Below are 144,179 nucleotides of genomic sequence, written 5' to 3' on the forward strand. Positions count from 1 at the left end.
GTCAAAGGGAATCAATAATTTTTTTTTACAGTAATCAAAAGAATTTATTTCTGTGTAATATATTTTTCGATAAAAGGGTTTTAATTCAACCTTTTCTCTCCGCCTAGTTCCGCCCCTGGTCTTTATCAAAGGCTTCTTTTTTGAGAAAGTTGGACTATACTCATATTATTGCAAAATTCTTAAACGCAATATCAGTTTGACTGCTTACATAAAGTTGCATATTCTAAAATTTATGGGTCCTGGTTGGGGTCTTCATTGAATGGCACTAACATGGAAATAGTAGTAGAGATAAGAAACAATTGATGTTTGTGTGCACGAACTCAAATTTTATTTTTTTGATAGAATAATATCCATTTGCCAATATCAACACTGTAATTGATACATATTAATTTTGTTAAAGTACATTATCTGATATCTCTAGACTCGTCCAGCCATTTAATTTCAACTGGTAACACTAAAGCTGTTCTATGGACAAATTTGCTTTAAATTGGGAACCTCTCATGGAAATCTATGTTGCGCGGACTCTCCAAAATGATGTCGCATCCGTATCGGATCCTCCAAAAATACACTATTTTTGGAGGATCTGATACGCACCCGGCAACATTTTCGGAGAGTCTGAGCAGCATAGATGGAAATGATACACTATTTTTGGAGGATCCGACACGTCCCCGGCAACATGAGTCCGAGCAGCATAGATGGAGATGATGGACAAACAAATTAAATAGAGCGATACAATTTTTCACAAAAATATTTGTAAAGAGGGAGCGGCAAACTATCACATTCAGGTTGAGATCAAAGTGATTGAGATAGGGTTTGTTCGTATATTGCGATACAAAAGCAGTTATCATATTTCAAACATTGAATAATCCGCCACAAATTTTGGCCAAATTTAGTTTAATTTAATTCTCCAGAAACAATACAATTATAGCAAAATTAAATAAAAAGTGTAAGTTGGGCATGATTCTAAAACTTTCTTTTGGAAAAATTGGTAGCACGTATGTTACTTTCCTATTTTTCTCGAATAGTTCTAATCACCTTCCTGTGCTTTCAACTATGCTTCCAAAAATCTCGTATACATTTTATAATTTTAGTACATCTGTATAGCTGGAAGGAAAGTAACATGACATGCTATTATTTCTCCTTTCTGGTCATGCTATTATACCCTTCTTCTTTTTCACCTTTCTTTTGCACTTTTTTTTCCCACCTAATCAAATTCCTCCTTTTTTTAACCCAGCATACTATACCTAAAACTAGTGTCCTTGCTAAGGGCAAGTAGGTTTCAGACATAGTATTAAGTAAAATGTTTGTTCAAAAGTATATGAAGGTTGTTATAATTAAAATATCGGAAAAGGTCCAAATATTTCCTTGACTATACGAAATTAAACATATTTGCCATTCGTTAATACTTTAGCCCATATATACCCTTACCGCCACATAATCGGTCCATATATGTCCTTACCACAACATAATCGGCCCATATATGCCCTTACCATCACATAGTTGGTCCATATATGCCCTTTTCGAAAGGAATTTTTATATTCCTATACATTATATGAAACTATATTACTCTCCCTACTCAAGTTTTACTATAATTACATTTTATATACCCAATATTACCATTTATGTACATTTTAAAGGAATTAATGATAATAATTAGTGTCCTAAAATTACTCTAACATATCTTCCACTCCCCCACGTTTCTCTCTCCACATCCCACCCCTTTCCCCCACGTATCTTGCACAAGAGAGCAGCAATTCCACCATTGACAACCATTAAAAAGCTTTGAAGCTTTGAATTCGAATTTGGATTTTCAAAAAAATTGTTCGTTTGAATTGGATGTTGTTGCAAAGAATTGAGAATTCTCTCTACGTCTCTCTCTATCTCTCAATCCCTTCAGTAATGTAAAGCAAAGGAAAAGAGAGCAGCAATTTCACCATTACCAGCCATTAAAAAGCTTTGAAGCTTTGAATTCGAATTTTAAAAAATCATTATTTGTTGGGATTGGGTGTTGTCGCAAATAATTGGGGATATGATTTGGAGTTTATATCTCAATTTTGAGGGGTTTTGGTGAAGATTAGACTTGATTTTGGCTGAATTTCAGATTGCTCGTCGAAGAAGAAGAAGAAGAAGAAGAAGAAGAAGAAGAAGAAGAAGAAGAAGAAGAAGAAGAAGAAGAAGAAGAAGAAGAAGAAGAAAAAGAAGAAGAAGAAGAAGACATGACATACATTATACTGCAAAAATTGTAGTAAAATTGTAGAAAAATTATATTATGTTATTTATATATTTTTCTTTTATTTATTTAACTATTGTATGAAAGTTGAATGAACAACATTGTATAAAAATTATATTTAAGTTGTATGATATTGTGGATATATATAACTGAGTAGAAATAATGTATGAAAATTGTAGATAAATTGTATAATATATAATTAGTTGTATGAAATTTATTTTTACTATGTATAATGTAATGACCCGACCGGTCGTTTTAAGCTCTAGCGCGCCATTCAACAGTTTGAGGCCATGAGCAGCTTCATTTCAGGTATTATGACTTGCAGCGTGGTCGGAATCGAATTTCGAGGAGTTCGGAGTTGATTTGGAAAGAGAATTCTCATTTCGGAAGTTTTAAGTTGAAAGAATTAGCTAAGATTGGATTTTTGAGTAAACTATAATAACCCGTTATTCTTTTAATAAAGAGAGAGTTATTAAGTACCTACATCTAAAAGATTGAGTATTTATTTACATGCCTTGTGGGTTGAATTTATACCTATACAATTAGTTAGCCATTTAAAAGACTTTAAAAAAGAAATTACATTGGTTAAAAGTGGGCCAGGCCCTACCATTTATTACTGGCCACATGAGATGTCTAGGGTAAAGAGTAAGAGAAATAAGTATATGTTCTTAGTTTATTTAAGAGAAGAAAAGCACACAGATGAGTGCCCTTCGGAAATTTGCGACGACGGCAATGCAGGAAAATATGGAGTATTGCTAATAGATTTATATTAGTCTTGCAATCATTATTTGAAGGGTTAAAGAATTACAAAGTGTATTATTTTGTTTGTCGAGAAATTCAACAAGAAGCACCCTCGGCTATGTTGGAATTTCAGAAACCGTGAAGAAGGTGAATTCATGGAGTCAAACATTTGAATTCTTGGACAGTTGACCCTTAAGGGTCTTATTTGAGAATTTATAAATCTATATATAATTCTAAATCCCTACATGGATATTCCTCATCCTTTGTATTGGAATGCTACAACAACCCCTATGATATATCTTGGATATTTGTGGCCACATGAATAAAACATTGGGACGGACATGGAGATCGAGATCACCTGAGGCACAAATCGGAAATTTATCAGTTTTGTTTCCTTTAAGATTATAAGGTTTTGAATACTCATAGAACTGGAAGAAGTGAATTGGAGCTAACTTTTGAGATTGAGGCAGTTGGAGGTTGTCCAGTTGGTTTTTTGACGTTACAAGACTGGAAAACTTATTGTTTCGAGGTAAACAAAACTTTAAGCTTTGATACTTGCTTTTTCAAAATCCGTTTTAAAAATATGTTTTGTCTGCCTGATCCATGTATTGGGATGAGCGTGCGCTTGGCAGAATCGGTGGTCTTTGACCAGCCGCAAATATATATTATTTTGTACAACAACAACAACGACCCAGTATAATCCCACAAGTGGGGTCTGGGGAGGGTAATATGTACGCAGACCTTACCCCTACCCGAAGGGTAGAGAGACTGTTTCCAGGAGACCCTCGGCTCAAAAAAAGCAACAGGAGCCGATATATTAGTACCATAAAAATGCATAATACAATAACAGCAATATAAGAGATATGAAATACAGAATACGAAATACGAAATAAATGGCTTGTATAGTAAAACTAGCACGTAAAACCCTGCATCAATAGACGACCAATGATATTCTTAGTCTAACTCCTAACTAGCTAGTCTCACTCTATTGTGCTGTAGAAATATTCACAACTTTCCCCTAACCTACAACCTCAATGCTCGACCTCCATAATTCTCTGTCAAGGGCCATGTCCTCAGTAATCCTAAGTCGCGCCATGTCCTGTCTGATCACCTCTCCCCAATACTTCTTAGGTCGCCCTCTACCTCTCCGCGTGCCCACTACAGCCAGTCGCTCACACTTCCTCACCGGTGCATCAGTGCTCCTTCTCTGAATGTGCCCGAACCATCTGAGTCTTACTTCCCGCATCTTGTCCTCCATGGGGGCCACGCCCACCTTCTCTCGAATATATTCATTCCTAATATTATCCATTCTTGTATGCCCGCACATCCACCTCAACATCCTCATCCCTGCTACTTTCATCTTCTGGATGTGTGAGTTCTTTATAACAATATATATTATTTTATAAAAAGCTTAAATTGTTTAATAAGTGATTTGTGGTGTAGTGTGATGTGGCGTAGCCTCATGCTATGGCGTTGGGGCGTTAGAATTTATTTCTTCGCTGCCGTAATATATATTGGGGCATTGTGTATGCCGCCGTCATAGATTTGGGGCATTGTGTATGCTACCGTGGACTCGTTGGGGTGTTTGGTTAATTTTCTGCACTGCCGTTAATGACAAGTCCTTAGTATAGATTGTGTTGTGATATATATAGTGTTGTTGTTGAATAATTATTTGTACCTTATAGAGTAATTATATGGTAAAAGAATTTATGTGCGTATTATTTCTGTGCTCTTTGTGTGTTTGTATTTTCTAACACTTGTTCCAGAGGTATTCAGAGTGGCGGGTCGAGGATCTTACTAGGTTATATTTACGTATAACTCACTCCTTACCTGCATGTCCATGCAGATACTGTTGCTGAGAATGAAGATAGTGGCTAAGGAGTTCGCTAAAGTTGATTCAGTTATTGAGGTGAGCCGCCACATTGTTTGTGGAGGCTGCGAAAAGAGTCTTAATTATTTATTCATACGATGTCTTTTGTAATTCTCTGAGATGCTCCTTGGTCTAGTGTGAGACTTGGGCTAGAATTTCATTGTAATGTTTTAAGATATTAATTGTTCGTAATGGTTATCAGATTATTTGGATACTTATTTATTTAATCAAATGCTGCAAATTAATGGCTAAGGCATGAAGGTATGGTTCGCCTAGCGGGTGGTGTTATCTGGGTGCCAGTCACGTCTAGGGGGTAGTTTGGGACGTGACATAAACGACCTCAGAATCGGGATTCGAAGGTTCCGGCAGGTTCGTATGATGATTTCGGACTTGGCCGTATGTCCGGATCGGGTTTTGGAAGACCCGGGAACGTTTTGGCGCCTATTGTGGAAGTTAGCAATTTGGAGGAATTTCATAAGTTTGGGTTGAAGTGCATTTTAGGGTTGTCAATGTCCGTTTGGAATTTCAAGTCTAGGAATAGCTCCGTATGGTGATTCTGGAGTTGGGAGCGCGATCGAAAGTGAATTCAGAGGTTCGTAGGTCATTTTGAAGTCATTTGGCTAAAGATAGAAATTTGGAGGTTTTTGAGAAGTTTGACCGAGAGTTTGACTTTTTGATATCGGGGTCGGATTCCAATTCTGTAAGTTGGAGCATGTCCGTAATATTGAATATGACTTATGTGCAAAATTTGAGGTCAATCGAACGTGATTTGACGGGTTTCGGCATCGAATGTAGAAGTTTGAAATTTCAAAGTTCATAAAGTTTGGATTGGAGTACGATTCATGATTTCGACGTTGTTTGATGTGATTTGAGGCCTCGAGCAAGTTTGTATCATGTTTTGGGACATGTTTGTATAATTGGTTGAAGTCCCGAGGGTCTCGAGTGGATTACGGAAGGATAACGGATCAATTTCGGAAATTTGAAGCTGCTGAAAATCTGCTGTTTTTTTTGTTGCAGCTGCTATTTTGGACAGCAATGGTGCAATCGAAAAGGTTATTTTGGAAGCTTATATCTCGAAATCTATAAGGAATTTCAACATTTGCAAAACATAAAATTTGTTGCCCTTGAATTCTAGTTTCCAGAAAGTTAAATCATTCATGACTTGGACATTTTATCAGAAGGTTATGATCGATTGAAGATTGCTGGTGGAGCAGTTTCGACAGAATTTTCTGATGCATGGAGCCGACTTTAGAAGCTCATATCTCGGAATATATAAAGAGTTATATGATGTAAAACCAATCAAATGAAAGATCTTCGAGTCTAGTTTCTAAATATTCAAACCGTTTGTCATTTGGATATTTCCATAAGCAGTTATGGGTGTTTTAACAGATGGTGTAAAACTAGGGAAAATGGTAATAAGATGTACAACCTGCACAGCGCAAGGTACAACTCGATGAATCCTGGGCAGATTGTTTAAAACACCATTTCTTTTATTTCTTTCATTTGACTTGGATGATTTTGGAGAGCTAAAGGAGGGATTTTCACCAAGCAACACTAGGTAAGTGATTTCTTCCTATTTTTGAGTTAAATATGTGGTCTTACATGGATTTAGACATGGAAAATTAGTAAAAAAATTGGGATTTTTGGGGAAGACTTAGAATTTGGAATTTGGGACTTTTACCTTGAATTTAAGCATGAAAATTTGAGTTAGTAAAGCTATGGGTAGAATTTATCTTCGAGAAATTTCGGAATCCGGGCACGTGGGCCCGAGGGCATTTTGGTCAACTTTTCAAGCGGAGTTGGGAACTTATATAATTTGAATTGTTACAAGTATTAGAGTAAATATTTATTGTTTTGCCCATTGTTTGAATAGTTTTGGGGCGTTGTGCATCAATTGGAGTCGTTGGAAGGGCTTGGAAGCCGGTTATGGAAATTTCAGAGCGATGTGAGTCTCCTTTCTAATCTTGTAAGAGGGAATTGTCCCCATAGGTGAAATAATTGGTTATGTGCTCCTATTTGTGGGGGATACATACGCACGAGGTGATGAGAGTCCGTGCATAGCTATTAATATGTGTAAGTCCGGGTAGTCTAGGACCCAAAAACATGCTACACTTGGAATATCTGAAATCTTGTTGGCAGTTGAATTGCTTAAATCCTATCGAATTGGTAAATAAATTTCTAAAAGGATTAAACTTCATTTTCTTATATCGTTACAAAAAGAATTGGATTTTATTTGGATAAATGTTCCCCGATAAATTCTTAATTGGTTGTTTGAGCATGTATTTCTATGTGTACCTGCATCGCATGTATGATTCGTGTGCAGGGTGATTGTTTATTTAAATTTGACTGCGTCGCATGTATGATTCGCGAGCGGGGTAATAAATGCATCTATGGTTCACGCCGTTCGACCCTCGGCAGTGCACATTTTACATTTATGTTGGATCAGGCCGTACGACCTCGACATGATTTGTGCATGCTTGTATTGTTTGCCTTGAGAGTTATTGATATTGATAGTTGCTCTCCCCGACTTGAGATAATTGTTAATTAATAGATTATGAATCCGGAGGCTTTTAATAAAAAGGAACTTTTACCTGTTTCGTGACTTATTTGAATTTACTGTTGTTCTTAATAAATCCGTGATTCATCGCATTAATAATATTACTATTGGAGTACTAGCAAGTGTCGAAATCGATCTCTCGTCACTACTTTTTCGATATTAGACGGGATACTCATTGGGTACACGTTATTTTCGTACTCATACTACACTTACTGTGCATTTTTGTTCCACAGGTTCATATGTGGCTAGTGGCTTAGTGGCATATCGCATGGTTGATATGGAGACTTAGGTGAGATGCAATTATCGAGACGACCCGTAGCCAGCAGAGTCTCCTTCAACGTATTGCATTGTATTTTTATTTCTATCCACTTGTATTCCGGACAGTTACTGTATTTTACGTCATTCCCTAGTAAATGCTCATGCACTTGGGTTCTGGGATGATTATGGGGTATCTTGTCTTAACTGCTTAACATTCATATTAGATTTGAAACGATTATCTTTTACTGGTAATATTGAAGGAAAATCATAGTTTTCAAAATTATTAAAACGAGAATTTAATTAAGTATTTTGGTTGGCTTGCGTGACATCGGTGCCCGGCGCCATCACGACCCTTAGTGGATTTTGGGTCGTGAGAACATGGTATCAGAGAACGAGGTTGCGTTAGGTCTCACGAGTCATGAGCGAGTCTAGTAGAGTCTTGCAGATCGGTATAGAGACATATGTACTTATCTTCGAGAGGCTACAGGGCTGTTAGGAGCACTTCCCTTCTTGATTCCTCATTGTGCGATTTGATTCCTTGGGGCTTATACCTTTGTTTCCTTCCTACTCAATCTTACGCGATGCGAACCGCTTGTTAAAAATCGAGAATTGAAGAATTGTAATAGTACTACCAATGTGGAGCGGGATGTTTCTCTCGGTTGATTTGGCTATTGTCGTTGCCTTGCGGAAGACTATCTTGTCATTTCAGCTCAGTAATAGTATTCCCGAGAGCTTTGAGTCTATGCGCAGATTTCTACGATTGCTTGTGATCGGTTTGTCGCACAGTATGGGCGTGTTGTTAAAGTTTTTGCCTATATGTTAGGGCAGTGAAAGATTTGGAAAGGAGTTCTCTCAATGCATGATTCTGAGGTTCGGTATTTCATTTGCGGTGGGAAAAAGCAATTGGCCTATGAATGTCTTGATTTGGATCGATGGAGTAACGAGACTTGGTGTTTTCAAGTGTGGTAGATCTTTCATCTGGGATGTGGTATCATCATCCTTGATTGAATATGTTAAGTTCGCCGGTGTTATGGTCTTCTGCAATTCACATTTGGGGTAAGATATTGTGAAATAATATTGGAAAAGCGACTGTTAAATATTGCGAGGTGTAGTGGTTCAGGGTTTAATATGTATTTCTAATGTTGACGGCTCGAGAACGATGATCTTCAGAAAAGTTTAAAGTTAGTAGCGATTGGTGGGTTCAAGTGTTACGAAGATAGATTTTATTTAAGGCAATAATCGAGCAATAAAGGATGAGAAAGGACGTGTGGGAAGTGTCATGCGATGGTTAAACTTCTAGAAGACCAGGTGCAAGAAGTGGAGGTCGAGTAGTTACTTAAAGAAGTGAGTCTGTCCAAAGTGGGAGAGTGGCAGAGCAGTATGTGGATTCAGTGGCTGGGTTTACGGACTTGATTTAAAATATCGGCTATTATACGACGGGAGATTTGATATGACGGAAAAGAGTTGCTTGATATGAAGGAGGTTACAACATAACTTTGAATTGGAGGATATTGTCACACATTTAGTTAATGTCCTCGGGAGTAAATGGACTTGTACAGCTAGTAAATGAGCACGGCTCAGGTGGGTCATATCCTGTGAGTAGATCAGCGGTCGCGTGGTTGCCGAAGCCTCTGCGAAGAATCATACTGGCTATCTGGTGAAGGGGTCGGACATGTGAACATGGTTAACGATTCAAAGTATTCATAAATGGTGTTATAGAAAGATTTCAAGAACTCGGTGGGATGGTTGTGCTAGATCTATGTCAATATGAGATAAAGAATACTGATGAATTCCAGAGATTGTGTATCAGTGGCTTCAAGCTAAGTGGGAGAGTCCCACCGCCTATGATTGGGTTGCATGATTAACTACTTGTGAAATTTCTGGTTATTAGCATATTGATGGGTTATTTCAGCTACGGGAAAGGAACATAAGCGGTAATTTGAGCAAAGGAATTGTTAAGTGTGTGCTATGGTTAGCCTTATTGGATCATGTTCAGACTTGGGGAAGGATTCAGGAATTATGCCTTGTATAGATGCGGGTTTCAAGGGAAGTGATTCTGTCGGGTGCTTTGCCGAGATGGTATTCATGTGCTAGAAGATTCATGGTATTGATTATATTCGGGGCCAAGTCAGAGCGGGTGGCTCTTAACAATGGTCCTAGTGGATTCAAAGCGTAAAGCGTGGTGCCTAATGATTTTGAGCCTATAGGTATGGTTAAGAATCAAGCTTGTGTAGCAGCTTATGAGAAGAGGCCCAAAATGTTCTATGATGTTTTACTTGCAGCGTAGCATTTGGGAGGTACGAAATGGTTCGTGGGATTTGAGACATCATGGTCTCGTGATTCAAGGTCACTCGGGATGAGTGTGGATGGAGTGTGTTATGTGTTGAATGGAGTTATTGTTATTTCTAAGGCAATCAAGGATAAATTGGGAGAAGATAGATTGGCTAGCCATAGTTGAATTGGCATATTGGTGGTAGTGATCAATTCTTTCAGTGTTGTCACACCCCTTTTTTTTAATAAACTTCACTGAACCCTCTTAAAATAATAAAAAGATTTAGGATTTAGTAAGACTTGAAAAGGATTTTCAATTAGAACGTGACAAATTGTGTTCAAAAGGAAATAATTCAGAGTCGCCACCTGACATTTGATTTCGGTATGCCAGGTCACCATTTTTAAAAAAAAAATAATTTTTCCTTTAAAACACTTTGAACTCTAAAGTTAAGTCTACACCAGAGATTCGGGTGAGGTTCATTTGACTCGGAGAGAAGGTGTTAGGCACTCCTCAAGTCCCGTAAAAATCACGGTTGCGTACTCGATCTAGTTGGCTTTTAAGATATTCAATTAAGGTTATAACACACAAAAAAAAACAATCAAAAGAAGCTCGAGGTTGTCCCCACCTAAACGAAAGAAAATTAAAAGAAGAAAAATTAAAGTTCTAAATTATCCTATGCTACTTCTTCTACGATGTTCGCCACGACCTACAATTATATTCACTTCGGGGCATTTTCCAGAAATAAAATATATACAAATCCTTCGGAGCATTCCTCGGATAAATTTAACTACGGGAACGATCTCTCGCCTCGAAACTAACAAAAATCCTCAAGCTTGCCTACCCAAGTGTGGTCGGCCTAGCATGCTCTTAGCGATTAAACAATAAGGTAAAGCCAGAACGAAATTTTCATGTTCGAGTTTATTTAGCTCCGTTAAACCCAAACCCACTGCTCACAGAAAGATCCGTGCAAATTGAAATCCATATATTTAGTGAAACCACATAGGATAGTTAAACAAGTAGTACTAAGTGATTCAAAGTAAGAAAAATATAATACAGAACTAAAGTGAACAAAAGGTGGACTAAAACATAACAAGAGCCTTTATGTCTCTCTAAACCCTTTCCCCTCTTTATGTTCTCACCTTGCACGCTCAATTCTCCTTTTAAATTCCCCAATAACAAATGATTAAATCATCCTAAATGAGTTACTACATCTACTTAACTCAAAATGAAGATGACAAAGCATGGTGACATGAGAATGATAATTCCAGTACATTAACAAAAATATGATCTCTAGGCAAATATGTGATCAAAGCCCGAACAACTCGTCAAGTAAAACAGTAATGAATCTTAAACGACCAAACCAAGATTAAAACTCATGTAAAATTTGGCTTAGTACCCTATAGCTCTAGAATGAAAACAAGATCCAAAAGAAACCCATCAGTATAATCGGGATACAAACGGAAATGGAATTTCAAATTTAGCCACTCCAACCTCACTTCAATCCAACACATAAAAATAATTTGAGACTGCCGATTGGTTTAATCCACAATAATATGTCACCTAAATCTTCAATCAAAATCAGCTAAGAAAGGAGAAGAATTACTTGAACATTAAAGTCACGATGCAGACAAATAAAAATACCATACAACTCAAATATTGGATTCAAACAACGCATTGAAACACCTCAAACACCATACAAAATAGACGAAAAATCCAAACCAGTGAAGCTCGACAGTTTTTGATAGCTCTTATTATATTTTAATCACACCAAAAATAAAAATAAAAGGGAAGAAAGAGGTAGAGATGAACCTGATGAGGGATCAACTTGTTAATAATAGTGGAATAAGCGACAAAATACAACTTTAACGGCAAACTTCAAATAAAGAAATCACAACAGTAAGCGAACGGAACTGCGAGCCAGCTTCGAATTGACGACTAGAATTGAAACCTCGAACCTCAACTGGATCCCACTTCGAATTCAAATCAACTCCACGAAAGAAGATAAAACAATCAGAAACTAAAACATTTTTTCGGACTGGAGAAGCATGAAAGTCGAAAAAGAAAAATTGTTTATGCTTTTATATGAACGAGCAAAATCCAAAGGGAAAGATGGAAATCAAAACCAAAACCCTTGTTCTTTTTTATTTTTTATTTTTTCAGATCTCTCTCTATGAATGAACTCAAAATGAAAACCAGAAGAAGAAAAGTCAAAAACCAACCCTAGCCCTCTCTCCCGATCTCTGTCTCTCTTCTTTTCATTCTGTCCAAAAATCCAAATATATATCACCCTCTCTCGAAGCTTCTCCTTCTTCAACAAGAAATCCCCCCAGAAACCCGAATTTGCCCTTCAATAAATTCCGAAAATCCCCTCTCACAAACAAAAATCAGAAAAATGGAGACCTTGGACAAAAATCTTCATCCAACGGTTCCCATTTCTCCAAGATTTATTCAAGAGTCTCGGATTTGCCTCAAATCAAATGAAAAAGAAAGGAAAATGCGTGAATCTCATGCATATGATGAGGCTTGTACGGAGTGTGTGACGTGGAAGAAGGAGAGGAGAGGAGAGGGGGACCATGGGGGGACCAACGAGCGAACTCGGCCGATTCCGGCGAGTCTAGGTCGGCAGAGTGGTCTTGGAGAGGAGATGGGTGCGGTTGCCTTAGTCTTTAGGGTTAGGGATTGTAAAAAATATGATCCTAATAGGGTTTTATGTGTTAGGGGAAATTAATATGATCCTTTGGATTAACAAGGGATGAAGGGCTAGGATTTGACAATGGTGTGATGGGTTCATGGGTCAAGAGGGAATGGGCTGCCCGATTTGGGCCATGTTCTTGCCTGAAATTGGACCAAAAATTTGGGTTTTCTTCAATTCCTAAGGTCCATTGACTAACAAACCCAATTTCTTGAATTATATATAAAAATAAAACTAATTCCCATTAATTAAATAAAATATATCATACTGTGAAACCATTTTTTTAAATATCATTTTTATACATATTATTATACTCAAAATAAAAGTGAAAAATCATGGTAAAAACAAAAGATATGGCTATAATATATTAATAACCTAAACTAAATAGAAATAAGGTAAAACATGAAACTATATATATATTGTATTTACTATTATTATTATTATTATTTTAGTTTTTTTTTGTGCCTTAAAAATGGTAGTGAAGTAAAATCTTACAGAAATAAACCCAAATAAATATCCTAAAAAATGAGTAAATATTCCTTTAAAAATACTACTTTTAAAAGTTGCGCGGGTCAAAAAATTACGAGCTTACAGCTGCCCCTCTTTGCTTGGAAACATGAAGAGTTTTCGGAGCAAAGAACAATAAGCAACGTAATTAATTTATGACCCGACGCTTATTCAAAAGAAAATAAAGATGGCTATAAAGATTGTGACCTAACCCTGGTATTTGAGCTGCCTACATATCCTTGGCTATAAAGGAATCAGGCCACGTGTAGTTCAGAAGTGAGAAGAGCGATGGAGTATACCGAGGTGGAGAGCCGAGTGTAGTGTCGCTGAGGTTCCAGTCCGCGGTTCCTGCCATTACATCAAAAATAGAAGGAAAAATTACAGCAAAATTAAAAGAAAAATACAAGATCCTATCTACTTCTTGTCGGGAATATTCCTTGAATCTCTATTTGATCTTCAATATGCAACTGAAAAATGGACCATGTTCTTCAGGCGGGCTCCTGATACTTCTTGAATTTGTGAGTTGAAGTAACTTTGAAATTAATTCTCTCGTTCTCCAGGTGGGCGCATGATTACCAAAACTTGAATTGTATTCCCTCGTTATCCGGGTGGGCGCCTGATTGCTAAAACATGAAATGTATTCCCTCGTTATCCAGGTGGGCGCCTGATTGCTAAAACTTGAAATGTATTCCCTCGTTATCCAGGTGGGCGCCTGATTACCAAAACTCGAAACTGTATTCCCTCGTTATCCAGGTAGGCACCTGATATTGCAACAAAACAGACAAAACAAAAGAAATTTTTCTGCCCCAGTTTGGGATCTGGGCATATTTGTGAGTGTTAATCGGATCATGTTACCTATAGAGATCTAAGAATTCAGAAGCTAAATCCCATTATCCAGGAGAGTCCTGAAAATTTTAAATTAAATCCCATCATAAGAGTAATAACTTTAAAGTTAAATTATATTTTCTAAAGGGAGAACTTACGCTGTAAATCTCATTATCCAGGAGGGTCCTGAAAATTTAAAAACTAAATCCCATTATCCAGGAGGATCCTGAGAATTTAAAAACTAAATCCCATTATCCAGGAGGGTCCTGAAAATTTAAAAACTAAATCCCATTGTCCAGGAGGGTCCTGAGAATTTTAAAAAAACCAAATCTCATTGTCTAGGAGGGTCATGAAAATTTAAAACTATCTCATTATCCAGGAGGGTCTTGAAAACTTAAAAACTAAATTTCATTATCCAGGAGGGTCCTGAGAATTTAAAAACTAAATCTCATTATCCAGGAGGGCCCTGAAAATTTAAAAACTAAATTCCATTATCCAGGAGGGTCCTGAGGATTTTAAAAAAAACTAAATCCCATTGTCTAGGAGGGTCCTGAAAACTTAAAAACTAAATCTCATTATCCAGGAGGATCCTGAGAATTTAAAAACTAAATCCCATTACCCAGGAGGGTCCTGAAAATTTAAAAACTAAATCCCATTATCCAGGAGGGTCCTGAGAATTTTAAAAAAAAAAAACTAAATCCCATTGTCTAGGAGGGTCCTGAAAATTTAAAAACTAAATCTCATTATCCAAGAGGGTCCTGAAAACTTAAAAACTAAATCCCATTATCTAGGAGGGTCCTGAAAATTTTAAAATTAAATCTCATTATCCAGGAGGGTCCTGAAAAATTTAAATTAAATCCCATTATCCAGGAGGGTCCTGAGAATTTAAAAACTAAATCCCATTGTCTAGGAGGGTCCTGAAAATTTAAAAACTAAATCTCATTATCCAGGAGGGTCTTGAAAACTTAAAAACTAAATCCCATTATCCAGGAGGGTCCTGAGAATTTAAAAACTAAATCTCATTATCCAGGAGGGTCCTGAAAATTTAAAAACTAAATCCCATTATCCAGGAGGGTCCTGAGAATTTAAAAAAAAAACTAAATCCCATTATCCAGGAGGGTCCTGAAAATTTAAAAACTAAATCCCATTATCTAGGAGGGTCTTGAAAATTTTAAATTAAATCCCATTATCCAGGAGGGTCCTGAGAATTTAAAAACTAAATTCCATTGTCCAGGAGGGTCCTAAAAAGCCGAGAATCAACTTACCTGAGCCATGCTCTCGTCTTGGAAGATTCTGAACAGAATTTCTTGCCCCCTGAACCATGCTTTTCCATGGGAGGTCCCTGTGGATTTAAAAATTTTCTTGCCCCTGTTTCAGACAAATAAAACCTTGTTAGTTTGAAAACGTGGTGGTTAGTTTGTGGCATCCTTTGCTGAACGTCTGCTTCTGCCACTGCCATGCTTCATTCTGATTAGCTGCTTCGGGCTAGCAAGAAGTTGTTTGACCTTTTGATTGGAACTGGACCACAAAACCTCTGCATGACCTGAATCTCTCGCACTCACTTGCTGCATTGTGTTTTCATTTTGAAAGTTGTTGAATCCTTGTATTTTCTCAAAATTCAAGATTCACTTGATTGTCTAAACCTCAGTTATCACCATACTGCTTATTCTAAATCAAGTCAATTGTGATGTGCCTGGCCGGACTCCGCTTTGTGCAATTTAGAAGTTGGTAGTAGGCTTTGAAATCCTTTCCTGCTTGTTCAACAAGGGCTGACTCAAAAGAGGCCCCTAAAGATAGACTCAAAGAGCAAAGTGAAATGATTTTTGACCAAAGGAACAAAGGAAAATTTTGAGCGCAGATGACTATATGAAGAAAAATGAGAAAAGAAGACTTATCTGAGGGAAACAGCCAGCTCCAATGATCATGACATGCATTTCGGATTGATCAGCCTAATCCATCCAACCAATCATATTTTCAGTTCATGTCCTGTCTTCATACTTCAAAACTAGGATTTCACTGATCCAATTTCTCTATAAGTCATGAGCCTTATTCGATTTGTAGCATCCCGAAGGGTTTTCAACTACAAGCCTCTCTCATTTTTTCATCTCTCAACTCACCATCGCCTTACGATGCCCGCGAGGGTTTTCACCAATAAGACTTTCTCATTTTAAATTTTCTCTCAACTCACCATCGCCTTACGGTGCCCGTGAGGGTTTTCACCAATAAGACTCTCTCATTTTAAATTTTCTCTCTTGCACCCGTGAACAAAGTGTTACCCATGATGTAAATCATACCTCTATCCCGCTTGACCTGGCATCCTCAAAGATTGATCGGAATGTCTTTCTTTGGACCGTAATGTAGGCTTTTGGACAGGGTTAGAAAGAAAGGGTGGCATGAAGGCTCAAACTAACTTAAGATGAAAAGGGGTCAAAATTACAACTTTTGGAATCAGATCTTTTCAAAACCAAAACTTCTGCCCCAGTTTCTTTGGGTCCGGAGAGTTTTAATTTTTATTTTGATGGGACCGAACCGTGAGGCTGGACGTATCCTTAAAAGGAATCAGGTCGAACGTAGTTCAAAAGCAAGTTGTTTGTTTTTGTTGCTTTTCTTTTTCTTTCTTTTCTTTTTCTTTTTTTTCTTTTCTCTTCTTTCTTTCTTTTCCTTTTTTTTCTTTTCTCTCTTTTTTTCTTTTTTTCTTTCTTTTTCTTTTTTTTTTCTCTCCTTTTCTCTTTTTCTTTCTTTTCCATTCTTCTTATTTTTTCATTCATTCATTCAATTTTTTCGTTCTCTAATCATGTTACTGATTCCAAGAGAGGTGTATGAAAGAAAATAAATAAAGCTCAAAAGGGGTAACAAAGGATGAAAGTGTTTGGGTAGCGGAACAAAATGCCCTCGTCATTTCAACTTTGAACATGCCAAGTACAAAATACAACTGAAAGTAAGCAAAGAAATCATACATAATACCTCTTAATTGCATCAGAATTGATAGCCATATCTACACATTTGCCTTCTATGTCTGTCAAATACAAAGCATCATTGGGCAACACTCTTGTCACAACGAATGGCCCCTGCCAGTTTGGGGCGAACTTGCCTTTGGCTTCCACCTAATGAGGAAGGATGCGTTTCAATACCATCTGGACCACTTCAAATTTTCGAGGACGCACCTTTTTGTTGTATGCTTTTTCCATTCTCTTCTGATACAATTGACCATGACATACTGCAGCCAATCTTTTCTCATCAATCAAACTCAACTGCTATATCCGGGTTTTGACCCACTCATCATCACCAATTTCAGATTCTGCAACGATCCGAAGGGATGGAATCTCAACTTCTGCAGGTATAACAGCCTCAGTTCCATATACTAGCAGATAAGGAGTTGCACCTACTAAAGTGCGAACAGTAGTGCGATAACCCAGTAAGGCAAAAGGCAACTTTTCATGCCACTGCCTAGAACCTTGAACCATCTTACGAAGTATCTTCTTTATGTTCTTGTTATCAGCCTCAACAGCTCCATTTGCCTTGGGGCGATACGGGGTGGAGTTCCGATGCATGATCTTGAACTGTTGGTATACCTCTTTTATCAAATGACTGTTGATATTAGCAGCATTGTCTGTGATGATCACCTTAGGAATCCCGAACCGATAAATGATATTTGAATGAACAAAATCCATTACTGCCTTCTTGGTCACGGACTTGAAAGTTACAGCTTTGACCCACTTGGTAAAGTAATCAATGGCCACCAGAATAAACCTATGCCCGTTTGACGCTGCCAGCTCAACTGGTCCAATAACATCCATACCCCAAGCAACAAAGGGCCAAGGTGCAAACATTGTGTGTAACACAGATGGGGGAGAATGAATCAAATCACCATGTACCTGGCATTGATGACATTTGCGAACAAAACTGATACAATCACATTCCATGGTGAGCCAATAATAACCTGCTCGAAGTATCTTCTTTGCCAAAACATACCCGTTCATATGCGGCCCGCAAACTCTAGAATGCACTTCAGCCATGATAGTTGAAGCTTATTTAGATCTATGCACCTCAGCAGTCCTAAATCCGGAGTCCTCTTGTACAAGATTCCTCCACTCAAGAAAAATCCACTAGCCAGGCATTGAATGGTTCTCTTTTGGTCACCTGTAGCATGTATTAGATATACCCCCGACCTGATGTATTCATTGATATCATGGAACCAAGGTTCGCCATCGATTTCTTCTTCCACCACATTACAATAAGCATGCTGATCAAGAACTTGGATATGCACGAGGTCAACATAAGCCTTGTCTGGATGATGTAACATTGACGCAAGAGTAGCCAAGGCATCAACAATCTCATTATGAATCCTGGGAATATGTCTAAATTTGACCAACCTGAATCGTTGGCAAAGATCATGCAGGCACTGTCGGTACGTTATGAGCTTCAAATCTCGAGTCTCCCATTCTCCTTGAATCTAGTGAACCAACAAAACTGAATCTCCCAGAACAAGTATTTCCTGGACTCCCATGTCTATAGCTAACCTCAAACCGAAAATGCATGCTTCGTACTCAGCCATGTTTTTGGTGTAATGAAATTGAAGCTGGGTTGTTACATGGTAGTGTTGCCCTGTTTCAGAGATAAGTACAACCCCTATTCCGACCCCTTTCATGTTAGCAGCTCCATCAAAGAAGAGTTTCCAACCTGGCTTTTCATCATGGTCAATCTCGTCAACACACATGACCTCTTTATCAGGAAAATAAGTCTTCAGTGGCTCATATTCATCATCCACCGGATTCTCGGCCAAGTGGTCGGCCAAGGCTTGGGCTTTCATCGTGGTCCGAGTCACATAGATGATGTCAAACTCTGTAAGTAAAATCTGCCACTTCGCCAGTCTTCCCATGGGCATAGGCTTCTGAAAGATATACTTTAGAGGATCCATGCGGGAAATAAGGTAAGTAGTGTAGGACGACAGATAATGCTTCAACTTTTGTGCAACCCAAGTCAGGGCGCAACATGTCCTCTCAAGCAGAGTGTACTTAACCTTATAGGGAGTGAACTTCTTACTGAGATAATAGATTGCTTGCTCCTTATTTCCCGTGATGTCATGTTGACCCAATACACAACCAAAAGAATTATCCAAGACTGTCAAATAGAGAATTAAAGGTCTTCCAGGCTCTGGTGGGACCAGCACAGGTGGATTCGACAGGTACCCCTTAATCATATCAAATGCTTCTTGACATTCGTCAGTCCACTTGACCGCAACATTCCTCTTTAGCAGCTTAAAGATGGGCTCAAAAATTGTCGTGAGCTGAGCAATGAACCTGCTAATGTAATTTAACCTTCCCAGCAAACTCATCACTCTGTTTTGTTCTTTGGCGGTTGTCACACCTCCTTTTTCACTTACCTACACTCGTAAGGGCGTAAATGAGTTTTTCCATTTAAAGGACAATCGGAACGAGATTTAGTTTTTAATTATTCAGAGTCGCCACTTGGGAGATTAATGGTGTCCCAAGTCACCGGTTGAATCTCGAACCGAGGAAAAATATGACTCTGTTAACAGTCCGCGAACCAGGAATCCGGGTAAGGAATTCTGTTAACCCTGTAGAAGGTGTTAGGCATTCCCGGGTTCCGTGGTTTTAGCACGGTCACTTAACTGTAGTATTTGATTTTATTTGATTTTAATACATGCTAACTTATGTGCCTTTTATTCGTAAACCGCTTTTATTGTTATTTATTTTTAAAGAATTGCGACGTTGTGAAAATGCATTTCGATCCACGTCGCAATCAATGCGTCCGTGGTTGTCAATACGCTTAGACTTCGTCGAGATTTGGATTTGGGTAGCATCAATGCGCACCCGAGTTTAAGAAAGTAATTTAATTAAATCGTGCCTAAAGATGCTAACGTAGTATTATTTTGGAGAAAAGCCATGAAGGTCGCGAAACGGCCATCCCAAATTCTAATTATTTCGATAATTATTTATTGAGGGCCCCACATTTATTTATTTTGTGCGGTGAGGCTCGTATCAATTTGTAAACCACTTTTTTATCATTATTTATTTTATAAGAATTACGATGTCATGAAAACGCATTTCGAACCTTGTCACATTCAATGCGCCCGTGACTGTCAACACATTTCGACTTCATCGAGATTTGGATTTGGGTCGCATCAATGCGCACCCGAGTTCAAGAAGGTACTTAAATTAAAACCGAGCTTAAAGATTCTAACGTAATATCATTTTGGGGAAGACCATGGAGTTCGCTAAACGGCCGTTTCAAATTCTAATCATTTTAACAACCACATTGAGGGCCCATAATTAGTGATTTTATTTGGGCAAGGCTAGTAGTAATCCCGAAGTAACCGTGATTTCCTACTTATTATGTGTCTCTAAAAGACTAATTAATCTAGAATTGAATTACATTGAAATAAACTAAGAACCAAATTCAAAGAAAGTTTGGGCCTGCCTCGCGGCTTCGATGCGGTCCAAACGGCCCAACGAATATGGGTACGATCCCACTGCAACAATTGATATAACATCAACGACTCACTATAATGGCGATGCATACCCTCATTTTAACTAAAACCGTGAACTCCAAAATTCCTAAACGATTTATCCTACCAATTACCTATCAAGACCTGCTGCTTTTAGTGAACTAAATCAATTGTGAATGAGTTTTGTTTCATGATTTTACCTGGTTTCGATACCAATCTACCAACAATAAATTAGGTTTGCCTATCAATCAATTTCAGAACCTTTAATCAAAAGCAGACATTCAGTTATACTAGCATGATCAATGACAAAAATATTAGTAACTAGGCTAGATGTCACCAGACCTGCTCCTGAATTCACATGTCATTTATATAGATCCAATTGCTACTGATGACTATTGAGTTCACACGAACCTTCAAATTAGACCAAACCTATGCTCATTGCTATTTCAAATGCCCATTTCAACAGTTCAACGTTGCGCAACATTCAACATGTAATCAACCTTACTGGGCAATCTTAATTACATACAACTACCAGTTTATATAACAGGAAAACTACACTATTAATATTAGTTAAAACAAAGACTGCCTTCAATTGAATAATAAACCCTTTGAACATTTCATTTCAACTTCAACGAGCATACATCAGTGAGGTTCAAAGAAAGGTACCTGGAAATTGGAATGTAAATAGAGAAAAGGAAAGGAGTCAGCTACTTTGAACAGCAACAGCAACAAACTCAACAATATACACCACAGAACATGCCAAGAACTGTTTTTGAAAACCAAAAACACAAGCAAACTCCACAGATCAATTCCACACACTTGAAACACACTCCTAACCCTCACAGCTGAATCTAAATACCCCTGCAATCCTGCTGGACCCCAAACCCAACTGAAATCCAAAACTAGTAATGAAACTGTAAAATTATTTTGGATTTCTTCATTTTTGTTGTTTTGTTTTCTGAATAAACTTGGGATTAAAATGCCAGCTGAAATTGAAAACCGGTAGAAGAGTTTTTGGTGGGGGTTTTTGAGCTTAGAGCTGAAGGCAGAAGAAGAAAAACCCCTCTTCCAAGGCATTTCATGCCCTTTTATAGGCAACCAAAAGAGAATAGATCAGATTCTTGTTTTCTAATTAGTCCTTTCCCTATTTTCAGTTTAGTCCCTCTATTCTTGACTTGCTAAACAAGTAAGCACCCCTATTGTGCTGAAATGTGCACTAAAATCCCATTCTATAAGGCCATAGGGTATTCTTTGTGAGCACGTGATTTTTGCTTCACACGACAATCGCTCCAAAAAGAAATAAAAAATATATAATTGGCCCCGCTGTACAATTTCGGATTTCTGTGCGGCACCTTGTGGATTTATTTGTGATTTTGGCCCATTCTTATTTATTTACTTTATTAAAATAAAATTCAAAAAATATATATGTGTCCTGCGTAATTCAAACCGTAATTCGGTCATTAAATAGAAAATCGTGAATAGGCATTTTTCGTCCATGATTTTGTTTGGTTTGACTTTACCGGTTTTGAAATACTTTAGTATGTGCGCAAATAATTATATTTGAGTGTGTATTTAATTTTAATTTGATTTTTTTTAGTTTTGTTTTAAAATAAATAAGAAAAGAAATAAAAATAAAAAATAAAAAAAAAAAAAAAAGAGAGAAAGAAAAGGCCCTTCCGGACTTGGGCCAATTTGTTAAAATTGGCCCAACGAACTCAGCCCAAGCGGACAGCCCAAGCCACCAGTCCAAACAGCCCACCCCCAGGCCATGAAACGACGTAGTTTAACACCAAAGCTACGTCGTTTCGATGCCAACCCATCACAACCGTTTAAACCAAGCCGATCCAACGGTCCAAGATCAATCCCCATAACCCACCAATAAACCCGACCCGTCTCACCCGGACCGACCCTAACCCTTCACCCTTGGAACGACGTCGTTCCCTGTTAGCCGAAGGATCCTGGCCCTTCATCTCGTCTCATCCAACGGCCAGGATCCATTTGCCCACTAACTATATAAGTACATAACACTACCCTACCCCCCCTATCCAATACCCCGGCTGCTTCGTCTCCCCAAACGAACAGCCCTAAAACCCTAGCCGCCTCTGCATACTTCCGCCATGAAAGCCGGCGGCATGGATGCCGGTGACCTTCCCTTGAACACCATAGGACCCCCAGGCCATCCTGAACCCAAATCTACCAACCCCATGTTTCGAATCACCCCCCAGGTCCTCGAATCTTCATTCGAAGATTCGAGTCAAAACTCGATCTGACCCAACCAACCCCAGTTTTGTACCAGATACTCCCCAGACCCCCCTCGTGACCGAACCATACTTGGTTTGGTCCGAATCTAACCAGGGAAACATGAATCCCGGATCTGAGTTTTGGAACTTTGTAGTTCCTCGTCACTAGTTCATACCCGTTCGAGCCAAAGAAATTAAGGTCCAAGGGACCTTAATCGAAGTGTTTCTCATCTGAGAAACACTTCGATTAAAGTCCGTTCAGCCTTAAGAAAGTCTGTCCAAGTCCGGTTCAAGGTTTCCGATTTTTCAAGATTTGAGGTGAGTCTGCCTTCTTCCCTTATTTGTTTGGTCCATGTGAGGGATTAGATGTCTGTTCATGTTTTGTGTCAATTTGTGTTTTGAATTTTTATCAACTTTTGTTCGTCCACTCTGTTTGAACATCTGTGTTTGTCTGAATCCTTCTCCTCCTATTCTGATACGGCATGCGTATTGGTTGTATTCCAATTTGTACTAACTAACTGATTCCTCGGATGCACCATTCTATTTTAATCAGTATAAGTCGAGTCATGTGTCCCATACTTCTGAATGTTTGATTTTCGGCTACGATTGTGTACGATAATGCTAATATAGTCGAGTCGACATGTGTCGTCAATTAATTTCAACTGTCTGAGCATAGTAAATCGATTTGCTTCTGTTGAACATTTGTTGAAATCAATTCAGAATCAGTTTTGTTTACTTATAGCTGTTGATTTAGATCAGTAATGTAAAAGGGATGTTTGGTTAAAATGCTGAATTGGATGGCATGTGCACTCCTGCACAACATTTGCATTGGTGCACCTCATGTGCATTGGTGCTCCTCATGTGCTTTGTGCACAACCTGTGGCCTGCATAAAGGTCCTTGTTTGATTTTAAAATGTTTTGACAGCATATGCTATCCTACTGCCCATACTTGGCTTTAGTTTAAAGAAGTGTTTAAACCTTTTAAAAGTAAAATCTGCCAGGGAATGTTGATGGGGTTTAATATTTAATTAGCTAAAGTTTGGAATTGAAAATAGAAGGCACATGGGAAGGGTACTGGATTTCTGAAAACAGGCTGTTTAAAAAAGAGTAGGATAGGGACTTATAAAAGGGGAGATAAAAACATTGGGAAAGGAGGATCTGAGATTAGGACACAGGGATTAGAGAAGAAACACACACACACTGTGAAGATAGAAAGAAAAGAGAGAGTTGACAGAAATAGAAAGGGAGCAAGAAAGAGGAAAAACAGATTAGGAAATCAGAAATTTGGTCTTGTTTGTCTGAACTTCATCTATTGTCAATACATTAAGCAGTGTTGCTTCTTCTAAAATCCCATCGAGATTATTGTTAGTGTTTTGTGGCATTTGGTATATTCCGGAATTGGATTGTCTGAAGCATTGTTGCTATCACACTGTGTGCTATTTCGTTTGGCTGTCATTTTCCTTCAACTCTAGTTCCACCTCGCATCAGAATCCTTTTCTTTTATGCTGTTCTGTTTGTTGTTGCTATTCTGCTCACTGTTGTTGCTGCCCTGTCCTGCTGCTACTACTAGTCCTGCTTCTTTCTGCTGCTGATTTCCACATCTTCTTCTTCTTCTCCTTTGCATTTTCAGCATTTCCAGGTACACATTTCAAGTCCCATATTGATGTAATTAAAATGGTTGGAAAGCATGAAATGAAAAGAGGTTGAAGAAGTTCAAGTATTTGTCGTAGTATTCATAATACATTAACAGGCCTGTGAAAGTTGATTTAGCTTATGATTCAACAGTTCGAAAGTATGTATTGATATTTGACTGAGTTTACCCTGTTGTATTTTAATTCTGTAGTTGTTTGTCAGTAGGGGCATGTATATTTCGACTCTGTACAATACTGTTCTTGTTTCATTTAGTTTTTGTTTAGTTAAGACTAGTCCACATAAGTTTAGTTAAGTTAAACTCGAGAAGTGCTCGGATTAAGTGTTGTATTTCGTTTAGCTCGTACATGATTCCTTGCCAAACTAAAGTACTTTACTTTGCTAGTTATCCTTTAATCTAGTCCAAATAAGTTCAGTTTAGTTCAACTCAAGAAATGTTCGGATTAGGTATTGCATTTCATCAATCTCGTATGTAGTCTTTTGTTCGACTGAAACGTCCTCGCAAGGCATGGCGTTTTTACTTTATAAGTAGTTAATCAGAAACTGACAAAATCCGGATTAGGCAAAAGCCTATAATTGAATTAGCATGTACTTTTTCTTCTAGTTTTAAAGACAAATGCATTAGAAATGTAGCCATTTTAGGATATCCTTTTCTAAAATAGAGATGAGCCTCGCCAAATAAAGATGCAAAATTGCGGGGCCCTCAATAAATAACCATGATAATTATTCAGAATTCAAGATAGGCCATTTAATAAATTTCGTGGCCTTATACAAAGATAATAACGCGTTAGACTCTGTTGGCGCGGTTTAATTAAATCGCATTCTTAAATTCGGGTGCACATTGATGTGACCCAAATCCGAATCTCAACAAAGTCAAAATGTGTTAACAACTACGGGCGCATTGATTGTGACGTGGTTCGAGACGCATTTTCACGATGTTGCAATTCTATAAAATAAATGATAATAATAAAAGCGGTTTAAACTTAATAAAAGCACGTAAGTCATAACATGTATTTAAATCAGATATTTAGCCATTATAACAATTTAAGCGACCGTGCTAGAACCACGGGATTCGAGGGTGCCTAACACCTTCCCTCGGGTCAACAGAATTCCTTACTTAGAATTTCTGGTTCGCAGACTTCATTTGGAAAAGTCGAAAATTTCCTCGATTTGGGATTCAAGATAAACCGGTGACTTGGGACACCAAAAACCAAACCTTTCCCAAGTGGCGACTCTGAATTAAATAAATAATCCCATTTCGAATATTGTCACTTAAATTGGAAAAACTCCACCCGCGCATCTAACCCTTCGGGGCAGGGCGCGCAAAAAGGAGGTGTGACAGCTCTGGCGACTCTGCTGGGGAAGACGGACCCAGAACCACTGGTTCAGGGTTCAAGAATTCGAGCTTAGAATAATTGTTATATTTGGCTTTATTATCTGATCTTTATTACATGTTTTTGCATAATGTGCTAAATGCTGTCTTTTACCGCTTTGATATTATCTGAACTGTATATAAACTGTGCCGAAACCCTTCTCTTCTTACCTCCGGGGAGAAGCTCGCTGGTCGAGACTCCCTATTCTGTTAATGTCAATACCTAAAATAAGAAAGAGGACGGACAAGTTACAAAGCCGGACGATCTCGCGGGTCCCCGGTACGTAGCCCCCTCCTCGACTCGAGTTGTCCGCTCGGGTACACAGTCTAGAACAAATACCAAGGTTTAAACCTAGTATAACGAAACTTCATGCCGGATCCCTAATAGGAACGCTTATTTGCATCACATTGCATTTGACTTAGGGGACTCAACACAGGGGTTGGGTCCGTCTAGGACAGGCAACCTGAAATGGAAAGACCATCATGCTGCATTCCTATCTGTGTTATGCATTTATTTGCTTCGATTCCGCATGTCGACCGGTTCATAAAAAAAAAAGGGAAAGTAACAGCGTAGGGGAGATAATTACTTAATTTTGGAAAAATAAAACCAATGTCCAAGTAGTGTCAAAACCTTGCCGAAATTTTCTTAAAAAAAAAAGAAAAAAAAACTGTCTTGTTTATTGAGAGTCATTAAAAAAAAATTTATAAAAATCTTCTTTTATCACTTTCAAAATCAAAAAAAAGGGGTATTTATTTTTAAAGTAAAAAAAAAAGTAAAAAAAAAAAAAAAAAAATTTCATAATTCAAAAAAAATGTGTTGTTTCTTTCGTAGTGCCCCTTTTATGAATTCAGACTAAAGGTCCAAATTTTTCCTAAAAAGAAATACAATATAATCTTTATCTCTTTTCAAAAATGTAAAAAATACGCATTCTTGATTTCTAGGTTTATTCGATTTTTTCCCTATTTTACGATATCCCCGAACTACGCCGGTTTGATTCTCACCGGATGTGAGATACGTAGGCAACCCTCGTCGGGTTCAACCCCCATTTTGCTAAAATAGCCAAAATCAAAAAAATATATGTTTCAAATTTTTAAAGAGTCATAAATAAGTCAGGTGATGCTGTTTTGACATGAATAGCCGAATGTTCCCGAAAGGGACGCCGGAAGGCTGACTTTGCATAAATAGCCACTTTTGGGTTTTGCTTAGCATTTTTAGACCCACACAGCCTTAAAATCTTCGTCCCCGAAGTGCTTAAAGGCCGTGTTCAAAGCTTGGTCCCCTCTGTAAAATATTTTGAGTCAGTCATTTTTGTTAAAATCACCTTAATAAATGTGCAGGATGAGCACGATGCAAAATGAACATTTTTCAATAATGACCAAAATCCCTATCAAGTTACGGCTATGGTGGAATGATCTAGGTGTTGAAGGGCAAAATGAGGTTAAGAAAAATCTGAAAGGTCTTGTGGGTCTGTTGGAAATCCAGCCTCGGGGAGATATCATAAGAGCTTTGGTTACCTATTGGGACCCGGCGCACAATGTTTTCCATTTCTCTGATTTTGAGCTCACCCCAACTTTGGAAGAAATGGCCGGATACATCGGGAATACTGAACTTCCGTTGAGGGAAAAATACTTGGTCGCCCCAAGAGTCGTCACGGTACATCGGTTCCTGGATTCATTGAAAATACCTAGAACAGTCCACAACCCGGATCTAGCAGCCGGATTCTGTACTCCATGCTTCATATATGATAGATACGGTCACGAGGGGGGATTCAATAATCCAATCAACAAACTGTGCAGCAAAGGAGTTCGTCAGAAGTGGGACGAGCACAGACGGGTGGCGTTCATGATAACGTTTCTGGGACTTCTGGTATTTCCCAGGAAAGATGGAAACATTGATTTGAAGATATCGGGGGTCGTCAGCACTTTACTCACGCAAAGTGACAGTACTCTCGCGCCTATGGTGGTATCCGACATCTTTCGAGCTCTCACAACTTGTAAAGCTGGGGGAAATTTCTTCGAAGGTTGTAACTTGCTCCTGCAGATATGGATGACCGAGCACCTTTGCCATCATTCCGAGATTTTGAGCCGTGGTTCCCCGGGTAAGACCCGCATAGAAGAATCTTACGCAAGAGCCAAAGAGATCAGTTTGCCCGAAGGAGTCCTGGCTTGGACCTCGTTCTTTCAAGCTCTTACTGCCAGCCAAATACAATGGAAGTTGGGATGGTTGCCCGTTGATGAGGTCTTATATATGTCAGCGACTAAAACTCATTTCTTGCTGATGGGGCTTAAGAGCATTCAACCTTACGCACCCGGCCGAGTTTTAAGACAGTTCGGAAAATGCCAGACAGTACCTCATGAGGAAGATCTAAGCACTCAAGCAATCGAGATAAGTCCTAACGGACAGTTCCCAGAAGCAAAGATTCGCCAAATCTGGAATGAGGGTCAATATTTGAAATCAGATACTTGCGTGCGGGATCAAGCCAAAGGAGAAACGGCGCCAGGTTACCTTGCATGGTACAGAAGGGAACTCGAGCACGAAAGGCCAGCTAAGAGACCCCACATCCGGAATTTTACCGAATCATCACAAAAGCAGTGGGATTGGTTAGCAAAAGAAAGAGGCTATTGCACCGAAATCAGCGGGTTAAAGCAACAAGTGGAAAATTGAAATATGAACACAACGTGCAAGTTGCTACCGATCTGGGAGAACGGAACAGGTTGATTCAAGAAAATGAAATGCTCAGAGCCCAGATCAAACAGATAAGGTTGGATGCAGATGGACAACCAAGGCGTCGATCGGACGAGCAGTTGATAAAAGGGCTAAAAGGTGAAATCAGGGAATGGCGAGATGGTTTGGAGAAATCTGAAAACATCATAGCAGAGCTCAAAGCACAGTGGGGTACAAGAACAGACAAGCATCGCAGGTACTTGAATCGATTGGAAAGCGACCATGAGAAGACTGTTGCTAAGATAAAGAGAGAGATGGCTGCACTTGAGATCAAAACAGCTAATCAGGCCAAGGATTTCCAAATTGAGAGCAGATACTGGTATGACTCAATAGCCCAGATGAAGTTGGAAGTACGACGACTGAAGCATCAGCATGTACAAGATGCTCAAGTTTTCAAGATATGCAGCGATCAGACAAAACGCCTGCTCGTAGAGAAGAAGCAAACCAGAGATAGGATCAAGGCCATTGCCCATGCCATCACCAGACGATGCCTACGATGTGAGAACATGTCCAGCGCTACCGTCCTCTCGGCAGTAATGGGTTATGTCAAGCAGACTATGCACGAGCTAGAGCAACTTGAGTGGGATCTCACGCCTAGGACCGCGGCGAGGCCGAACGACGCCCCGCGGAAACCAATTTTTAAAACCATAATGCATTCATAGGTCAAATCTGTATCTATAGCATCTTCTGCCTGTTTTTTTTTCATCAGGGTGATTTTTAGTCTATTTTTGAGTCTAGGTTTATTTCCAAAGTTTGCTTTTTCTTTTGCAAATGTAGTTTGTAATAGACTGCTTCAATAATAAAGAGTTTGCTTCTTTCACGCTCATTCGTGTTTTCGAACTACGTAATGATCTGATTCACGTGAGTATCGTGATACGTAGGCAATCCTCATCGGATCCGATCGCATTTTATTTTGCTACAAAAAAAATATATAAAAGAAAAATAAATGAAAATAAATAAAAAAAAAATATATATAAAAGAAAAATAAATGAAAATAATAAAAAAAAAAAAGAAAAAAGGGGGGAATAAGAGGAAAATACCGGAATGACGCATGCTCTCGTAGCAGACATATAGTAATCCACTTAACTGTATAGGTGCATCATGCCCAACGTGAGATTAACTATCTGTTATTTGCTACAAATTAACCGTGCGCTTGTCATTGAGCATGTTTCCAGGGTTTTTGAAAAGACGGTTGGTTTGGTGAAAGTCTGGCCTCGCACTCATACTTCACGAGGTCAAAGAGAGGTGTTCAACTACCTATTGTTAGGACCAGAAACAGTACTCACACCTACTTCACCAGGTCAAAAGGAAGTGTGGAAATGTCTTCGGAAATTCCATTGCAAACAGTCCCCGTCTCTGAGGAGAGCTCAATCTCAGCCGTCCTCACGCCTGAATCCGCAACTGCAGAAGAAAATAGAATCCTACGGCTCCGCATGTTGGAAATGCTGGATGATTGGAACAACGGGAAAGAGCCGCCAAGTGTCGTCCCCGGATTCCCTGAATTATTCTCCAGGTCAGGTGGGACTTCTAATGTCCCCATAAATTACCCTGCTACCCCATTCGGGTATCCAGCCAACTCCGTTTTCTCCGCCGGATCACCTTCTGAGCCTCATCCCCGAATGTCGGCCACCGATGCAAGCATGAATATCTTTACTGCATCGCCTTGCCCAGCTACGGCACAGCCTGCCACATACAAGCCAAGCTTTGACTCATCCTCTTTTACATTCCAAGCACCATCGTTCTCAATGGAACCAACCAGGTTCGCTACCAACAATAATCCTCTACCGCCTCAGTGCGAACTCGCACCGGGACAGGAACAGAACCCCAGGATTGCAGAACAAAATGAGATTGCTAAGAGAATGAGAAGCCTTGAACAAAGTTTGAAGAATATGCAAGGTTTGAGCGGGCAAAAGAGCGTCTCTTACACCGACCTGTGCATGTTCCCTCACGTGCACCTGCCGACGGGTTTCAAGACCCCCAAGTTCGAGAAATACGATGGGCACGGTGACCCCATTGCACATCTTAAAAAATACTGCAACCAATTGCGGGGAGCCGGCGGAAAGGAAGAACTGCTCATGGCATATTTTGGGGAAAGCTTAGTAGGGATAGCTTCGGAATGGTATATGGATCAGGAAATGTCCCGATGGCATATATGGGATGATCTCGCCAGAGATTTTGTAAAGCAATTCCAGTATAACATCGACATTGCGCCAGACCGAAACTCTCTGTCGAATTTGAAGAAGAAGCCGTCGGAAAGTTTTAGAGAGTATGCTATTAAGTGGCGTGAACAGGCGTCGAGAGTGAAGCCTCCCATGGATGAAGTGGAAATGGTCACTACCTTTCTCCAGGCTCAAGAGTCTGACTATTTCCAAAACATGATGTCGGCCATGGGTAAGCCATTCGCGGAAGCAATCAAGATAGGAGAAATGGTAGAGAATGGGCTGAAAACGGGTCGGATTCTGAGTCAAGCAGCCCTAAGGGCAACCTCTCAGGCCATCCAAAGTGGGTCTGGAGGAACGACAAGGGGGAAGAAGAAGGAAGAAACGGCTATGGCAGCCTCTGAAGCAAGGGAGTATCGTCATCACAGGCCCCATTTTCCGGAAAGGGCCTCACAACACTACTACCCCCACTCAAATGCGGCATATGCTCATCAACCTTATATGGTCATGAATGCCCAACCTTATAACCATTCACCACAACAAGCCAGCCGAGGCCCAGCTCCACCTCCCAGAAATCAGCCTCCTTACCGCAACCACTATAACCCACAACCCCCTCAAAATAACTACCGCTCCCAAGAGCCACCTCGACGGCGGACTTTCACGCCCATCGGTGAGCCATACTCGACTTTGTTCCCAAAGTTGGTTCAGTTGGGTTTCCTACAACCCATCCCTCAAACAAGGCAAAACCCGACATCTCCTTCTTACAAAGCCGGAGTCAGATGCGCCTATCATTCAGGGGCCGAGGGGCATGATACAAACGACTGCTGGTCATTGAAAAGAGTGGTCGAAAATTTGATAGAGCAGGGGAAGATAGTGCTAAGGGACGAAGAGATCCCAAATGTAACTAACAATCCATTGCCCGCTCACAATAATGGGCCGCTGATCGGCATGATTTGTGAAGACAAAGAGTTCGACCCTGCCTTGAAAGCCATAATTGCCATTGTCGACACAGCGAGGAGGCCTGAAACAGACCAGAAATCAGAAAGGGGGGAGGAGGCCAAGGCTGCAGAAAGCAAGCCTGAAAAGAAGGTGGAGAAGAAAGTGGTACCGGCAAAGGGTGGAGTTCTTTACATACCGCGAGGTCAAGCCAAGAAGACGCAGAACTTCGGGATCAAAAAGACAAAACCTATGTATGTGCCAAAAGGGGCCTATGTGGTCCGGGGGACGATTCAACCACCTCGGCTGAATGAGCCAGTGGTTATCGGACGCGTGCCACAAAAGCCAATGACCAACCCGTCCACAGTACCGTGGAATTATCAAAAGACTTTGGTAACATACAAAGGTAAGGAGGTCATGGAAGAACTTCCAGAAAATACTTTCGTTGGAGGGTACTCAAATACCCAAGAACTGAACAACGCCACACAAAGGCGCTTCCCTCCAAAGGAGCCTGTGAGTGTTGAAGAAGCGGAAGTGTTCTTCAAGCAGATGAAGATGCCGGATTATGAAGTGATAGACCAGCTGCGCAAGCACCCTGAGCAGGTGTCCATGCTGTCACTATTAATGAGGTCAACCGAGCATCAAAAGATCCTGCTGAAAACCCTGAATGAAGCATACGTACCGGTCGAAACCTCGGTGGAGCAACTAGAGCGGATGACCGAAAGATTCTTCGCCGTCAACCAAATCTCCTTCAGCAAGAACGATCTACCCCCGGAAGGAGCAGCACACAACAAGGCATTGCATTTAACAGTCAAATGTGAGGACTACTATGTCAAGCGGGTGATGCTGGATGGGGGATCAGGTGTTGACATCTGCCCGCTCTCCACGCTGCAAAGAATGGAAATTGAGACCGGAAGAATCCGACCCAACAACGTCTGCGTGAGAGCTTTCGATGGTATCAAGAGAGACACCATGGGAGAAATAGACCTGTTGCTGGTCATAGGACCAGTCGAATCTCGAGTCACTTTCCAAGTGATCGACATGGACACATCTTACAATTTCCTCCTTGGCAGGCCTTGGATCCATGCGGCAGGAGCCGTGCCTTCTACTCTTCACCAGATGGTGAAGTTCGAGTATGAAGACCAAGAGATCGTGGTCCATGGAGAAGATGAACATGCCATTTATCGGGACCCATCTATCCCGTATCTTGAACCAAGAGAAGGGAGTGAGCATACGGTCTATCAAGCTTTCGAGGTGGTATTGGCAGAGCAGCACGAAGAGGGAGTACCTTGCCCCCAGCCTTTCTTGTCTAACGCTTCGGTTATGGTGGCCAAAGAGATGATCCGACACGGATTTAGGCCAGGGAAGGGGCTTGGACGAACCCTTCAGGGAATGACGGAACCCATTACTTTACCAGTCATCAAGAAACCTTTTGGACTAGGTTTCAAACCTACTCCAGCAGACGAAAAATGGGCAAAGAAAAGGAGAAATGAGGGCTGGAAGTTGCCTCAACCACTGCCGGATTTACATGCGACTTTTGTCAGGCCAGGGTACACTGAAGAAGAAGAAGATGAGGTCTTCACAGTTGAGGAAATCGAGGAAATATGTGGGGCAATGAGGGAAATGCTCTACGAGGTCCACATGGTTCAACCAGGCGAAGGCACGAGCACTGCTGAGATGATATACATGGGGCCAAACGCCAAGCTCCAAAACTGGGAGATCACGCCATTCCCAACTAGACGGAAGTCCGGGTAGACTTGTCCTGCCACCTTTCCTGTATCACAAGTTATCCCCGGGACATAACTTGAACGTTTTCTTCTTTTCATTTGTTATTCCGAATTCCTAGTTGTAAACGTTGTTGTCTTCCAATTTTCCAAAGAAAATGAAAAAAAAATCTTCATTGCTTTCCTTTCTTTCTTTCGTTCTGATTTTATTACTTTTCCTCTTATCTTCCTTTTCAGTCCTAATAATGCGGCTTTAAATATGACATGCTTGCGGACTTCACGCCCGGATCACAATGAGCTATTTAACTGCGAATTAATGGATCCAGAACCAGAATATGATGCGGAAGAGGCTTTTAGGGAGATAAACCGAGAGTTGGAATATTTCGAGAATAAACCTAAGCCAAATCTGAATGACACTGAACCGGTAAATTTAGGAACCCCGGAAGAAATCCGGGAGACCAAGATAAGCATTCACACGGACAAGAAAACGCGAGAGGCGATAATTCAACTTCTTCTTGAATTTAAAGACGTGTTTGCTTGGTCATATGATGACATGCCGGGACTAGGTGTCGATCTAGTGGTTCACAAATTGCCGATTCATCCTGATTGTCCTCCGGTTCAACAAAAGCAACGAAAGTTCAAAACCGAGGTCAGTGACAAAATTAAAGAGGAGATCACCAAGCAACTGAAAACAGGAGTGATCCGGGTAGTCCAATACACAACATGGTTGGCGAATGTGGTTCCAGTACCGAAAAAGGACGGGAAAACTCGGGTATGTGTAGATTACCGAGATTTGAACAGAGCAAGTCCTAAAGATAATTTCCCGCTGCCCAACATCCACATCCTCGTTGACAATTGCGCCAAGCACGAGATACAGTCTTTCGTAGATTGTTACGCTGGGTATCATCAGGTATTGATGGATGAAGAGGATGCCGAGAAAACTGCCTTCACCACGCCTTGGGGCACCTACTGTTATCGGGTCATGCCATTTGGTTTAAAGAATGCTGGGGCTACTTACATGAGGGCCATGACCGCCATTTTCCATGACATGATGCATCAGGAAATAGAGGTGTACGTGGACGATGTTATAGTCAAGTCCAGGACGCAGGATAACCACATCCAAGACTTGAGGAAATTCTTCGAGAGGCTAAGGAAGTATGACTTGAAGCTAAATCCAGCCAAATGCGCTTTCGGAGTTCCGTCAGGTAAACTTTTGGGTTTCATCGTAAGCAGGAGAGGTATCGAGCTAGATCCGACTAAGATAAAATCTATCAAAGATCTACCTCCCCCAAGAACGAAGAAAGACGTGATGAGTCTTTTGGGCAGGCTGAACTACATCAGTCGGTTTATTGCCCAGCTGACAAGCACGTGTGAGCCCATATTCAAGTTGTTAAGAAAGGATGCGGCGATTAAGTGGACAACGGAGTGTCAAGAAGCCTTTGATAAAGTCAAAGAGTACCTTTCGAATCCCCCAGTCTTGGTCCCTCCCGAACCAGGAAGGCCACTTTTCTTGTATCTGACAGTCTTGGAGAACTCCTTTGGCTGCGTCCTGGGGCAACACGATGTGACCGGGAAAAGGGAACAGGCGATCTACTACCTGAGCAAGAAATTCACCAGCTACGAGGCCAAATACACTCTGTTGGAGAAGACATGCTGCGCTCTCACATGGGTTGCTCAAAAGCTGAGGCATTATCTCCAAGCACACACTACATTCCTCATAAGCAGGTTGGATCCCTTGAAATATATATTTCAGAAACCAATGCCTACTGGGAGACTGGCTAAATGGCAAATCTTGCTTACGGAGTTCGACATAGTTTATATCACTCGCACGGCAATGAAAGCCCAGGCGTTAGCAGATCATTTGGCCGAAAACCCGGTCGATGAGGAATACCAGCCATTGGATACCTATTTTCCAGATGAAGAGGTAAACACCGTAGAAGCGATCTCGGAGGAAGCTCATGTTTGGAAGATGTTCTTTGACGGAGCCGTGAATGCCAAGGGTATAGGGATCGGGGCAATTTTGATCTCACCTGCCGGTCAGCATTATCCCGCCACAGCTAGACTTCGTTTCTTCTGCACAAATAATACAGCTGAATATGAAGCCTGCATTATGGGCATACATATGGCAATCGATCAGGATGTCAAAGACTTACTGATTATGGGAGACTCTGACCTGATCATCCGGCAAGTTCAAGGCGAATGGGAAACTCGGGATGTCAAACTTATCCCATACCGACAACATGTGGAGGACCTCAGCAAGCGCTTTAACTCAATAGAATTCAGGTATATTCCGAGGTTTCACAATGAACTGGCAGATGCACTTGCTACTCTGGCTTCTATGCTACCCTACCCGGGCAACGCCCACGTCGATCCTTTGGAAATCCAAATCAAGGAAAGACACGGTTACTGCAGTGTAATCGAGGCGGGATCAAATACGCAGCCTTGGTACCATGACATCAAGAAATTCTTGAAGACACAAGAATACCCCGAGCATGCAACTGGAGATCAAAAGAGGACCATTAGGCGACATGCAAGTGGTTTCTTTTTGAGCAGTGAATTGTTATATAAGAGGACTCCGGACCTCAATCTCTTAAGATGTGTCGATATCGAGGAAGCAAGAAAGATCATGCACGAAGTACACGCAGGTGTATGTGGACCTCACATGAACGGGTATGTCTTAGCGAAGAAGATCCTTAGAGCAGGTTATTACTGGATGACCATGGAAAAGGATTGCTTTAGCTTTGTCCGGAAGTGTCATCAGTGTCAGGTGCACGGTAATTTGATTCATGCACCTCCCACAGAACTGCATCCCATGTCCGCACCTTGGCCATTTGTCGCTTGGGGCATGGACGTCATTGGACCAATTGAACCAAAGGCTTCGAATGGACACAGGTTTATACTGGTTGCCATCGATTACTTCACAAAGTGGGTAGAGGCTGTCACTCTCAAGTCGGTCACCAAGAAAGCTGTAGTGGATTTTGTACACTCAAATCTTATCTGTCGCTTCGGCATTCCTGCGACTATCATTACAGATAATGCAGCAAACTTGAACAGTCACTTGATGGGAGATGTGTGCGAGCAATTCAAGATAACACACAGGAATTCCACTCCTTATCGGCCAAAAGCCAATGGTGCTGTAGAAGCTGCAAATAAAAACATCAAGAAGATTTTGAGGAAAACAATACAAAGTTCCCGACAGTGGCATGAGCAGTTACCTTTTGCGTTATTGGGGTATCGCACTACGGTGCGCACATCGGTGGGAGCGACTCCTTATCTTTTGGTTTATGGAACCGAGGCCGTAATACCGGCAGAGGTAGAGATTCCTTCACTTCGAATCATTGTCGAAGCAGAAATCGAGGACAGCGAGTGGGTTAAGACTCGGTTAGAGCAATTGACGTTGATTGATGAAAAGCGGATGGCTGCAGTTTGTCACGGACAGTTATACCAACGAAGGATGGCCCGTGCTTACAACAAGAAAGTCCGACCTCGGAATTTCGAAGTAGGACAATTGGTACTGAGGCGTATTCTGCCGCATCATGAAGAAGCAAAAGGAAAGTTTGCCCCAAATTGGAAAGGCCCATACATCGTAAGGAAAATATTGCCAAGAGGAGCATTGTATTTAGGTGATATCGAAGGAAATGACCCTGACACAGCGGTGAATGCAGATGCAGTCAAGAGGTACTACGTCTAGATCATACTCCAAGTGGTCCTGACACGTTGAAAAGGGCGAAGGTGTTTATTCCCCACTACTCCCCAAACACTGCCCAATTCTCGCTACCACCTTTTGAGCCATTATATAAAAAAAAAAAAAAAAAAAAAAAAAAAAAAAAAAACAAAACATTGATTGAGGCCTGAACTACGTTTGACTTGATTCCGAAAGGATACGTAGGCAGCCTCTCCCTGAGGTTCAGTCACACCAACAACAAAATCCCATTCACCCTGAAATGGAAAACCGGGGCATGTCAGACACTTGAGAAGTTTAGTATCAGCTACCTCTCTTCACCAGGTACAAGCCTTCAAATCAATTACCAAAGATGGTGGGAAACCAATAAGCATCACAAAAGGAAACCAGCACACCCTGAGTTGAGAGAAATAAAATGAGAGAGTCTCGGCGGTGAAAACCTTCGGGCACCACGAGGCGACGGGAGAAGAGAAACCAAAATGAGAGAGCTTGTTTAGTAAAAACTCGCAAAGAGTGCTATCAAGCGACGACAGGAAGAGAAATGAGAGAGGTCAGCCAGCGAAAACCCGCAAAGGGCGCTGTTGGCCGAAAAGAATGACGCCACCCCAAGAAGGTCGCGGCAAAGTTCCACCAGTTTTGGAACCACAGATCTGTTCTGGTCTAGGAAAACGCAAGTTCATGGAAGGTCAGACGTCCAGTCCAAAAGGCATGTCATGTCATTTAAAGCCAGCATTATCTTCCTCAGATAAGTCTTTCTCTCCCCGAAAAGGGTATTTCTTTTCTGATTTGTTTTCCCCTTTTGTTTCTTTTCGAATCCCTTTCGCATTTTAACCCCGAGTTCAGGACACACCGGAAAGGGTAGGTGGCATGGTTTGTTTACACGGAATCCCGTCTCATGAAGGAAAGCACCTCATCTCGTTGATATGATTACCCAAGCATGATGAATCATGACGTTTGATGGTGTTCCGGAGAAAAGGAAAAGAGAGAAATCTTGAAATCTTCCCCAGCAAGTCCACCTTCGGACAAATCCCCACAGAGTCTCCCCCTGTACAAATCCCAACAGAGTCTTGTACAATCTCCCACAGAATCTCCCCAAATTATAAAATTATAAGAAAAAAAGAAAGAAAAAAATGGAATCTCCCCAGCACATCCCAGCGGGTCCTTTGGTAGACATCCCCAACAAGCTTACCCCAACAAATTCTAGAAATCCCACTTTGAAATAAATCCCCCAGCATGCCCATTGTACAAAATCCACACAAAGAATCCACTTTGTAAATATTCCCCACAAAGCTTCCCTTTTGTACAAATCCCCACAAAATACCTCCAATAAAACCCCCGTTGAGAACCTCCAAGCAAAACGGGACACAAAAAAAAAGAGCCTTACGAGGCAAATCATCACAGAATCTGGAAATACAAGCCTGAGCGGTCCAAAGGGTTTCGGCATATGAATCAAATCAATGGCGGGACTTCACAACAGAAATGAAGACGCAACAAAGCAACTGGGAACGATCGAGGTCACCGAACCGACCGTCATTTCCGAACTAACAATTGTTCTTTATCTGAAAAGTTGAAACAGGTATAATCCAAGACAACCGTGCAAGAAGCAGGTGTCGCCCAAAGAGGAAGGTACAAGAAACATTTTGGCAATAAGGAATTCACTCGAAAGGTAAGCTTCCACGAAACTCCCTTTTATCTAAAACAAGAAAACTCAAAAATAGATCGTGTAGTATTCTCGAGCTTTATCCCCAGCCAGTCAGCATTAGGGTTTTAAACCCTAAACTGAACTTTTCCCTTTCAGCCAGCATTAGAGTTTTAAACTCTAAACTGAGCTTTTCCATGCAATCAGCATTAGGGTTTTAAACCCTAAACTGAATTTTCCTTTAGTCAGCATTAGGGTTTTAAACTCTAAACTGAACTTTTCCTTCTAGCCAGCATTAGAGTTTTAAACTCTAAACTGAGCTCTTCCATGCAATCAGCATTAGGGTTTTAAACCCTAAACTGAATTTTCCTTTAGTCAGCATTAGGGTTTTAAACCCTAAACTGAACTTTTTCCTTTTAGCCAGCATTAGAGTTTTAAACTCTAAACTGAGCTTTTCCATGCAATCAGCATTAGGGTTTTAAACCCTAAACTGAATTTTCCTTTAGTCAGCATTAGGGTTTTAAACCCTAAACTGAATTTTCCTTTAGTCAGCATTAGGGTTTTAAACCCTAAACTGAATTTTCCTTTAGTCAGCATTAGGGTTTTAAACCCTAAACTGAACTTTTTCCTTTTAGCCAGCATTAGAGTTTTAAACTCTAAACTGAGCTTTTCCATGCAATCAGCATTAGGGTTTTAAACCCTAAACTGAATTTTCCTTTAGTCAGCATTAGGGTTTTAAACCCTAAACTGAACTTTTTCCTTTTAGCCAGCATTAGAGTTTTAAACTCTAAACTGAGCTTTTCCATGCAATCAGCATTAGGGTTTTAAACCCTAAACTGAATTTTCCTTTAGTCAGCATTAGGGTTTTAAACTCTAAACTGAATTCTCTTTAGTCAGCATTAGGGTTTTAAACCCTAAACTGAACTTTTCCTTTTAGCCAGCATTAGAGTTTTAAACTCTAAACTGAGCTTTTCCATGCAATCAGCATTAGGGTTTTAAACCCTAAACTGAATTTTCCTTTAGTCAGCATTAGGGTTTTAAACCCTAAACTGAACTTTTCCTTTTAGCCAGCATTAGAGTTTTAAACTCTAAACTGAGCTTTTCCATGCAATCAGCATTAGGGTTTTAAACCCTAAACTGAATTTTCCTTTAGTCAGCATTAGGGTTTTAAACTCTAAACTGAATTCTCTTTAGTCAGCATTAGGGTTTTAAACCCTAAACTGAACTTTTTCCTTTTAGCCAGCATTAGAGTTTTAAACTCTAAACTGAGCTTTTTCCAATGCAATCAGCATTAGGGTTTTAAACCCTAAACTGAATTTTCCTTTTAGTCAGCATTAGGGTTTTAAACCCTAAACTGAACTTTTTCCTTTTTAGCCAGCATTAGAGTTTTAAACTCTAAACTGAGCTTTTCCATGCAATCAGCATTAGGGTTTTAAACCCTAAACTGAATTTTCCTTTAGTCAGCATTAGAGTTTTAAACCCTAAACTGAACTTTTTCCTTTTAGCCAGCATTAGAGTTTTAAACTCTAAACTGAGCTTTTCCATGCAATCAGCATTAGGGTTTTAAACCCTAAACTGAGTTTTCCTTTAGTCAGCATTAGGGTTTTAAACCCTAAACTGAACTTTTTCCTTTTAGCCAGCATTAGAGTTTTAAACTCTAAACTGAGCTTTTCCATGCAATCAGCATTAGGGTTTTAAACCCTAAACTGAATTCTCTTTTAGTCAGCATCAGGGTTTTAAACCCTAAACTGAACTTTTTTCCTTTTAGGCAGCATTAGGGTTTTAAACCCTAAACTGAATTCTTCCTTTGTTTGGCGTAAGGGTTTTAAAACCCTACACTGAACCTTTCCCCAGCTAGTCGATATTAGGGCTCCAACCCTGAACTGAGCACGCATATCCTCTTTCATCAATTTTATGAACTTCCTGGTGAATAAGTAACGAAATTTTCCTAGTGGAACTGGGGCAGAAAATTTCGTTTGTTTGTTTCTTTTCTCCCACAGGTCTGACCTCGAGCCACATGGATCGAAATGACCCACGAGATAAATCCCAGTTCGGAATCAAAGAAGAAAAAGACAAAAAGAGATATCCCGAGATATCAGAGTAAAGGGAAAGCAGATCGACTCCAACATTCGACTAAGGTCCTGACCTCTGCCGGTCACATTTTATTCGGTATCCTGGGGATTAAAAAACAAGTCGCCGCAACTCGCAAGCATCAAGATTCAGATCAGAGTCTACAAGCAGAATCAGCTAAGACCCAAGATCAAGTCGTAAAAGAATCATAGATAGGAATCTTGTAACTAGCAGTTGACATACATAAAAGTAGTTAGTTCAGTTTCCAATTTTCGCTTGGTTGTAATAAGGCGGTCAGTGACGTAGCAGTGACAACAGCAGCAGCAGTAGCGGCAAGCATTGCAGTCCCATGGTAGCCCCAGCTACCAAAACTTCTCGAACTACATTGACCTGATTCCTGTTTAGCCCAGGATATGTAGGAAATCTTTGAAGCAAGATTCGGTCAGATCTTTCAAAAAATGCTTCATACGGAGTGGTCTATAGGCAAAAATCGCTCATACACGCTCACTTGATCTTTGCACGAAAACCCTTCGTGTTTCCGAACAAAGAGGGGCAGCTGTGAGCACGTGATTTTTGCTTCACACGACAATCGCTCCAAAAAGAAATAAAAAATATATAATTGGCCCCGCTGTACAATTTCGGATTTCTGTGCGGCACCTTGTGGATTTATTTGTGATTTTGGCCCATTCTTATTTATTTACTTTATTAAAATAAAATTCAAAAAATATATATGTGTCCTGCGTAATTCAAACCGTAATTCGGTCATTAAATAGAAAATCGTGAATAGGCATTTTTCGTCCATGATTTTGTTTGGTTTGACTTTACCGGTTTTGAAATACTTTAGTATGTGCGCAAATAATTATATTTGAGTGTGTATTTAATTTTAATTTGATTTTTTTTAGTTTTGTTTTAAAATAAATAAGAAAAGAAATAAAAATAAAAAATAAAAAAAATAAAAAAAAAAAGAGAGAAAGAAAAGGCCCTTCCGGACTTGGGCCAATTTGTTAAAATTGGCCCAACGAACTCAGCCCAAGCGGACAGCCCAAGCCACCAGTCCAAACAGCCCACCCCCAGGCCATGAAACGACGTAGTTTAACACCAAAGCTACGTCGTTTCGATGCCAACCCATCACAACCGTTTAAACCAAGCCGATCCAACGGTCCAAGATCAATCCCCATAACCCACCAATAAACCCGACCCGTCTCACCCGGACCGACCCTAACCCTTCACCCTTGGAACGACGTCGTTCCCTGTTAGCCGAAGGATCCTGGCCCTTCATCTCGTCTCATCCAACGGCCAGGATCCATTTGCCCACTAACTATATAAGTACATAACACTACCCTACCCCCCCTATCCAATACCCCGGCTGCTTCGTCTCCCCAAACGAACAGCCCTAAAACCCTAGCCGCCTCTGCATACTTCCGCCATGAAAGCCGGCGGCATGGATGCCGGTGACCTTCCCTTGAACACCATAGGACCCCCAGGCCATCCTGAACCCAAATCTACCAACCCCATGTTTCGAATCACCCCCCAGGTCCTCGAATCTTCATTCGAAGATTCGAGTCAAAACTCGATCTGACCCAACCAACCCCAGTTTTGTACCAGATACTCCCCAGACCCCCCTCGTGACCGAACCATACTTGGTTTGGTCCGAATCTAACCAGGGAAACATGAATCCCGGATCTGAGTTTTGGAACTTTGTAGTTCCTCGTCACTAGTTCATACCCGTTCGAGCCAAAGAAATTAAGGTCCAAGGGACCTTAATCGAAGTGTTTCTCATCTGAGAAACACTTCGATTAAAGTCCGTTCAGCCTTAAGAAAGTCTGTCCAAGTCCGGTTCAAGGTTTCCGATTTTTCAAGATTTGAGGTGAGTCTGCCTTCTTCCCTTATTTGTTTGGTCCATGTGAGGGATTAGATGTCTGTTCATGTTTTGTGTCAATTTGTGTTTTGAATTTTTATCAACTTTTGTTCGTCCACTCTGTTTGAACATCTGTGTTTGTCTGAATCCTTCTCCTCCTATTCTGATACGGCATGCGTATTGGTTGTATTCCAATTTGTACTAACTAACTGATTCCTCGGATGCACCATTCTATTTTAATCAGTATAAGTCGAGTCATGTGTCCCATACTTCTGAATGTTTGATTTTCGGCTACGATTGTGTACGATAATGCTAATATAGTCGAGTCGACATGTGTCGTCAATTAATTTCAACTGTCTGAGCATAGTAAATCGATTTGCTTCTGTTGAACATTTGTTGAAATCAATTCAGAATCAGTTTTGTTTACTTATAGCTGTTGATTTAGATCAGTAATGTAAAAGGGATGTTTGGTTAAAATGCTGAATTGGATGGCATGTGCACTCCTGCACAACATTTGCATTGGTGCACCTCATGTGCATTGGTGCTCCTCATGTGCTTTGTGCACAACCTGTGGCCTGCATAAAGGTCCTTGTTTGATTTTAAAATGTTTTGACAGCATATGCTATCCTACTGCCCATACTTGGCTTTAGTTTAAAGAAGTGTTTAAACCTTTTAAAAGTAAAATCTGCCAGGGAATGTTGATGGGGTTTAATATTTAATTAGCTAAAGTTTGGAATTGAAAATAGAAGGCACATGGGAAGGGTACTGGATTTCTGAAAACAGGCTGTTTAAAAAAGAGTAGGATAGGGACTTATAAAAGGGGGAGATATACAGAATGGGAAAAGAGGATCTGAGATTAGGACACAGGGATTAGAGAAGAAACACACACACACTGTGAAGATAGAAAGAAAAGAGAGAGTTGACAGAAATAGAAAGGGAGCAAGAAAGAGGAAAAACAGATTAGGAAATCAGAAATTTGGTCTTGTTTGTCTGAACTTCATCTATTGTCAATACATTAAGCAGTGTTGCTTCTTCTAAAATCCCATCGAGATTATTGTTAGTGTTTTGTGGCATTTGGTATATTCCGGAATTGGATTGTCTGAAGCATTGTTGCTATCACACTGTGTGCTATTTCGTTTGGCTGTCATTTTCCTTCAACTCTAGTTCCACCTCGCATCAGAATCCTTTTCTTTTATGCTGTTCTGTTTGTTGTTGCTATTCTGCTCACTGTTGTTGCTGCCCTGTCCTGCTGCTACTACTAGTCCTGCTTCTTTCTGCTGCTGATTTCCACATCTTCTTCTTCTTCTCCTTTGCATTTTCAGCATTTCCAGGTACACATTTCAAGTCCCATATTGATGTAATTAAAATGGTTGGAAAGCATGAAATGAAAAGAGGTTGAAGAAGTTCAAGTATTTGTCGTAGTATTCATAATACATTAACAGGCCTGTGAAAGTTGATTTAGCTTATGATTCAACAGTTCGAAAGTATGTATTGATATTTGACTGAGTTTACCCTGTTGTATTTTAATTCTGTAGTTGTTTGTCAGTAGGGGCATGTATATTTCGACTCTGTACAATACTGTTCTTGTTTCATTTAGTTTTTGTTTAGTTAAGACTAGTCCACATAAGTTTAGTTAAGTTAAACTCGAGAAGTGCTCGGATTAAGTGTTGTATTTCGTTTAGCTCGTACATGATTCCTTGCCAAACTAAAGTACTTTACTTTGCTAGTTATCCTTTAATCTAGTCCAAATAAGTTCAGTTTAGTTCAACTCAAGAAATGTTCGGATTAGGTATTGCATTTCATCAATCTCGTATGTAGTCTTTTGTTCGACTGAAACGTCCTCGCAAGGCATGGCGTTTTTACTTTATAAGTAGTTAATCAGAAACTGACAAAATCCGGATTAGGCAAAAGCCTATAATTGAATTAGCATGTACTTTTTCTTCTAGTTTTAAAGACAAATGCATTAGAAATGTAGCCATTTTAGGATATCCTTTTCTAAAATAGAGATGAGCCTCGCCAAATAAAGATGCAAAATTGCGGGGCCCTCAATAAATAACCATGATAATTATTCAGAATTCAAGATAGGCCATTTAATAAATTTCGTGGCCTTATACAAAGATAATAACGCGTTAGACTCTGTTGGCGCGGTTTAATTAAATCGCATTCTTAAATTCGGGTGCACATTGATGTGACCCAAATCCGAATCTCAACAAAGTCAAAATGTGTTAACAACTACGGGCGCATTGATTGTGACGTGGTTCGAGACGCATTTTCACGATGTTGCAATTCTATAAAATAAATGATAATAATAAAAGCGGTTTAAACTTAATAAAAGCACGTAAGTCATAACATGTATTTAAATCAGATATTTAGCCATTATAACAATTTAAGCGACCGTGCTAGAACCACGGGATTCGAGGGTGCCTAACACCTTCCCTCGGGTCAACAGAATTCCTTACTTAGAATTTCTGGTTCGCAGACTTCATTTGGAAAAGTCGAAAATTTCCTCGATTTGGGATTCAAGATAAACCGGTGACTTGGGACACCAAAAACCAAACCTTTCCCAAGTGGCGACTCTGAATTAAATAAATAATCCCATTTCGAATATTGTCACTTAAATTGGAAAAACTCCACCCGCGCATCTAACCCTTCGGGGCAGGGCGCGCAAAAAGGAGGTGTGACATTCTTCTACCCATACAATACCTATACTGCCCTTTCATATGCTTTAATATTACTATTCCTATCAGAACTACCCTTTTCCATACCCAAACTACCCCTGAAGGCTTCTCTAATTTACTGATCCTAACCTCATCCTTAACAGCTATTACCAATCCCCTAATTTAATCCAAAACTAACTGAAATTGATTAATTAGCACTCAGAAATCAACTAATTAAACTAACCAACCCCATTGTTCAATTATACCAACTCAGTCAAGCTAAGGGAACCCAGAAACCAGGATCGATCAAAGCAAAGCTTAAGCCAACATGATCAACTTTAAATGAATTTAAACTAATTCTTAACCCATAAACTCACAATCATTCAAACAAATATCAAACTCAGAACCAACAGTAATTGACAGAACTTAAACTAATACAAATAAATCATAAAATTAATAGAAAAATTAATGAAACAAAAACTGTAACTAAAACTTCAAACATGCGAGTGAAAAGAAACAAGAAAAACTCACAAAAGCACGAGGAATTCCGGCCAGTCATTAACGTCTGAATCCTTTCAGATTTTTGACGCGTAACATCCCTAACCATGTGTTCTTACAAGAGAACACATGGTTAAGGATACTACGGTTCGAAATCACAAAGATTTGGTTTAGGGTTTCGGCCAGAAATTCTTAGATCTAAGATTCGAGCCGTTTCACAGTGATTTGAAGGAAAACAAACATGGATTAGTGTTGAGGTAGGGCCGGGGATTGTGTGGTATGATTTTGGGCTGGTTTGGATGAACCTTCGATTTGACCGGAAACTTCAATCGAAGATTCGACGAGCTCCGGCCTTATTCGAGGGGAACCAGTGGGTGCAATGGAAAGAGGAGAGTGAGGAGGACAAGTGGTGTAATTTTGGGCTTGAACGGTGCAGGTTGCGTTCACCGCCAGCGAGGGATTTAAGGGCAGCGCGGATTAGGGTTTGAGAGGAGAGGTGGGGTGAGGAAGACGAGGGTCTGGGGTGGGCTTTCAGACTATTTTAAATCAGGAACCTCGTTAGTTCCGGACCGTTGGATTGATGAGATCCAGCGGTCCTGATTCAGAGACCATGAAACGACATCGTTTCGTTTAGAAGAGGGGGCGAACCGGGTTGTTGGTACTTGGGCTGGGTTTCTGTGAGATTGGGCGGGGGAAGATGATATAGGTTTGGGCTGGGGTTGGGATTGATTCTAGCCCAAATTTGGGTCTTCTATTAAGACCCAATTTCTATTCTTATTTTTTTTTGTTTTCTTTTCTTACTTTTACAATTTTTATAATTTTTCTAATTTTTATGGAGATGTAAAACTAACATGAAATCCTAGTTATTTCAAAACAAAGACTAATTAATTCCTAAAATTGTTCAAAAGCTATTTCATGACAAATTCACAATAAAAATCATTAAGATGCGAAAGTGAACTAATTTTATGATTTTCATGTTTTGTTTTTAAAACAATTAACCCTTAATTGATACTAAAACCTAAACGCAAAAATGCATATTTTTGTACTTTATAGAATTAACATGCGCAAATAGAATGCAACAATTATCAGAAAATGACACCAAAATGCACAAAAATTGTAAAAAATAAAGGAAAATTATTTTGTTTGGGATTTTGGGAATAATCATATTTAAGGCAAAAATCACGTGCTCACAGCTGCCCCTCTTTGCTCGGAAACACGAAAAGTTTTCGGGCAAAGATAAGTGAGCAAATACGAGCAATTTTTGCCCGTTTGAAAATTCCGTGTGAAACATTTTTGAAAAGTTTGACCGCGTCTTGCTTCAGAGGTTGCCTACATATCCTGGGCTAAACAGGAATCAGGTCAGTGTAGTTCGGGAATGTCTGGTAGCTGGGACTACCAGGAACTGTGATTGTACTGCGCTTGCTGTTGTTACTGTTGTTGTTACTGCTTGCTGACCTCCCTTATTACACTACGTCAAAGATAAAAGAAACTAAACTAACTATGCTCTATGAACTACAAAAATCCTATCTAAATTTTCAAACTTTCTCTTGTACTTCCTTGTTGTCTTGTGTTTCCTTGTTGCCTCATTGTCTTATTCTTTCTCGATAAAATTCCATGTTGCTATTCCTTTAGGCGGACTCCCAACTTTTGAAACTTGAACTGTATGTATTCCTCTGTTATCCAGGCGGGCTCCTGACTTCACAACACAAATACAACAACGAAAACTTTCTGCCCCAGTTTGAAAACTGAGCACATGTTACTAGCTGAGATTTTAAAAACTAAAACTTGAATTATAATACCTCTATTCTCCAGGCGGATTCCTGACCTCCGAAACTTGAATTGCATGCCTCTATTCTTCAGGCGGGCTCCTGACTTCAAAATAGACAAAGAGATTGATTGAAAACTATAATTGAATTATATCACCTCTGTTCTCCAGGCGGGCTCCTGATTTCGACTACTTAAAATATTTAACACCTCCATTTTCCAGGGGGGTCCTGACTGTTGAACTTAAAATTGAAGCTACTCCTCTATTATCCAGGCGGGCTCCTGATTGCTAAAATTAAATTGTATGTCGCTATTCTCCAGGCGGACTCCTGATTGCTAAATTAAATTGTATGTCTCTATTCTCCAGGCGGACTCCTGATTGCTAAAATTAAATTGTATGTCTCTGTTCTTCAGGCGGGCTCCTGATTGCTAAAATTAAATTGTATGTCTTTGTTCTCCAGGCGGACTCCTGATTGCTAAAATTAAATTGTATGTCTCTGTTCTCCAGGCGGACTCCTGATTTCTAAAATTAAATTGTATGCCTATGTTCTTCAGGCGGGTTCCTGACTTCAAAAAGACAAAGAAATCAATTGAGAACTAAAAATTTGAATTGTATCACCTCTGTTCTTCAAGCGGGCTCCTGATTGCTGAAACTTGAATTGTATGTCTCTATTCTCCAGGCGGACTCCTGACTTCCGAAACTTGAAATTGAATGTATCACCTCTGTTATTCAGGCGGGCTCCTGACTACTGAACTTGAACTGAATGTATTCCTCTGTTATCCAGGCGGGCTCCTGACTTCATAAAAATAAACGAACCAAAAACTTTCTGCCCCAGTTTGGAAGCTGGGTACATGTTGTCACACCTCCTTTTTACATACCCGCGAGGGTACAAGGGAGTTTTTTCCAATTAAAGGACAATCGAAACGGGATTCGTTTATTTATTTCAGAGTCGCCACTTGGGAGATTTAGGGTGTCCCAAGTCACCAATTTTAATCCCGAATCGAGGAAAAGAATGACTCCATATTACAGTCTGCGCACCAGAAATCCGGATAAGGAATTCTGTTAACCCGGGAGAAGGTGTTAGGCATTCCCGAGTTCCGTGGTTCTAGCACGGTCGCTCAACTGTTATATTCGGCTTGATTATCTGATTTTATACAAATATGAACTTATGTGCAAAATTTTATCTTTTTACCGCTTTCTTACTTATTGTTATTATTTTACGAGAATTGCAACGTCGTGGAAACATATCTCGAACCACGTTACATCAATGCACCCGTAGTTGTTTGGCATATCTCGACTCGGTTGAGATTTGGATTTGGGTCACATAAATGTGCACCCGAGTTAAGGAAAATAAATTATTAAAGGCGCGCCTAAAGCAACTAGCGTCTTGTTATTTTGGGGAAGGCCGTAAAATTCGCTAAACGGCCTGTCCTCGAATTCTAAGTATTTTAATATATACATTTAGAGGGCCCCGCAGCTTGTGCATTTTTTGTTTGTCGAGGCTCGTCTCATTCATTATTAAAAAGAATTTGCAATGTCATGGAAATACATCTCAGACCACGTCACAATCAATGTACCCGTGATTAGAGACACATTTCGATTTCGTTGAGATTTGGATTTGGGTCACATAAATGTGCACCCGAGTTTAAGGAGATAACATTATTAAATACGCGCCTAAAGCGACTAGCGCAGGGTTATTTTGAGAAAAGGCCGTGAAGTTCGCTAAGCGGCCGATCCCGAGTTCTAAGTAATTAACACATACATTTGTGAGGGCCCCGCAATCTATATATTTTACTAGGCGAGGCTCATCTCATTTATTTTAAATGGACAAATCCTAAAGCGACTACATCTTTTCTATTAAAATTAGTCTCTAAAATAAATAAAGAAAATCCTAATTAATTACGAGCTTTTTTTTATTTAAGAAAGCATGGCATACTAATTGCTATATTAATACAAATATTGATGAACAAGAATTTTACTAAAAAAAATTCGAAATTATAAATAAAATAAAAATTTGACAACTAATATTCAAAAGAATCAAATATAGTTAGATTGAAGCTCGCATTGTTATATATAAAAAAAACTATTGGAATTAATTATTCACAACCATTTGAAACTGGATTTAACCATAATTACTAAAGCTTAATAGAAAGTTTATTAGACTTAAACGTTCTTCTAATTTTGTTTGAACTCAAATCATGCCTTAATACCTAATTCACGAAATTTAGTTCAAATTCATGCCTTAGCTAAATTTAAGTACTTGTTCACAATTAACCTACTGTTGATAATCTTAGAACCTTCATAGCTAGTGAATTAACCCGTTTTGCCAAGCCGATTCATTAAAGACTAACTTATGTTATTTTCTCTTATTCCAATTATTATTCAATAATACATAAAATAGCCTAAATACAATCAATAAAAGGAACAGAGAAAAAGCGAAATTAAAACTTCAAAATTCGATTCTTCATATGTATTCATGCTTCCACATTTTTAGCTTGCAATAACTAGTATTACATTCGTGTACCTGGTATTGGAAAACAAGAGAAGATGAAGCTGAGAAGCAGCAACAGTAGTAACAATGTAGCACAACAACGACAGTCCAGCAACACAGGAATAGACCAGTAACAGTAGGAATAGTAGAAAACCCAGGAGACTATAAACGACTCCAAGTATAGAGAAGAAGTAAAAGGCAGGAAGGTTCTGACTATTTCAGATCTTAAGCGAGGCAATGAAACAGTAACTATTCTTTTTCAACTTCAAAACTCTCCAAAATGAATTCTGCCCCTGTATATTCAGTGTATCCAGAATGTATATCGGGTGTATACTTCTCACTCCGCCCCCTCTTTTTTTCTTCTCTATATCTAGTTTTTCCTCTTTTTTTCTACCCCTTCTTCCTAAATTTTCTCTTCTATTTATAGCAAAATTTTCGAAATTTTCAGATTTGTTTTTTATTATTTTATTATTTTTTTAATTAAAAGAAATCCCACTTACAAATTGCTTTTATTTTTTTAGAAAAAGAAATCCCACCTTTATTTACTTTTATTTTTAAAATTCCAACTTTAATTACTTTATCTTATTTAAAATCCCACTTTTTATTTTTTTAAAAGAGAATCTCACTTTATTTAACTTTTCTTTAAAAAACAAACCACTATCTTTTCTTTTTCTTTTAAAAATGCTACTTTCAATTACTTTAAATTTTTTTAAATTTTCAGATACCTTTATATTTATTTTTTAATTCCAACCTTATTTTACTTTTAAATTTTTTAAAACTTTTTACTTTTTTTAAATTTGATAATTCACTTTTTATTTTTTATTTTTTTGGTTTTGTTTTGTGTTGGACAAAAATGAAGAAGGGGTGTTGGGTTAATGGAGCGGACCGGATCGACCCGGTTTGAAACGGACCGGGTCATGGGGAAAGTTGGGCAATTATTTGGGCCTGTGGTTTGAAATTGAAGAAGTGGCCCAATCCGATTTTTCTTTGTATTTTTGTTCTCTTTTCTTATTTTATTTTTCTAAAACTAAATTATAAAAGTACTTAAATTATTATTAAGAACTAAATTAAGTTATAAAAGCGCAAATTAACTTCCAATAACAATTAACGCACAATTAAGTAATAATTAAGCATAAAATTGTTCATTTGGACATTAAATGCTAAAAATGCAAAAGATGCCTATTTTTGTATTTTTTATTAATTTAACAAATAAACATGCATAGACAAACATACAAATAGTTACACAAAATATCACAAAAATTGCACACCAAGAAAAATTATTTTATTTTTGAATTTTTTGGGAGTAATTCTCATATAGGGCAAAAATCACGTGCTTACAGCTGCCCCTCTTTGCCCGAAGACACGAATGGTTTTCGTGCAAAGATAAAGCGAGCGATTTTTGCCCATCCGAGTACTCCGTGTGAAGCATTTTTATTTTTTATTTTTTTTTATTTTGAAAAAGATTTGACCGAACCTTTGCTTCAAAGGTTTCCTTCATATCCTGGGCTAAACAGGAATCAGGTCAATGTAGTTCGGGAAGTTTTGGTAGTTGGGACTACCGTGGGACTGCAATATTACTGTTGTTGCATGCTATTACCACTGCTTACCGATCTCTTTGTTACACCGTGCTTAAAAGAAAACAAGAAGCTAGGCTAGACTACAACCTGTTCTTGTTGCCTTCCTTTCTTGTCGGCTTGTGTTTCCTCCGGTGCTTTTCTTCCGTGAATTTGGGGATGACACTGGCCCTTTGCTTTTCTGAATACCAGTTTTCATCATTTTGTTCGGTCCGCTGGGGACATGACTTCCTTCATTAAGCTTTTTGGCGGTTCCTCTGGGGATACGGCTCTCTTCATCAGATCTGTTATGCTGGGCATAATTTAATGTTCACAGGCCGCTTCTTTCAAGACGCGTCTTTTCTTCCTTTTGACTCATGCGCTTGAACTTGTGTTGGGACCTCTTGTTGCAACTTTCTGCTTTCCGGTGCTGGGGATTTTTATTGTTTCCTGCTGGGGATCCTGTTGTAACCTTCTACCTTCCTGTGGGTTACTGATTTCAAGATTTGTAATATAAGACTCAAAAGTATTCCTCTTGTTATACAGGTGGGTGCCTGAATGCAAAAATATTAAATGTATGCCCGCATTATATTGGTGGGCGACCTAGAACAGAAATGAAAAGACAAAAATGTATTCCCGCATTATACTGGTGGGTGACCTAGAATAGAAATGAAGAGACAGAAAATGTATTCCCGCATTATACTGGTGGGCGACCTAGAACTGAAAGTATTCCCGCATTTTACTGGTGGGCGACCTAGAGTTGAAAAGTATTCCCGCATTTTACTGGTGGGTGACCTAGAACTGAAAGTATTTCCGCATTTTACTGGTGGGCGACCTAGAGCTGAAAAGTATTCCCGCATTTTACTGGTGGGCGACCTAGAACTGAAAAGTATTCCCGCATTTTACTGGTGGGCGACCTAGAACTGAAAAGTATTCCCGCATTTTACTGGTGGGCGACCTAGAACTGAAAAATATTCCCGCATTTTACTGGTGGGCGACCTAGAACTGAAAGTATTCCCGCATTTTACTGGTGGGCGACCTAGAACTGAAAGTATTCCCGCATTTTACTGGTGGGCGACCTAGAACTGAAAGTATTCCCGCATTTTACTGGTGGGCGACCTAGAGCTGAAAAGTATTCCCGCCATTTTACTGGTGGGCGACCTAGAACTGAAAGTATTCCCGTATTTTACTGGTGGGCGACCTAGAACTGAAAAGTATTCCCGCATTTTACTGGTGGGCGACCTAGAGCTGAAAGTATTCCCGCATTTTACTGGTGGGCGACCTAGAGCTAAAAAGTATTCCGGCATTTTACTGGTGGGCAACCTAGAACTGAAAGTATTCCCGCATTTTACTGGTGGGCGACCTAGAACTGAAAAGTATTCCCGCATTTTACTGGTGGGCGATCTAGAACTGAAAGTATTCCCGCATTTTACTGGTGGGCGACCTAGAACTGAAAAGTATTCCCGCATTTTATTGGTGGGCGACCTAGAGCTGAAAAGTATTCCCGCATTTTACTGGTGGGCGACCTAGAGCTGAAAAGTATTCCCGCATTTTACTGTTGGGAGACCTAGAGCTGAAAGTATTCTCGCATTTTACTGGTGGGTGACCTAGAACTGAAAAGTATTAAAATTGTTTCCTCGTTCTTCCGAGAAATTTTTTGACAATCGGCAGAAAATTTTCTGCCCCGGTTTTGGTGATTTCCCTGGCATCGCGTCCTGCTGCCATCATCAATCCTTCGCTTTCCTGCAGCAGACAAAAGGATTTAGTTAGTTTTAATCATGGTGGGAGGAGGTGCCTTTCCGGTGGATGATTTTTCCTCTCTTTCCCTTTTCTTGCTCTGTGCCCCCATAACTGGTTGGTGGACAAAGTTGCTTGCTGGGGGTTTCCGGCCTGCTGGGGATTGGTTTTCAATTTATCCCCTTTTCTGCTTTCTCTTTACAGTACATGCCGTGGGAGTCTGCTTTTACTCCCGGAAACACTCCCTTTAGGAGTTTACTTCCTCCAAAACTGCAGGGCACAACATTGCATTGCCTGGGGCTAGCCTTTAGGACTGTTGGGGTTACCCTGCATTGGATGAATCCCTCTTCGGTCTCTGGTAGTAAGCTTTAAAAGATCCTTTTCAAGACAAATTTTTAGAAAGAGAAATAAAAAGATAGAAAAGGAGAAAATCTTTCTGAACCAATACTTGGCGGGAAAAGAAATTCAGAAGAACTTATCTGGATGACATGACTGGTCCCCGTGATCATGACGTGCACCATAGATTCCCGACCCAGTCTATTTGTATTAATCAACTTGCCCGATGGTCTTACTTGCTGGGGATAAATGAGTGTCCATTTCTTTGCGAATGTGGACCCTTTTGTTGATCTGTCTTGTCGCCTCATAGTGCCCTTCGAGGGGTTTTCACTAATGAGACTCTCTCTTTTCTCTCAACTCCCGGCGCCTTATGGTGCCTGTGAAGGTTTTCACCGATAAGACTCTCTCATTTTATATCTCTCATCTTATGTCGCCTTTCGGTGCCTATGAAGGTTTTCACCGATAAGACTCTCTCATTTTATTTCTTCATCGAGGAATCGGGGTGTTGTCGATGTGACTCTCTCTTCTGGAGATCCCTTTGGACTATCAATTCATTTCCAATTTCATGATCCTCTTCTTTGCTGGGGATCGGCGTATTATTCTCGGCTTTATTTGCATGACTTGGCACCTCTTGGATATTGATCGGGAGGTCTTTTGGACGTCGATGTTGGTTTTGGTGTGGGGCTAAAGCAAGGCTATCAAAATGAAATAATTTGATGGGTGATCTGCTACAACTTTTGGAATCTAACCTTTGTTGGAATTTTTAAAACATAACCTCTGCCCCAGTTTTCTTGCTTGGGGGATTTTATTTTTACTCTAGGTTGAGCTACGTGCGTTATGCACACTGTGCCTATTATGCATACTTATGGACATTATGCACACTATGACCGAGCCGTGAGGCGCCTACGTATCCTCTTCGAGGAATCAGGTCAAACGTAGTTCCCACGGTTTTGTATTTCTTATGATTTTTATCTTCTTTTTCTTTTCTTTCTCTTTCTTTTTTTTTTCATTTTCCTTTAATGATTTTTTCTCTCTTTTTTTTTCTTTTTCTTTCATATTTTTTCCATTAGTGATTCCAAAAGAGGGGTATGAAAGAATAACTTAAGGCTCAAAAGGGGGAAACAAGGGTTAAAAGTGTTTGGATAGAAGAAAGAACTGTCTCTGTCATTTCATTATCCAATATGCACCAAGTACAAACAAACGAACCGATAATTGCCATAATTAAAGAAATTACGCATAATATCTCTTGACTGCATCAGAATTGATAGCCATGTCTACATATCTCCCCTCGATATCTGTCAAACACACAGCACCGTTGGACAACACTCTGGTCACAATATAAGGCCCTTGCCAATTTGGGGCGAACTTGCCTTTTGCCTCGACCTGATGCGGGAGGATCTTCTTTAACACCTGCTGCCCTACTTCAAACTTCCTGGGGCATACCTTCTTATTGTATGTTCTCGCCATTCTCTTCTGATACAGCTGACCATGGCACACTGCTGCCAATCTTTTCTCATCTATCAAGCTCAACTGTTCCAATCGAGCTCTGACCCATTCATCATCATCAATCTCGGCTTCAGCGACAATCCGGAGGGACGGAAATTTCGACCTCCGCCGGTATTACGGCCTCAGTTCCGTACACCAACAAATAAGGAGTTGCACCTATGGAGGTCCGGACGGTAGTGCGATAACCCAACAGAGCAAAGGGTAATCTCTCGTGCCATTGTCTAGATCCTTCCACCATCTTTCGCAGTATCTTCTTGATGTTTTTATTGGCTGCTTCGACCGCTCCATTCGCCTTGGGACGATATGGGGTGGAATTGCGGTGTGTAATCTTGAATTGTTGGCATACCTCTCTCATCAGGCTGCTGTTAAGATTCGCACCGTTATCCGTGATGATTACTTTTGGGATCCCAAATCTGCAGATGATATGGGAGTGCACAAAATCCACCACCGCCTTTTTAGTTACCGACTTGAAGGTTTTAGCCTCAACCCATTTGGTGAAGTAGTCAATGGTTACTAGAATGAACCTATGACCGTTGGACGCTGCTGGCTCGATAGGTCCAATGACATCCATGCCCCATGCCACAAATGGCCAGGGTGCTGACATCGTATGTAACTCTGTTGGCGGAGAATGAATCAGATCTCCATGTATCTGACACTGATGGCATTTCCTTACGAAAGTGATACAGTCGTGTTCCATGGTGAGCCAATGATACCCTGCCCTGAGGATCTTCCTTGCCAATACATATCCGCTCATATGTGGCCCGCAAACTCCAGCATGTACCTCTGCCATAACCGTCGTGGCTTGACCGGCATCTATATATCTCAAAAATCCCAAATCCAGGGTTCTTTTGTACAAAACTCCTCCGCTGAGGAAGAAACCATTCGACAAACGCCGAAGGGCTCTTTTTTGGTCTCCAGTGGCCTGTTCCGGATATATCCCCATTCTGAGGTATTCCTTGATATCATGAAACCAGGGCTCGCCATCTGCCTCCTTTTCTACGGCGTTGCAATAAGCGTGCTGATCACGGACCTGGATGTGCAAAGGATCAGCATACATTTTGTCAGGGTGGTGCAACATTGATGCTAAGGTGGCCAATGCATCCGCTACCTCGTTATGAATTCTCGGGATATGTTTGAATTTCACCGATCGAAATAGCTTGCTCAAATCGTGCAAGCATTGTCGATAGGGTATGAGTTTCAGATCCCGTGTTTCCCATTCACCCTGAATCTGATGTACCAAGAGGTCTGAGTCTCCCAAGACCAAAACGTCTTGGACATCCATGTCCGCAGCCGATCGCAGACCCAAAATGCAAGCTTCATACTCAGCCATATTGTTGGTGCAATAGAAGCATAGTTGAGCCGTAACAGGGTAATGGCATCCTGTTTCAGAAATGAGTACTGCTCCTATTCCAACCCCTTTCGCGTTTGCAGCTCCATCGAAGAAAAGCTTCCAATCTGGTTCCTCGGGTAACTCCAGCTCATTTGTATGCATTACCTCTTCATCGGGAAAATATGTTCTTAAAGGCTCGTATTTTTCATCAACTGGATTCTCTGCCAAATGGTCGGCCAGCACCTGGGCTTTCATGGCTGTCCTGGTCACATAGACAATATCAAACTCTATGAGCAGAATCTGCCATTTGGCCAACCTTCCTGTGGGCATAGGTTTCTGAAAGATATACTTCAATGGGTCCAAACGGGATATGAGATAAGTAGTATATGACGACAGGTAGTGTTTCAACTTCTGAGCTACCCAAGTTAGGGCGCAACATGTTTTCTCGAGTTGAGTGTACTTGACTTCATATACTGTGAATTTCTTGCTAAGATAGTAGATGGCCTGCTCCTTCCTTCCTGTGTCATCATGTTGCCCTAGTACACAACCAAATGAATTTTCCAGGACCGTCAGATAAAGAATCAAGGGCTTCCCTGGCTTAGGCGGGACCAATACGGGTGGATTAGACAGATACCCTTTGATTTGGTCGAAAGCCTCTTGACACTCTGTCGTCCAACTTACCGCAGCATCCTTTCTCAGCAGCCGAAATATGGGCTCACAAGTTGCTGTGAGTTGAGCGATGAACCTGCTGATGTAATTGAGTCTACCCAGCAAACTCATTACCTCTGTTTTGTTCTTTGGCGGTGGCAAATCTCGGATGGATTCGATTTTGGATGGGTCTAACTCAATCCCCCGTCGACTGACGATGAATCCTAACAGCTTTCCTGACGGAACCCCGAATGCGCATTTGGCCGGGTTAAGCTTGATATCATACCTTCGGAGTCTTTGGAAGAATCTCCTTAGGTCTGCTATATGGTCTTCCTGACGCCAAGACTTTATGATCACATCATCTACGTACACCTCAATTTCTTTGTGTATCATGTCGTGAAACACAGCAGTCATTGCTCGCATGTACGTTGCCCCGGCATTCTTCAGTCCGAACGGCATTACCCGATAGCAGTAAGTTCCCCATGGCGTGATAAATGCTATCTTTTCCACATCTTCCTCGTCCATTAGGATCTGATGATATCCCGCATAGCAATCCACAAAGGATCCGATCTCGCGCCCAGCGCAATTATCGATCAGGATATGAATGTTGGGCAATGGAAAATTGTCCTTGGGACTTGCTTTGTTGAGGTTGCGGTAGTCGACGCACACCCTAATTTTTCCATCCTTCTTTGGAACTGGTACCACATTGGCCAACCACTCGGGATATCGAGTGACCCGAATGACCTTCGCCTGCAACTGCTTAATCACCTCTTCTTTGATCTTTACACTCATTTCTGTTTTAAATTTCCTTAGCTTTTGCTTGACCGGAGGGTATGCCGGGTCAGTGGGCAATTTGTGAACCACTAAATTGGTGCTTAATCCCGGTATATCATCGTATGACCATGCAAAAACATCTTTGAATTCCACGAGGGTTTTGATCAATTCTTCCCTGACATTCGGCTCAATATGGATGCTGATTTTGGTTTCTCGGACATTATCAGCGTCTCCTAGATTCACAGCCTCAGTGTCATTTAGGTTAGGTTTGGGTTTTTCTTCAAATTGGCACAGTTCTCGGTTTATCTCTTCGAAGGCTTTATCTTCGTCATATTCAGATTCATCATCACAAATGACCTCTTGCATCATTGAGTCAGATTCAGATTGATTTATTAGACTAGGTCGAAGATCCGCTGTGCATGCCATGTCATTAGAACCAGTAAAAAGAGAACTGTTCAGAAAGAAAAAGAACAAAACAAAATTAAAATGGGACAAAAGAAGAGAACTTTATTAAACTTGCGGGATAAAAGGGTTCACACTTTTACAAAACAAAAGTAAAATTTGGATTACACCCTGGAATAATCCGAACAAAACAAAACAAACAAAACATAAATCAAAGCCTACTACCAAGACTCCCCTCGGACAGGAAGAGGAGTAACTGTCCAATTGTTGGTTTTGGCCTCAGGCCCCACAAACTGTATCTCTGCTCTGCTGGAATCTTCTCCAACTTCTACCATACTGACATCAGCGAATAGCCGCTCGAAACTCTGATTCAGGTCCCCATCCATACCAATCAATGGTCCTAGAATCTTTGGGACCGGTGGACTTTTGGCGCTTGCTCTGACAAAAGATCTTGAGAGACGTGGCACGGGTTTGGGAAGATACCAGACTTTCTTCTTCATTTTACGCGCTTGCTTTACATCTGCTGCGGTTGGTTTGAACCCCAATCCGAAAGTTTCTAGATTTTTAGGCAGGGAGATAGGTTGGACAATCCCCTGAAGCTTGACTCCCAGGCCCTTTCCCGGCACAAATCCATTACCCAGCATTTCCGAGACCATCATAACTGTCGCGGCGGCTACCCTAGGGTGCGGGATGATTTCTCCTTCAGAAATTTTGTTTGCCGACACTGTATCAAAAATCTGGTAGACCCAAGGACCTTTGTCATCATAGGTCTCTATGAAGGGCATAATGGCGCCACCCATGGTGCATGCCGTGTCCTCGCCGTGTAGTAAGACCTCCTGCCTATCCCACTCGAACTTCACCATCTGATGTAGGGTGGAGGGTACTGCTTTGGCTGCATGAATCCATGGTCGTCCTAACAGAAGGTTATAAGATACTGTGGCATCTAATACCTGGAACTCCATGGTGAGCAGGACAAGACCGATGGTCAATTCAAGTACAACATCCCCTACAGTAGCTGTTCCATTTCCGTCAAATCCTCGGACACAGATGCTATTCTTGTGGATTCTTCCGTGGTCAATCTTTAACTGGTTTAGGGTGGATAATGGACAAATATTGGCACTTGACCCGTTATCCACCAATACCCGAGTAACTACCGCGTTTTCACATTTGACAGTCAGATAGAGAGCTTTATTATGCTCCGTACCTTCCACTGGCAGATCATCATCTGAGAACGTTACCCTGTTCACTTCGAAAATCTTGTTGGCAATGGTTTCCAGGTGGTTTACAGAAATCTCGTTGGGTACATGAGCTTCGTTCAGTATTTTCATCAGGGCCCGGCGATGTTCCTCAGAATGGATCAGTAATGATAGCAGCGAGATCTGTGCTGGTGTTTTCCTCAGCTGCTCGACCACGGAGTAGTCCTGCACTTTCATCTTCCTCAAGAACTCCTCAGCCTCTTCTTCGGACACAGGTTTCTTGGTTGTAGCGGGGTTGGTTCTTCTTAGCTCCACCGGAGCAAAACACCGACCTGATCGAGTCAGTCCTTGCGCTTCACAACTAACTTCCTCCACTTGTTTTCCTTTGTACATCACCACTGCCCTCTCGTATTTCCAAGGCACAGCCTTACTATCAACCATCGGCAACTGAACTGCGGGCTTTATTGTGACCAGTTCCCTGTATACCCCTTTTAACACAACTGCAGGTGTGGGCGGAGTCCCTGATATTACCAACTTGTTTGGCTCGGGTTTGCTTGTTATGGCGGACGGTCTCTTCCCCAATATCACTACCGGCTTGACGCCTTCTCCCTGGGACTGTACCCCTGTTCCTCCACTGGTCGGTCCTTCTTTCGGAGCGGCCTGGATCATCATCACTGTTTGTGAGGGTTTTCTCAACTCTCCTCCCTCATACACCAACTCAATCATGTGAGTCTCGTGGTGCGCTGGCAATGGGTTCTGGTTGATGTTAGGAGCTTCCGGTGTCTGGACCTCGATCTTATTGGTATCAATAAGATCCTGTATGGCATGCCTCAATTTCCAACACTTTTCGGTATCATGCCCCAGCATCCCTGAGCAGTACTCACAACTTATTGATCGGTCCAAATTCTGGGGTGGGGGATTTGGTTCTCGAGTCTGGACAGGACTAACCAAACCCAACTGCCTCAATTTGTGGAACAAAACGGTGTAGGTTTCTCCCAACTCTGTGAAAGTTCTGTGCTTCCGCAGCCTGTCATTCCTAGCATCTGGATTTCCCCGAAAGCCTGACCCTGGAGGGTTTCTATATGCCCTTGGTGGAGGATAGGTGTTTTGGGGTGGTGCATATGTGTTCTGGGGAGCCGGCGCGCGCCATTGCGGGCGAACCGGAGGCTGAGTGTATGTCTGGGCTTGGTGTATGGAGAAATGTGGTTCTTGGTGTGGATAGTAGTGCTGTGGTAGGCTGTATGGGTAGTTTGGCCCGTGGGGCCTGGGTTGATTGTAGTGGGGTTTGCCAGACCTGGCCCAACTGCTTGCCTCAATCGTGGCAATTTCTTCTTTCTTTCTTCTTCCCAACGCACCTCCCGTGCCGCTCTGAATAGCCTGGGTCGTAGCCTTGAGTGCCGAGTAATTCAGGATTTTGTCAGACCTCAGACCCTCTTCTATCATGACCCCTATCTTCACTACCTCGTTGAAGGATTTTCCGACCGTTGTCACCAAGTGACCAAAGTAGGTTGGATCCAGTGTTTGCAAGAAGTAGTCCACCATTTCTCCCTCTCTCATGGGAGGATCCACTCTAGCTGCTTGCTCTCTCCAGCGGAACCCGTACTCGCGAAAACTTTCCCCGGGCTTCTTCCCGGTCCTCAATAATGTGAGACGGTCAGGGACTATCTCGAGATTGTATTGGAAATGACCTACGAAAGCCTGCGCCAGGTCATCCCAAGTGTACCATCTGCTGGAATCCTGCCTGGTATACCATTCTAGCGCAGATCCGCTCAGACTTTGGCCGAAATAAGCTATCAGCAGCTCATCTTTGCCGCCTGCCCCTCTCATTTTGCTACAGAATCCCCGCAAATGCGCCATGGGATCACCGTGCCCTTCATATAAATCAAACTTAGGCATCTTGAACCCAGCCGGGAGTTGGACGTCCGGGAAAGGGCATAGATCTTTGTAAGCCACGCTGACTTGGTTGCCCAATCCGTGTAGGTTCCTGAAGGACTGCTCCAGGCTTTTGAACTTCCTCAATACCTTATCCTGTTAAAGGGCTTTAACCGGCTTTTCAATCTCTGCCGGTACCTCCAAGTGCGGGTTGTAGGCCTGTGGTTCGGGTGCATGGAATGTAGGCTCAGGGGGATAGTATTGCGTATCAGGAGCCTGAAACAATGGCTCGCTGGTTGATCTTTACAGGGTGGCTGATGTAGGTCCCATAAAAGTGGGAACATTTGGTGTTGGGAGAGGTTGATGGGGTGGTGGAGCTTGGGAATCATGTGGGCTTCTTTCCTGATGATAACGGGGATTCGGGAGGCTTGTTGAAGGGCCGGAGTGAGGGTATTCCGGCATGTGCCCCAGTGGCTCAGGGCTCTTTTGTGCTTTGGCTAGAGCTAGCTGCATTGCATTCATCTCTAGTCCCATCCTTTCAATCTTTTCCATTGCTTCTTTTAACAACTGGCTCATCGGCCTTTCTTCCTCGTTACTATTCTCTGAAGTAGTCATGCTTGTTGCTACTGGTCCTTTGGATCTGGTTTGGTAAGAGTGTGTTGCCAGAATTCTTTAACAACTAACTTGTCTGGAAACAGACAACAACAAACTTTGTTAGCGTTAGATTTTAACAGATTTGATCACAACACATAGAGGATGCAATGTTCCTAGGCAGTTAACCGTTTCTACATGCTTTGCTTCAAACAACATGCGTCATCCCGGCTTACTCATTTGTCCCTTTTTAAAGTACTTTGGGAAACCCTGTATTTTATTTTATTTCTCCTTTTTTCTTTCTTAAAAGCGGTCGAATCTTATGGGGATTGCCTACGTATCACGTCCCCGCGCGAATCAGACCAGGCGTAGTTCTGCCATAAGGTAAAGACACACAAAATTCTTTTTGGAATCATTAAGTTCATCATCAAAATTTGCTATTACAAATTACTTCCAATAAAGAATAGCAACAGTACAGACTCCACAGTTTTTAACTTGATTTGGCTAAAAGAAAAGAAAACAACACATGGGAAAGCACAAAGCCTGAACAGGACTCGACCGAAGATTAATTTCCCAACTTAGGGGCCCACGAGGCATCATTCGGCCTTTTCGCGGCTCTAGGTGTGAGGTCTCTCTGCAAGCTTTTCAATTCATTCATGATCCGATGGACGCAGCCCATGATGGAAACAAGGAGGGTTTTCCGAGGCATTTGCTCACATGCTAGGCATCTCATGTAGATGTAGTGCCCAATCTCGTCGATCCTTCCTCGAATGTTGTCCCTTTCAACGAACAATTGCCTTATTTGTCGGTTTTTTAATCCTAGTGCTTGCGCATTGTCGGCAAGCTGATCCTGGAACATCTCCATTTGTCTTTCCATGCAGGCCATTGCATCGTAACAACGTCTTCTGTCAGCCTGGGCATCTCGTGCTTGTTTGCTGATCCGATCATGCAGAGTGGAGTTCGTTTTCCTTAATATCCCGATGCTCATTTCATAATCCCTTATGACTTGTTGCAGGTGCTGCCTCCGGGCCATGGTACTTTTTGCCCACTTGGTTCGTAATCTTGCTGTGCTAGCCTTGGCTCTTTCCAAGTCTTCCTGGCTTTCCGCAACCTGATTTTTTAACCCTGCTATCAATCTTTTATCCGCCCGGCTTCTCAGTTGGTTGTCGGGCTCCCTTTTCATCTTCCTGATCTGAGCTTTGAGGATCTCGCCTTCTCTGATTAATCTGTTCTTTTCTCCCTTGTGGGTAGCGGACTGTAATTGGCTTTCAAACTTCATATCCTGAACTTGTTGCTTCAGTTTGCCTGTCTCGGCAAGATATTCCCGCTCTTTGGCCAACCAGTCCCACTGCTCTTGTGAGGATCTGGCAAACTCTTGCAGGTGCGGTCTTTTAGCCGGCCTTGCGGATGACGTTTCCCCTTTGTACCAAGCCTGATATCTGGGCGAAACTTCCCCTTTTGTCCGATTCAATACACAAGTATTTGACTCTAAGTATTGGCATTGGCCCCACATTTGGCGAACCCTTGCTTCAGGAAACTGGCCATCGGGACTGATCTCAATCACCTGGGTGCTTAAATCCTCGTCTTTTGGAACTATTTGACATCTCCCAAGTTGCCTTAAAACCCGATGCGGCGCATAAGGTTGAATGCTCTTAAGTCCCATTAAGAGAAAATGGGGCCTGGATGCTGGCATGTATATAACTTCGTCGATCGGTAACCAACCCAGCGTCCACTGTATTTGACTGGCGTTGAGGGCACGGAAATATGAGGTCCATGCCGAAACTCCTTTAGGTAGGTAGGCCTCATTAACTCTGGTATAGAACTCCTCTATGCAGGTCCTGTCAGCGGATCCATGGCTCAGAAACTGAGCTCGGTGACATAGGTGTTCAGTCATCCACATTTGCAACAACAAGTTGCAACCTTCGAAAAAGTTTCCTCCGGCCTTGCAGGACGTGAGAGCCCGGAATATATCGGATACAATCATGGGCGCCAGCGTGCTATCTTTCTGTGTGAGCAAAGTACTGACGACCCCCGCTATCTTTATGTCGATATTCCCGTCTTTTCTTGGGAACACTAAGAGCCCTAAGAAAGTTATCATAAAAGCAACCCGTCTATGTTCATCCCACTTTCGACGGTTACTTTTGCTGCACAACTGGTTTTCTGGTTTGTCGAATCCTCCTATGTGACCATATCTTTGGTATATGAAACTCACAGTGCAAAAACCTTTTGCCAAGTCAGGGTTACGAATTGTTCTGACTATCTTTAATGAGTCCAGAAACCGGTGTACTGCCACAGCTCTTGGAGCAACCAGGTATTTATGCCTCAATGGAGCCTCAGCACTGCCGATATACCCTGCTATTTCTTCTAAAGTTGGGGTAAGTTCAAAGTCCGAGAAGTGGAAGACATTGTGCGCAGGATCCCAGTGAGGGACTAGTGCCCTTATGATATCTCCCCGTGGCCTGATATCCAACAAACTCGTGAGGCCTTTCAGATATTTCTTGATTTCGTCATGCCCTTCTTTGCCTAAATCATTCCACCAAAGCCGCAATTGGAGGGGAATTTTATTCATGATTGCAAAGGGTTCATTTGGAGTCGTGCTCATTCTGCACATTTATTAATAAGATTTTAACAAACAAAACTTATTTTGATCAAAACAAAAAAAACATATGCTCACTTTCCTCAAGAGGATTTCTGAACACGACCTCTCAGCACTTCAGGGACGAAGATTTTTAAGGTTGTGTGAAAAAACAAGAGGTGGCCGTTTTTCCGCACCCGCGAGGGTGCAAGGGAGTTTTTCCAATTAAAGGACAATCGAGACGGGATTGGTTTATTTATTTCAGAGTCGCCACTTGGGAGATTTAGGGTGTCCCAAGTCACCAATTTTAATCCCGAATCGAGGAAAAGAATGACTCCATATTACAGTCTGCGTACCAGAAATCCGGATAAGGAATTCTGTTAACCCGGGAGAAGGTGTTAGGCATTCCCGAGTTCCGTGGTTCTAGCACGGTCGCTCAACTGTTATATTCGGCTTGATTATCTGATTTTATACAAATATGAACTTATGTGCAAATTTTAACTTTTTACCGCTTTCATAATTATTATTATTAAGAAATGTGAACATCGCTTAAAACATGTCTTCGGACTGCGTCACATGAAATGCACCCACGATCCAGAACATATTTTTATTCAATATTTTAGGATTTGGATTTGGGTCGCATGAAATGCACACCCGAGTTTAAGAAAGTAGATTATTAAACACGCACCTAAAGAGACTATCGTGTTATTATTTCGGGAGGTCCTGAGATTTGCTAAACGACCCACCTCAGGGACTGAATGCTTCAACATATACATCTAACAAGGGCCCCGCAATTTGTGCGTTTTTCTTTATTCGTCGAGGCTCATCTCGTCCTTATTTTAAAAGGATATCCTATAGCAACTACGTTTCTTGTCGCGTTTGTCTCTACTAATTGAGAACAGAGACAGTCCTAGTTAATTACATGCTTGCAAGTTATCTATAACAGAATTCTGAGTACTTGCGCAAAATCAGAAGCACGACTACGTACACAATCAGCCAGACGAATATTAAGGGCCCAAATCCCAAACCAAGCAGTAGCGGTTGGGCCTAGGCCACTATTTTTTGCTGGGAGCCTGCTTGATTTGCTCGACTTGAGCTCAACCTTCGTGAGGTTGAGATTGCAAGCTCTGTGTTCTATGTCTTAAAGTATGGTTTAAACAGTTATATGAGCCAATTTATCGTAAGGGAAAGAACTATACTAGTAGTGGATAGTTTACATGCTTGGCCTACATTAAAGAGTATGTTACCCAATTTAAACCTAAGTCTGAGATACAACCTACTGCATTAGGAGTATTTATCTAACAGCATACATCCACAACTAACATTCAATCCTCAATACATTGATATTTACTAGGCGTGCAAGTTACCTTCAGCATCGAAACAAAATGTAAACTATTATGCATTACATGATATTCAATATAACAGTCTATGCTTAAAGTAAACAATCTTCAATTCTTCTCTTTTTGCATTCATACTCAACTTCAAGTTACATTGACAGTATTAGTCGTGTACCTGGATGTTTGCACAATAAGAAAAGGAAGAGAAAGAGTATCAGCAGCAAGTAACCAACAGCAACAACAGATAGCAACAACACAGCAACACAACCAGCAGCAACTATGTAGCCCACAGGTGCTTGAGCATCAGACAGACAAATCCCAGAAAAAGAGCAGAAAGACAGCAAGAAGCCCAAGATATCAGATGTAACAGCAACAGAAATCCAATGACCACATAAAGCTTGGCAAACGACCAAAAGCAAAACCACAAAGACAGCCTGATCAACTTGGACTCTTACACAGTTTCTTTTAGACAATACTCATTCACAGTGTTCTGAAATTTATTTCTGTTTTTCCTTTTTCAGTTTTCTTACTCACAGAATCCCTTAAGACTCGAAAAAAAATTCCTCCTCATCTAATGGAAGGTCTGCCTCTTTTATAGCCTAACCTTAACACTTTACAGTCTGTTTGACAACTCAAAATTCCCCCTCCCTGTTGTTTTTCCACTCACTTATTTTAAATAACAAAACTCCCATGAAATCCCTGACAGCCCCTCTCTCTTTTTGTTGTTAAAGTGTCCTAATCTCTTGTTTATTTAACCAAAGTATGGGCAGCAGGAATATAATCTGACAGCACATGCTGTCTGTGAGCACGTAATTTTTGCCTTACGAAAAACTGCTCCAAAATAAATCAAAATAAATTTCTTTTACTGTGTAATTTCTGAATTTGCGTGGTGATAAATATTTGTTTATGTCCGTAAAATGTTTGCTTTGTTATAATTAAACAAAATTAAAATAAAAATACATGTTTCGTCTAGGATTTAAGTATGCATTTAATTAAGTTAATTTAAATAAAATTACAAAAATATGCGTTTGTTCTAATTTTAATGTTTCACTATGTGATTAATATTTTTGTCTATGTGTTAAATTGTTAAAGGTTGATTAATATTTTGAAGGAGTAATTTTTTTTATAATTGAAGAATTAAATTGGAAATTAAAAAGAGTGGAATTAAATGGGCAAAAACGGATCTGGGCCAAATTTTCTAAACAAAATCAGGCCCAATCCAAATGACCATGTCCGGTCCAATTCAAAACAGAATCAAACGACGTCGTTTGGTTACCCCTTATCAAGGGCCGTTGGATTAAATCCAACCAACGGCCAAGATCTCATCACCCTAACCCAAGACCCCTTACCCGATCCGATACCCGGTTCAACCCGTCCCCCTAACCTAAACCAAACGACACCGTTTGGTTAAGTGAGTAGATCTCAGCCATCCATTCTACTTGATCCAACGGACGATACCAGTCCACCCCACCCCTATATAAATCCCAAGCCTCTACCCAGCCCCTAACTGAACACCCCCCTCTCCGCTCCTGTTCATCATCGTTCCAAACAGACCCCTAACCCTAGCCGCCCCTATTCCCCTTCGCCTGAAACCCGGCGGCATCAACGCCGCCGGTCACCAACTTAACACCCTAGGACCTCCTGAACCTCCCCTACACGAATCCGACCTTAGTTTCCTTCGAATCAGGCCCCAACTCTTCGAATCTTAAATCGAAGGTTGGCCTGAAAACTTGATCTAAACCAATCAGCCCCAAATTAACACCATGGCTTCCCCTAACAACCCTTGTTATGGATCTGAAGTTAGTTTGGTTCGAATCAGCTCTGAACTTCTCGAATCTTCTTTTGAAGATTCGGACCAAACAAAGATGAACTCAGATCCGTTTCAAACTAACACCAAATGACCCCTAGGCTACCCTCACCATTGTGTCATGTTTGGTTCTTCTCGAATCTGACCAGAAATGGTTAAATCCCAAATCGAGTTTTTAAGAACCCTAAAAATACCAAACTTCCGGATTCGGTTCAGATTATGATGAAGATTGAGGTTTAATCGACCTTAGTCGAAGTATTTTCAGTGGAAAATACTTCGACTAAGGTCAGTTTGATTTCAAACAAAAAATCCGAAATCCAAGTTGAGTTCGAGTCAGAATAAAATTAAAGTTCAGATGTATTTTTCTATTTATTTTGTGTATTCTACATGTATTGTTGTCCGTATTAATAGCTTGTTAATTTTTTATATTTGTGTTTTGATTAATTCTGTCATTTCTGTTTCTTACCTATATACTTGATCAGAATGTGAATTGTTCCTATTGGTTGTGATTGTTCATAATGTAAGTAATCGACTCGATTAAGTTCGTCGATTAGTTATATTATGAATTCTCATTTATGATAAAGATAATAAAAAAACAGTCTGCTTCTATTATTTTAGGCCAATTATGGACAAATGTTGTAAACAGTCTACTGATTGATACTTGCCAATTAAATCATGTTTATAAATCAGTAAATTCATCAAGTAGGTGTTATATATGATTTGTGAACATTAAGTTCAGGGCAGTGTCAATACTGACAGTGTTCCTGCATTTGTTGCTCTTTGTTCGATTTTGAATTTCAGTTGAAATGTTCTTTGGAGTTCTATGTATTGTTAATATGTTTGGATGCAAGTTCAGTGATCAATCTGAATTTAGCTCTTGTACATCAGCTATTGCATTCCCCTGTTTAGCATAATATGTAAAGACAGAATGTTTGTTTGATTAAGAGAATTGGTATTAGCTGTTTTAAATCAGGTTGATAATTAGGTTTGAACAGATTTTTAAATATGTTTCATAATAGATTTTGATCTTGTATTAATGGGCAGTAATAACAGTAGGAGTTTAGGGCATTTCTGGGAATGAAACAATAAAAAACAGTGTTAGGGCTAGTGTGCTGGAAGTGGAATGTTAGTGGCTGTTAATCTAATAGGATAATAGGAAACCAAAGGAAGTGGAGGGGCTGAAAATAAAGTAAAGGTATCCTTAGTGCTGTTTGAATAAGAAAAAGCAGTTCAGTGGCAGATTTTAAGGGAAAATCTGCCTTAGATAACAAAAAGGGGGTCCAGGCAGCACTTAAAAAAGAAAGGGACAGACCTGTATAAATACAGGGAGCTGGACTGATTTAGAGGCAGACTTGAGGAGAGTTTGGAAGGGTTTTCAGAGAGAATTTTTAAGAGATTTTGAGGGCTGAGATTTTAAAGGAAGGAAACAGAAAATAGAACACTCACATACACACTCACACACAGATACAGCAGCAGAAACAGAAAATCAGAAACAAACTGAATTTGAAACTGAAGAAAAACTGAAATCTGAAATTTTTTTTTGTTGAATCTGTTCAACTTTATGTGATTCCACTGTTCAGTTAAAATCCGAAGTGTTTCTTAAAAGTACTTTACTGTGCATCTGGGCTCTTCGAATCCTATTCTTGTTCAGATTTTACTGTGTTATCAGTATATTCTACTGTTTTTGTTACTGCTGCTACTGCTGAAACTTACTCCTCCTACCTTCATTTTCAGGTACATGTCTTTTAAATTTTATGTTGGAAAGAGATTCAACATGATAGATAAATAGAGTTTGAATTGTAATACTGTCATCTACTCATTTGAGTTGTTTAGTTGAAAATTTCAGCTTTAGTTTCATATTGGTTAACCAGTAGTAAGTCCGACTCGGTGGCTACAAGTTAATTGTCTTATTTCGAAATTCATATAAAACTTTGTAATAATGATATCCATGTCAAATTTCATTAGTTTAGTTATCTATGAGTTGTGTAAATAGGAAATATGGCAGAAAGTTGGTTTTTATTTACACTTCATGGTATTGTTAGAAAGGTATGGCATAATATAGCATTATCAAAGAAAATATGCTATTAGTTTATCTTGTTAGTTAATTAGTGGTTGTTTAAAGCTAGATGATAATTAGCTGCAATTTGCCATCTTTTGGCATAACATTGGTTATGTTCATAATTTATAGTTGAAAGATGCGTTAGTATAATCCGTATGTTCAAAAATGTCAAATATAGTAAGTAATATTGTATGCAATATCATTTTATTAAGTCAACAAGACTTGTTCTCTTTCTTAGTAATAAAGGGCTTAGGAACTTATACAATGTGAAAATTAATAGTTAGTAATAATTCACATAGATTGAGAATCAAATTGGTTTGATTATATCTATATCTATCCTAACTCAATCATAGGCATAACTAAGTAAATTAATTTCATCTATTAAGATTAAAACGAGTATATAAGAATAAGTTGAGTTGTATATACACAAATGGCTACACTTTAAATCAATGGTAATAAAAAAAAATAGAATTTGCATCAAGTAATAATGAAAATTCTTGGAAAATATTTCCTTCCTTTATGAATCATTCATTTTTAGTTTCATATGTAATTTATTCCTTGGCATATATATATATATAATGTCATATTTGTTTTAAAGATTGTATTAATCATATTTTTATTCTGTCCTTTGAATTTGAATAATTAGAATGAATATAATTTATATTCGGAAATTATAATCAATGGTCAACATTTAATAAATTGTGGATTCTTTTCAAAAAAAAAATTTAAAGAGTATCTTAAAACGAGATTTCTCGTGATATAACAAATATTTTTGTGGAAATTCCATAATATCATTACAAATATGTCACGCGATTAGGGATACGTTCGCGTACCCTGATTATATTTTTAAAAGCAAAAAATTCGGATTATGCGTACGCGCAATTTCGAACGAATATTTAATAAAAGGATTTTTTCAAAGGCGTTAAATCAATTTCATAAAAAACCGAGATGTACGGTTCACTATTCAGAAAAATAAATATTCTTGATTCGACACAATTTCGAAAAATGATTACTCAATAAATATATTATCAAAAGTTATTGTGTACATGTACGCGTGACACAATTCCGCATTTTTTAAATTTATAACACGAATATACGTACGCGTAATTCGATTCAAAGAAGGGTTCTTAACCACAATAAGTAAAAGCAGTAGAAAAATCACGTAATAAAAAATATTTAATAAAAATCAAGATAATTAAGCCAATAATAAAAACAGTTAAGCGACCGTGCTAGAACCACGGAATTCGGAAATGCCTAACACCTTCTTCCGAATTAACAGAATTCCTTACTCAGGATTTCTGGTTCGCAGAATAATAAACAGAGTCATATTCTCCTCGATTCAGGGATTATAATTGGTGACTTGGGACGCCTTAAAATTCCCAAGTGGCGACTCTAAAACAAATAAACAAATCCCGTTTCGACTGTCCTTCAATTGGAGAAAACTCCCCTGTACTCTCGCAGGCGCGGAAAAAGGAGGTGCGACAGCTCTGGCGACTCTGCTGGGGACCGAACCCAGAATCTCTGGTTCAGGGTTTAAAGAATTCGAGCTTAAAATATCTGTTTTATTGGCTTTATTTACTATATAATTATCAACTGTTTATATGCTAATATGCTAAAAGTTTTTTTACCACTTTAATATTATTTGAATTGTGAATATATACAACTGCTACGAAACCCCCTTCTTTCTGAGTCTTCTGAATTTATGGTGTACACGTGCGCGTGACCCACCTTTCTGTTAAAGTCATGCCAAATAAGACGGAGTTGGGACAAGTAATTAGGCCGGGCAGACTTTCGTGCTCCCGGTACATTACCCCGCTTCGGCTCAAACTGTCCGTTTGGGTAAGCCAGGTTTAGAACAATCAACCTAAGGTTTTACACTTAGAATAACTCAGCCATGTACCAGATCCCTAGTAGGAACGAATATTTGCATCATATGCATTTGGCCTTGGAGACTCAACACAGGGGTTGGGTCTGTCTAGGACAGGTGAACCAAAAATTAAAAGACCATCATGATGCATCCTACTTGTTATTTGTGCATTCATTCGCCTCGAACATGCTTGTTGACCAGCTTAAATAAAATCATGGTGAGAAGCAAGGAATAAAATGGGTTGCTTTAAAAATTTCGAAAAAATATAGTTTTAAAATTTTTTTTTTAAAAAGAAAAATTTCGAAAATGATTTTTAGTATAAATTTTGACTTTATTAAAATTAAATTTCAGATACAAAATGAGCACTACACAAAGCCCCTCATCCGCAAGTACGAAGGAATTTCTATGTCAGCTTCAAATGTGGTGGTATGATTTAGGCGAAGACGGTCAAAAATGGGTCGTCAAGCATTTGGGAAATCTTACGGACATTATGAAAGTTGAGCCTTCGGGATGATCTGATTACGACATTAGTAACGTTCTGGGATCCTGTTCACAATGTTTTTCGTTTCTCTGACTTCGAGCTTACTCCTACATTAGAGGAGATAGCTGGCTATGTTGGTTTTGACGGAAGTTTAAGAAATCAAAGCTTGATATTCACAAAGGCTCCTTCAATACATCGATTCTTCGGTCTTCTGAACATCAGCAGTCAAATCAGGAAAAGCAATGTCATCAATGGATGTTGTTCCTTCAATTTTTTGTATTCCAGGTTTGGAAAGTCAGATGGGTTCGAAATTCATGAGAAAGGCCTTACTAATAAGCAAAACAAAGACACTTGGCAGATGCACCGTCGATTTGCTTTCATGGTGGCTTTTCTAGGAGTCATGGTCTTCCCAAATAAAGAGCGAACAATTGATATTCGCACCGCAAAAATTGTGCAAATCCTCACCACTAAAGAAAATCACACCCTTGTCCCCATCATTCTATCAGATATTTATCGGGCTTTGACTTTATGCAAATCAGGAGCGAAAGTTTTCGAAGGATGCAAAATTTTGTTGCAAATGTGGGTGATTGAACATCTCCAACAACAACCCAAGATCATACAGTATGGGTCGAACAAAGCTAATTGCATCGAGAGCTATGAGGAAAGAACAAAAAATTATCAAGCTCCAGAAGGGATAGAAGCATGGGTATCTCATCTAAAGGCTTTAACGGCAAATCAAATTGAATGGACTCTGGGATGGCTCCCGATGAGAGAAGTAATACATATGTCAACCTCAAATAGTTATCTACTACTATTGGGATTGAGAAGCATTCAGCCATATGCACCACTAAGAGTCCTAAGGCAACTAGGGAGATATCAAATAGTTCCTGATGAGGAAGATTTGAGTATGCAAGTAATCGAATTACACCCAGAAGCCACTATTCCCGAAGCTCTACTTCAGCAGATGTGGAATGGGTGCCGATACTTGAAAAGTGATACTCAAGTCCTAGACGCTACCAAGGGTGAGATAAATCCTGGATATGCAAGGTGGTTTGAAAAGCGGTCTCGCGTGGATGATATACCAGAACCTGAGCTAAAAAGGCCAACAAAAAGACCCCATGTTCAAAACTTCAATGATAAAATCCAAGAGCGGTTAATCTGGGGAGAAAAAGAAAAAGGGTACAAAGCCACTATCCATGCCCTAAAAGAAAATCTAAGAAGCCTCAGTTTGGAGAAAGATTTGCAAGAACAAGAAGCCAAAGGCGAGAAAAAGAGTCTAGCTTGTGAGAATGAAAATCTTCATGCTCGGTTCCAAAAAATGAAAAGAGTCTCTGAGACGCGAAAGAGGAGCTGGAAGGATCAAAAAACCATCGCCAATCTCTTCGAAAAAATGCAAGATTATGATTCCATTCTTGCGGAAAACGAAAGGGCATTGAGCAAAGCAAAAGAAAGGATCCAACAATTAAACGAAGAAGCCAGATCTAACAAGGAACGCCAAGATAGGCAATCCGAAAAAGACAAGGCTCAATTCAAGAAGGAAAAAGACTATTGGATGCGATCAGAAGACCAGCTTCGTGCACAACTAGAAGAGGCAAGAAGATGCAACAGAGAATATCAACAAGCAGACCTCGACAGGGAAAGATCGCAAGCAAGATTAGAGCAGGCCAGACTCCGAGCTCTATTAGAATCAGCTTTAGATCGTGAAAACCGTGTCAGAGACATAACCACCACTCGTCAACAGCAATTGCAAGACCAAGACCAACGTCTCCAAGGTTTCAGGGCACAAATCCACGACCTGGCAGTCTTCACATCTCAAAGTTATGTAAACTGCCAAGGAATGGATTATGAAAGGTTTACAGAGCATGCGCCCACTTTTGCTCGTCATCTAGCAATGGAGTTGGAAAGGATGTATCGTACGCTGGGAGGCCATCCAGGTCAAGCCCCACATTGAGCAGATAATCCAATATTAGAGAACAAAAGTGGAAAGTGGGGCATGTTGTGAGATGTTATGAATTGTATCTTTTATTTTGATTTAAGTGTGTGTGTTTCAAGCTATTTTCTTAAAGTTTTCAAATGTAATTCCATCTTTGTGTAATTAATAAAAGTGATTGCCTTCAGTTCTGAACTACGCAAGGTCTGATTCATGTTCGGCATGATACGTAGGCAATCTCTAAGATTCGACCACCACGATAAAGATATATATAGTAAATAAAAGCGAATGACAATTTTTCAATTTCAAGAAAGCTGGGACGACACAAGCAACCGAGCAAATGCATAATAGAAAGGGATTATTTGTCTAGGAGCATTGCATCTCAACGTGTGATTATATATGTGTTAAACTCTCAAAACTAACAAGTTTGTTCATTTTCAGAATTCAGAATTCAAGCAGTTAGTTTCTCTAAAGAGTATACTGACATATTATCACTATCACACAAGATCAAAAGGACCGATACCCGAAAGTATGTCTATCCCAGATGTTGACACAGGTATGGAGATAGAAGAGATGGATGTCGGGAAAATAAAAGAAGAGATGTTTAAGCTCAAGCAGCAAATGGCTGAAATGTACCAAGCTTGGTTTACAGGACAGTTACCCCCATCTTACCCAAATAACCCTACTCCATCAATGACTCAAACTCAGGATAATATCACCACTGAATTATCCCCAAGTTTCCCCATTTATCAGCACTACCGAGGCACCACCTCTCAGACACCACAGTCTCCACCTCCAAAACCAGTTCCGTACCTTCCTCCACCTATGACTCCTGTTTTCGTAGCACCTCCCCCTGCTACATTTCACAAATCTCCTAGTGAGCCTACATTTCAGGCCCAAGACAACCAATATTACCCCCCGGAGCCCACCTTCAAAGCCTCCGAAATCAATTCACCTGCTCCTCGGTTTGATCTCCCAACCGAAATTGACAAGCCAGCCAAAAATGCTGAACAAGAAGAGATGTTTCGGAAGGTCAAGAGTCTAGAACAATCGTTCAGAGACATGCGAGGATTAGGTGGGCAAGTCAGTGTAGCCTACAAAGATTTATGCTTATTCCCCAATGTACAATTGCCAGTTGGCTTCAAGATGCCCAAATTTGACTTATACAGCGGGCACGGCGACCCGGTAGCCCACTTAAGGGGTTTCTGTAGCAAGATGCGAGGAGCTGGGGGAAAGGATGAATTGTTGATGGCTTACTTCAGTCAAAGTCTAAGCGGATCAGCTTTGGAGTGGTATACACGCCAGGACCATGGAAGATGGTACACCTGGGATGACCTGGCACAGGCATTCGCATACCATTTCCAATACAATCTGGAAATCATCCCAGATCGGTTATCTTTGACCAAATTTGAGAAGAAACACAATGAGAGTTTCAGAGAGTATGGTTTTCGGTGGAGAGAACAGGCAGCAAGAGTAGATCCTCCTATGAAGGAGAGCGAAATGGTAGACTACTTCCTCCAAGCCTTGGAACCGACTTACTATGCCCATTTGGTTTCAGCGGTTGGGAAATCATTCAACGAAGTAGTGAAGATGGGAGGTATGGTGGAAGAAGGCCTCAAGACAAATAAAATCATGAGCTATTCAGCAATTAAGGCAACTACTCAAGCCATTCAAGGCGGGGTAGGAGGAATCGGAAGAAAGAAAAGGGAGGAAACAGCAGTAGTTGATTCAGGAATTTGGCCGGGACCCAGAGGTTCACCACTTTACTATAATCAACAACGACCTCGCCAATCAGCTTACCACCATGATTCATCCCAACACTACTATCACCCTTCAGAGCCTCATTTTGCCATTAACCATGCTCAAGCATACAATCAGCCACCTGTTCACACCAATTGGCGTGCTCCTGTCACACCAAATACTTACCCACGAGCCTATCCCGGACCAGGTTTCAGGCCTAGGCCAGCATTCAGGGGAGAAAGGGAACAGAAAAAGAAAACTTACACTCCATTGGGAGAGTCTTACACTAGTCTGTTCCACAGGTTGAGACAGCTAGACATGCTGAGACCAATACAATCCAAACTACCCAATCCTCCACCAAAGAATCTGGATTACACCATTAGCTGTGAATATTGCTCCGGTGCACCAGGCCATGATACGGAGAAATGTTGGCATTTGAAAAATGCAATACAAGAGCTGATTGATACTAATAAAATCGAGGTTCAAACCCCCGAAGCTCCAAATATCAATAGAAATCCAATGCCAGCCCATCAAGAGGCTAACATGATAGAAATCATACAAGCTGATGGGGAGACAAAGAAGCCGTCACAAACTGTCATGATGATCAAGTCTCATGAAACCAAGCCAGATAAGCAGTTAATGGAGGAGAAGCCGGTGTCTAAACAGAACAAAAATGGTGATGAACCGTCTATGATAGTCGACGAGGGGTCATCGAGCAGAGTTGCCGCAAAACAAGAGAGGCCGAAGGTGATAATACCAGGAGTTGCTAACAAACCCGTTGTATTCGTGGAAGGAGCACGTACAGATCGGGTTATTATTGCACCTGTAATCCAGCTGCCAATCATCAACAACAAAACCATCCCATGGAACTATGAACGGGTGACCGTAATGTACAAGGGCAAAGAAATCAAGGAAGAAGTGTGTGAGGTGCAAGGTTTGACTCGTTCGGGAAGATGTTTTACTCCCGAAGAGTTGAGAAAAACTAAAAACAATCCAATATCAACAAAGAAAGCTGTGACGGAAGAAGAGGCGGAGGAGTTTTTAAGAAAAATGAAGCTCCATGATTATTCTGTTGTGGATCAATTAAAGAAGACCCCCGCTCAAATTTCATTGTTGTCATTACTGATCCATTCAGAGGAACACCGTCTGGCGTTGATGAAAATCCTGAATGAAGCTCATGTTCCTGAAAAGATCTCTGTAAATCATTTGGGCAAAATAGCCAACAGAATCTTTGAGACAAACAGAATTACATTTGCTGATGATGAATTACCTGTGGAAGGTACCGAGCACAACAGAGCTCTTTACCTCACCGTGAAATGTGAAAACTCCGTAGTAACCCGGGTATTGGTTGACAATGGGTCCAGTGCAAACATATGCCCTCTCTCCACTTTAAACAAATTAAAAATTAAAGAGGAGAGGATCCAGAAGAATAGTATCTGCGTACGAGGATTTGACGGTGGAAGCAGAGATTCATTTGGCGACATAGTGTTGGAACTAACTATAGGGCCAGTTGAATTCACAATGGAATTCCAAGTGTTGGACATATCTGTTTCTTACAACTTGTTATTGGGTCGACCATGGATCCATGCTGCTAAAGCAGTCCCGTCAACACTACAACAGGCTGTCAAGTTTGAATGGGATCATCAAGAAGTAGTCGTGTATGGAGAAGAAAGTTTAAATGCTCACAGCAGTACCATTGTACCGGTCGAGGAAACAGAAATTGACCAAGGACCATGGGTATACCAAGTGACCAACACGGTGTCAGTAGAAAAAATTCCAGAAGGGAAATACCTTCCGAATCCAAAGATATCTTCTGCATCAGTCATGGTAGCTTACGAAATGTTAAAGAATGGCTTTATACCCGGCAAAGGTCTGGGCTTATCTCTGCAAGGAATTGTACAACCAGTATCTCTCCCCGAGAACTGGGGAACATTCGGTTTAGGGTTCATACCCACTGCCAATGACGTGATAAGGGCCAGGAAGCTGAAACACCAAACATGGGTTCTTCCAAAACCAGTCCCACATCTGTCAAAGTCTTTTGTCAAGACCGGCGCTAAAAATCGCCCGGTAACAACAATTCCTAAATCCCGGGTCAATCCTGAGGAGGAATTAATTGAAAGGTTCGAGAAATTGTTTAGTGATGTGAATATGTTGGAAAGCGGAAAAGGGTGTAGCAACGCAGAAGTTCAATTCGTTGGGCCAGAAACAAAGCTCAATAATTGGAAAGCCACTCCTCTCCCAATTCGAAAGGAGTCTTGGTAGTTTATTTTGATTTTCTTTCAGTTTGTTTGGGTTATTTCAAGGTTGTAATCCCAAAGTTTATCTTACAGTCGGTTTGAAGTGTGCAAAACCTTGTTATCTTTCATCATCCAATAAAAAGCAGTTTCCTTTTTATTATCATTCCTAATAGCTTTCTTTTCTTTTTTCTTCTTTCTTGTACAGTTCCTTTTACGCTGGCTCTAGTGATATGGCATGCATGAGGAATCCTCAGCCCAGTCTTAAAAATCAATCTGGTTCCGAAATATTAATTCAAGAAATACATTGTGATTATGAATCAGAATATGATGAAGATGAGGTTTTTGAAGAGATTAGTAAAGAGCTAATTCACTTTGAGGAAAAAATCAAACCTAACTTGAGTGATACCGAGGACGTCAATATAGGGGACACGAGTAATGTCCGGGAAACTAAAATAAGTGTCCATTTGGAACCAAAGATCCGAGAAGAGTTAATTAAAGCACTCATAGAATTCAAAGATGTTTTTGCATGGTCGTATGACGATATGCCGGGCCTGAGCACTAATTTGGTGGTCCACAAATTACCCACCGATCCAACGGTGCCTCCTGTTAAGCAGAGACTAAGAAAATTCAAGCCTGATATGAGTATGAGAATTAAGGAAGAAATCACCAAACAATTGGAAGCAAAGGTCATTCGAGTTACTCGATATCCTGTTTGGTTGGCTAATGTCGTTCCTGTGCCAAAGAAAGATGGCAAAATTAGAGTATGCGTCGACTATCGCAATCTCAACAAAGCAAGTCCAAAGGATAATTTCCCATTACCCAATATACATATTTTGATCGACAATTGTGCCAAGCATGATATAGGGTCTTTCGTGGATTGTTATGCCGGGTATCATCAAATTCTAATGGATGAAGAAGATGCAGAAAAGACGGCATTCATCACACCATGGGGAACTTATTGCTACCGGGTAATGCCATTCGGTTTAAAGAACGCCGGAGCAACCTATATGAGAGCAATGACCACAGTGTTTCATGATATGATACATAAGGAGATTGAGGTATACGTGGACGATGTGATCATTAAATCAAAGCATCAGGCCGACCACGTTGAGGATTTGAGGAAGTTCTTCTTAAGACTTCGCAGGTACAACCTCAAGCTTAACCCTGCCAAGTGCGCATTTGGAGTTCCATCCGGAAAGTTGCTGGGATTCATAGTCAGTCGACGAGGCATTGAGCTAGATCCGTCAAAGATCAAAGCCATCCAAGAACTGCCACCCCCAAGAAACAAAACTGAAGTAATGAGTTTGTTGGGAAGGTTAAATTATATCAGCAGGTTTATTGCTCAGCTCACAACAACCTGTGAGCCAATTTTCAAATTGTTGAAAAAGGATGTTGCGGTCAAATGGACCGATGAGTGTCAAGAAGCGTTCGATAAGATAAAAGGGTACTTGTCGAAACCACCCGTGTTGGTCCCGCCAGAGCTAGGAAGACCTTTGATTCTTTACTTAACGGTCTTGGAGAATTCATTTGGTTGTGTATTGGGGCAACATGACCTCACGGGCAGAAAAGAACAGGCCATCTACTACCTTAGCAAGAAGTTCACAGCTTATGAGGTTAAGTATACTCATCTGGAAAAGACATGTTGCGCCCTAACATGGGTAGCTCAAAAATTGAAACACTATTTGTCATCCTATACTACTTACCTCATTTCTCGGTTGGATCCGTTGAAATACATTTTTCAAAAGCCTATGCCAACAGGAAGACTTGAAAAGTGGCAGATATTGCTCACGGAATTCGACATCATCTATGTGACTCGAACTGCAATGAAGGCTCAAGCACTGGCCGATCATTTAGCCGAAAACCCGGTCGATGAAGAATATGAGCCGTTGAAGACTTATTTTCCTGATGAAGAAACAATGCATATCGACGAGGTGGAACAAATTGAAAAACCTGGCTGGAAACTTTTCTTTGATGGGGCCGCCAACATGAAAGGAGTCGGAATAGGTGCTGTAATCATTTCTGAAATAGGGCATCACTATCCTGTTACGGCTCAATTGCGATTTTATTGCACCAATAATATGGCTGAATACGAAGCTTGCATTTTGGGGTTAAGGCTAGCTGCAGACATGGGTATCCGAGAAATCTTAGTCATGGGAGATTCGGATCTTTTGGTACATCAAATTCAAGGAGAATGGGAGACCCGAGACTTAAAGCTCATCCCGTACCGGCAATGTCTACATGATCTTTGTCAGCGGTTTCAATCAGTGGAATTCCAACATATTCCAAGAATCCATAATGAGGTTGCCGATGCATTGGCTACCCTAGCATCAATGTTGCACCATCCAGATAAAGCTTATGTAGATCCAATACATATTCAAGTCCATGATCAGCACGCTTATTGCAATATGGTTGAAGAAGAATTTGATGGCGAACCATGGTTCCACGACATCAAGGAGTATATCAGAATGGGGATATATCCCGCACAAGCCACAGGAGATCAAAAGAGGACCATTAGGCGATTAGCAAATGGTTTCTTCTTGAGCGGAGGAGTGTTGTATAAAAGAACACCAGATCTTGGATTATTAAGATGCATAGATGCCAGACAAGCTACAACTGTCATGTATGAAGTACATTCAGGAGTTTGCGGACCCCACATGAGTGGATATGTGTTGGCAAAGAAAATCCTCCGAGCTGGTTACTATTGGCTTACCATGGAGCGAGATTGTATCAGTTTTGTGCGCAAGTGTCATCAATGCCAAATACACGGAGATTTGATTCATTCTCCACCATCCGAGTTGCACACAATGTCGGCACCATGGCCATTCGTTGCCGGGGGCATGGATGTGATGGGACCAATTGAGCCGGCAGCATCCAATGGGCACAGGTTCATTCTAGTAGCTATTGATTATTTTACCAAATGGGTTGAGGCCAAGACATTCAAATCAGTAACCAAGAAAGCTGTGGTCGATTTTGTCCACTCAAATATCATATGTCGATTCGGAATCCCGAAGGTGATCATCACAGATAACGGTGCTAATCTCAACAGCAACTTAATGAAAGAAGTATGTCAACAGTTTAAGATTACACATCGTAACTCTACCCCATATCGGCCCAAGGCGAATGGAGCAGTAGAAGCAGCCAACAAAAACATAAAGAAGATACTTCGGAAAATGGTAGAAGGTTCAAAACAATGGCATGAAAAATTACCATTTGCATTATTGGGATACCGCACTACTGTTCGCACTTCAGTAGGAGCAACTCCTTATTTGTTGGTATACGGCACTGAAGCAGTAATTCCTGCAGAAATTGAGATTCCTTCCCTTCGGATCATCGCCGAAGCAAAGATTGATGATGATGAATGGGTCAAAACCCGTCTAGAACAGTTGAACTTGATTGACAAAAAACGATTGACCGCAGTATGCCATGGTCAATTATATCAAAGAAGAATAGAAAGAGCATACAACAAAAAGGTGCGTCCCCGAAAGTTTGAAGTAGGTCAGCATGTGCTGAAGCGTATTCTTCCACATCAGGTTGAAGCAAGAGGCAAATTTGCCCCGAATTGGCAAGGACCATTCATTGTGACCAGAGTATTATCAAATGGTGCACTATGCTTAACAGACATTGAAGGCAAATGCATAGATATGGCGATCAATTCTGACGCAGTAAAGAGATATTATGCATAACTTTTTGAGTGTTTATATTTAGCATTATTTCGAAGATTGGAATGACAAAGGCAATTTATTCTGCTATCCAAACACTATACCATTTGCTTCCCCTTTGAGCCATACTTGTTTCTTTCCTACCCTCTCTTAGAATCAATAAAAATCAAGTATTATTAAAAAAAAATCATCATTATTATGAGTGAACTACGTTTGACCTGATTCCTCAAAGAAGGATACGTAGGCGCCTCACGGCTCGGTCATAGGGTGCATAACATGCACAATGTGCACAGAAAAGAAATATTAAGAGACCCCAATCAAGAAACTGGGGCAGAAATTGTATTGGAAATAAGAAAGGATTCCAAGGGTTGTAATTTTAAACCCATACCAAAGCTATTTAGCTATTAATACCTTTTTCATTCCTAACCTTATACCAAAAGACCTTTTGATCAATCTTAGAAAAAATGCTGAGGCAAGCAAATGAAGTGGTTCATAACACTCTGGTACAAACAAGGAAAGAAAGTAAAAATGAGAGAGTCTTATAGGTGAAAACCCACACGGGCACCATAAGACGAAGAAAGTTGAGAGAAAAGTAAAATGAGAGAGTCTTATAGGTGAAAACCCACACAGGCACCATAAGGCGAAAAGGAAGTGAAGAAGTGAAAAATGAGGAAAATTTATCGGTGAAAACTCCTTGAGACAAATTGAGAGGAGATTGATTAAAAGACTCGGTTTATTAATCCGAAATGCATACCCTGATCATTGGTACCAGTAATTCCAATCAGATAAGTCCTTTATTCCTTTTCCAACAGTCATCCAAAAAATTGGATTTTTCTTTTCATTCTATAATTGTCGAAATCAGCGTATTTCGTTACTAATAATCTTACTTTCTCCAAGCTTTGAGATAAGTTTTATTCCAAACAAATAAGAAGGAATGTCAAGGTATACTACCAAGATTCAAGGTTACAAAATACAGCCACGAAAGGTGGGAGATAAAATACGGGTGTAAGAAAGATGAAATCAAAAGTGGATCAGCAAAGTCAGAAGAGGCACATGATTACAGTTGAAAGGTTTTGAAGGAAAACACACAGAGGGGAATCCTATAGTCAAGGATCAATTACAAAGACAAAACAGTCTTTTCAATCATTCCAAGGCAATAAAGAGAGACGAAGAGAAACATCACCATCTGCAAGAATACCACAGCCAACCACCCTGCTTTAAACTAACGAAGTTTTCTTTGATTTAAAAACAGGGGCAAAAACAGTATTTGTGTTAGCAAATACCTGGTAAAAAAGAAATCAGGCGTCCACCTGGAGAATAAGGATGAAGAATTAAAGAAGTCAGGCGTCCACCTGGAGAATGAGGATAAAGAATTGAAGAAGTCAGGCGTCCACCTGGAGAATGAGGACAAAGAATTGAAGAAGTCAGGCGTCCACCTGGAGAATGAGGACAAAGAAAAAGAAGAAGTCAGGCGTCCACCTGGAGAATGAGGATAAGAAATTGAAGAAGTCAGGCGTCCACCTGGAGAATGAGGACAAAAGAATTGAAGAAGTCAGGCGTCCACCTGGAGAATGAGGATGAGAAGAAGTCAGGCGTCCACCTGGAGAATAAGGATGAGAAATTGAAGAAACCAGGCGTCCACCTGGAGAACGAGGATGAGAAAAAGAAGAAGTCAGGCGTCCACCTGGAGAACGAGGATGAGAAAAACAAGAAGTCAGGCGTCCACCTGGAGAATGAGGATAAGAAATTGAAGAAGTCAGGCGTCCACCTGGAGAATGAGGACAAAAGAATTGAAGAAGTCAGGCATCTACCTGGAGAATGAGGATAAGAAGAAGTCAGGCGTCCACCTGGAGAATAAGGATGAGAAATTGAAGAAATCAGGCGTCCACCTGGAGAACGAGGATGAGAAAAAGAAGAAGTCAGGCGTCCACCTGGAGAATGAGGATGAAAAATTAAAGAAGTCAGACGTCCACCTGGAGAATGAGGATGAAAAAAAAAAGAAGCAGTCAAGGCACCCACCTGAAGAACGAGGGAATGAAATTGAAGTGTTGAAATCAAAAAGCCCGCTCATATGAGAAAGGAGCACATTTAGGATCAATAATGCAGAGGAGCCCAACAGAATCCCCAGCAAGAAACAACAAGAGTTCCAAGAGGAATACGAAATAAGCCAAATGCCCAAGATTCACCAAGATGTCAAGACAACAAGAAACACAAGGGCATGATCTAGATAAGATTTTTATAATTCCTGTACCATAATCTAGCTTAATTTTGTATTTCCTTTAAAGTAAGGTGTAATAAGGAGGTCAGCAAGCAGTAAAAACAGCACGAAGCAGCAGTAACATCACAGTCCCATGGTAGTCCCAGCTACCAAAAAATTCCCGAACTACATTGACCTGATTCCTTTATAGCCAAGGATATGTAGGAAACCTTCGAAGCAGAGGTTCGGTCAAATCTTTCAAAAAATGCTTCCCACGGAGTATTCGAACGGGCAAAAATCGCTCGTGTCCGCTCACTTTATCTTTGTACGAAAACTCTTCGAGTTTCCGCACAAAGAGGGGCAGCTGTGAGCACGTGATTTTTGCCTTACGAAAAACTGCTCCAAAATAAATCAAAATAAATTTCTTTTACTGTGTAATTTCTGAATTTGCGTGGTGATAAATATTTGTTTATGTCCGTAAAATGTTTGCTTTGTTATAATTAAACAAAATTAAAATAAAAATACATGTTTCGTCTAGGATTTAAGTATGCATTTAATTAAGTTAATTTAAATAAAATTACAAAAATATGCGTTTGTTCTAATTTTAATGTTTCACTATGTGATTAATATTTTTGTCTATGTGTTAAATTGTTAAAGGTTGATTAATATTTTGAAGGAGTAATTTTTTTTTATAATTGAAGAATTAAATTGGAAATTAAAAAGAGTGGAATTAAATGGGCAAAAACGGATCTGGGCCAAATTTTCTAAACAAAATCAGGCCCAATCCAAATGACCATGTCCGGTCCAATTCAAAACAGAATCAAACGACGTCGTTTGGTTACCCCTTATCAAGGGCCGTTGGATTAAATCCAACCAACGGCCAAGATCTCATCACCCTAACCCAAGACCCTTACCCGATCCGATACCCGGTTCAACCCGTCCCCCTAACCTAAACCAAACGACACCGTTTGGTTAAGTGAGTAGATCTCAGCCATCCATTCTACTTGATCCAACGGACGATACCAGTCCACCCCACCCCTATATAAATCCCAAGCCTCTACCCAGCCCCTAACTGAACACCCCCCTCTCCGCTCCTGTTCATCATCGTTCCAAAACAGACCCCTAACCCTAGCCGCCCCTATTCCCCTTCACCTGAAACCCGGCGGCATCAACGCCGCCGATCACCAACTTAACACCCTAGGACCTCCTGAACCTCCCCTACACGAATCCAACCTTAGTTTCCTTCGAATCAGGCCACAACTCTTCGAATCTTAAATCGAAGGTTGGCCTGAAAACTTGATCTAAACCAATCAGCCCCAAATTAACACCATGGCTTCCCCTAACAACCCTTGTTATGGATCTGAAGTTAGTTTGGTTCGAATCAGCTCTGAACTTCTCGAATCTTCTTTTGAAGATTCGGACCAAACAAAGATGAACTCAGATCCGTTTCAAACTAACACCAAATGACCCCTAGGCTACCCTCACCATTGTGTCATGTTTGGTTCTTCTCGAATCTGACCAGAAATGGTTAAATCCCAAATCGAGTTTTTAAGAACCCTAAAAATACCAAACTTCCGGATTCGGTTCAGATTATGATGAAGATTGAGGTTTAATCGACCTTAGTCGAAGTATTTTCAGTGGAAAATACTTCGACTAAGGTCAGTTTGATTTCAAACAAAAAATCCGAAATCCAAGTTGAGTTCGAGTCAGAATAAAATTAAAGTTCAGAGGTATTTTTCTATTTATTTTGTGTATTCTACGTGTATTGTTGTCCGTATTAATAGCTTGTTAATTTTTTATATTTGTGTTTTGATTAATTCTGTCATTTCTGTTTCTTACCTATATACTTGATCAGAATGTGAATTGTTCCTATTGGTTGTGATTGTTCATAATGTAAGTAATCGACTCGATTAAGTTCGTCGATTAGTTATATTATGAATTCTCATTTATGATAAAGATAATAAAAAAACAGTCTGCTTCTATTATTTTAGGCCAATTATGGACAAATGTTGTAAACGGTCTACTGATTGATACTTGCAAATTAAATCATGTTTATAAATCAGTAAATTCATCAAGTAGGTGTTATATATGATTTGTGAACATTAAGTTCAGGGCAGTGTCAATACTGACAGTGTTCCTGCATTTGTTGCTCTTTGTTCGATTTTGAATTTCAGTTGAAATGTTCTTTGGAGTTCTATGTATTGTTAATATGTTTGGATGCAAGTTCAGTGATCAATCTGAATTTAGCTCTTGTACATCAGCTATTGCATTCCCCTGTTTAGCATAATATGTAAAGACAGAATGTTTGTTTGATTAAGAGAATTGGTATTAGCTGTTTTAAATCAGGTTGATAATTAGGTTTGAACAGATTTTTAAATATGTTTCATAATAGATTTTGATCTTGTATTAATGGGCAGTAATAACAGTAGGAGTTTAGGGCATTTCTGGGAATGAAACAATAAAAAACAGTGTTAGGGCTAGTGTGCTGGAAGTGGAATGTTAGTGGCTGTTAATCTAATAGGATAATAGGAAACCAAAGGAAGTGGAGGGGCTGAAAATAAAGTAAAGGTATCCTTAGTGCTGTTTGAATAAGAAAAAGCAGTTCAGTGGCAGATTTTAAGGGAAAATCTGCCTTAGATAACAAAAAGGGGGTCCAGGCAGCACTTAAAAAAGAAAGGGACAGACATGTATATATACAGGGAGCTGGACTGATTTAGAGGCAGACTTGAGGAGAGTTTGGAAGGGTTTTCAGAGAGAATTTTTAAGAGAGAATTTTTAAGAGATTTTGAGGGCTGAGATTTTAAAGGAAGGAAACAGAAAATAGAACACTCACATACACACTCACACACAGATACAGCAGCAGAAACAGAAAATCAGAAACAAACTGAATTTGAAACTGAAGAAAAACTGAAATCTGAAATTTTTTTTTGTTGAATCTGTTCAACTTTATGTGATTCCACTGTTCAGTTAAAATCCGAAGTGTTTCTTAAAAGTACTTTACTGTGCATCTGGGCTCTTCGAATCCTATTCTTGTTCAGATTTTACTGTGTTATCAGTATATTCTACTGTTTTTGTTACTGCTGCTACTGCTGAAACTTACTCCTCCTACCTTCATTTTCAGGTACATGTCTTTTAAATTTTATGTTGGAAAGAGATTCAACATGATAGATAAATAGAGTTTGAATTGTAATACTGTCATCTACTCATTTGAGTTGTTTAGTTGAAAATTTCAGCTTTAGTTTCATATTGGTTAACCAGTAGTAAGTCCGACTCGGTGGCTACAAGTTAATTGTCTTATTTCGAAATTCATATAAAACTTTGTAATAATGATATCCATGTCAAATTTCATTAGTTTAGTTATCTATGAGTTGTGTAAATAGGAAATATGGCAGAAAGTTGGTTTTTATTTACACTTCATGGTATTGTTAGAAAGGTATGGCATAATATAGCATTATCAAAGAAAATATGCTATTAGTTTATCTTGTTAGTTAATTAGTGGTTGTTTAAAGCTAGATGATAATTAGCTGCAATTTGCCATCTTTTGGCATAACATTGGTTATGTTCATAATTTATAGTTGAAAGATGCGTTAGTATAATCCGTATGTTCAAAAATGTCAAATATAGTAAGTAATATTGTATGCAATATCATTTTATTAAGTCAACAAGACTTGTTCTCTTTCTTAGTAATAAAGGGCTTAGGAACTTATACAATGTGAAAATTAATAGTTAGTAATAATTCACATAGATTGAGAATCAAATTGGTTTGATTATATCTATATCTATCCTAACTCAATCATAGGCATAACTAAGTAAATTAATTTCATCTATTAAGATTAAAACGAGTATATAAGAATAAGTTGAGTTGTATATACACAAATGGCTACACTTTAAATCAATGGTAATAAAAAAAAATAGAATTTGCATCAAGTAATAATGAAAATTCTTGGAAAATATTTCCTTCCTTTATGAATCATTCATTTTTAGTTTCATATGTAATTTATTCCTTGGCATATATATATATATATAATGTCATATTTGTTTTAAAGATTGTATTAATCATATTTTTATTCTGTCCTTTGAATTTGAATAATTAGAATGAATATAATTTATATTCGGAAATTATAATCAATGGTCAACATTTAATAAATTGTGGATTCTTTTCAAAAAAAAAATTTAAAGAGTATCTTAAAACGAGATTTCTCGTGATATAACAAATATTTTTGTGGAAATTCCATAATATCATTACAAATATGTCACGCGATTAGGGATACGTTCGCGTACCCTGATTATATTTTTAAAAGCAAAAAATTTGGATTATGCGTACGCGCAATTTCGAACGAATATTTAATAAAAGGATTTTTTCAAAGGCGTTAAATCAATTTCATAAAAAACCGAGATGTACGGTTCACTATTCAGAAAAACAAATATTCTTGATTCGACACAATTTCGAAAAATGATTACTCAATAAATATATTATCAAAAGTTATTGTGTACATGTACGCGTGACACAATTCCGCATTTTTTAAATTTATAACACGAATATACGTACGCGTAATTCGATTCAAAGAAGGGTTCTTAACCACAATAAGTAAAAGCGGTAGAAAAATCACGTAATAAAAAATATTTAATAAAAATCAAGATAATTAAGCCAATAATAAAAACAGTTAAGCGACCGTGCTAGAACCACGGAATTCGGAAATGCCTAACACCTTCTTCCGAATTAACAGAATTCCTTACTCAGGATTTCTGGTTCGCAGAATAATAAACAGAGTCATATTCTCCTCGATTCAGGGATTATAATTGGTGACTTGGGACGCCTTAAAATTCCCAGGTGGCGACTCTAAAACAAATAAACAAATCCCGTTTCGACTGTCCTTCAATTGGAGAAAACTCCCCACGCGCCCCGCGGGCGCGGCAAAAAGGAGGTGCGACACTGTCCAATTATTTTAACTCCTTAAAGCTAACCATACACACGCTGCCCACGGTCTAAACCAAATAAACATGGAATCATATTTAAAATCAAAGTCTGAACTGCCATTATAACCTTCCCCCTAGATGTTCTTTAATTCAATTTGAACAAAATCAATAGGCAATACAATTCAGTTCCTAATGGGATTCAAATACGATCACAGCAGAAATAAACAACATGAATCAAGTTGTTACCATTAATGTCTGAAACTAATTGACGACATATATCGACTCGACTATATTAATCGTAAACACATAACAATCAATCGTTCATATAAACAACACGTAGAGAGTCACGAATGACTTCAGACAACTTTGTTCAATCACTGGGAACCTATATGAATTAACTCGTTTGACGACTAATCTAATTGATGATCATGTATACTACAGAATACATTCAGAACACACAGAAAATCAAACCGACCAAATAAAAGGTCTTTGACAGAGATGGAAGAAATCCGAATGAAAAATAACAAAAATAACGAACAAACACAAAGAAACATGCTGACAACTTAATTAGCAGTTGAATAAAACAAAAAGGACAAGAAAAAACTTACCGAAAAATGTCCAAACCCAATTGACCCAAATCTGACTCAACTTTGAACCCTTGAGGCCGAACAAACTTTAATCAGGGTGTTCTCACACGAGAACACCTTGATTAAGGTCTATTAGACCTCAAACTCTGTTAAGACTGGCCGATTTCCAAGGCTATTCATGTTCTAGGTTTTGGGATTCTCAGATTTGAGATTCTAAGAGTTGTGGGTAGATTCGGACCAAACCAAGCCTGGTTTGGTCACGAGGGGGGTCGGGGGAGTGTCTGGTATGAAGATGGTGAGGTTTGGCATTGGTCAGAGTTCGACTCGAATCTTCAAAAGAAGATTCGAGACGAAGGAAGGTGATTCGAGGCTAGGGGGCAACAGATCCATGTTCAGGAGAGTGAGGTGGTCCTAGGGTGTTCAGGAGGGGGTCATCGGCGTTCATGCCGCCGGGTTCTGGTGAAAGGGAAATCAGGGCGGCGTTTAGGGTTTGGGGTTTCAGCTAAGGGAAGGAGACGAGTGAAGGGGGGTTCGGATAGGGGGCGTGGGGTGTGAGGGAAGGCTTATATATGGTCTAGGGGTTTAGATCTGAGCCGTTGGATCAAATGATCTTAACGGCTTGGATCTGATGGTGAGGGGTGAGACGAAGTCGTTTGATATTAAAACGGGGTCGTTTGGTTTAAGTGAGGGGTTGGGCTGAACCGGTAGCTGGGTCGGGTTTGGAAACGGGTTGCTGAAGGGGGGTTCTGGGCCGTTGGATTGGCCTGGATGGACGGCTCAGATCAAATGCCTTATACGGCGCCGTTTTGGGATGTGCCTGGGCAGGCATGGTTTGGATCGGGTATTGGACGTGGTTTTGGGCCTATTTTTTGTTTTATTTCTTGGGCCCAACCCGATTTTCATTCACCCTTTTCTTTTTCTTTTTTCTATTTTATTTTTTTTTCTTTTAAACAAAATGACATAATAATAATAAAACAAATGAAATCAAAACAAACAACAATGTAGCATTTTAACACAATTATCACAAAAATATTTAAGTAGGTTAAATTACAACCTAGAACGAACGATGCACATATATATATATATATATATTTGAATTTTCTTTTAATGACACATATTATTTTTTTTGTATTTTGTTTGATAATGATTAAATGCAAAATGGACAGACCTAGAGGTGATTAACAGCACATGTCGCGGAAAAACGACAAATTGTACAGCGAGGCCATTTGTCACTATTTTTGTTTTCCTTTTGGAGTGATTGCTCGTAAAGCAAAAATCACGTGCTTACAGCTGCCCCTCTTTGCCCGAAGACACGAAGGGTTTTCGCGCAAAGACAAAGCGGGTGATTTTTTGCTCGTCTGAGTACTCCGTGTGAAGCATTTTTTTGAAAAAGGTTTGACCGAACCTTTGCTTCAAAGGTTTCCTACATATCCTGGGCTAAAACAGGAATCAGGTCAATGTAGTTCGGGAAACTTTGGTAGCTGGGACTACCGTGTGACTGTAGTGCTCGCTGTTGTTGTGCGCTGTTGCATGCTGCTGCAGGATGCTACCGCTCAACCGATCTCCCTGTTATATTGCTCTAAAAGGAAAAAACAAGAAGCTAAGCTAGACTAATGGATCATGAAGTCTCATCTATCTTCAACTTGTTCTTGTTGCCTTGCTTTCTTATCGGCTAATGCTTTCCTCTGATGCCTTTATTTTGTGAACTTGGGGGATGATACTGGTCCTTCGCCTTTTCTGAATGCCAGTTTTCATCACTTCGCTTGATCTGCTGGGAACATGCCATCTTCTTCAAGCCTTTCAATTGTTTCTTCGGTGGTATGGCTTTTCATCAAAATTGTTATGTTGGGCATGCTATAACGTTCCCAAACTGCTTCTTTTGAGACGCGTTCCTTCTTCCTTTTGAATCGCGCACTTGCCTTTGCAGCCTTCTGCTTCTTGATGCTGGGGGATTTTATTGTTTCCTGCTTGGGGGATCTCTGTTGTAACCTTCCGTCTTCAGGTGGGGTTACTGATTCCAAAATCTAGAGCTAAAAAGTATTCCCGCATTATACTGGTGGGCGACCTAGAACTTAAAAGTATTCCCGCATTATACTGGTGGGCGACCTAGAACTTAAAAGTATTCCCGCATTATACTGGTGGGCGACCTAGAACTTAAATGTATTCCCGCATTATACTGGTGGGCGACCTAGAACTTAAAAGTATTCCCTCATTATACTGGTGGGCGACCTAGAACTTAAATGTATTCCCGCATTATACTGGTGGGCGACCTAGAACTTAAATGTATTCCCGCATTATACTGGTGGGCGACCTAGAACTTAAATGTGTTCCCGCATTATACTGGTGGGCGACCTAGAACTTAAATGTATTCCCGCATTATACTGGTGGGCGACCTAGAACTTAAATGTATTCCCGCATTATACTGGTGGGCGACCTAGAACTTAAATGTATTCCCGCATTATACTGGTGGGCGACCTAGAACTTAAATGTATTCCCGCATTATACTGGTGGGCGACCTAGAACTTAAATGTATTCCCGCATTATACTGGTGGGCGACCTAGAACTTAAATGTGTTCCCGCATTATACTGGTGGGCGACCTAGAACTTAAAAGTATTCCCGCATTATACTGGTGGGCGACCTAGAACTTAAATGTATTCCCGCATTATACTGGTGGGCGACCTAGAACTTAAATGTATTCCCGCATTATACTGGTGGGCGACCTAGAACTTAAATGTATTCCCGCATTATACTGGTGGGCGACCTAGAACTTAAATGTATTCCCGCATTATACTGGTGGGCGACCTAGAACTTAAATGTATTCCCGCATTATACTAGTGGGCGACCTAGAACTTAAATGTATTCCCGCATTATACTGGTGGGCGACCTAGAACTTAAATGTATTCCCGCATTATACTGGTGGGCGACCTAGAACTTAAATGTATTCCGAAATTGTTTCCCCGTTCTTCCAAGAAAATTTTTGATAATCGGCAGAAATTTTTCTGCCCTGGTTTTTGGTGACTTCCCTGGCGTTGCATCTCGCTGCCATCATCAATCCTTTGTTTTCCTGCAGCAGACAAAAGGATCTAATTAGTTTGAATCGTGGTGGTAGTGGGTGCCTTTCCGGCGGATGATTTTTCCTCTCTTCCCTTTTTCTTGCTCTATGTCCCCATAATTGGTTAGTGGGCAAAGTTGCCTGTTGGGGATCTCTAGCCTGCTGGGGATATGGTTTTCAATTTATCCCCTTTTCTGCTTTCTTTTAAAACACATGATGTGGGAGTCTGCTTCTAACTCCCGAAACCACTCCCTTTGGAGCTTACTTCTTCCAACATTTCCGAGCACAGTCCCTGCATCGCCTGGGGCCGGCCTTTTAAGACTGTTTGTATTACCCTGCATTGGGTGAATTTCCCTTCGGTTTCTGGTAGTAAGCTTTGAAAAATCCTTTAAAGAACACTTTTTTAGGAAAAGAAAATAAAGATATGGAAAAGAGAAAATCTTTCTGAACCAATCTTTTGTGGGAGAAGACAATCAAAAGAACTTATCTGGATGACACAACTGGTCCCCGTGATCATGACATGCACCATAGATTCCCGACCCAGTCTATTTGTATCAATTGATTTGTCCGACGGGCTGACTTGCTGGGGATGATAAATGGATGTTCATCTTGTTGCGAATGTGGTAGGTTTCGCTGCTCTATCTTGTCGCCTCATAGTGCCCTTCGAGGGGTTTTCACTAATGAGACTCTCTCTTTTCTCTCATCTCCCGGCGCCTTATGGTGCCTGTGAAGGTTTTCACCAATAAGACTCTCTCATTTCATATCCCTCATCTTACATCGCCTCTCGGTGCCTGTGAAGGTTTTCACCGATAAGACTCTCTCATTTTATTTCTTTCGAGGAATCGGGGTGTTGTAGATACGACCCTCTCTTCTGGAGATTCCTTTGACCATCAATTCATTCCCAGTCTTACGATCCTCTTCTTTGCTGGGGATCGGTGTATTATTCTCGGCCTTATTTGCCTGACTCGACATCTCTTGAACATTGATCGGGAGGTCTTTTGGACGTTGATGTTGGTTTTAGTGTGGGGGTTAAAGAAAGGCTATAAAAATGAAAATAATTTGATGGGTGATGTGCTACAACTTTTGGAATCAAACCTTCGTTGGAACTTAAAACATAACCTCTGCCCCAGTTTTCTTGCTTGGGGAATTTTATTTTTTTACACTTATGTTGAGCTATGTGTGTTACGCACATTGTGCCTATTATGCACACTATGTACATTATGCATCCTATATTCACTATGATGCACACTATGACCGAGCCGTGAGGCGCCTATGTATCCTCTTCGAGGAATCAGGTCAAACGTAGTTCCCAACGGTTTTGTATTTCTTATGATTTTATCTTCTTTTTTTCTTTTCCTTCTTTTCATTGTCTTTTTTCTTTTCTTTTTCTTCTTTTTTTTTTCCATGTCTTTTCCATTAGTGATTCCAAAAGAGGGGTATGAAAGAATAACTTAAGGCTCAAAGGGGGAAGCAAGGGTTAAAAAGTGTTTGGATAGAAGAAAGAATTGCCTCCGTCATCTCATTATCCAATAAATGCCAAATACAAACAAATAAACCAAAAATTGCCATAATTAAAGAAATTACGCATAATATCTCTTGACTGCATCTGAATTGATAGCCATGTCGACACATCTACCTTCGACATCTGTCAAACACAAAGCACCGTTGGACAATACTCTGGTCACGATATAAGGCCCTTGCCAATTTGGGGCGAATTTGCCTTTTGCCTCGACCTGATGTGGGAGGATCTTCTTCAATACCTGCTGCCCTACTTCAAACTTCCTGGGGCGCACCTTCTTATTATATGTTCTTTCCATTCTCTTCTGGTACAGCTGACCATGGCATACTGCTGCCAATCTTTTCTCATCTATCAGGCTCAACTGTTCCAATCGAGCTTTGACCCATTCAGCATCATTAATCCCGGCCTCAGCGACAATTCGGAGGGACGGAATTTCGACTTCCGCTGGTATTATGGCCTCAGTTCCGTATACCAACAAATAAGGAGTTGTGCCTATGGAAGTCTGGACAGTAGTGCGGTAACCCAACAAAGCAAAGGGTAATTTCTCGTGCCATTGTCTGGACCCTTCCACCATTTTTCGCAGTATCTTCTTGATATTCTTATTGGCTGCTTCGACTGCTCCATTCGCCTTGGGACGATATGGGGTGGAATTGCGGTGTGTAATCTTGAATTGTTGGCATACCTCTCTCATCAAGCTGCTATTAAGATTCGCACCGTTATCCGTGATGATCACTTTTGGGATCCCAAATCTGCAGATGATATGGGAGTGAACAAAGTCCACCACTGCCTTCTTGGTTACTGATTTGAAGGTTTTAGCCTCAACCCATTTGGTGAAGTAATCAATGGTCACTAGAATGAACCTATGACCGTTGGATGCTGCCGGCTCGATGGGCCCAATGACATCCATGCCCCATGCCACAAACGGCCAGGGTGCTGACATCGTATGTAACTCCGTTGGCGGAGAATGAATCAAATCTCCATGTATCTGGCACTGATGGCATTTCCTTACGAAAGGTGATACAGTCGTGTTCCATGGTGAGCCAATAACACCCTGTTCGAAGGATCTTTCTTGCCAATACATATCCGCTCATATGTGGCCCACAAACTCCAGCATGTACCTCTGCCATAACCGTCGTTGCTTGACTGGCATTTATGCATCTCAACAATCCCAAATCCGGGGTTCTTTTGTACAATATTCCTCCGCTAAGGAAGAAACCATTCGACAAACGCCGAAGGGCTCTTTTTTGGTCTCCAGAGGCATGTTCTGGATATATCCCCATTTTGAGGTATTCCTTGATATCATGAAACCAGGGTTCGCCATCTGCTTCTTCTTCTACGGCATTGTAGTAGGCGTGCCGATCACGGACCTAGATGTGCAGAGGGTCAACATACATTTTGTCAGGGTGTTGCAGCATTGATGCTAAGGTGGCCAAGGCATCCGCAACCTCATTGTGAACTCTCGGGATGTGTTTGAATTTCACCGATCGAAATTGCTTGCTCAGATCATGCAAGCATTGTCGGTATGGTATGAGTTTTAGATCTCGTGTTTCCCATTCTCCCTGAATTTGATGTACCAAGAGGTACGAGTCTCCCAAGACCAAGACGTCTTGGACATCCATGTCAGCAGCCAAGCACAGACCCAGAATGCAAGCCTCATACTCGGCCATATTGTTGGTGCAATAGAAGCGTAGTTGAGCCGTAGCAGGATAATGCCGTCCTGTTTCGGAAATGAGTACTGCTCCTATTCCAACCCCTTTCGCGTTTGCAGCTCCATCGAAGAAAAGCTTCCAACCCGGTTCCTCGGGCAATTCCAACTCATTTGTATGCATTACCTCTTCGTCAGGAAAATACGTTCTTAAGGGCTCGTACTTTTCATCAACGGGATTCTCTGCCAAATGGTCTTCCAGCGCCTGGGCTTTCATGGCCGTCCTTGTTACATAGACGATATCAAACTCTGTGAGCAGAATTTGCCATTTTGCCAACCTTCCCGTGGGCATAGGTTTCTGAAAGATATACTTCAATGGGTCCAAACGGGATATGAGATAAGTAGTATACGAAGACAGGTAGTGTTTCAACTTCTGAGCTACCCAAGTTAGGGCACAACATGTTTTCTCGAGTTGAGTGTACTTGACCTCATGTACTGTGAATTTCTTGCTAAGATAGTAGATGGCCTGCTCCTTCCTTCCTGTGTCATCATGTTGCCCCAATACACAACCAAATGAATTTTCCAAGACCGTTAGGTAAAGAATTAAGGGCTTCCCAGGCTTCGGCGGGACCAATACGGGTGGATTAGACAGATACCCTTTGATTTGGTCGAAGGCCTCCTGACACTCTGCCGTCCAACCTACCGCAGCATCCTTTCTCAGCAACCGAAATATGGGCTCACAAGTTGCTGTGAGTTGGGCGATGAACCTGCTGATGTAATTGAGTCTACCCAGCAAACTCATTACCTCTGTTTTGTTCCTTGGCGGTGGCAAATCTCGGATGGATTCAATTTTGGATGGGTCTAACTCAATCCCCCGTCGACTGACGATGAATCCTAGCAGCTTTCCTGATGGAACCCCGAATGCGCATTTGGCCGGGTTGAGCTTGATATCATACCTTCGGAGTCTTTGGAAAAATCTCCTTAGGTCTGCTACATGGTCTTCCTGACGCCAAGATTTGATGATCACATCATCGACGTACACCTCGATTTCTTTGTGTATCATGTCATGAAACACGGCAGTCATTGCTCGCATGTACGTTGCCCCGGCGTTCTTTAACCCGAACGGCATTACCCGATAGCAGTAGGTTCCCCATGGCGTAATAAACACTATTTTTTCCGCATCTTCCTCGTCCATTAGGATCTGATGATAACCCGCATAGCAATCCACAAAGGATCCGATCTCGCGCCCCGCGCAATTATCGATCAAGATATGGATGTTGGGCAATGGAAAATTGTCCTTGGGACTTGCTTTGTTGAGGTTGCGGTAGTCGACGCACACCCTGATTTTTCCATCCTTCTTTGGGACTGGTACCACATTGGCCAACCACTCGGGATATCGAGTGACCCGAATGACCTTCGCTTGTAACTGCTTAATCACTTCTTCTTTGATCTTTACACTCATTTCTGTTTTAAATTTCCTTAGTTTTTGCTTGACCGGAGGGTATGCCGGGTCAGTGGGCAATTTGTGAACCACTAAATTGGTGCTTAATCCAGGCATATCGTCATATGACCATGCAAAAACATCTTTGAATTCCATGAGGGTTTTGATCAATTCTTCTCTGACATTCGGCTCAATGTGGATGCTAATTTTGGTCTCTTGGACGTTATCAGCGTCTCCTAGATTCACAGCCTCAGTGTCATTTAGGTTAGGCTTGGGTTTCTCTTCAAATTGGCACAGTTCTCGGTTTATCTCTTCGAAGGCTTCACCTTCGTCACATTCAGATTCATCATCACAAACGACCTCTTGCATCATTGAGTCGGATTCAGATTGATTTATTAGACTAGGTCGAAGATCCGCTGTGCATGCCATGTCATTAGAACCAGTAAAAAGAGAACTGTTCAGAAAGAAAAAGAACAAAACAAAATTAAAATGGGACAAAAGAAAAGAACTTTATTAAACTTGCGGGATAAAAGGGTTCACACTTTTACAAAAACGAAAGTAAAATTTGGATTACACCCTTGAATAATCCGGACAAAACAAAACACACAAAACATAAATCAAAGCCTACTACCAAGACTCCCTCGGACAGGAAGAGGAGTAACTGTCCAATTGTTGGTCTTGGCCTCAGGCCCCACAAACTATATCTCTGCTCTGCTGGAACTTTCTCCAGCTTCCACCATACTGACATCCGCGAATAGCCTCTTAAAACTCTGATTCAGGTCTTCATTTATACCGATCAAAGGTCCTCGAATCTTTGGGACCGGCGACCCCTTGGCACTTGCTTTGACAAAAGACCTTGAGAGACGCGGCACTGGTTTAGGCAGAAACCAGACACTCTTCTTCATTTTTCGCGCTTGCTTCCTATCTGCTGCGGTTGGTTTGAACCCTAATCCGAAAGTTTCCAGATTTTTAGGAAGGGAGACAGGTTGGATAATCCCTTGAAGCTCGACTCCCAGGCCTTTTCCCGGCACAAATCCATTACCCAGCATTTCTGAGACCATCATGACTGTTGCGGCAGCTACCCTAGGGTGCAGGATGATTTCTCCTTCAGAAATTTTGTTGGCCGACCCTGTATCAAAAATCTGGTAGACCCAAGGACCTTTGTCATCAGCGGTCTCTATGAAAGGTATAATGGCTCCGCCCATGGTGCACGTTGTATCCTCTCCGTGTACCACGACCTCTTGTCTTTCGCACTCGAACTTCACCATCTGATGTAGTGTGGAGGGCACCGCCATGGCTGCGTGAATCCAGGGTCGTCCCAACACCAGGTTATAAGATACTGTGGCGTCTAATACTTGGAATTCCATGGTAAACAGGACTGGACCGATGGTCAGTTCAAGTACAACATCCCCCACAGTGGCTGTTCCGTTTCCGTCAAACCCTCGGACACAGATACTGTTCTTGTGGATCCTTCCGTGGTCGATCTTTAACTGGTTCAAGGTAGATAGTGGGCAAATATTGGTGCTTGAGCCGTTATCCACCAATACTCGAGTTACCACTGAGTCTTCACATTTGACAGCTAGGTATAGAGCTTTATTATGCTCCGTACCCTCCACCGGCAGGTCATCATCTGAGAATGTTACCCTGTTCACCTCGAAAATCTTGCTGGCAATGGTTTCCAGGTGGTTTACAGAAATCTCACTGGGTACATGAGCTTCGTTCAATATCTTCAACAGGGCCCGACGATGCTCCTCAGAATGGATCAGTAATGACAACAGTGAGATCTGGGCCGGTGTTTTTCTCAGCTGCACGACCACAGAATAGTCTTGTACTTTCATCTTCCTCAGGAACTCTTCAGCCTCTTCTTCGGACACAGGTTTCTTGGTTGCAACTGGGTTGGTTCTTCTTAGCTCTACCGGGGCAAAACATCGACCTGATCGAGTCAACCCTTGTGCTTCACAACTGACTTCTTCCACCTGTTTTCCTTTGTACATCACCACTGCCTTTTCATATTTCCAAGGCACAGCCCTGCTGTCAATCATCGGCAGCTGGACCACAGGCTTTATGGTCACCAGTTCTCTACATACCCCTTTTAACACGACTGCCGGTGTGGGCGGGATTCCTGATATTACCAACTTGCTTGGCTCGGGTTTGCTTGTTATGGCGGACGGGCTCTTTCCCAATATCACTACCGGCTTGACGCCTTCTCCCTGCGACTGTACACTCGTTCCTCCACTGGTTAAGACTTCTTTCGGGGCGGCTTGGATCATCATCACTGTTTGTGAGGGTTTTCTCAATTCTCCTCCCTCACACACCAACTCAATCATGTGAGTTTCGTGGTGCGCTGGCAGTGGGTTTTGGTTGATGTTAGGAGCCTCCGGTGTCTGGACCTCGATCTTATTGGTGTCAATAAGATCCTGTATGGCATGCCTTAATTTCCAGCACTTCTCGGTATCATGCCCGAGCATCCCTGAACAGTATTCACAACTGATTGATCGATCCAAATTCTGAGGTGGGGGATTTGGTTCTCGAGTCTGGACAGGACTAACCAAACCCAATTGCCTCAGCTTGTGGAACAAAGCGGTGTAGGTTTCTCCCAGCTCCGTGAAAGTTCTCTGCTTCCGCAACCTGTCATTCCTAGCATCTGGATTTCCCCGAAAGCCTGCCCCTGAAGGGTTTCTATACGCCCTTGGTGGAGGGTAGGTGTTTTGTGGTGGTGCATATATATTCTGGGGAGCCGGTGCGCGCCATTGTGGGCGAACCGGAGGCTGAGTGTATGCCTGGGCTTGGTGTACGGAACAATGTGGTTCTCGAGGTGGATAGAAATTTTGTGGTGGGTTGTATGGGTATTCTGACCTGTGAGGTCTGGGTTGGTTGTAGTGCGGCCTGCCAGCCCTGGACCAACTGCCTGCCTCGATCGTGGCAACCTCTTCTTTCTTTCTTCTCAGCGCACCTCCCGTGCCGCTTTGAATAGCCTGGGTTGTGGCTTTGAGTGCCGAATAGTTCAAGATCTTGTCAGATCTCAGACCCTCTTCTATCATGACCCCTATCTTGACCACCTCGTTGAAAGATTTTCCAACTGTTGTCACCAAGTGACCAAAGTAGGTTGGATCTAGTGTCTGCAAGAAATAGTCCACCATCTCTCCCTCTCTCATGGGAGGATCGACTCTAGCTGCTTGTTCTCTCCAGCGGAACCCGAACTCGCGAAAACTTTCCCCGGGTTTCTTCCCAGTTCTCAATAATGTGAGACGGTCAGGGACTATCTCGAGATTGTACTGGAAATGACCTGCAAAAGCCTGCGCCAGATCATCCCACGTGTACCACCTGCTGGAATCCTGCCTGGTATACCATTCTAGTGCAGATCCGCTCAGACTTTGGCCGAAATAAGCTATCAGCAGCTCATCCTTGCCGCCTGCCCCTCTCATTTTGCTACAGAATCCCCGCAAATGTGCCATGGGATCACCGTGCCCTTCATATAAATCAAACTTAGGCATCTTGAACCCAGCCGGGAGTTGGACATCTGGGAAAGGGCACAGATCTTTGTATGCTACGCTGACTTGATTGCCCAGCCCGTGCAAGTTCCTGAAGGACTGCTCCAGGCTTTTGAACTTTCTCAATACTTCATCCTGTTCAGGAGCCTTAACCGGCTTCTCAACCTCTGCCGGCACTTCCAAATGTGGATTGTAAGCCTGTGGTTCGGGGGCATGAAACGTAGGCTCGGGGGGATAGTATTGTGTATCGTGAGCCTGAAACAATGGCTCACTGGTCGTCCTTTGCAAAGGGGCTGATGTTGGTCCCACAAAAATGGGAATATTGGGTGTTGGGAGAGGTTGATGGGGTGGTGGAGCTTGGGAATCATGAGGGCTTCTTTCTTGATGATAAAGGGGATTTGGGCGGCTTGTGGAAGGGCCAGAGTGAGGGTACTCCGGCATGTGTCCCAGTGTTTCAGGGCTCTTTTGTGTTTTGGCTATGGCTAGCTGCATTGCATTCATCTCTAGTCCCATCCTTTCAATCTTTTCCATCGCTTCTTTTAGCAACTGGCTCATCGGCCTCTCTTCCTCATTACTATTCTCTGAAGTAGTCATGCTTGTTGCTACCGGTCCATTGGATCTGGTTTGGTATGAGTGTGTTGCCAGAGTTCTTTAACAACTAACTTGTCTGGATCAGACAACAACAAACTTTGTTAGCATTAGATTTTAACAGATTTGATCATAACACATAGAGGATGCAATGCACCTAGGCAGTTAACCATTTCTACATGTTTTGCTTCAAACAACATGCGTCATCCCGGTTTGCTCATTCGTCCCTTTAAAGTATTTTGGGAAACCCTGCGTTTTATTTTTTTTGTATTTTCTTTTCTTTATTTATTAAAAGCGGTCGAATCTTATGGGGATTGCCTACGTATCACGTCCCCGCGTGAATCAGACCAGGCGTAGTTCGGCCATGAGGCTAACATTTATAAAAAGAAGATGAACAAACATTACATTTGAAAACTTTGTAAAAACAATGTCTTGAAATACACACATTCAAATTGAAATAAAAAGATACAATTCTTAACATCTCATAACGTGCCCCACTTTCCACTTGTGTTGTAAATTATTAGATCATTTGCTCAAGGCGGGGCTTGACCCGGATGACCTCCCAATGTTCGATACATCCTTTCCAACTCCACTGCTAGATGACGGGCAAAGGTGGGTGCATGCTCTGTAAACCTTTCATAATCCATTCCTTGGCAGTTTACATAACTTTGAGAGGTGTAGACCGCCAGGTCGTGGATCTGTGCCCTGAAATCTTGGAGATGTTGGCCTTGATTCTGCAATTGCTGCTGGCGAGTGGTGGCTATATCTCGGATACGGCCTTCACGATCTAGGGCTGACTCTAATAGAGCTCGGAGTCTGGCCTGCTCTAATCTCATCTGCGCTCTTTCTCTATCAGTGTCCGCTTGTTGATGCTCTCTGTACCTTCTTGCCTCTTCTAGTTGTGCACGAAGTTGGTCTTCTGATCGTATCCAATGGTCTTTTTCCTTCTTGAATTGTGCCCTGTCTTTCTCGGATTGCCTATCTTGGCGTTCCTTATCAGATCTGGCTTCTTCGTTTAATTGTTGGATCCTTTCTTTTGCTTTGCTCAACGCCCTTTCTTTTGCAGCAAGAACGGAATCATAATCTTGCATTCTTTCAAAAAGATTGGCGATGGTTTTTTGATCCTTCCAATTCCTCATTGGCGTTTCAGAAGCCTTTTTCATTTTCAGAAATCGAGCATGAAGACTTTCATTCTCACAGGCTAGACTCTTCTTCTCGCCTTCAGCTTCTTGTGCTTGCAAATCCTTCTCCAGACTGAGGTTCCTTAGATTTTCCTTTAGGGCATGGATAGTTGCTTTGTACCCCTTCTCTTTTTCTCCCCAGATCAACCGCTCTTGGATTTTATCATTAAAGTTTTGAATATGGGGTCTTTTAGTTGGCCTTCTCAGCTCAGGTTCTGGTACATCATCCACGCGAGACCGTTTCTCGAACCACCTTGCATATCCAGGATTTATCTCACCCTTTGTAGTGTCTGGGACTTGAGTATCGCTTTTTAAGTATCGACATCCATTCCACATCTGCTGAAGTAACGCCTCAGGAATAGTGGCCTCTGGGTGTAATTCGATTTCTTGCGTACTCAAATCTTCATCATCAGGAACTACTTGATATCTTCCTAGTTGTCTTAGGACTCTCAATGGCGCGTATGGCTGGATGCTTCTCAATCCCAATAGTAGCAGATAACTATTTGAGTTTGACATATGTATCACTTACCTCATCGGTAGCCATCCCAGAGTCCATTCAATTTGATTTGCCGTTAGAGCCCTTAGCCGAGATACCCATGCTTCTACCCCTTCTGGAACCTGATAATTTTTCACTCTTTCCTCATAACCCTCGATGTAATTATCGTTGCTTGGCCCATACTGTATGATCTTGGGCTGTTGTTGGAGATGTTCAATCAGCCACATTTGCAACAAAATTTTGCATCCTTCGAAGACTTTCGCTCCTGCTTTACATAAAGTCAAAGCCCGATAAATGTCTGAGAGAATGATGGGGACAAGGGTGTGGTTTTCCTTGGTGGTGAGGATTTGCACAACTTTTGCGGTGCGAATATCGATTGTTCGTTCTTTGTTCGGGAAGACCATGATTCCTAGAAAAGCCACCATGAAGGCGAAGCGACGGTGAACCTGCCATGCGTCTTTGTCTTGTTTGTTAGTAAGGCCTTTCTCATGAATTTCGAACCCATCTGACTTTCCGAACCTTGAATACAAAAAGTTGAAAGAACAACATCCGTTGACGACATTGCTTTTCCTGATTTGACTGCTGATGTTCAGAAGACCGAAGAATCGATGTACCGAGGGAGCCTTCGTGAATATCAAGCTTTGATTCCTTAAACTTCCGTCAAAACCAACATATCCAGCTACCTCCTCTAATGTAGGAGTGAGCTCGAAGTCAGAGAAACGAAAGACATTGTGAACAGGGTCCCAAAAAGTTACTAATGCCGCAATCAGATCATCACGGGGTTTAACTTTCATAATATCCGGGAGATTTCCCAAATGCTTGATGACCCACTTTTGACCATCTTCGCCTAATTCACACCACCACATTTGAAGCTGGAATAGAAACTCTTCTGTATTTGCGGATGAGGGGTTTTGTGTGGTGCTCATTTTGTATCTGAAATTTAATTTAATAAAGTCAAGACTCATTTTGAAAACATACTCTAATCATTTTCAGTCAAAACTATTTTCAAGATTTAAAACTATTTTTTGGGAATTTTTCAAACTATTTTCAAGATTAAATACCTTTCAAGATTAAATACCTTTATTTCAAGATTTGAAAACTATATTTTACTTTTAAAAAAAAACCCATTTTATTCCTCAGCTCTTACCATGATTTCATTTAAGCCGGTCAGCAAGCATGTTCGAGGCAAATGAATGCACATATAGCAAGTAGGATGCATCAGGATGGTCTTTTTATTTCGGGTTCACCTGTCCTAGACAGACCCAACCCCTGTGTTGAGTCCCCTAAGTCAAATGCACATGATGCAAATAAACGTTCCTACTAGGGATCCGGTACATGGCTGAGTTATTCTAAGTGTAAAACCTGAGGTTGATTGTTCTAAACCTGGCTTACCCAAACAGACAGTTTGAGCCGAAGCGGGGGCAACGTACCGGGAGCACGAAAGTCTGCCCGGCCTAGTTACTTGTCCCAACTCCGTCTTATTTGGTATGACTTTAACAGAAAGGTGGGTCACGCGCACGTGTACACCATAAATTCAGAAGACTCAGAAAGAAGGGGGTTTCGTAGCAGTTGTATATATTCACAATTCAAATAATATTAAAGCGGTAAAAAGCAACATTTAGCATATTAAGCATATAAACAGTTGAAAATCATATAGTAAATAAAGCCAATTATCACAGTTATTTTAAGCTCGAATTCTTTAAACCCTGAACCAGTGGTTCTGGGCCAAGTCCCCAGCAGAGTCGCCAGAGCTGTCACACCTCCTTTTTCCGCACCCGCGAGGGTGCAAGGGAGTTTTTCCAATTAAAGGACAATCGAGACGGGATTGGTTTATTTATTTCAGAGTCGCCACTTGGGAGATTTAGGGTGTCCCAAGTCACCAATTTTAATCCCGAATCGAGGAAAAGAATGACTCCATATTACAGTCTGCGTACCAGAAATCCGGATAAGGAATTCTGTTAACCCGGGAGAAGGTGTTAGGCATTCCCGAGTTCCGTGGTTCTAGCACGGTCGCTCAACTGTTATATTCGGCTTGATTATCTGATTTTATACAAGTGTGAACTTATGTGCAAAATTTAACTTTTAACCGCTTTTATCATTTACTGTTTTTATCAAGAATTGCAACGTTGTGAAAATGTATCTCGAACCGCGTTACAATCAATGTACCCGTGGTCGTCGACACACTTTGACTCCGTTGAGATTTGGATTTGGGTCACATCAATGTGCACCCGAGTTTAAGGAAATTAAATTATTAAAGGCGCGCCTAAAGCGACTAGCGTATTTATTTTGGGTAGGACCGTGGAATTTTACTAAACGGTCCATCCCGAAGCCTAAACAATTTTTAAAGCAATATTTATTGAGGGCCCCGCAATTTGTATTTTTATTTGGCGAGGCTCACCTCGTTCTTTATTTCTAATGAATTTGCAACGTCATGGACATGCATCTCGAACCACGTCACAGTCAATGTACCCGTGATTAGAGAGGCATTTCGAATCCGTCGAGATTTGGATTTGGGTCACATAAATGTGCACCCGAGTTTAAGAAGGTAAAGTTTATTAAAGCGTATCCTAAAGAGACTAACGTGTTGTCATTTTAGGAAGGTTGTGAGATTTGCTAAACAACCCGTCCGGGAAACTAAATGCTTCAATGATTTACATTTAACAAGGGCCCCGCATCTGCGTGTTTTGTTTATTTTCATCGAGGCTCATCTCGTTCTTATTTTAAAAGGATATCCTATAGCAACTACGTTTCTTGTCGTGTTCGTCTCTATCAATTGAAAACGGTAGACAGTCCTAATTAATTACATGATTGCGAGTTTACTTATAACAGGATTTAAAATGCTTTTACAGAATAATAAAATGTGACTGCGATTATGGATAACTAGCCGAAAATTATGGGCCCAAACCTAGCTCATGCGAGATGGCCAGACTTAGGCCCCCTTTTTCGATATGGGCCTAACTGATTTGTTTCGATTTGGGCTCGGCCTTCATGAGATTGAGGCCTAGGACTGATTCTTTGTTCTGTGAAATGAGTTTATCAATTTATATGGGACAATCTGGCAAAAGGAGAAAGAATTTTAACTAAAGTGGATAGTTTTCCTATTTGGCTTACATTAGAGAATATATTACACCCTCAGACTAAGTCTAAAGGTACAACTTATTACACTGGGAATGTTTTTTCACCTAACAGCACACATACATGACTAGCATGCATTAACCTGCATTGATACACTAAGCATGTAGGCTACTTCTATTATCCAAACAAAAATGTAACTACTATATACTACATGACATTTAACACAACAGTCCACGTGTATATAAACAATCTGCAGGTCCTCTCTTTTGCATTTATGTTCAAACTCTCAGTTACATTAGTGGTATCGATTGTGTATTTATTTACTTTATTAAAACAAAATTCAAAAAAAATGTGTACGTATCATGCATAATCTGAACCGTAACATGGTTTAAATAGAAAAGCATAAACAGGCATCTTTGTCCGTGATTTTGTTTTGTTTAATTTTACTTGTTTTGAAATATTTTAGTGTGTGTGCAAATAATTGTATTGAGTGTGTATTTAATTTTAATTTGATTTTTTGTTGTTTAGTTTTAAAATAAATAAGAAAAAGAAATAAAATAAAATAAAATAAAAAAGAGAAAGGACCCCTTCTTCTTCCGGATTGGGCCAATTTAATAAAATTGGCCCAAACAAACAATGCCCAAAACCCAGGCCTGCCCGGTCCAGACCACTTAGTACCCAAGGTGTGCAAACGACGTCGTTTGGATCGTGCCTGATCTGGGCCGTTGATCTCAGAGTGATCAACGGCCAAGATCAATTCCCCGTAACCCACCAACAAACCCGACCCGTTTCCACCCGGACCAACCCAAACCCCTTACTCTCGAAACGACACCGTTCCACTTAAGCCATCAGATCCAGACCGTAGATCTAAATTGATCTAACGGTCGAGATCCGCCTACCCATTCCATATATAAGCCCTTAACATACCCTGCCCCCCTATCCAATACCCCAGCCTCCGTCTTCAACCTCATCCCCCATCAAACCCTAAAGCCGCCCCTGTATCCTTCACCATGGAAGCCGGCGGCATGAACGCCGGTGACCTTCCCCTTAACACCCTAGAACGCCCTTGCCATCCTGAACCCAAATTTATCAACCATGTAGTTCGAATCCCTCCCCACCTTCTCGAATCTTCATTTGAAGATTCGAGTCAAAACTCGATCTACACAGTTTAACCCCAGTTTCATATCAGACACTCCCCAGACCCCCTCGTGACCAAACCATACTTGGTTTGGTCCGAATCTGATCAGGGAAGCATGAATCCCAGATCTGAGTTTTGGAACTTGTTGGTTTTTCGTCACTGGTCCATATCCGTTCGAACCGAAGAGGTTAAGGTCTAATGGACTTTAATCAAAGTGTTTCTCATTTGAGAAACACTTCGATTAAAGTCCGTTCAGCCTTAAGAAAGGTCTGTCCGAGTCCGGGTTGAGGTTTTGATTTTTCAAGGTTTAAGGTGAGTTCTTTCTTTTCTTTATTTGTTTTGGCCCATCTGATTGTGTTAAAAGTCTGTTCATGCTTTGATTTTGTGTCTTTAAATTTTTACCACCTTCTGTTTGACCACTTTGCCTGAACCACGGTGTTTGTTTGAATCCCTCCTTTATTCTGATAATGCGTGTGTGTATGCTGTGCGAATAATTGGGCTCCAAATGTTTGACTGATCAATTGGCTCCTTGAGTACCACTCTGTTTAATCAGTATAATTCGAACCATGTATCGATACTGTTTAAATGTCTGATTTTTTGGCTGCGATTGTGTATGTTAATGCTAATATAGTCGAGTCGACATGTGTCGTCGATTAGTTTCAACTGTCTGAGCATAGTAAATCGATTTGTTTCTGTTGAACATTTGCCTGAATCAATTAAGAACTAGTTTTGCTTACTTATAGCTGTTGATTTGGATCAGTAATGTAAAAGAGATGTTTGGTTTAAACTCTGAATTGGAGGGCATGTGCACTCATGCACAGCATGTGCATTGGTGCACCTCATGTGCTTTGTGCACAGCCTGTTTCCTGCATAAAAGGGCTTTTAATTTTAAAATGGTTTGACAGCATATGCTGTCAGATGTATTCTACTGCCCCATACCTTGCTTTAGTTTAAGAAATATTAAGCCTTTTAAAGAATAAATCTGCCAGGGAATATTGATGGGTTTAATACTTAATTAGCTAAAGTGGAACTGAAAATGGAAGGGCACATGGGAGGGGTATGGTGATAGTCTAAACAGGCTGTTAAAAGGGGTAAGGAAGGCATATAAAAGGGAGACATCTGACTGAGGAGGGGGACAGATACAGAATTAAAGAGAAAAAGAAAATACACACACTGGACCTTGAGAGCTGAAAAAGAGAGGGAGACATAGACAAAATTAGAGGGGAAAAAGAAAAAAATAGATAGACTGTGAGGAATTCTTTGAAAGAGAGAGCTGGAATACACACTGATAGAGACACACAGACAGAGCACACAGAGATAGGGAGAGATACTAAGAGGGAACATCTGAGAGTTAAATTTGTTTTTTTGGAAACAAAAAACTGGAAAAGAATTTTTGTCTGATAACTCAGACAGACAAAACTAGAAGTTGCTTCCTATCCTTTTGCTTCTGACTTCACTAAATCTGGACCTGTTTTGTGCAACACTGATTTCTCCCAACTGAGTCTGCTTGTTTGTTGTTTGTTCTACTCGAAAGTTTGGTTTAGTTGGGGTTGATCTCACTCCAATTGTTTTGTGAGTTGTGGTTGCTACTCTTCTGTGTCTTGTTGTTGTTGCTATACTGCCCTGCTGCTACTGTTAGTGCTGTTACTGCTGCTGCATTTGTTCATTGTTACTCTACTGATTGCCCTCTTCTTCAATTGCAAATATTCCCAGGTACACAACCTCTGAACCATGTATTGTTGAAAGTTTGAAGTTGAAGCAGAAATAAAGAAATGAACATCAGTTTATGTTATAGCATTGGTGTAAAAAGATAGTTCGAATGTTAGTTGGGCCTGTATTTTTACTGCAAACTGCAAATATTCTGTATAAACTAGCATACATTCTGTTTAAGATGAACTGTTAGATAGCATGGCTCAACAGTAATGACAGTATGACATAGACAGCATGTTTGATTTAGTATACATTCAGTTCAGTATAACACTTGTTTGGTTTAGTTATGACTGTATAACATAGAGTCATGGTAAGCACTTGTATGTATTTTTGCCTAGACCACTGAATTGACAAATCTGCGGTACTAGGTCCGGGATAAATGTATCCCAAACAAACTCTCATGCAGTCACATTAAGAGTTTGGCTATGAAGGCCAGCTTTCCTGTCAGATTATGTGTTCCAATATAGGTTCGATATCGGGTCTCGGTATAGATTCCTTGTTTCGAAATAATGTGATGATTGTTGAAGGAAACTAGTAGTCGTTTTGAGTTCAATTAGTAGTAATTTTCCTAATAAAACAGCCAATTTCGTTTATCAATTTCAAATAGGTTAGAGTTAAAAAACAGAACTTGGAGGTCGTTAAATATAACTCAGTATATGTGGTTAGTTTGCTTGCAATCTCATTTAGCAAATTAATAAGCGCGTTCACTCGATGAAGACAAAGCATGAGGTGACTCTCACCTCATAAATATTCAATCAGGTAATCAAACAAACTTAGGTTCGACAAACATAATAAAGATTCAGTCTGTATTTGTTCAAACAAGTAAGTTCGGTATCATCTTTCTTTTTTAGAGACAAACATAGTAGAAATGTAGTCACTGTAGGATACCTTTCTAAAATAAAGAGACGAGCCTCGCCAAATAAGAAATGCAAATTGCGGGGCCCTCGATAAATAACCATAATAAATATTTTAGAATTCAGGCTGGGCCGTTTAGTGAATCTCACGGGCCGTTAAGTAAATTATATTCTTAAATTCGGGTGCACATTGATGTGACCCAAATTCAAATCTCAACGAAGTTGAAATGTGTTAACAACTACGGGTGCCATTGATTGTGACGTGGTTCGAGATGCATTTTCACGACGTTGCAATTCTATAAAAATAAATGATAATGATAAAAGCGGTTTTTAACTCAATAAAAGCACATATAGTCACAACATGGATCCGATATTTAGCCATTATAACAATTTAAGCGACCGTGCTAGAACCACGGGATTCGAGGGTGCCTAACACCTTCCCTCGGGTCAACAGAATTCCTTACTTAGAATTTCTGGTTCGCAGACTTCATTTGGAAAAGTCTAAAAATTCCTCGATTTGGGATTCAAGATAAACCGGTGACTTGGGACACCAAAAGCCAAACCTTTCCCAAGTGGCGACTCTGAATTAAATAAATAATCCCATTTCGAATATTGTCACTTAAATTGGAAAAACTCCACCCGCGCATCTTACCCCTCGGGGCGGGGCGCGCAAAAAGGAGGTGTGACAGCTCTGGCGACTCTGCTGGGGATTGTTTAAACCCAGAACCACTGGTTCAGGGTTCAAGAATTCGAGCTTAGAATAATTGTTATATTTGGCTTTATTATCTGATCTTTATTACATGTTTTTGCATAACGTGCTAAATGTTGTCTTTTACCGCTTTGATATTATCTGAACTGTATATAAACTGTGCCGAAACCCTTCTCTTCTTACCTCCGGGGAGAAGCTCGCTGGTCGAGACTCCCTATTCTGTTAGTGTCAATACCTGAAATAAGAAAGAGGTCGGACAAGTTACAAAGCCGGACGATCTCGCGGGTCCCCGGTACGTAGCCCCCTCCTCGACTCGAGTTGTCCGCTCGGGTACACAGTCTAGAACAAATACCAAGGTTTAAACCTAGTATAACGAAACTTCATGCCGGATCCCTAGTAGGAACGCTTATTTGCATCATATTGCATTTGACTTAGGGGACTCAACACAGGGGTTGGGTCCGTCTAGGACAGGCAACCTGAAATGGAAAAGACCATCATGCTGCATTCCTATCTGTGTTGTGCATTTATTTGCTTCGGTTCCGCATGTCGACCGGTTCTTAAAAAAAAGGGAAAATAGCAGCGTAGGGGAGATAATTACTTATTTTGGAAAAATAAAACCAATGTTCAAGTATTGTCGAAACCTCACCGGAATTTTTTTTTTTCTAAAAAAAAAAGAATAAAAACAAAATTTGTCTTCTTAGTTTGAATTATTAAAAAGGTATATAAAAAAAATTCTTTCACTTTCAAAATCAAAAAAAAAGAAAAGGTATTTACTTTAGAAGTAAAAAAAAATGGAAAACTCATAATTCAAAAAAAATGTGTTGTTTCTTTTGTAGTACCCTTTTATAAATTCAGACTGATAGTCCAAATATTGCAAAATATATATTTTTTCTTTAGTCTTTATCTTTCTTCAAAAATAATAAAAAAATACTTATTTTTGATTTCTAGGTTTATTTAATTTTCTCTATTCACGGTATGCCCGAACTACGCCGGTTTGATTCTCACCGGATGTGAGATACGTAGGCAACCCTCGTCGGGTTCAACCCCATTTTTCTAAATAGCCAAAAATCAGTAAACAAATAAATAAAAGATGTGTCAAATTTTTAAAAGAGTCGTAAATAAGTCAGGTGACGTTGTTTTATCATAAATAGCCGAATGTTCCCAAAAGGGACGCCGGAAGGCTGACTTGCATAAACAGCCACCTTTGGGTCTTGTTTAGCGTTTTTATCCAATAGACCCGCACAGCCTTAAAATCTTCGTCCCCGAAGTGTTTAAAGGCCTTGTTCAAAACTTGATCCTCCTTGTAAAAATATTTTTTGAGTCAGTCATTTTGTTAAAATCACCTTAATAAATGTGCAGGATGAGCACGGTGCAAAATGAACATTTTTTAATAATGACCAAAATCCCTGTCAAGTTACGGCTATGGTGGAATGATCTAGGTGTTGAAGGACAAAATGAGGTTAAGAAATATTTGAAAGGTCTTGTGGGTCTTTTGGAAATCCAGCCGCGGGGAGATATCATAAGAGCTTTGGTTACCTATTGGGACCCGGCGCGCAATGTTTTCCATTTTTCTGATTTTTAACTCACCCCGACTTTGGAAGAAATGGCCGGATACATCGGGAATACTGAGCTTCCTTTGAGGGAAAAATACTTGGTCACCCCAAGAGTCGTCACGGTACATCGGTTCCTAGATTCATTAAAGATACCTAGAACAGTCCACAACCCGGATCTAGCAGCCGGGTTTTGTACTCCATGCTTCATATATGATAGGTACGGTCATGAGGGGGGATTCAACAATCCGATCAACAAACTATGTAGCAAAGGAGTTCGTCAGAAGTGGGACGAGCACAGACGGGTAGCGTTCATGATAATGTTCCTGGGCCTTTTGGTATTTCCGAGGAAAGATGGAAACATTGATTTGAAGATATCTGGGGTCGTCAGCACTTTACTCACGCAAAGTGACAGTACTCTCGTGCCAATGGTGGTATCTGACATCTTTCGGGCTCTTACAGTTTGTAAAGCTGGGGAAAGTTTCTTCGAATGTTGTAACTTGCTCCTACAGATATGGATGACCGAGCACCTCTGCCATCATCCCGAGATTTTAAGCTATGGTTCCCCGGAAAAAACCCGCATAGAAGAATCTTACACGAGAACCAAAGAGATCATTTTGCCCAAAGGAGTCCTGGCATGGACCTCGTTCTTTCAAGATCTTACTGCCAGCCAAATACAATGGACTTTGGGATGGTTGCCTGTTGATGAGATCCTATATACGTCGGCAGCTAAAACTCATTTCTTACTGATGGGGCTTAAGAGCATTCAACCTTACGCACCCGGCCGAGTTTTGAGACAGTTCGGAAGATGCCAGACAGTACCTCATGAGGAAGATCTTAGCGCTCAAGCAGTTGAGATAAGTCCTAACGGACAGTTCCCAGAAGCAAAGATTCGCCAAATCTGGAATGAGAGTCAACACTTGAAATCAGATACTTGCGTGCGGGATCGAGCCAAAGGGGAAACGGCGCCAGGTTACCTTGCATGGTATAGAAGGGAACTCGAGCATGAAAGGCCAGCTAAGAGACCCCACATCCGGAATTTCACCGAGTCATCGCAAAGGCATTGGGATTGGTTAGCAAAGGAAAGAGGCTATTGTGCCGAAATCAGCAGGTTAAAGCAACAAGTAGAAGGCATGAAATACGAGCACAACGTGCAAATTGCCACCGATCTGGGAGAGCGGAACAGGTTAATTCAAGAAAATGAAATGCTCAGAGCCCAGATCAAACAGATAAGGTTGGATGCAGACAAACAACCAAGGCGTCGATCAGACGAGCACCTGATCAAAAGGCTAAAAAGTGAGATCAGAGAATGGCAAGATGGTTCGGAGAAGTCTGAAGATGTCATAGCAGAGCTCAAAGAGCAGTGGGATACAAGAGCAGATAAGCATCGCAGATACCTGAATCAATTGGAAAGCGACCACGAGAAGACTGTCGCTAAGATAAAGAGAGAGATGGCTGCACTTGAGATCAAAGCAGTTAATCAGGCCAAGGATTTCCAAGTTGAGAGCAGATACTGGTACGACTCAATGGCCCAGATGAAGTTGGAAGTACGGCGATTGAAGCATCAGCATATACAGGATACTCAAGTATTCGAGATATGTAGCGATCAGATAAAACGCCTACTCATAGAAAGGAAGCGAACCAGAGATAGGATCAAGGCCATTGCCCATGCCATCACCAGACGATGTCTACGATGTGAGAACATGTCCAGCGTTACCGTCCTCTCGGCAGTAATGGGTTATGTCAAGCAGACTATGCATGAGCTGGAGCAACTTGAGAGGGATCTCACGCCTAGGACCGCGGTGAGGCCGAACGATGCCCCGCGGACACCAATTTTCAAAACCATAATGCACTCATAGGTCAAATCTGTATCTTAGCATCTCCTGTTTGTTTTTCCATCAGGGTGATTTTTAGTCTATTTTTGAGTCTAGGTTTATTTTCAAAGTTTGCTTTTTCTTTTGCAAAATGTAGTTTGTAATAGACTGCTTCAACAATAAAGAGTTTGTTTCTTTTACGCTCATTTGTGTATTTCGAACTACGTAATGATCTGATTCACGTAGGCATCGTGATACGTAGGCAATCCTCATCGGATCCGGTCACATTTCTTTTACTGCGAAATAAAAAAAAACATAAAAGAAAAACAAAAGAGAAAAAGAAAAGAAAGAAAAAAAAACTAAAGAAAAAGAACTAATAAAAAACGCCGGAATGATGCATGCTCTCGCAACAAACATATAGTGATCCACTTAACTGAATAGGTGCATCATGCCCAACGTGAGATTAACTATCTGTTATTTGCTGCAAATTAACCGTGCGTCACTCATTGAGCATATTCAGGGTTTTTTGAAAAGACGGTTGGTTTGGTGAAAGTCTGGCCTCGCACTCATACTTCACGAGGTCAAAGAGAAGTGTTCAACTACCTGTGGTTAGGGCCAGAAGTAGTACTCACACTTACTTCACCAGGTCAAAAGGAAGTGTGGAAATGTCTTCAGAAATTCCATTACAAACGATCCCTGTTTCTGAGGAAAGCTCAATCTCAGCCGTCCTCACACCTGAATCCGCAACTGCGGAGGAAAATAGAATCCTACGGCTCCGCATGTTGGAAATGCTGGACGACTGGAACAATGGGAAAGAGCCGCCAAGTGTCGTCCCCGGATTCCCTGAATTATTCTCCAGGTCAAGTGGGACTTCTAATGTCCCCATAAATTATCCTGCTACCCCATTCGGGTACCCAGCCACCTCAGCCTTCTCTGCTGGATCGCCTTCTGAGCCTCATCCCCGAATGTCATCCACTGATGCAAGCATGAACATCTTTACTGCATCGCCTTGCCCGATTACGGCACAGCCTACCACGTACAAGCCAAGCTTTGACTCATCCTCTTTTACATTCCAAGCACCATCGTTCTCAATGGAACCAACTAGGTTCGCTACCAGCACTAATCCTCTACCGCCTCAGTGCGAGCTTGCACCCGGGCAGGATCAGAACCCCAGAATTGCAGAACAAAATGAGATTGCCAAGAGAATGAGAAGCCTTGAACAAAGTTTGAAGAATATGCAAGGATTGAGCGGACAAAAGAGCGTCTCTTACGCCGACCTGTGCATGTTCCCTCACGTGCACCTGCCAACGGGTTTCAAGACCCCAAAGTTCGAGAAATACGATGGGCACGGTGACCCCATTGCACATCTTAAGAAATACTGCAACCAATTACGGGGAGCCGGCGGAAAAGAAGAACTGCTGATGGCGTATTTTGGGGAAAGTCTAGTAGGGATAGCTTCGGAATGGTATATGGATCAGGAAATGTCCCGATGGCATATATGGGATGATCTCGCCAGAGATTTTGTAAAACAATTCCAGTATAACATCGACATTGCGCCAGACCGAAACTCTCTGTCGAAATTTGAAGAAGAAGCCTTCGGAAAGTTTTAGAGAGTATGCTATTAAGTGGCGTGAACAGGCGTCGAGAGTAAAGCCTCCCATGGATGAAGTGGAAATGGTCACTACCTTTCTCCAGGCTCAAGAGTCTGACTATTTCCAAAACATGATGTCGGCCATGGGTAAGCCATTCGCGGAAGCGATCAAGATTGGAGAGATGGTGGAAAATGGTTTGAAAACGGGTAGGATTCTGAGTCAAGCAGCCATAAGGGCAACTTCCCAGGCCGTCCAAAGCGGGTCTGGAGGAACGACAAGGGGGAAGAAGAAAGAAGAAACGACTATGGCAGCCTCTGAAGCAAGGGAGTATCGTCATCCCAGGCCCCATTTTCCGGAAAGAGCCCCACGCCACTACTACCCCCACTCAAATTTGGCATATGCTCATCAACCTTATATGGTCATGAATGCCCAACCTTATAACCATCCACCACAACAAGCCAACCGAGGCCCAGCTCCACCTCCCAGAAATCAGCCTCCTTACCGCAACCACTATAACCCACAACCCCCGCAGAATAACTACCGCCCCCAGGAGCCACCTCGACGGCGGACTTTCACGCCCATCGGTGAACAATACTCTACTTTGTTCCCTAAGCTAGTCCAGTTGGGTTTCTTGCAACCAATTCCCCAAACAAGGCAAAACCCAACATCGCCTTCTTACAAAGCCGGAGTCAGATGCGCCTATCATTCAGGGGCCGAGGGACATGATACAAACGACTGCTGGTCATTGAAAAGAATGGTCGAAAATTTGATAGAGCAGGGGAAAATAGTGCTAAGGGACGAAGAGATCCCAAATGTGACTAACAATCCATTGCCCGCTCACAATAATGGGCCGCTGATCGGAATGATTTGCGAAGACAAAGAGTTCGACCCTGCTTTGAAAGCTATAATTGCCATTGTCGACACGGGGAAGAGGCCTGAAATAGACCAGAAACCATAAAAGGGGGAGGAGGCCAAGGCTATAAAGAGCAAGCCTGAAAAGAAGGTGGAGAAGAAAGTAGTACCAGCCAAGGGTGGAGTTCTTTACATACCACGAGGTCGAGCTGAAAAGGCGCAGAACTTCGGGATCAAAAAGACAAAACCTATGTACGTGCCAAAAGGAGCCTATGTGGTCCGGGGGACGATTCAACCACCTCGGCTGAATGAGCCAGTGGTTATCGGACGCGTGCCACAAAAGCCAGTGACCAACCCGTCCACAGTGCCGTGGAATTATCAAAAGACTTTGGTGATGTACAAAGGTAAAGAGGTCATGGGAGAACTTCCAGAAAATACTTTCATTGGAGGGTACTCAAATACCCAAGAACTGAACAACGCCACACAAAGGCGCTTCCCTCCAAAGAAGCCCGTGAGTGTTGAAGAAGCGGAAGTGTTCTTCCAACAAATGAAGATGCCGGATTACGAAGTGATAGATCAGCTGCGCAAGCACCCTGAGCAAGTATCCATGCTGTCATTATTAATGAGGTCAACCGAGCATCAAAAGATCCTGCTGAAAACCCTGAATGAAGCATATGTACCAGTTGAAACCTCGGTGGAGCAACTAGAGCGGATGACAGAAAGATTCTTCGCCGTCAACCAAATCTCTTTCAGCAAGAATGATTTACCCCCGGAAGGAGCAGCACACAACAAGGCTTTGCATCTAACAGTTAAATGCGAAGACTATTATGTCAAGCGGGTAATGTTGGATGGAGGCTCAGGCGTTGACATTTGCCCGCTCTCCACGCTGCAAAGAATGGAAATTGAGACCGAAAGAATCTGACCCAACAACGTCTGCGTGAGAGCTTTCGACGGCATCAAGAGAGATACCATGGGAGAAATAGACCTGATGCTGGTCATAGGACCAGTCGAATTTCGAGTGACCTTCCAAGTGATCGACATGGACACATCCTACAATTTTCTCCTTGACAGACCTTGGATCCATGCGGCAGGAGCCGTGCCTTCCACTCTTCACCAGATGGTGAAGTTCGAGTACGAAGACCAAGAGATCGTGGTCCATGGGGAAGACGAACATGCCATTTATCGGGACCCATCCATCCCGTATCTTGAACCGAGAGAAGGGAGCGAACATACGGTCTATCAAGCTTTCGAGGTGGTACTGGCAGAGCAGCACGAAGAGGGAGTACCTTGCCCCCAGCCTTTCTTGTCTAACGCCTCGGTCATGGTGGCCAAAGAGATGATCCGGCACGGATTTAGGCCAGGGAAGGGACTTGGACGAACCCTTCAGGGAATAACAGAACCCATTACTTTGCCAGTCATCAAGAAACCTTTTGGACTAGGTTTCAAACCTACTCCAGCAGACGAAAAATGGGCAAAGAAAAGGAGAGATGAGGGCTGGAAGTTGCCTCAACCGCTGCCGAATTTATATGCGACTTTCATCAGGCCAAGGTATGTTGAAGAAGATGATGAGGTCTTCACGGCTGAGGAAATCGAGGAGATATGTGGGGCAATGAGGGGGATGCTCTACGAGATTCACATGGTTCAGCCAGGTGAAGGAACGAGCACTGCTGAGGGCTATACATGGGGCCGAGCGCCCAACTCCAAAACTGGGAAGCTACGCCATTCCCGACTAGACGGAAGTCCGGGTAGACCTGTCCTGTCACCTTTCCTGTGTCACAAGTTATCTCCGGGACATAACTTGAACATTTTCTTCTTTTCTTTGTTGTTGTTTTGAATCCCTAGTTGTAAACATTGTTGTCTTCCAATTTTCCAAAGAAAATAAAAAAAAAAAATCGTCATTGCTTTCCCTTTCATTCTTTGTTCTAATTTTTTGTTATTTTTTCCTTTTATCTTTCGTTTCAGTCCTAATAATGCGGCTTTAAATATGACATGCTTGCGGACTTCACGCCCAGATCACAATGAGCTATTTAACTGCGAATTAACGAACCCAGAACCAGAATATGATGCGGAGGAGGCTTTTAGGGAAATAAATCGAGAGTTGGAATATTTCGAGAATAAACCTAAGCCAAATCTGAATGACACTGAACCGGTAAATTTAGGAACCCCGGAAGAAATCCGGGAGACCAAGATAAGCATTCACACGGACAAGAAAATGCGAGAGGCGATAATTCAACTTCTTTTTGAATTCAAAGATGTGTTTGCTTGGTCATATGATGACATGCCGGGACTAGGTGTTGATCTGGTGGTTAATATATTGCCGATTCATCCTGATTGTCCTCCAGTCCAACAAAAGCAATGAAAGTTCAAAACTGAGGTCAGTGACAAGATTAAAGAGGAAATCACCAAGCAGCTGAAAACAGGAGTGATCCGGGTAGTCCAATATACAACATGGTTGGCAAATGTGGTTCCAGTACCAAAAAAGGACGGGAAAACTCGGGTATGTGTAGATTACCGAGACCTAAACAGAGCAAGTCCTAAAGATAATTTCCCGCTGCCCAACATCCACATCCTCGTTGATAATTGCGCCAAGCACGAGATACAGTCTTTTGTAGATTGTTATGCCGGGTATCATCAGGTACTGATGGATGAAGAGGACGCCGAGAAAACTGCCTTCACCACGCCTTGGGGCACCTACTACTACCGAGTCATGCCATTTGGTCTGAAGAATGCTGGGTCTACTTACATGAGGGCCATGACTGCCATTTTCCATGACATGATGCATCAGGAAATAGAGGTGTACGTAGACGATGTGATAGTCAAGTCCAGGACGCAGGATAATCACATCAAAGACTTGAGGAAGTTCTTCGAGAGGCTAAGGAAGTATGACTTGAAGCTGAACCCAGCCAAATGTGCTTTCGGAGTTCCGTCGGGCAAACTTTTGGGCTTCATCGTAAGCAGGAGGGGAATCGAGCTAGATCCAACTAAGATAAAATCCATCAGAGATCTGCCTCCCCCTAAAACAAAGAAAGACGTGATGAGTATTTTGGGCAGGTTGAACTACATCAGTCGGTTTATTGCCCAGCTGACAAGCACGTGTGAACCCATATTCAAGCTGTTAAGGAAAGATGCGGCGATCAAATGGACACCTGAATGTCAAGAAGCCTTCGATAAAGTCAAAGAATACCTTTCGAATCCCCCAGTCTTGGTCCCTCCAGAACCGGGAAGGCCACTTTTCTTGTATCTGACAGTCTTAGAGAACTCTTTCGGCTGTGTCCTCGGGCAACACGACGTAACCGGAAAGAAGGAGCAAGCAATCTACTACCTGAGCAAGAAATTCACCGGCTACGAGGCCAAATACACACTGTTGGAAAGGACATGTTGCGCTCTCACATGGGTTGCTCAAAAGCTGAGGCATTATCTCCAAGCCCACACTACGTTCCTCATAAGCAGGTTGGATCCTTTGAAGTATATATTTCAGAAACCAATGCCTACTGGTAGACTGGCTAAATGGCAAATCTTGCTTACGGAATTCGACATAGTTTATGTCACTCGCACGTCAATGAAAGCCCAGGCGTTAGCAGATCATTTGGCCGAAAACCCGGTCGATGAGGAATACCAGCCATTGGATACCTACTTTCTAGATGAAGAGGTAAACACCGTAGAAGTGATCTCGGAGGAAGCTCATGTTTGGAAGATGTTCTTTGACGGAGCCGTGAACGCCAAGGGTGTAGGGATTGGGGCGATTTTGATCTCGCCTTCCGGTCAGCATTATCCCGCCACAGCTAGACTTCGTTTCTTCTGCACAAATAATACAGCTGAGTATGAAGCCTGCATTATGGGCATGCATATGGCAATCGATCAGGATGTCGAAGACTTACTGATTATGGGAGATTCTGACCTGATCATCCGGCAAGTCCAAGGTGAATGGGAAACTCGGGATGTCAAACTTATCCCATACCGACAACATGTGGAGGACCTCAGCAAGCGCTTTACCTCAATAGAGTTCAGGTATATTCCGAGGTGTCACAATGAACTGGCAGATGCACTTGCTACTTTGGCTTCAATGCTACCCTACCCGGGAAACGCCCACGTCGATCCTTTGGAAATACAAATCAAGGAAAGACATGGTTACTGCAGTGTAATCGAGGCGGGATCAAATACGCAGCCTTGGTACCATGACATCAAAAGGTTCCTGAAGACGCAAGAATACCCCGAGCACGCCACTGGAGATCAAAAGAGGACCATCAGGCGTCATGCAAGTGGTTTCTTTTTGAGCGGTGAATTGTTATATAAGAGGACCCGGACCTCAATCTCCTAAGATGTGTCGATATCGAGGAAGCGAAAAAGATCATGCACGAAGTACACGCAGGTGTGTGCGGACCTCACATGAACGGGTATGTCTTAGCGAAGAAGATCCTTAGAGCAGGTTATTACTGGATGACCATGGAAAAGGATTGTTTTAGCTTCGTTCGGAAATGTCATCAGTGTCAGGTGCACGGCGATTTGATTCATGCACCCCCCACGGAACTGCATCCCATGTCCGCACCTTGGCCATTTGTCGCTTGGGGCATGGACGTCATTGGACCAATTGAACCAAAGGCCTCGAATGGACACAGGTTTATACTGGTTGCCATAGACTACTTCACAAAATGGGTAGAGGCTGTCACTCTCAAGTCGGTCACTAAGAAAGCTGTGGTGGATTTTGTACACTCAAATCTTATCTGTCGTTTTGGTATTCCTGCGACTATCATTACAGATAACGCAGCGAATTTGAACAGTCACTTGATGGGAGATGTATGTGAGCAATTCAAGATAACGCATAGGAATTCCACTCCTTATCGGCCGAAAGCCAATGGTGCTGTGGAAGCTGCAAATAAAAACATCAAGAAGATTTTGAGGAAAACGATCCAAAGTTCCCGACAGTGGCATGAGCAGTTACCTTTTGCATTATTGGGGTACCGCACTACGGTACGCACATCGGTGGGAGCGACTCCTTATCTTTTGGTTTATGGGACCGAGGCTGTAATACCGGCAGAGGTAGAAATTCCTTCGCTTCGAATCATTGTCGAAGCAGAAATCGAAGACAGCGAGTGGGTTAAGGCTCGACTGGAGCAATTGACGTTGATTGATGAAAAGCGAATGGCCGCAGTTTGTCACGGACAGTTATACCAACGAAGGATGGCCCGTGCTTACAACAAGAAAGTCCGACCCCGGAATTTCGAAGTAGGTCAGCTGGTACTAAGGCGTATTCTGCCGCATCATGAAGAAGCAAAAGGAAAGTTTGCCCCAAATTGGAAAGGCCCATACATCGTAAGGAAGATATTGCCGAGAGGAGCATTGTATTTAGGTGATATCGAAGGAAATGACCCCGACACAGCAGTAAATGCAGATGCAGTCAAGAGATACTACGTCTAGATCATACTCCAGTGGTCCCGACACGTTTGAAAATAGCGAAGGTTTTGTTCCCCACTACTCTCCAAACACTACCCAATTCTCTCCACCAACTTTTGAGCCACTTACAAAACAAAAAAAAAGAAAAAAAAACAAACAAAAAAACAGAATTTGATTGAGGCCTGAACTACGTTTGACTTGATTCCGAAAGGATACGTAGGCAGCCTCTCCCTGAGGTTCAGTCACACCAACAATAAAATCCCATTCACCCTGAAATTGAAAACCGGGGCACGTCGAGCAGTTGAGAAGTTAGTATCACTACCTCTCTTTACCAAGCACAAGCCTTCAAATCAATTACCAAATATGGTGGGGAACCAATAAGCGTCACAAATGGAGACCAGCACACTCTGAATTGAGAGAGATAAAATGAGAGAGTCTCGGCGGTGAAAACCTTCGGGCACCACGAGGCGACGGGAGTAGAGAAACCAAAATGAGAGAGCTTGTTTAGTAAAAACTCGCAAAGAGTGCTATCAAGCGATGACAGGAAGAGAAATGAGAGAGGTCAGCCAGCGAAAACCCGCAAAGGGCGCTGTTGGCCGAAAAAGAATGACTCCACCCCAAGAAGGTTTCGGCAAAATGCCACCGGTTTGGAATCACAAGATCCGTTCGGGTTCAGGAAAACGCAAGTTCTTGGAAGAACAGACGTCCAGTCCAAAAAGCATGTCATGTCCTTTAAAGCCGGCGTTATCCTCCCCAGATAAGTCTTTCTCGTCCTGAAAAGGACCCTCTGCTTTCTGATTTGTTTTCTCCTTTCTTTGTTTCCTTCGAATCCCTTTTGTGTTTTAATCCCAAGGTCAGGACACACCAGAAAGGGCAGGTGGCAGGTTTGTTTGCACGGAATCCCGTCTCATGAAGGAAAGCGCCTCATTTCGTTGGTACAATTGCCCAAGCCTGACGGGTCATGACATTTGATGGTGTTTAAAGAGGAAATCTTGAAATCTTCCCCAGCAAGCCCGCCTTCGGACAAATCCCCACAGAATCTCCCCATGTACAAATCCCCACAGAGTTTCTCCTTTTGTACAATCTCCCACAAAGTCTCCCCATTATTAAAAAAAAATCCCGTTGGAATTTCGTCAGCGCATCCCCAGCGAGTCCTTTTGTAAATATTCCCCAACCAGCTTGCCCCAACAAACCCTGGGAAACTCGTTTTGAAACAAAAAAAAAACAAAACCAACATACCCCATTGTACAGAATCCGCACAAAGAATCCACTTTGTAAATAGACCCCCCCACAGAGCTTCCTTTTGTACAAATTCCCACAGAACACCCCCAATAAAATCCCCGTTGAGAACATCCAATCAAAACGGGACAAAAGAAAAAGAGAGAGGCCTTACGAGGCAAGTCATCGCAGAATCTGGAAATACGAGCCTGAACAGTCTAGAAGGGTTTCGCCATTCGAATCAAATCAATGGCGGAACTTCACAACAGAAATAAAGACGCAAGAAAGTAACTGGGAACGAGCAAGGTCACCAAGCCGACCGTCATTTCCGAACTAACGAATGATTCTTTGTTTTGAAAGGATGAAACAGGTCTAATCCAAGACAACCGTGCAAGAAGCAGGTGTCACCCAAAGAAGAAGGTACACGGGTACAGGAAGTACTTCGGCAATGATGAATTCACTCAAAAGGTAAGTTCCCGCAAAACTCCCTTTTATCTTCTATTAAAACAAGAAAACTCAAAAAAAATAGATCGTGTAGTATTCTCGAACTTTATCCCCAACCGATCAGCATTAGGGTTTTAAACCCTAAACTGAATTTTCCTTTTAGTCAGCATTAGGGTTTTAAACCCTAAACTGAACTTTTTCCTTTCAGCCAGCATTAGGGTTTTAAACCCTAAACTGAGCTTTTTCATGCAATCAGCATTAGGGTTTTAAACCCTAAACTGAATTTTTCTTTTAGTCAGCATTAGGGTTTTAAACCCTAAACTGAACTTTTCCCTTTCAGCCAGCATTAGAGTTTTAAACTCTAAACTGAGCTTTTTCATGCAATCAGCATTAGGGTTTTAAACCCTAAACTGAATTTTTCTTTTAGTCAGCATTAGGGTTTTAAACCCTAAACTGAACTTTTCCCTTTCAGCCAGTATTAGAGTTTTAAACTCTAAACTGAGCTTTTTCATGCAATCAGCATTAGGGTTTTAAACCCTAAACTGAATTTTCCTTTTAGTCAGCATTAGGGTTTTAAACCCTAAACTAAACTTTTTCTTTTCAGCCAGCATTAGAGTTTTAAACTCTAAACTGAGCTTTTTCATGCAATCAGCATTAAGGTTTTAAACCCTAAACTGAATTTTCCTTTTAGTCAGCATTAGGGTTTTAAACCCTAAACTGAACTTTTTCTTTTCAGCCAGCATTAGAGTTTTAAACTCTAAACTGAGCTTTTTCATGCAATCAGCATTAGGGTTTTAAATCCTAAACTGAATTTTCCTTTTAGTCAGCATTAGGGTTTTAAACCCTAAACTGAACTTTTTCTTTTCAGCCAGCATTAGAGTTTTAAACTCTAAACTGAGCTTTTTCATGCAATCAGCATTAGGGTTTTAAACCCTAAACTGAATTTTCCTTTTAGTCAGCATTAGAGTTTTAAACCCTAAACTGAACTTTTTCCTTTCAGCCAGCATTAGAGTTTTAAACTCTAAACTGAGCTTTTTCATGCAATCAGCATTAGGGTTTTAAACCCTAAACTGAATTTTCCTTTTAGTCAGCATTAGGGTTTTAAACCCTAAACTGAACTTTTTCTTTTCAGCCAGCATTAGAGTTTTAAACTCTAAACTGAGCTTTTTCATGCAATCAGCATTAGGGTTTTAAACCCTAAACTGAATTTTCCTTTTAGTCAGCATTAGGGTTTTAAACCCTAAACTGAACTTTTTCCTTTCAGCCAGCATTAGGGTTTTAAACCCTAAACTGAACTTTTCCTTTTAGTCAGCATTAGGGTTTTAAACCCTAAACTGAACTTTTTCCTTTCAGCCAGCATTAGGGTTTTAAACCCTAAACTGAGCTTTTTCATGCAATCAGCATTAGGGTTTTAAACCCTAAACTGAATTTTTCTTTTAGTCAGCATTAGGGTTTTAAACCCTAAACTGAACTTTTTCTTTTCAGCCAGCATTAGAGTTTTAAACTCTAAACTGAGCTTTTTCATGCAATCAGCATTAGGGTTTTAAACCCTAAACTGAATTTTCCTTTTAGTCAGCATTAGGGTTTTAAACCCTAAACTGAACTTTTTCTTTTCAGCCAGCATTAGAGTTTTAAACTCTAAACTGAGTTTTTTCATGCAATCAGCATTAGGGTTTTAAACCCTAAACTGAATTTTCCTTTTAGTCAGCATTAGGGTTTTAAACCCTAAACTGAACTTTTTCCTTTCAGCCAGCATTAGAGTTTTAAACTCTAAACTGAGCTTTTTCATGCAATCAGCATTAGGGTTTTAAACCCTAAACTGAATTTTCCTTTTAGTCAGCATTAGGGTTTTAAACCCTAAACTGAACTTTTTCTTTTCAGCCAGCATTAGAGTTTTAAACTCTAAACTGAGCTTTTTCATGCAATCAGCATTAGGGTTTTAAACCCTAAACTGAATTTTCCTTTTAGTCAGCATTAGGGTTTTAAACCCTAAACTGAACTTTTCCTTTCAGCCAGCATTAGGGTTTTAAATCCTAAACTGAGCTTTTTATGCAATCAGCATTAGGGTTTTAAACCCTAAACTGAATTTTTCTTTTAGTCAGCATTAGGGTTTTAAACCCTAAACTGAACTTTTCCCTTTCAGCCAGCATTAGAGTTTTAAACTCTAAACTGAGCTTTTTCATGCAATCAGCATTAGGGTTTTAAACCCTAAACTGAATTTTTCTTTTAGTCAGCATTAGGGTTTTAAACCCTAAACTGAACTTTTCCCTTTCAGCCAGTATTAGAGTTTTAAACTCTAAACTGAGCTTTTTCATGCAATCAGCATTAGGGTTTTAAACCCTAAACTGAATTTTCCTTTTAGTCAGCATTAGGGTTTTAAACCCTAAACTAAACTTTTTCTTTTCAGCCAGCATTAGAGTTTTAAACTCTAAACTGAGCTTTTTCATGCAATCAGCATTAAGGTTTTAAACCCTAAACTGAATTTTCCTTTTAGTCAGCATTAGGGTTTTAAACCCTAAACTGAACTTTTTCTTTTCAGCCAGCATTAGAGTTTTAAACTCTAAACTGAGCTTTTTCATGCAATCAGCATTAGGGTTTTAAACCCTAAACTGAATTTTCCTTTTAGTCAGCATTAGGGTTTTAAACCCTAAACTGAACTTTTTCTTTTCAGCCAGCATTAGAGTTTTAAACTCTAAACTGAGCTTTTTCATGCAATCAGCATTAGGGTTTTAAACCCTAAACTGAATTTTCCTTTTAGTCAGCATTAGAGTTTTAAACCCTAAACTGAACTTTTTCCTTTCAGCCAGCATTAGAGTTTTAAACTCTAAACTGAGCTTTTTCATGCAATCAGCATTAGGGTTTTAAACCCTAAACTGAATTTTCCTTTTAGTCAGCATTAGGGTTTTAAACCCTAAACTGAACTTTTTCTTTTCAGCCAGCATTAGAGTTTTAAACTCTAAACTGAGCTTTTTCATGCAATCAGCATTATGGTTTTAAACCCTAAACTGAATTTTCCTTTTAGTCAGCATTAGGGTTTTAACCCCTAAACTGAACTTTTTCCTTTCAGCCAGCATTAGAGTTTTAAACTCTAAACTGAGCTTTTTCATGCAATCAGCATTAGGGTTTTAAACCCTAAACTGAATTTTCCTTTCAGCCAGCATTAGAGTTTTAAACTCTAAACTGAGCTTTTTCATGCAATCAGCATTAGGGTTTTAAACCCTAAACTGAATTTTCCTTTTAGTCAGCATTAGGGTTTTAAACCCTAAACTGAACTTTTTCTTTTCAGCCAGCATTAGAGTTTTAAACTCTAAACTGAGCTTTTTCATGCAATCAGCATTAGGGTTTTAAACCCTAAACTGAATTTTCCTTTTAGTCAGCATTAGGGTTTTAAACCCTAAACTGAACTTTTTCTTTTCAGCCAGCATTAGAGTTTTAAACTCTAAACTGAGCTTTTTTCATGCAATCAGCATTAGGGTTTTAAACCCTAAACTGAATTTTCCTTTTAGTCAGCATTAGGGTTTTAAACCCTAAACTGAACTTTTTCCTTTCAGCCAGCATTAGAGTTTTAAACTCTAAACTGAGCTTTTTCATGCAATCAGCATTAGGGTTTTAAACCCTAAACTGAATTTTCCTTTTAGTCAGCATTAGGGTTTTAAACCCTAAACTGAACTTTTTCTTTTCAGCCAGCATTAGAGTTTTAAACTCTAAACTGAGCTTTTTCATGCAATCAGCATTAGGGTTTTAAACCCTAAACTGAATTTTCCTTTTAGTCAGCATTAGGGTTTTAAACCCTAAACTGCACTTTTTCTTTCAGCCAGCATTAGGGTTTTAAACCCTAAACTGAGCTTTTCCATGCAATCAGCATTAGGGTTTTAAACCCTAAACTGAATTTTCCTTTCAGCCAGCATTAGGGTTTTAAACCCTAAACTGAGTTTTTCCATGCAATCAGCATTAGGGTTTTAAACCCTAAACTGAATTTTCCTTTTAGTCAGCATTAGGGTTTTAAACCCTAAACTGCACTTTTTCCTTTCAGCCAGCATTAGGGTTTTAAACTCTAAACTGAGCTTTTTCATGCAATCAGCATTAGGGTTTTAAACCCTAAACTGAATTTTCCTTTTAGTCAGCATTAGGGTTTTAAACCCTAAACTGAACTTTTTCTTTTCAGCCAGCATTAGAGTTTTAAACTCTAAACTGAGCTTTTTCATGCAATCAGCATTAGGGTTTTAAACCCTAAACTGAATTTTCCTTTTAGTCAGCATTAGGGTTTTAAACCCTAAACTGAACTTTTTCCTTTCAGCCAGCATTAGAGTTTTAAACTCTAAACTGAGCTTTTTCATGCAATCAGTATTAGGGTTTTAAACCCTAAACTGAATTTTCCTTTTAGTCAGCATTAGGGTTTTAAACCCTAAACTGAACTTTTCCCTTTCAGCCAGCATTAGAGTTTTAAACCCTAAACTGAGCTTTTCCATGCAATCAGCATTAGGGTTTTAAACCCTAAACTGAATTTTCCTTTCAGCCAGCATTAGTGTTTTAAACCCTAAACTGAGCTTTTCCATGCAATCAGCATTAGGGTTTTAAACCCTAAACTGAATTTTCCTTTTAGTCAGCATTAGGGTTTTAAACCCTAAACTGAACTTTTTCCTTTCAGCCAGCATTAGGATTTTAAACCCTAAACTGAGCTTTTCCATGCAATCAGCATTAGGGTTTTAAACCCTAAACTGAATTTTCCTTTTAGTCAGCATTAGGGTTTTAAACCCTAAACTGAACTTTTTCCTTCCAGCCAGCATTAGAGTTTTAAACTCTAAACTGAGCTTTTCCATGCAATCAGCATTAGGGTTTTAAACCCTAAACTGAATTTTCCTTTTAGTCAGCATTAGGGTTTTAAACCCTAAACTGAACTTTTTCCTTCCAGCCAGCATTAGAGTTTTAAACTCTAAACTGAGCTTTTCCATGCAATCAGCATTAGGGTTTTACACCCTAAACTGAATTCTTCCTTTGTTTAGCGTTGGGGTTTTAAACCCCAAGATGAACCTTTCCCCAGCTAGTCGGTATTAGGGCTCCAACCCTGAACTGAACATTTTTATCTTCCTTCATCAATTTTATGAACTTCCTGGCGAATAATTAACGAAATTTTCCTAGTGAAACTGGGGCAGAAAATTTCGTTCGTTTGTTTGTTTTCTTCCGCAGGTCTAACCTCGAGCCACATGGATCGAAATGACCCACGAGATGAGTCCCAGTTAGGAATCAACGAAGAAAAAGAAGAAAAAGAGAAAAGATGTCCCGAGATATCGGAGTTAAACGAAAGACAGATTGACTCCAACATTTGATTAAGGTCCTGAACCCTGCCGATCGCGTCTCACTCAGTATCCCGGAGATTAAACAAGTTGCCGCAACTCGCAAGCATCAAGATTCAGATCGGAGTCTACAAGCAGAATCAGCTAAGGCCCAAGATCAAGTCGTAAAAGAATCATAGATAGGAATCTTGTAACTAGCAGTTGACATGCACATAAGCAGTTTAGTTCAGTTTCCAATTTTCGTTTTGGTTGTAATAAGGCGGTCAGTGACGCAGCAGTGACAACAGCAGTAGCAGTAGCAGCAAGCATTGCTATCCCATGGTAGACCTAGCTACCAAAACTTCTCGAACTACATTGACCTGATTCCTGTTTAGCCCAGGATACGTAGGAAATCTTTGAAGCAAGATTCGGTCAGATCTTTCAAAAAAACATGCTTCATACGGAGTGGTCCATAGGCAAAAATCGCTCATACACGCTCACTTTATCTTTGCACGAAAACTCTTCGTGTTTCCGAACAAAGAGGGGCAGCTGTGAGCACGTGATTTTTGTTTTTGCGCGACAGTCGCTCCAAAAGAATAAAAATTGGTCCTGCTGTACAATTTTTGGACTTCTGTGCGGCACTTTGTTGATTTATTTGTGACTTCGGCCCATTTTTATTTATTTACTTTATTAAAACAAAATTCAAAAAAAATGTGTACGTATCATGCATAATCTGAACCGTAACATGGTTTAAATAGAAAAGCATAAACAGGCATCTTTGTCCGTGATTTTGTTTTGTTTAATTTTACTTGTTTTGAAATATTTTAGTGTGTGTGCAAATAATTGTATTGAGTGTGTATGTAATTTTAATTTGATTTTTTTTGTTTAGTTTTAAAATAAATAAGAAAAAGAAATAAAAAAAAAAAAAAGAGAAAGGACCCCTTCTTCTTCCGGATTGGGCCAATTTAATAAAATTGGCCCAAACAAACAATGCCCAAAACCCAGGCCTGCCCGGTCCAGACCACTTAGTACCCAAGGTGTGCAAACGAAGTCGTTTGGATCGTGCCTGATCTGGGCCGTTGATCTCAGAGTGATCAACGGCCAAGATCAATTCCCCGTAACCCACCAACAAACCCGACCCGTTTCCACCCGGACCAACCCAAACCCCTTACTCTCGAAACGACACCGTTCCACTTAAGCCATCAGATCCAGACCGTAGATATAAATTGATCTAACGGTCGAGATCTGCCTACCCATTCCATATATAAGCCCTTAACATACCCTGCCCCCCCTATCCAATACCCCAGCCTCCGTCTTCAATCTCATCCCCCATCAAACCCTAAAGCCGCCCCTGTATCCTTCACCATGGAAGCCGGCGGCATGAACGCCGGTGACCTTCCCCTTAACACCCTAGAACGCCACTTGCCATCCTGAACCCAAATCTATCAACCATGTAGTTCGAATCCCTCCCCACCTTCTCGAATCTTCATTTGAAGATTCGAGTCAAAACTCGATCTACACAGTTTAACCCCAGTTTCACATCAGACACTCCCCAGACCCCCTCGTGACCAAACCATACTTGGTTTGGTCCGAATCTGATCAGGGAAGCATGAATCCCAGATCTGAGTTTTGGAACTTGTTGGTTTTTCGTCACTGGTCCATATCCGTTCGAACCAAAGAGGTTAAGGTCTAATGTACTTTAATCAAAGTGTTTCTCATTTGAGAAACACTTCGATTAAAGTCCGTTCAGCCTTAAGAAAGGTCTGTCCGAGTCCGGGTTGAGGTTTTGATTTTTCAAGGTTTAAGGTGAGTTCTTTCTTTTCTTTATTTGTTTTGGCCCATCTGATTGTGTTAAAAGTCTGTTCATGCTTTGATTTTGTGTCTTTAAATTTTTACCACCTTCTGTTTGACCACTTTGCCTGAACCACGGTGTTTGTTTGAATCCCTCCTTTATTATGATAATGCGTGTGTGTATGCTGTGCGAATAATTGGGCTCCAAATGTTTGACTGATCAATTGGCTCCTCGAGTACCACTCTGTTTAATCAGTATAATTCGAACCATGTATCGATACTGTTTAAATGTCTGATTTTTTGGCTGCGATTGTGTATGTTAAGGCTAATATAGTCGAGTCGACATGTGTCGTCAATTAGTTTCAACTGTCTGAGCATAGTAAATCGATTTGTTTCTGTTGAACATTTTCCTGAATCAATTAAGAACTAGTTTTGCTTACTTATAGCTGTTGATTTGGATCAGTAATGTAAAAGAGATGTTTGGTTTAAACTCTGAATTGGAGGGCATGTGCACTCATGCACAGCATGTGCATTGGTGCACCTCATGTGCTTTGTGCACAGCCTGTTTCCTGCATAAAAGGGCTTTTAATTTTAAAATGGTTTGACAGCATATGCTGTCAGATGTATTCTACTGCCCCATACCTTGCTTTAGTTTAAGAAATATTAAGCTTTTTAAAGAATAAATCTGCCAGGGAATATTGATGGGTTTAATACTTAATTAGCTAAAGTAGAACTGAAAATGGAAGAGCACATGGGAGGGGTATGGTGATAGTCTAAACAGGCTATTAAAAGGGGTAAGGAAGGCATATAAAAGGGAGACATCTGACTGAGGAGGGGGACAGATACAGAATTAGAGAGAAAAAGAAAATACACACACTGGACCTTGAGAGCTGAAAAAGAGAGGGAGACATAGACAGAATTAGAGGGGAAAAAGAAAAAAATAGATAGACTGTGAGGAATTCTTTGAAAGAGAGAGCTGGAATACACACTGATAGAGACACACAGACAGAGCACACAGAGATAGGGAGAGATACTAAGAGGGAACATCTGAGAGTTCAATTTCTTTTTTTGGAAACAAAAAACTGGAAAAGAATTTTTGTCTGATAACTCAAACAGACAAAACTAGAAGTTGCTTCCTTTCCTTTTGTTTCTGACTTCACTAAATCTGGACCTGTTTTGTGCAACACTGATTTCTCCCAACTGAGTCTGCTTGTTTGTTGTTTGTTCTATTCGAAAGTTTGGTTTAGTTGGGGTTGATCTCACTCCAATTGTTTTGTGAGTTGTGGTTGCTACTCTTCTGTGTCTTGTTGCTGTTGCTATACTGCCCTGCTGCTACTGTTAGTGTTGTTACTGCTGCTGCATTTGTTCATTGTTACTCTACTGATTGCCCTCTTCTTCAATTGCAAATATTCCCAGGTACACAACCTCTGAACCATGTATTGTTGAAAGTTTGAAGTTGAAGCAGAAATAAAGAAATGAACATCAGTTTATGTTATAGCATTGGTGTAAAAAGATAGTTCAAATGTTAGTTGGGCCTGTATTTTTACTGCAAACTGCAAATATTCTGTATAAACTAGCATACATTCTGTTTAAGATGAATTGTTATATAGCATGGCTCAATAGTAATGACAGTATGACATAGGCAGCATGTTTGATTTAGTATACATTCAGTTCAGTATAACACTTGTTTGGTTTAGTTATGACTGTATAACATAGAGTCATGGTAAGCACTTGTATGTATTTTTGCCTAGACCACTGAATTGACAAATCTGCGGTACTAGGTCCGGGATAAATGTATCCCAAACAAACTCTCTTGCAGTCACATTAAGAGTTTGGCTATGAAGGCCAGCTTTCCTGTCAGATTATGTGTTCCAATATAGGTTCGATATCGGGTCTCGGTATAGATTCCTTGTTTCGAAATAATGTGATGATTGTTTAAGGAAACTAGTAGTCGTTTTGAGTTCAGTTAGTAGTAATTTTCCTAATAAAACAGCCAATTTCGTTTATCAATTTCAAATAGGTTAGAGTTAAAAAACAGAACTTAGAGGTCGTTAAATATAACTCAGTATATGTGGTTAGTTTGCTTGCAATCTCATTTAGCAAATTAATAAGCGTGTTCACTCGATGAAGACAAAGCATGAGGTGACTCTCACCTCATAAATATTCAATCAGGTAATCAAACAAACTTAGGTTCGACAAACATAATAAAGATTCAGTCTGTATTTGTTCAAACAAGTAAGTTCGGTATCATCTTTCTTTTTTAGAGACAAACATAGTAGAAATGTAGTCACTGTAGGATACCTTTCTAAAATAAAGAGACGAGCCTCGCCAAATAAGAAATGCAAATTGCGGGGCCCTCGATAAATAACCATAATAAATATTTTAGAATTTAGGCTGGGTCGTTTAGTGAATCTCACGGTCCTCCACTAAATAATAATGCGCTAGACTCTTCAGGCACGGTTTAAGTAAATTATATTCTTAAATTCGGGTGCACATTGATGTGACCCAAATTCAAATCTCAACGAAGTCGAAATGTGTTAACAACTACGGGTGCATTGATTGTGACGTGGTTCGAGATGCATTTTCACGACGTTGCAATTCTATAAAAATAAATGATAATGATAAAAGCGGTTTTTAACTCAATAAAAGCACATATAGTCACAACATGGATCAGATATTTAGCCATTATAACAATTTAAGCGACCGTGCTAGAACCACGGGATTCGAGGGTGCCTAACACCTTCCCTCGGGTCAACAGAATTCCTTACTTAGAATTTCTGGTTCGCAGACTTCATTTGGAAAAGTCTAAAAATTCCTCGATTTGGGATTCAAGATAAACCGGTGACTTGGGACACCAAAAGCCAAACCTTTCCCAAGTGGCGACTCTGAATTAAATAAATAATCCCATTTCGAATATTGTCACTTAAATTGGAAAAACTCCACCCGCGCATCTTACCCCTCGGGGCGGGCGCGCAAAAAGGAGGTGTGACACTCATTCACAGTGTTCTGAAATTTATTTCTGTTTTTCCTTTTTCAGTTTTCTTACTCACAGAATCCCTTAAGACTCGAAAAAAAAATCCTCCTCCTCTAATGGAAGGTCTGCCTCTTTTATAGCCTAACCTTAACCCTTTACAGTCTGTTTGACAACTCAAAGTTCCCCCTCCCTGTTGTTTTTCCACTCACTTATTTTAAATAACAAAACTCCCATGAAATCCCTGACAGCCCCTCTCTCTTTTTGTTGTTAAAGTGTCCTAATCTCTTGTTTATTTAACCAAAGTATGGGCAGCAGGAATATAATCTGACAGCACATGCTGTCCAATTATTTTAATTCCTTAAAGCTAACCATACACACGCTGCCCACGGTCTAAACCAAATAAACATGGCATCATATTTAAAATCAAAGTCTGAACTGCCATTATAACCTTCCCCCTAGATGTTCTTTAATTCAATTTGAACAAAATCAATAGGCAATACAATTCAGTTCCTAATGGGATTCAAATACGATCACAGCAGAAATAAACAACATGAATCAAGTTGTTACCATTAATGACTGAAACTAATTGACGACATATATCGACTCGACTATATTAATCGTAAACACATAACAATCAATCGTTCATATAAACAACACGTAGAGAGTCACGAATGACTTCAGACAACTTTGTTCAATCACTGGGAACCTATATGAATTAACTCGTTTGACGACTAATCTAATTGATGATCATGTATACTACAGAATACATTCAGAACACACAGAAAATCAAACCGACCAAATAAAAGGTCTTTGACAGAGATGGAAGAAATCCGAATGAAAAATAACAAAAATAACGAACAAACACAAAGAAACATGCTGACAACTTAATTAGCAGTTGAATAAAACAAAAAGGACAAGAAAAACTTACCGAAAAATGTCCAAACCCAATTGACCCAAATCTGACTCAACTTTGAACCCTTGAGGCCGAACAAACTTTAATCAGGGTGTTCTCACACGAGAACACCTTGATTAAGGTCTATTAGACCTCAAACTCTGTTAAGACTGGCCGATTTCCAAGGCTATTCATGTTCTAGGTTTTGGGATTCTCAGATTTGAGATTCTAAGAGTTGTGGGTAGATTCGGACCAAACCAAGCCTGGTTTGGTCACGAGGGGGGTCGGGGGAGTGTCTGGTATGAAGATGGTGAGGTTTGGCATTGGTCAGAGTTCGACTCGAATCTTCAAAAGAAGATTCGAGACGAAGGAAGGTGATTCGAGGCTAGGGGCAACAGATCCATGTTCAGGAGAGTGAGGTGGTCCTAGGGTGTTCAAGAGGGGGTCATCGGCGTTCATGCCGCCGGGTTTTGGTGAAAGGGAAATCAGGGCGGCGTTTAGGGTTTGGGGTTTCAGCTAAGGGAAGGAGACGAGTGAAGGGGGGGTTCGGATAGGGGGCGTGGGGTGTGAGGGAAGGCTTATATATGGTCTAGGGGTTTAGATCTGAGCCATTGGATCAGATGATCTCAACGGCTTGGATCTGATGGTGAGGGGTGAGACGAAGTCGTTTGATATTAAAACGGGGTCGTTTGGTTTAAGTGAGGGGTTGGGCTGAACCGGTAGCTGGGTCGGGTTTGGAAACGGGTTGCTGAAGGGGGGTCCTGGGCCGTTGGATTGGCCTGGATGGACGGCTCAGATCAAATGCCTTATACGGCGCCGTTTTGGGATGTGCCTGGGCAGGCATGGTTTGGATCGGGTATTGGACGTGGTTTTGGGCCTATTTTTTGTTTTATTTCCTGGGCCCAACCCGATTTTCATTCACCCTTTTCTTTTTTTTTTCTATTTTATTTTTTTTTCTTTTAAACAAAATGACATAATAATAATAAAACAAATGAAATCAAAACAAACAACAATGTAGCATTTTAACACAATTATCACAAAAATATTTAAGTAGGTTAAATTACAACCTAGAACGAACGATGCACATATATTATATATATATATATATATATATATATATATATATATATATATATATATATATATATATATATATATATTTGAATTTTCTTTTAATGACACATATTATTTTTTTTGTATTTTGTTTGATAATGATTAAATGCAAAATGGACAGACCTAGAGGTGATTAACAGCACATGTCGCGGAAAAACGACAAATTGTACAGCGAGGTCATTTGTCACTATTTTTGTTTTCCTTTTGGAGTGATTGCTCGTAAAGCACATGAATTCACGTTATTCTATGTTCAAAACCTGGGTCGGTGTTCTAGACAGTGTACCCGAGCGGACCACTCGAGTTGAGGAAGGAGCTCCTGTCCGGGAACCAAAAGGCCAACCGGCTTAGAAACTTTCCGAGCCTCTTTTATTTAGGGTATGACACTAACAGAATAGGGAGTCTTAACCAGTAAGCACATCCCCGGAGGTAAGAAGAGTAGGTTTCGGCACAGTTTATATACAGTTCAGATAATATCAAAGCGGTAAAGGCAACATTTAGCACATTAGGCTCAAAACATGTAAAAATCAGATAAAGCCAAATATAACAATTTATCTAAGCTCGAATTTCTAACCCTGAACCAGTGGTTCTGGGTCAAAGTATTCCCCAGCAGAGTCGCCAGAGCTGTCACACCTCCTTTTTACGTACCCGAGAGGGTACAAGGGAGTTTTTTCCAATTAAAGGACAATCGAAACGGGATTGGTTTGTTTATTTCAGAGTCGCCACTTGGGAGTTTTAGGGTGTCCCAAGTCACCAATTTTAATCCCGAATCGAGGAAAAGAATGACTCCATATTACAGTCTGCGTACCAGAAATCCGGATAAGGAATTCTGTTAACCCGGGAGAAGGTGTTAGGCATTCCCGAATTCCGTGGTTCTAGCACGGTCGCTCAACTGTTATATTCGGCTTGATTATATGATTTTATACAAATATGAACTTATGTGCAAATTTTAACTTTTTACCGCTTTCATAATTGTTATTATTATTTTCTACAAGGAATTGCAACGTTGTGAAAATATATCCCGAACCGCGTTACAATCAATGTACCCGTGGTCGTCGACACATTTTGACTCTATTGAGATTTGGATTTGGGTCACATCAATGTGCACCCGTGTTTAAGAAGGTTAAATTATTAAAGGTGCGCCTAAAGCAACTAGCGTATTGTTATTTTGGGAAGGCCGTAAAATTCGCTAAACGGCCTGTCCCGAATTCTAAGTATTTTAATATATACATTTAGAGGGCCCCGCAGCTTGTGCATTTTTGTTTGTCGAGGCTCGTCTCATTTTTATTTAAAAGGATAAACCTACAGTGACTATATTTTCCTATTAAGTTCGTCTCTAAAATAAAAGAAAATCTCTTAATTAATTACATGCTAAAAACGTAACTTATTAATTATTAGTTTACGGCTAATGCGAATGGAAAATTGCGACCGAGTTTGTACAAAGAAAAACTGCTTTCATTCTATATTCTATTATTCAATAATACTAAAACGTGAGATTGACACACCATAATATCAAAACAGATTAACTATTCTTTGATTAATTTAAACTAACATTATTAGATGAAGAAGTTATACATATGTGACATCGTTACTAATTTAATCAATCAACTACATTTTTATACAAAGAAAAGAAAATTATATTCAACCACAAATCTAAACAGGAGGAATTCAACAGGAACAAAGCCTGATTAATATTTCATTTTTGCTTCAAGCCGAGATTGTACAAATGTGTACCTGGAAACAGCAGTACAAGAATAAAAGAAGGAGAAGTCTGCAGCAGTAATAACACAGCAACAACAGATTCAGCAACACCGCAAACCAGTACAGTAGGAATAGCAGAAAACCCAGGAGACTATAAACGACTCCAAGTATAGAGAAGAAGTAAAAGGCAGGAAGGTTCTGACTATTTCAGATCTTAAGCGAGGCAATGAAGCAGTAACTATTCTTTTTCAACTTCAAAACTCTCCAAAATGAATTCTGCCCCTGTATATTCAGTGTATCCAGAATGTATATCGGGTGTATACTTCTCACTCCGCCCCCTCTTTTTTTCTTCTCTCTATCTAGTTTTTCCTCTCTTTTTTTCCACCCTTCTTCCTAAATTTTCTCTTCTATTTATAGCAAAATTTTCGAAATTTTCAGATTTGTTTTTTATTATTTTATTATTTTTTTAATTAAAAGAAATCCCACTTACAAATTGCTTTTATTTTTTTAGAAAAAGAAATCCCACCTTTATTTACTTTTATTTTTAAAATTCCAACTTTAATTACTTTATCTTATTTAAAATCCCACTTTTTATTTTTTTTAAAAGAGAATCTCACTTTATTTAACTTTTCTTTAAAAAACAAACCACTATCTTTTCTTTTTCTTTTAAAAATGCTACTTTCAATTACTTTAAATTTTTTAAATTTTCAGATACCTTTATATTTATTTTTTAATTCCAACCTTATTTTACTTTTAAATTTTTTAAAACTTTTTACTTTTTTTAAATTTTCTACATTCTTTTACTTTTTTTTATTTTTTTATTTTTTATTTTTTTTAAAAATAAAAATAAAAAAATAAAAAAAAATATTTTCGGATTTTTTTTATATATAAAAAAAACAAAAAATAAAACTATTAATAGTGATAATTCACCTTTTATTTTTTATTTTTTGGTTTTGTTTTGTGTTGGACAAAAATGAAGAAGGGGTGTTGGGTTAATGGAGCGGACCGGGTCGACCCGGTTTGAAACGGACCGGGTCATGGGGAAAGTTGGGCAATTATTTGGGCCTGTGGTTTGAAATTGAAGAAGTGGCCCAATCCGATTTTTCTTTGTATTTTTGTTCTCTTTTCTTCTTTTATTTTTCTAAAACTAAATTATAAAAGTACTTAAATTATTATTAAGAACTAAATTAAGTTATAAAAGCGCAAATTAACTTCCAATAACAATTAACGCACAATTAAGTAATAATTAAGCATAAAATTGTTCATTTGGACATTAAATGCTAAAAATGCAAAAGATGCCTATTTTTGTATTTTTTTATTAATTTAACAAATAAACATGCATAGACAAACATACAAATAGTTACACAAAATATCACAAAAATTGCACACCAAGAAAAATTATTTTATTTTTTGAATTTTTTGGGAGTAATTCTCATATAGGGCAAAAATCACGTGCTTACACATGTTACTTGATATTAATAAGAATTTGATTAAAACTTGACTTGAAATACCTCTATTATACATGCGGGCTCCTGACTTTCGAAACTTGAATTGTATGCCTCTGTTCTTCAGGCGGGCTCCTGACTTCAAAAAGACAAAAAAAATCGATTGAAAACTAAAATTTAAATTATATCACCTCTATTCTTAAGGCGGGCTCCTGATTGCTGAATTGGAAATCGAATGTATTCCTCTATTATCCAGGCGGGTTCCTGACTTCACAAAAATAGACAAAACAAAGAAAACTTTCTTCCCCAATTTGGAAACTGGGTGTTTGTTACCACATACTAATAAGAACTAAAACTTGAATTGTGATAAGACTGAAATGCAACTTTTAAAAATTTAAAGACTGCAATGTATCTTAAAATTTAAACTTTATCTTAGGTGAAAAATTCATCAGACTAAGATTCTCATCTTAGGTGAAAGATTCGACGGACTAAGATTTATCTTTATCTTAGGTGAAAAATTCATCAGACTAAGATTTTTACCTTTATCTTAGGTGAAAAATTCATCAGACTAAGATTTTCATCTTAATTTAAAGACTACAATGTATTTTAAAATTTAAACTTTATCTTAGGTGAAAAATTCATCAGACTAAGATTTTCATCTTAGGAGAAAGATTCAACAGACTAAGATTTTTGTCTTTATCTTAGGTGAAAAATTCATCAGACTAAGATTTTCATCTTAGGAGAAAGATTCAACAGACTAAGATTGTGACTCTAGGAGATAAGATTCATCAGACTGAGATTTTGACTTTAGGAGATAATTCATCAGACTAGGTCCATTTTTGTGTGATCTCAGGAGGAAGATTCATCAGACTGAGATTTTGACTCTAGGAGATAATTCATCAGACTAGGTCCATTTTTGTGTGATCTCAGGAGGAAGATTCATCAGACTGAGACTCTAGGAGATAATTCATCAGACTAGGTCCATTTTTGTGTGATCCCGACTTTCTTAATTTTCCAAATTCAAATTTCCTTTCTTTTCAAATTCTGCCTTCCTTTCTTGTTCCCAAATTATGTCTTCCTTTTTTTCGACTTCTGTCTTCCCCTTCTTTAAATTATGCCTTCCTTTCTTTTTCCTCAAATTCTGTCTTCCATTCTTTTTCCAACTTCTGCCTTTATCTAAATTATGCCCTCCTTTCTTTTCCAACTTCTGCCTTTATCTTTTTCCAAATTATGCCTTCCTTTAGTTTTTCCAACTTTTGCATTTATCTTAGGTGAAAGATTCATCAGACTAAGATTTTTATCTTAGGTGAAAAATTCAACAGACTAAGATTTCTTTATCTTAGGTGAAAGATTCAACAGACTAAGATTTCTTTATCTTAGGTGAAAAATTCATCAGACTAAGATTTCTTTTAACTATTTTCCTTCAAAATTTGTTTTATCTACCCACTAACTTGAATTATCTTCTTTCGGAACTGCTTCCCTAAAAACTGGTGTTGTCCTCCTTCAAAAAAAACCACTTTCCTAAAAACTAGTGTTTCATTCCTCCAAAAATTACTTTTCTTAGAACTGGTGTTTCTTTCCTGAAAACTACTTCCCTCTCTTTTTCTCTCTTTTTAAAAACACTTGTATTGACCTTCATGTTCTTCAGATAGGTACCCGACTTCATGAAAATTTCAACACGACAGAACATTTTCTGCCCCAGTTTGATAATCCTCCTGTAGCATATCTTTCTGCCATCAATAACATTTCCATGCCCCTGTTTCAAATCAAAGAAAATTCTGTCAGTTTAAAAGTACGGTGGTTGGTTGTGGTACTCCCGCTGGGATGGCTTTCCTTTTCTCCTTTCCATGCTTTGCGTTGTCCGACCATCTTTGAAACTTGGCTGATAACTTCCGCCCTTCTTGACGACTATCTCTCAATTATTACTTCTAGTCTTCTTATCTGACCCCATATGTTTTCTGTGACAACTGATTCTTCTTGAAGGTCTTGCATGTTTACTGATTAACCACTTTCCCCGTCATCTGTGTCACTGAAATACCCTTTTTCCCCGTTCAATCCCAATACCCTCTATCTGTTGCATTATTCCTGAACCGACATCTACCAAACTTTGTGTTTCATAAAGATCCCAAAGTATGTTGATTATTACCAGCTCAGTGCTCTTGTTATTTTTCCTGACTTGTGACCCCATTTTGTGCAATTGGAAAGCTGGTGGAAAATTTTGAAGTCATTCCTCACTTGTTACGACCAAAAGACTCAAAAAGGGGAAATAAACAAAACAAAAGGAACAGAGTAAAGGACAATAGAAAGATATGATTCGTAACAAGAAAACTACACAGTAGAAACCTATCGGAGGTAGATACCGACTCTAATGGCCTTGACATGCACCTGCTACCTATTCTGTTAAGCAAACCTGATGGTCAGCTCTTGTTGTTCCTTTTTGCCGTGAAACTGGGCTTCATTGCTCCGCATATCCAATTTAATTTGCATTCCTTATTCGGCTTGTAGTTCCCCAAAAGGTTTCCACCATCAAACCTCTCTCATTTCGTTCTTTCTCTCAACTTACTGTCGCCTCAAGGTGCCCGTGAAGGTTTTCACCAATAAGACTCTCTCATTTTTTATTTCTCTCAAAGTGGGTTAAAATTACAACTTTCGGAATCCAACTTCTCACAACAACCACAATTTCTGTCCCAGTTTCTTACTTGGGGACTTTTGGATTTTTGTTTTGGTATGACTGAACCTTAGAGAGGCTGCCTACGTACCCTTTCGGGATCAAGTCAAACGTAGTTCACATCATAGAAACTACGTTGTTGCGATTTTTTTTCTCTCTCTCTCTTTCTTTTTTTTGTGTTTTTTTTCTTTTTCCTTTCTTTTCTTCATTTTCTTTTTCTTTCTTCTCTTTCTTTCTTTTCTTTTCTTCCCTTTTCTTTTTTTTTCTTCTTTTCCTTTCTTCCTTTCTTTCTTTCTTTCTCCTTTTCCTTTCTTCCTTTTGCTTTTTTTTCTTTTTCCTTATTTTTCCATTTGCGTATCTCCGGCACTTGCATTTCTTTAATTGTGCCGTTGATTCCGAAAGAGGGGTATGAAAGAAAACAAATAAGGCTCAAAGAGGTTGACAAAAGGGTAAAGTGTTTAGATAGCAGAACAAAATGCCTTCGTCATTTCAAACTTTAAAATATGCCAAATACAAAACAAGTACAATCAGAATAAAGAAACCATACACATCATCTCTTGACCGCATCGAAATTGACGGCCATTTCCGACCGTTCCCCTATCAATTTGGCCAACTTGCTTTTACGGGGATTTTTATGTTTTACTTGCCCCAGTTTCACATGGTTCGGGCGTCAAACAATCTCAAAATGTCCCAATCTGTTCTCATTTCCTCAAGTGTCCTTATCGTTTTCAAAATGGTCTCATTGCTTCGCAACTTTTGAAGATCAGACTGAGAATTATGCGTGCATGTCATGTCACTAGAACCGGCAAAAGGCAAAACAAAAAGTTAGAAAAGAACTAAACAAAGAAAATGATTGGGAGTAACAACAGATCGGAATTTGCATTAGACAAACGATGAAACAGTTCGAATAACAAAACAAAAACAAAACAAACTGGATTGCAACCCTAGAATGAACTTAACAAACCTAGACAAACCACTACGACTAAACAAGCTAGACAAAAATGAAAGGATAGGAGGGTTTGAACACAAGACAATATCCGGATTACAACCCTGCAAATAATCCGGACAACAGAAATGACAGCCAAATGGACCACCAAAGCTCCTCCCCAACTGACTTAGGAATGGAGCGTCTTTCCAATTACAAGCACGACATCTTAGCCACTAAGCTTCGCATCCATATTGCCATGACCACTATCTATTTCAGTATCTTCAACTTCAGTCAACAAGTTCCCAAGAGTATTCTCATACCCCATGTCACCGGGCATCATCCCCACCAAGTGTGCCTCCTCATGTAAGGGATGCAGCGTGATATTCTGGGTGCCACTGTCTTGAATCAAATTTTCCTGGATCATCCTTTCTATTTCTCTTTTCAAATCCCGACAATTTTCCACATTGTGCCCCAGAGCATTGGAGTGGTATTCACACCTTTTAGATGAGTCAAAGCTTCTCGCACGTCGGTCCACCTGATTTGGAGGAATGGGTGCAATCATGTCATGTTGTTTTAACTTCTCAAATAAGCTTGCATAGGACTCTCCTATTGGTGTAAAACTATCTTTCAACTTTTGTTCCCTTCTATACCCCTGGCTTGGATGTGGGTTACAAGGTAATTGAAAATTTGCGGAGGCTGTTGGAGATTTTGTGATACTCGTGCTCGCTTTCTTGGGTGATTTGGTGGCGAGTATGGGGGGTTCGGAGGTGGATAGTAATGCTTAGGGGGTCATGGGAAACTTGATGAGGCTGCACATACATTCGGGATGTTCTCCTAGGACCTCTTCTCGACCCTGATATCACCATGATTTCTTCATCCCCCTCATTCGTGTTACTAGATTCAATTTGGACAGCTTGAGCTGCAGCTTTGAGAGTTGTTTGACTTATAATTCTACCTGTCTTAAGACCGTTCTCCACCATTTCTCCCATTTTGATTGCTTCCGGGAAGGATTTACCCACTGCGGATGTCATGTATTGAAAATAATCTGGCTCTTGAGCTTGTAGAAAGACAGTGATTAACTCGTGGTCATCCATGGGTGGCTTAGCTCTAGCTGCCTGCTCTCTCCATTTGATGGCATATTCCCTGAAACTTTCAGTTGGTTTCTTTTTAGGTTAGAAAGGGAAATGCGGTCTGGGGCGATGTCGATGTTGTATTGAAATTGTTTGACAAAGGCCCATGCCATGTCATCCCAGACGTACCAGCAAGATGTGTCTTGATCCAAAAACCATTCAGATGCTACACCCGTGAGGCTTTCCCCAAAATAAGCTATAAGCAATTCTTCATTTCTTCCCACACCTCTCAATTGGTTGCAATACCTTTTCAGGTGGGCTATGGGGTCTCCATGTCCATTGTACTTTTCAAATTTGGGGATCTTGAAGCCAGGCGGCAAGTGGACATCGGGGAACATGCATAGATCTCTGAAGGCAACACTCTTTTGTCCTGCCATTGCTTGCGTGTTTTTCAACCGTTGTTCTAATCTTTTCACTCTTTGGGTTATTTCTTCCTGTACCCTCTTTCGGGCAGGCTTCTCGATGTTTGCAGGAAGATCAAACGAGTACGAGTGGTACTCGGGATAGTGGTACTGTTCTTGCTGTGTAGCAAATTGTGACTCGTGACAAGGCTGTCCTTGGCCATTGGCCCAGGCTTGACGCATTTTGGTCATTTGTAGTTTCAGTGTTCTATTTTCCTCAACCACAGTAGACCCTTGTTGAACCCTCTGACCCTGAGTCTCTTGAGCACTCGTAACAGCTTCGATGCCAGTTATCATTTTTCCTCAGATCTTGTGTTTCCAGCTTGCCACAAACCAACCACCTCAACTTTCTTCACAATTCAAAACAAAACATGTTAGAATGGATTGAGTCGGTCCTCATTATTAACAACATCTTTTCCATTTTTTTTATTCAATTCTTCTTTTCCATTTTTCATCATTTTTTTGGTTGCGGTCGAATCTTATGGGGATTGCCTACGTATCATGACCTCGCATGAATCAGACCATGCGTAGTTCTTGCAAATAAAAGGTAAACGACAATAAAACATTTTTGGAATTTTCCATTTTCATAATAACGACAAAACTGACCAACTTAACGATGCGATATAGACTCGAAGATCAAACGACCCATATATTCTAATCAAAAGGAATACAAACCCAAAAACAAAATGACAGATTCCTTCCCCTATATGCCAAATTTGACCCAAAATCCGAACGATATTCACTTGACCACTGACTCTTTTTCTTGTTTTTTTTTTCAAAATTAAAATAAATGACCCGGTATTGCAAACACGGCCTTCCTGCGCCTCGGGGGCGAAGATTTTAAGGCTGTGAGGGTCAAAAATTAAAATATGACCAAAGG

The sequence above is a fragment of the Nicotiana sylvestris genome, chromosome 4, assembly GCF_000393655.2.
Source record: "Nicotiana sylvestris chromosome 4, ASM39365v2, whole genome shotgun sequence".
Taxonomy (NCBI): domain Eukaryota; kingdom Viridiplantae; phylum Streptophyta; class Magnoliopsida; order Solanales; family Solanaceae; genus Nicotiana; species Nicotiana sylvestris.